A 144,179-nucleotide genomic window follows, 5' to 3' on the forward strand; every position below is an offset into this window, starting at 1 on the left:
AATTACAAGCTCCGAGGTGAGCCTTTTAGGGGATATGATTAAAAACTGACAACTATAGAACCAGAAATTGGAAATTTTCCTGCCTACCTGCCTCCTGAATCAGTCCAAGCATTGAGATGAAAGCACCTCACCCTCCTTGAGAAAATGAGATCAAGTATCCTAAGGCTTTGTAATTCCCTGCCCTTCAGCTGCTCTCATTCCCACCCCTCCCTCCAACCCTCGCCCCTGCCATGCGGTTACCAAAGGCAAATTAGGAAGCCCCATGTGAGTTAGTGCATGTTAAAAATGATGTCAGAGGGAAAGGCACAGATGAAAGCCAGCCCGAGGTCTGAAGCATTTATTTGAAATCATTACTGGAAGGCAGATCCAGCACAGAAAATAGAGAACCATCCCGCGCCAGCCACCAGTAAGTGTGATAGGGTTTTCCCACTTTCCAGCTTCAGAATCCAAGCACTGGGGTGCTGGCCTGGGCTTTGGTCTGGTCCCTGCTCTGTCTCTCCTCCTTTGTCGGAACTGGCTTGAAGTTTTTTCTTCCTCTGTTTCTGAATTAGTACACGATGGGCTTGATGAATGAGTTACAAATCTTACCTGAAGGTTGTGGAAGGTACAAGAAGGATAGTTTTTTGGCTTTTGGTTGGTAAACGTCAGCAAAGCTATTTTTGGTTTCTAAGCCCAGGGGCAAGGGGAAAAAAATGCAAGATGAACAGGAAAGCATGAGGTAAAACATTTATGGGAGAACCCTGGCTTGCATGAAGCCATTCCCTTCAAAACTAGTGGAATTTTGATTTGGAATAATCTCTTCCTCTCTCTCTCTCTCTCTCCCTGCCCCCCTCCCTGCTCACTTCCACCGGCACCTCCCACCCCTGCTTAACTTCTCCCTCTCTCCTTAGCTGTCTCTTACACAAATTTCAGGCTTAAGAAGGCAGGGCAGCTCATGTTGAGATGACACAAACCTGATTTCCTAAAGGGTCACTCGCTGCCCTGTTTGTTGGTCATACAAACGCATTACTTTGGGGGTGGGGGTGGGGTGGGCATTGTTATTCATGGTAGAAGATATCAGGTTAATTAGAATAATATACTAACATTTTGTGTTAATCTTAGTGATTCAAAGAAGACTATCCAAAATCTTTCGTTAAAAAAAAAAAAGTCCTTCGTAAGGAACAGCTCATTAAAGATTGAGGATTGTTGAATGACCAAGTGTTGTGTGCTCTGACAATGATTAACCTCAACACTTCATTTCTAAAGCTACATAACCTTGCTAATTTCTGTGGCAATTTAAGTTTCTTACGCCAGTCCTGCTGTCATTTTTCCTTTATTATGGTTCACTATTTAAATGAGCCCTATCCAGTAGACCTTCCTGTGTTGTTGAAAATGTCCCCTACCCATGGGGTGCCAAATGGTAGCCTCTTGCCCTACTAGGTCACTGAGCAAGGATATTGGACTGATGAGGAATGTGAAGCCCACGGGGGTTACCTGCCTTACCAGGGACCACACTGGCAGGTAGTGATAGAACCTGAATGAATCTCCTGGCTCTTGCCAGAATGCCACACTGCCTTGTGTTTAGATTTCATTTGGGCAGGAAAAATGAGAAGCCATTTCAGAAAGGGAGACCTAATTTTTACTTTTTGTACCTAATGACTGACTGGATATATGGAAATAATATTACCTCCTCCAGCCCTGCATGGAACAGATGACAGAGAAATTCAGTTGTGCTAGATAGTAGGACTGTAGCTTTAGGACTCCAAGCCGAATTGAACAGAATAAATCATTAAGTCCTGTGTCACTGTCTGCCTAAGGCTGCTCAGAACATATCTTAATACTGTGTTCTGTTGATCATTCATTCATTTACTTATTGAACACCTCCAATGGTCCACACAGTTGTGGGGGGGGGAGGCACATGAAAATGGATAAAAACAGTCGAAGCATTCAGTGCCTACAGGAAGACAGATGGCCAATCATTTCAATGCGATGCTGGAGTGCCACACTACATTGTCAATCAGGGGAGTACAGAAGAGGGTTTTATGTTATCTCTTGGTACACTTGCTGTGCTAGGGCAATGATGGGCTCTGGAGGCCAGATCTGGGTTCAAATTCAGCGCTTTGCTGACTACCTCTATGACGTCAGGCAAATTAGCCTTATCTTTAAGGTGGAGATAATATGCTGTCTTTGTTGCTAAGACTACAGAAAATAATGCACTTTAAAGCTCTGGGCATAGTGCCTCATCCAGAGGAAGCATTCATTAAGTGTTAGCGCTCACTCCTACTACTGTTGTCACTTTTATTTTTATTCTTATTACTAGGAATAAACAGGAGCCCAGCGAGGCCTAACTGTCTTTTATTTTGCAGACAAGGAAACTGAGGCTCAAGGAGATTGAGCAGCCAAAGTCACAGTGGTAAAAACAGACAGAGCCCACCTTTGATGCAAGTCAGAGGTGGCTGCTCTCAGGAGGGGAGGACTTCCCACCTGGCCCAGCTCTGAGAGGGCTGCCTTGGAGCAGAAGTGCTGGGGGCCTCTGGGGGTGCAGAAGCAGAGGCTCCAGAGAGGAAGCATCAGGCCCGATTAGATTACCACCTAAACTTGCTATGCCTCTAGTGTCCTTAACAGAAGTTTTCTGATCTGGCATTTGTTGCCTAGAAGCATGCACATGCAAGATCAATTGAAACTTTAAACAAACCACGCTCTTTCCAGCACAGATTTTATGCTGGATTCTGGGGTTAGTGAAAGAGCCAGGGCAGAAATGGTCCTGTCCAGTCTGCCTGCCATCCATCCATCCATCCATCCATCCATCCATCCATCTGCATCACAAACATTAAACGCCTACTGTGTGCTAGAAAGTATCCTGACTATGCTTTTCTTCCATAAGTTTTATGTTTTCCACTAGTCAGTATTCTCAATTCAAGATAGGAAGTGGTGAGCAAGGTGTGAGGCGCACATCGGTGAGTGCCATTAGGAGAGTGAGTACTTAGGGGCTGGTTTCCACCGACTGGGCCTGGCAGCTTTGCAGAGAGGTGAAGACTGGATGTCCGGGGAGTCTCAGCCCACATCTGAAAGGAGTCATTAAAGCGCTTTGTGCTCCGGGCTACAGCAGATGCAGGTTCTCGTGGGGCGGAGGATTGCTTCTTGCAGGTTTTACAGCTCCAGCCACGAGCATTGTGACTGGTACAAACTAAGGAGCAAAATGATTTGGGTTTAGTTTTGTTCGGGTAAATTAGAAAAGAAGCCTATTGGGACCCGCAACAGGTCTAAGCGGCTGGGGGCGGGGGCAGCGGAGGCCTGTCGGTGGTGGAGCCGGAGAGTTTAGAAGGGGGCAGCATTCGGAGCGGAGGGCTGCGCCCAGGGGCGGGGGCGGGGGCGGGGGCGGGGTGGGCGCCGAGAGGGGCCAGCTCGCCGCAGCCGGACCCCGCCTCGGGACGTGCGCGCAGCCCCGGGCCGGGAGCTCCGGCGTCGCCGCGCGGCTGCCCTGCTGGTCCCGGGGCGCGCCCCCAGCCCGGGCGGAGCCGACCCGGGAGTGCGGGGCGGGCCGGGGGCAGCGCTGCCCCCCCCCAGGCTCCGGCCGCGAGTCCCCGCCGGGAGCAGGGCCCCGCGGGCACCCCGGGCCGCGCGCCTCCGCGGGAGCCGTCCGGGTGGTCCCCGAAGCGGCTCGCAAATCACTCCCGAGCCGACGGAGCCGGGCGCCCGCGGCCGCCGGGGGCGGGGGCGGGGGGCGGGGGGCGGGGACGGAAGCGCCGGCTCTGGGCGCCGCGCGGGCCCCGCGGCAGGTAGTGCGAGCCCGGGGCGGCGGGACGCGGGCTGCGGCATCGGGCGTCCCGGGCCGAGGCCGCCAACTTTGCGCGCTGCCTGGTGGCCGCCGGTGGGTCGGGTCCGCAGCCGCGGCGCTCGCCAGGGTCCGGGGCGCAAGCCGGCGGGGCCGGGCCCCCGAAGCCGCGCTCGCTCTGAGAGGGCGGAGGACGAGGCGAGGCTCGGCTCTCCGGGGCTCGGGGGCTGCCTGGCGCGGAGGGGCTGCGGGGTGCCCCGGGCGCGGCGAGGGGGTGCAGCGGGGCGCGGGGAGCCGGGGCCAGGAGCCCGTCCCCGCCGCGGCGCACGCAGCCCCGGCTCCCCGCAGCCCCCCACCCGCCGAGGGGCACCCCTAGGGCCCGCGGCAGTCGCGGGGTGGAGAGCTGGGGCTCGGGGCGCACTCGGCCAGGACGGCGCCGGCTGGGACAACAAAGGGAAGCGTGCACAGAGGAAGGAGCTTCGAGGTGCTGCAGACGCTGGGGCCCCAGGTCAGTTTCCCCGAAAGCCCGCTCCGAAGGGGGGTCAGGGGATGGCACGTCGCCCGGGTCCCCCTTCTCCCTGGCGCCCCCGGGGAGCCAAGTTACTGGGGCACCCCCCCCCCGCCCCCGCCCCCGCCCCCGGCGGCGGATTCCTCGAGTCTCCAGGCTGCCCGCGCCCGCCCTGCCGCCCGTTCTTTTGTGTCCCGCAGCCCGGGAGAGCTTCCTGCGGAGGAGGGAGAGGGGGCGAGGGGGCAGCAAGGGGCCCGGCCTGGCGGTGGGCTGGAGGGAACGGCCGGGGGAGCCGGCGCCCCAAGCTTCCTGCAGCAACAGGTTGCGCCTGTGGCCACAGGCGGCTGCTGACCTCTCTCCTGACCCGGCTCCCGTCCAAAAAGGTTGTCCGGGGTGTGGGCAGCGGCCGACCCTCGCAAAGACAGGCACCAAGGCGGATGGCGGGGTCCTTGAGCGCCCCACCCGAGACTTCTGTGTTGGGTTGAACCCTACGCAGCTGCTGGTTTTGTAGCTCAGAGTGTGGGAAACACTGTGGATTCACGTTGTGTGAAGTTACTACTTCTTTTTTCTTTCTCACTCTTTTGTGAGCACCATGGGGAGCTGTCCTGTCTGTCAAGGTGAGCCCAGGGCCACGGTGGAGTGTGGAGGATTGATGCTGGCAATGGGGGTACAGACCTTGACTGACTGCCAGCTGTCGCCTGGTGCTGTTCCTACTCCGCCTCTAACCTTCTGCTACTATTCAAAACCCCACTTTACAGACAAGCGAGGAGAATGTAAGCAACTGCTCATGCCACAGGGCTCATGAGTGGGACTAGAGACTCCTGCCCCGTCTCAAACCTGTGGTCTCTTGTCACTTCAGCAGTGTCCTCTGGTTTCGTTTTGCTTCCTTGTTATGCCCTGTATTTTTTTTTCTAAATGAACTTCCTTATGATTTCCACACTAAACTGTTTCTGTTCATTCCAGCATAGTGAAGTAAACAAGTGCATCAAAGGACAGTTCGAAGTAGTAAGACTTTAAACCAAATATTATTTTATTGGGACTGTTTAAAATATGAAGGATAAGGGTTTCGCAGGGGGCCGGGAGCTATCTCAGATTTGTTAAGGGGCCAAGATGCTTTGTTACAAATGATAGAAGCCAACTCTGGATAATTTTAGCAGAAGAGGGACTGGGTACCGGGTAGCTTAGAAAAGTGACAAGAAGACTGGCTAGCCAGGCTCAGGAGCTCATGCAGGACATGCAACAGGACCCTCGATTGGTGTGTGGTCACAGCAGCCACTGCGAGACTCTGGATGTGGCTGCTGGCACTGTGCCATCATTGCTAGACTGAATTAGAAACTTCCTCCATGCAGAAGCCCAGGAACTTAGTGAGTTTGAGGCACCCCCCAACCCAGGGCACACTTTGGGCACCTCCGCTGACCTCACAATGAAATGCAAGGGTTCTGCCCATGGGATAGGCTCAGGAGTTGAGTAGCACCCATTTCCCCACCACAACCACTACCCATCTAGGTGACAAATATCCACTACAAAGATCCTTTCGAAAGATGGAGAAATGAAGCTAAATGCTCACCATATTTGCTTTTAAACCAATGTTTGTGAAAGTGCCATTCTCTGGACTCCAAGCTCAGAATTATGTGAAGTATTTCCTGAAAGTTCGCATTCTCAGGCCCCATTTCCAAAAGTTTGAACTCAATGCTTTTGAATGGAAAACAGGAATCTGCATCCCGTAAATTAGAAAAACGGTGAGATTGCCTTATTGATTGGTCTAGTGCCTGTGTAAGGAGCTAGCCCCTGAGGGAGCAGTTTCCAAGACCTGCAAAGTCGAGGGTCCCAGCAGAAGGCATGGCCCCAGGATGGTAGATCAGTTGCTCTGCCCTGGGTAGTAAATCCAGTAAAGAGGCAGTCTGCTGCCTATATTGTGGAAATAGCTACAAACACTCCCAGCACCTCCCTTCCGGAGACTATGTGACTGCTAATAAACGCTCAATACAATTTTGAAATGGGTAGAAATGATCGTTTCATGTCAGCTCTCCCCCTACTCCTCGCTGCTTGATTTCAGCAATCCTTTATTGAGTGTCTGGCTCCGGGGATACAGAGAGGAGTAAATCAGAGACCCCACACAGCAGCTGGGATAGATCAGTTTAATGCAATATAAGAAGGGCATTGGGGGCACTCGTCCCTTGCTTCTATTGTCTGGCAATTGTGTTTGAAGCCAACGGTGTCTTTGGAAAGTGGCACGAATTAGCCAGATGAGTGGGCACTCAGGAACAGTGCTGGCTTTCAGATTTTAGTTGTCTTGAGAATCAATCACCAGAGGAGGGTGTTAGAAATGCAGATTAATGGGCCCCATCCTCAGAAATTAGGTCCAATAATGAACATTTTAAATAAATATGCATTTTATGCTAATGAAGCTCTTGGTCCAGGAGAGCTGGCCTGGGCTTTCTGCTGGTAGTGCCGGAGAACAGCTCCAGTTCTCTTGCTACCCAGTAACGTTAACAGGTGAGGAGCCAGACCGTCTCCTTTAGCTTGATTTTTATTAATTATCTAATGTTTCCTAAGTTGTGAGATTTTAATATTTTCTTAACATTTACTCTAAACGTAAGAGGGTCTGACACTTTGGAGGTAGAAGTGAAGAAATCTGGACATGTGGCTCTAGGTGCTGACTAGGTTAATTGGCACTTCCAGCTTTGCAGCCATGAGTGGGGCTGAGTTTCACTTGGGATTTGCCTTCCCCTGCTTCTGCACAGAGAGTTTGAAACTGTTTATTCATAGCTCTTCCCCAGGCCTCCTGCCATCTCTCTCCTGCTGTGCTTCTCTCCATCCCTGGCTGAGGCTCCATGGCATTACCAGAAAGTCAGCCTTTCTTAGCAGCTGAGCCTTTAATCCTTCTAGTTGCTGTGCTCCCTGCCCATCCTTTAGCAGAAAACAAGATGGGAGTGTGTTGTGTGAGTGTGTGCAAGGGTTGTGTATATAGTACGTGATGTTTATGTGTGAGTATGCATGTTGTGCGTATGTACGTCTTGTGCATGTGTGTTAGTGTGTATGGTGTGTGCATGTGTGGTATGTATATGTGTTGTGTATCAAGGTGCAGTGTTTATGTATGTTAGTATGTGATACATGCATGTTGTGTTATACGTGGTGTGTGGTGTATGTGTAGTATGTGTGTGGTATGTGTGATGTGTGTATATGTATGGTATATGCTAGTATGTGTGGTGTGATAGTGTAAAGTATGCATATGTGTGATATGTGTTAGTGTGTGGTGTATGTGTGGTATGTGTTAGCGTGTGTGGTGTGTGTATGTGTGGTGTATGGTATGCGTTTGTGTGGTATGTTACGGTGTGTGGGTGTTAGTGTATGTGGTTTGTGTTAGTGTGTGTGGTGTGTGTATGTGGTGTATAGTATGCGTTTGTGTGGTATGTTACTGTGGTATATGTGTGGTGTGTATTAGTGTGTGTGCTGTGCGTGGGGCATGTGCTAGTGTGTGTGGTGTGGGAGGCGTGTGCGTGCACCCTGCCTGCCCGTCCCCGTCCCCACGAGAGGAGCCTACGTGAGTGACGCCTGCCCGCTCCTTCCCCATCTTCCTCCTGCCCGGGCGGCGGCAAAGGCTGGCCCCCCTTGTTTCTTTCCCATGTGTTCGCTCTGGAAACTATTTGAAGACGGAGCAGAGCAGGCCCGGGTGTGAGTGCGCGTGCGCAGGGGTGACTTCCAATTGGAAGCAGTGGAAGGCGAGGGCACCCGGGAGCCGAGCAGGGGGTCTGCAGCAGCCGTGCCCGGAAGGGAGGACGCCCTTTAGAGACAGTTACCAGGGGCCCGGTGTCCCCAGGGTGTGATGACGAGCCGACGCGGGGTTAACCAGGTTGCACTGGGAGCGTAAAGGCTCCATGATTGGACAGAGAGAGAGTCCAGGGTCATTCCGCTGGGCGCTCCGTGCAGAAGTAATTGGGCGGGACAGGCCTTAGAAGATGAGGCAATATCCAGGGGCTTAAATATGAATTTCCATCTTCACTCAGCTCCTGCACTCGCACCTTCCATCTGGAGCTTTCTCCGACTTGGTGGAATACAGGTAGCGGGCCCTCTGGCCCTTGAGCCATGTGTCACATCCTTGAGGACCTCCCTTCCCCCATCTCACCTTGGGTTTCTGGAGCACCCTGCCCTTATTTTGAAAGTCACTCAGTGTGTAACTAATACACAAAATAGAATGAAGTCAGGGTGTTCCTGGCCCCAGAACAGGGAGTACGAGCTGAGCATCCGAGGTCCCCTCATACATTCTGTTCTGATGCACCAAGTTCCACGCAGTGACACAAACAAAGCAGTCATTTTAGCTTATTTAGTTTTATACTCAAGGGTACCTTCTGAGCCCTGGCTGTGCGTGCTGTCTTGGGTTCGGTTCTGGGGGTAGAAACACAAGGGGACAGGTTCCGCTTTCGAGGCCCTCTCGGTCTCTTGCCCTCGCTGGACACTGGCTTGGTAGTTGCTTCTCGCGTTCCTGTTTCTTTCTCCCCGGTGGTGAGGAGTCTCCCTCCGCCCTGTGTCTCTTCCCAGGGACCCCTAATTCCCAGGTAGTGACTTGGGGGTGAGGGTTTCCATCAGCATTACCTGGTGAAAATGTCAGAAAGGTAGATGCCCGTCTGACTTGGCCTTAGAGAGCTTGGTTCGTGTCCTTGAGGTCTCTAGTTTGGGTTGGGGGTGAGGTAGAGAGGGGAGATGTCTGAAATAAGGTCAGTGAGCAAATGAGTAGAATTAAAAAGCAGGTAAGATATGGCTCCAGAACCAGGGACAGCAGCACTAGCTTGGAGGAAAAATAGGCAAATAGTCCATGGCTGGAGGCTTCTGGGTGCTGCCGGGAGCCCCAGAGAGAGGGCTTAGGAACTGTTCTAGCGTCTTACTTGGGACCTGAAGGCAAGCTCCCAGGTTTGAGTTGTGATCCCACCGCTAATCAGCCCTGACCTTGGGCAAGTCCTAGAAGTCCTCTGTGGGGGGGGGTTTCTCATCTGTAACTGGTAGAAGGGTCCAGACGGTCGAGCCCCGACAACGGTGTTGAATACATAGTAAGTGCTCAGTAAGCGTCTATATCCAGGGCTGCACAGCCTTCTCTACACTGTAGGGTGTTTCCTGAACCCATAAAGGCCTGTGTTCTGCATCTGACCCCTGGGGTGGGACCTTCTGGCTTCCGAGCCCCCGCGGCTCTAAGCAGGCTCTGCGCTTGCCTCCCACCTGGCGGATTAGGCTGCTGCTCTGGCTCTAAAGCTCTGCAGCCTCCTCTCCGGGCAGCTCCTGGGCAGGCGGGCTGCCTGCGAACTGAGTGTCACCTTTCTGTCTCACCAGGGATGGTGCCTTGAGCTACAGATCCGGACCCGGACCCAGACCCAGACCCAGACCCAGACCCGGACCAGCAGAAGGCTCTTGGACCCCCTTCGCTGCATGCCAGCCCGGCCAGGAAAAGGAGGACTCCGCACACCCAGCACTCGCAGCGCCTCTTCTGCACAGGAACGCAGGCTCCTGTCTCACCCAAGGCTTCCAGAACCTCTGAGGCCCCAGGCCCCCAGCTCTACCTCATGCGTGGGGGACATTGCTAGCCATGGCCCTCCTCCTCGGCTTCCTGCTGCTGCTGTTGCTGTGCTGGGACACCTCTGCCCTGGGGCCACTGTCTTCCACAAAGGGTTCCGATGGTTTGGAATTTGAATTGCCTGCCACCAACTATGAGACCAAAGACTCTTACCAAGCCGGGCCCATCAGCGTTCTCTTTCAAATCGTGCAAGTGTTCCTCCGAGTGGTGCAGCCCCATCCTTTCCCCGAAGGTAAGTGTGGGTGGCCGGAAAAGCTGGAACTCTTCCCCAGACGTGCTCACGTGCCACACTGAATACTGTTTGTTAATAATGACACAGTAAACATGTATTATAGTCAGTATTTTATTTTATTTATATATTCAGTATTTTAAAGCATAAGATTCAAAGGGATTGGATTGCACAGGAGCAGAAAGTATTGAGACAGAAGTTAAGAAAACTCGTCCTTGGTTAAATAGGTTGTCAAGGAATGTGATTAGAAGAAATGAAACCAAACGATGTTGCTATGTTGGTTTTCCAATTCTTGATCTTTCTTCCCTCTCTCTTCTCTCTCTCTCTCTCTCTCTCTTTTTTTTTTTTTTCCTGGTGAGAGCAATGAATTACTTTCAAGTGCCAACCAAAGGTAAAAATTAGGGTAAAAATGCAAATTCTCTGGCATCAGATAAGTTAATAATTACCTCTGGTGGCCAGACCAGCTCTGAGATTGACCTCTCCTCCACACACCACAAGTGTGATTTCACATTGCTTAGGACAAGGACAGGCCTGACCTCACCCCCCCAGGTTTACCTGAGTTACTGTTTGCTTCAGTTCAGAGACTCTAAGTGTTCAGAGACTCTAGTTCAGTTCAGAGACTCTAAGTGTGAGGAAAGGAGGCATGGCCCCTTGTGGGAACTCTGATGGCATGATGCCTTACCCTTCCAGAGTTTTGCTATTGTTTGCCCCACTCCCTGTACTTGGAAGTCTGCGAGTGTGTGTTTTCAGTAACGAGATTATGAAAATTTAAATGGTCTGTGGAAAGTGTCTGCTATTACGGTTTGGCTGTCTAAATTTTTATTGACTTAACATTAGACCTATTCTAGGCTTGTTGTTCAAACTATTAAGATTTGAATACTATTATTGATTACTACAATATACAAATTATAAAATTTGTAGTAATCCTTATCATCTTCCTTAGCTGGTCAGCTGTTGTTCATAAGAGGATTATGTGTCTGTGTATATGAGAGAGAAAGAGACAGAGACAGAAAGAAGGAGGGAGAGAATGTATTTAGTGAACTTTCATTTTTAAAAATTTTTTAATTTTTATTTTTTTCAGTGAACTTTTATTTATTTATTTATTTTTATTTTTTTTAAATTAATTTTTATTGGTGTTCAATTTACCAACATACAGAAAAACACCCAGTGCTCATCCCGTCAAGTGTCCACCTCAGTTCCCGTCACCCATTCCCCTCCAACACCCGCCCTCCTCCCCTTCCACCACCCCTAGTTCGTTTCCCCGAGTTAGGAGTCTTTATGTTCTGTCTCCCTTCCTGATATTTCCCAACATTTCTTTTCCCTTCCTTTATATTCCCTTTCACTATTATTCATATTCCCCAAATGAATGAGAACATACATTCAGTGAACTTTTAATACTTGTTCATATTATGGGCAGTTTATAGATTTTCATTATGATACATTTATGTTGAAATTGTCTTAGGTTTTTTTTTTTGGTCTCAGATTAAGCAATCAAAACAGTTTGAAGTGTAGTTCTCAATTTATTGTTAGTTTAAATTTCAGTTCAATGAAACAAATCACTCTGAGCCCTGTTGCCATTGAAGAGAACCCTGAACAAATACTACGAACTATTTACCTCCCTGCTTAAAAGACTAAATTTGGAAATCTGAAAGATGCAAGTAGAAAATAGTTCATTTATTAATGTTGGATATAAGTTCACTATTCTCGATAGATACCACTTCCTTTGTGGACATGGTGTAAATATTATTACATTATCAAATACCTGCTAATGTTTTTAGTCTTAGCTTCTGTGTTTTTTTTTATGCAAAAGGAATAGAATTCAGTTGTCTTATATGAATTTATAATGGTATCTTCAAAAAGATTGTGAAGCATCCATGTGTTATTAAGGTGTATCATGTAATTAATTAATCCTATAATCTCTTTCCATATGTTGCTTTATTTTGCTTCCTCTAGGTTTAGAGGAAGGCTTCCTCACACTTATTTAACAGAGGAAAGCAATATTTTTTAAAGTTTTCATTCAAACGATCAGGTCAAAGGCATCCTGCATCCAGTGCCTTCTCCAGTTTTGAACTCCAGCATCATTATTAGTTGAGAAGGAGGTGTCTGAAGAATTTAAATCCTGCTGTAATCTGAGGGTGGTAGCCTTGTTTGTCCCTTGATCTTCATCAATACTTACTACTTTGGAAAAGGAAATTACTAAAAGTCTCAACGGTAGACCAGAGCAGAGCAGCACTACTCCTTGTGAAAAAATAAATAAATAAATCGTTAGGTTGCTTCAAGAATATAACACTGACTTTCATAAGGGACATCGTGGAGTGTTGATTTTTTTCCCCACCATCCCATTTTTTTAAAATTCTTTCATCCAGTTACTAGATCTCAGAATGGTTTCAAAGTGCCCTGGAGGTGTTTTGCCATATAAAGGACATACATGAGACATGATTTTTCCTGCTGGGGACAGTTCATTTCATGAGCACCAGATCATAGACAGATGTCCTCATTATTGAAGATGCAAAAACAACGAGAGAGAGAGAGAAATGCAATCCTATTCATTAGCTTAACTAACTTAATACATTAATCAAAACAGATGACTTCTGGACCTCTACAAAGCAACATCTTCACAGAGAGAATGATCCCCTAGGTATACTCTGTCATTTGAAAGAGTGTTTTGAATGCAGAGTCCCAGGCCAGTGCAGAAAGGGAGGACCCTCAAGCCTGGGCTTCCTTTTCTCATGCTGTTGGACTGGAGAGTCATCCTGTATGGGGGCAAAACAGCGTATCACCTTTTGCATTTGTAACTCTCTAAAGCAAAGCCCATGTTGTATCCTTATAAATACAAGATGGAAGGCTCTTATTTAGCTAAGACTTTACATAAAAGCCTATTTAACTTCCTGGGCAGAAGAAAAGATCAGGTTAAGTCAGACCAGAAAGACAGGTAACTATACACCACAGCAGAATATGCTCGAGAACCTGGTGGGAGTATTTCATAAACAACTGCCCTAGTCTAAAGCTGCAAGAGGGATGCCGAGTCCCGGGCATAGACTCACCAAAAAGAGACTCATGGCTGACATTCAGGAGGAGTCACTTGTCCATTCCTTCAATTTAGAAGGGGTGTTGATGGCAGGATGACCAGGGGGACTTGAGGGATGGATGTTCTGGGCACAGGCAACCACATGCCCAGGGAGTAGAGGAGACATTGGTTCACAGTGGAACCATGAGGTGGGTATTCATTGAGTAAGTCTGCTAAGGGTCAGGCCCTGACTGGCACGCTGGTGAGTTTTGTAAAGGGTAAGAAACTAAGGCAACGTGAACAAAAGTTTCCTTCACTTGGCAAGCATTTATTGAGAGTCCTTGCTTTTTGAGGTGCACCTGCTGGGGGCTGAGAGCCTGGGCAGAAGGGAATTGGGTTTTGGGAAAAGAATCTGATAGCAGCTGGTAGGAAAGGTCATAAGGAGGCAGTGTGCTCTGCAGTGGTCCAGAGGGAGGTAATAACAGACTAACTTAGCACAAGGCAGAGGTGATGGGGGAAACAGAGTCAGGATCCATTTCATGGATTTCATTTCAAAGGACTTTGGTACGAATCCTAGCTCTTGCCTATTACCTGCTGGGTGATCTTGGCCAAGCTAATTATCAGAGATTCTGTTCTCATAGATGTAATATGACTATAATCATACCTCACTTTGTAGCTTTTATCTGTGAAAAACATATGGAAAGAGATTATAGGATTAATTAATTACATTTAATACACATACATGTAGTGAAGCCTAGGGGTATAAAACCACGCCTGAAGGGTATAGATAAAATGCTCAATAAATGTAGCTGCTATTATTATTATTATTATTATTATTAGGAAGAATTGACCAAATTTGACACCAAGATTGATGCCAAAAAGGGACGTGGGAAAAAGAAGGTGTCTCCAGGAGGGATCATTAAAATGTCCTTGCTGCTGCTCCATCAGGAATATTCTACATGGAGTTGCCTTTGTAGGAAGCAGTTCCAATACTTTTGATGTTCAATGGGCTCTGTCTCCTCCCAAGCCCCATAGCCACAGAACCGGGTCTAGAAGGCAAGGCATGAATGCAGTGCTAGTCTACTGAGTGGTCTTTACTCTTCCACTAAAGGCTACATCTAGCAGGCTCTCATTCTTCTGTTTCTTGTTTTTTCCTGCTGTCCCCACTTATCTGTTGTGAGGCATACTTTGCTAAGTGTTTTCACATTCCAATCCCCCAGCAACTTTGGGAGGTAAACAATAGTGGTAAATGATGGTCTTCTTTCTATTTATTATACCCCCTTTACAGATCAGAAAACTAAGTCAGAACAAGAGTATATGTTCAAGGCACACAGCTAGCCTTTGGCAGATGTGTAAACCTCTGTCCCTGGGACTAGTTGTTTCTCCTGTATTCCACAGTTTACTTTGTGGGTCATTTACTTCCCTTTTACTTTATCACAGTGCTTTAAAAATGTCTGCGGGTCTCTATAAAAAAACAGTAATTTTCGCACACTTAGAGTGTGTGTTGCAGGAGATTATCTGGCGTGGATAACAAATGGTGCCTTTTTAATTTCATGTGTCTGTGACGAATTTGGCATAAATCATGACCCAAATCAGAGCTAATTCAATTGGAGCAAGTAGGGAAAAAAGCATCCTTTGTTTTTATTTTATAGAAAGTCTCTAAAATTATTCTCTACCCTATTTTTGGTGTATTTTTAAATGAGATTTTAGGCTGGTTGACCTGTTTCTAACAGTGTTCTGGGTTAATCTGATTTTGGTGTGTGGCCGAGTGGAGCTGGGTGAGTGGGAGGGGCAGGAGGTGGGAAGAGTGAAGCTTGTCCTCTGCTGAATCTGAGATCCAGGTAGGATGTTATAGTAAGTGAGAGTTCCCTCCATTGCAGGTAACAGAAACCTTTTAGCTAAGGGAATCAAAAAGGACTTTATTATCATGACTCCCATTTACCTCATGGTGCCCAGCCACCGGGGACTGAGCCTCTCTCTGGGCCCTCCTTGCCTCCCACCTTGGCTGCTCTCTGCACATAGTCACTTTGTACCCTCGCCTCCGATCCCCCTCCCTCTAGGTTCCTCAACTCCTGCCTTCCTTGTGTCAGAGAGCTAGGACGCCAGTGTCGCAGAATTCAAGCCAACTTCCTGGGCAATGGTTGGGGGTTCTTATCCTTAAGTCTCAAGCCCCCGTTCCAGGCCTGCCTGGACCAGTCACTAACCCACTAAATAGTGGCAGCCAGGGTCACACCTCATGGGCATGACACTGTGAGCCATCACTTTCCCCATGACAACACAGGTAGGGAGGTGCTTCCAGGAAAGGGGGTGGCTGGGCAGACAGCCTAATAGGCGTGTCTTTGCCAATGTCCACTGAGAATCAGGATGTTATATTATATATAACACTCATGTGTTCTTAAATCAAACAAAGCCAGCATTGTCTCCTTTAGATCATATCACTCAGATTGGCAGTGGGCCTGCTCATAGATAAGGTCATTGAGGGAAAGAGCTAATATCTAGTGATCCTTCCTCCTCAGTGTCACTCACTGTGCTGGACAGGCTACAACTGTCATCACTTCTCATCCAAACTTATGTAAGAGCAAACAGCTATTATGTACGTGCTTTGGGGATTTGAGCAACTCAGTAACTCTAGGAGTTAGGTATCATTATTCTCATTTTACGGAAGAGGAAGCTGAGGGCCAGAGAGTAGTTGACTTGTCCATGCGACTAGTCTGTAGCAGAGGCAGGGCTGGAATCCAGGTAGGCTGGCTTTATCATCCAAGCTCATAGTTGCTGCCTGTATTTGCTGAACAGGAACTCAGGAGAATCGGGGACTGTCCCAAGGTCATACTGATGGCGAGGGGGTCAACCCAAGGCCGGTGACTTTGCCCCTCAGCGCTGCACCATGTTGCCTCTGTGGAGGAGATCTGCCTTACAGATTGCATTCATGTGTCCCAGTGACCTGTGAGTGTGGGGTGGGTTTGGGTGGGAAGTGACCCGTCCACAGACTATGATGGGCACTGCTCTAATCCATCTTATGTCTTCTGCTTCATAGAACAGCTTTTGCAGCTAAACTGAAAACCTAGTCCTATTGACTACATTCCTGTAATGTTGTCTATAAGGTCCTGCTGGAATGTGCTCCTGACACTATGCATGTAAACAACAGAGGCGTGTTACACTTCTCTGGGAAATGTGTGCCAGGCCCACAAAAAGACACAAGAAAAGCTCCCTACTTTTCTAGTCTCCAGTGGTGATGTCCTTTTAGGCAGCCTTCAAATACATGCAGGAAATGAGAGATTAAGTACGAATGTAAATAAAGAGAGGCCACCTGAGCAGCTACTGGATGAAGCCAATGTGGTGTTAAACACCACTTGTCCACTAGTGTTGAGCGGAAGAGAAGTCGTAAAATTTGCTCTTGGAGAAGCAGCTGTGAAGTGTGGACTATACAGGGAAGGCAGCGCTAGGCCAGAACTCCTGAGCAGGTTAGACATTAGCAGGAGAGATGGTAGGCCTAACAGGCCTGCCATGTATCCTCTGCTTGGCTGGGATCTTGGCTGGGATTCGGAAATGAGCCCAGTACTTGAACAGTGGTGAGAACTCACATTCTGGAGCCACTGCCTGGTTTGAATCCTGGCTCCATTGTTTACTAGCTCTGTAACCTTGGGTAAGTTACTGTCTGTAGTTTTCCCTCTGTAGAATGAAGAAAATAGTCATGCTACTTTTGGGGTGCCTGGGTGGCTTGGTGGGTTGAGCATCTGATTCCTGGTTTCAGCTCAGATTGTGATCCTCAGGGTCATGAGATCAAGCCCCACATAAGGGCTCCCTGCTGGGCATGGAGTCTGCTTGAGATTCTCTCTCCCTCTGCCCCTCTCCCCATTCTCCCCAGTCTCTCTCTGTTTCTCTCTCAAGAAAAGGATAAATAAATAATCATGGTACGTTTTGGTCATCATAATATTTAAAGAAATAATGTTTGCAAAGCAGTTAGAACGGTGTCTAAGATACACTAAGAGCTGTGTGTTTGTCAAATAAAATTTGAATGTATGAAATTAATTTGAATGTATAAATTTCATATCTATTAAAAGCTTTTGAACTAATGTCAGATTTTGGTGATCACATGGACAAAAGAACAAGTATTTATTTGACCTCTACTGTATTGGTTTCCTAGAGCTGCCATAATAAATGATCATCAACTGGGTGGCTTGAAACAGCAAATATTTATTCTCCCTGAGTTCTGAGGGCCAGACATCAAGGTATTGGCAGGGCCTTGTTCTCTCTGAAAGCTCTAGTGGAGAATCCTTTCTACTTTCAGCTTCTAGTGGCTCTAGGTGTTCTAATCTCTGCCTGTCTTCACACGGCCCCCCTCTGTGTCACTGGCCTTCCCTTATAAGGACTCCTGTCATTGGATTTAGGGCTTACCATTTATCTAAGATAATATCATCTCAAGATCCTTAATTATGTCAGCAAAGACCTTTTTCCGAATGAGGTCACTTTCACAGGATCCTGGGGTTAGGACTTGAACATGTCTTTTTGAAGGCCACCTTTCAACACACACACCCACTACATACTTCTTTAGTTCTCCCCAACAGCTCAGTTATATCTAGTAGTGTGCCTAAGGTCATATTCCCAAAAAAAATGGAACCAGATTCAAACCTATTTGATTCCAAGTGCTCATATTTTAATCTTGCAAATATGTAGTGAGCTCCTACTGGGTGCCAAGCCTAGTGGTGTTTGGCAGAGATGGCATCAACCAGGTTTCTCTGTTCTTGAAAGGCTGACATCAGGAGAGGAGACTTCCACCTTCGTAGTGGGCTGTGGTGTAGGGTGGGCTTATCCTTGCTCATTGTCAAGTGCCAGTAGTGGGCTCATGGCTGTCTGGAGGAGGGATTAATCATCATGGGGCCAACAGAAGGCTTCATGGAGGAAGTAGCATTTGAATTAGCCATAGGGTGTGAAAGGGTTCAAGAAGCAGAGGAGAGCACACAGGTGCATAAGTAGAGGCATAAGGGATTGATGCAAGTTGAAACGGGCTCTTGGGTATGGTCTGGAGAATACCGAAGCTAGAGCCCTGCACGCCTGGGAGATTGTCAGGTCTACAGAGCCACACAACTACATGGGGCTCTGTAGACCGTGAAGGATGGGCATTGCTCAGTAAACCTGTGGCCCTCACTTAAGCTAACAGGAGGAGGTCGTGGAAAATATGCGTTGTCCACTGAGCCTGTTCCTGGAAATTTTCAGGTACACTTGGACACTAGTGGACTAGCTCAGTGCTACCCCAGATGTGGCATTTGGAACAATAGCATCAACATCACTTGGAAACTTCTTAGGAATCCAGATTCTTAGGTCCCACCCCATCTACTAAATCAAAATTCTTCTTTTAATTTAAAAAAATATTTAAAATATTTTTATGTAGAAGCATAATATGCATACAGAAAAGTACACCTAAATCTACAACTTGGTGACTTTTCACAAACTTCACACATCTGTGTATCCAGCCTCCAGATCAAGAAAAAACACAAGCTTCCAGAAGAACCCTGTCTTGTTTACTGCATATTGTCCTCCAACTCATCCCAAGAGTAAAGCCTCTTCTGCCTTTCAATAGTATAGATGAGTTACACCTGATGGAATGCAGTATATTATACACTTAGTTTCTGCCTCCTTTTGCACAATATTTTATTTGTAAGATTCACCCAGATTGTTGCAGATAGTTGTAAATATTCATTCTCGCTGTTGTATACTCTTCTATCACATGAATATACTATAATTTATTGATCTATCCTACTGGTTTGGCTTTTGGGAGGTTTCCAGTTGAAACCTGTTTTAGTCAGCTTGGGCTGTGGTCACAAAATACCATAGACAGGGCGGGGGGCATGTAAACAGCACACATTTATTTCTCATAGTTCTGGAAATTGAAAGTCCACAATCAAGGTGCAGGAGATTTAGTTTCTAGTAAGAGACAGCTGCCTTCCTGCTGTACCTTCACATGGAGGAGAGAGAGCACAGTCACACAGGTCTCTTCCTCTTATAAGGCACTAACCCCATCATGAGGGTCTACATCCAGGCCTCATCTAAATCTAATTACCTCTCAAAGGCTCCACTTCCAAATACCAGGATGCTGGCTTCACTATATGAAGATGAGGGGCACACATGTAGTCTATAACAGGGCCATTATGCATAGTGCACTATGATGAGTTTTGTGTGTGTCTTTTGGTAATTACATATACGCATCCCTGTTGGGTGTATACCTAGGAGTGAACTGCTGGGCCATGTGGTGTATATTTTTTCACTTTTAGCAATACTACCAAACTGTTTTTCAAAGGTATATATATCAATCAAATATCTTTTTTAAAAAATTTTTATTATGGAGGATTTCAAGAATGTATGAAAGGAGAAGGGTCTGATGAGCCTTCATTTACCTGTCACCCAAGCTTAAATAACTTTCAACACATAATCAATATTTTTTTAATTAAAGATTTCTGTTTATTTATACATGAGAGACACACAGAAAGAGGCAGAGACCTAGGCAGAGGGAGAAGCAGGCTCCTTGCAGGGAGCCCAATGTGGGACTCCATCCCCGGACCCCGAGATCATGCCTTGAGCAAATGGTAGAGACATTCAATCACTGAGCCACCCAGGTGTTCCCAACTCATGATCAATCTTATTTGATTTCTACCTCTACCTAGTCTTTCTACTCAACCTCTTCATTTTGAAGCAAATCCCAGTCTTTCTATCATATCATCTGTAAATATTTTAGTACCTATCTCTAAAAATAAAGATGCAGGACTATTACACTGTAGAAAGTCAATAGTAGTTCTTCAATATGATAAAGTATTGAAGTGTTCGGATTTCTTTATTGTCTCATAAATGCACTTTCTTACACAGTTTGGTTGACTTGGGATCCAAATAATGCCCATATATTGCAGTAGGTTGATAAGTCTCCTTATGTCTCCTTAATTTCTAGGATGCGCCTTGAGGTCTTTTTCCTCCTTGCAATTTGTTTGCTGAAGAACCTAGTTCCTTTTCCTGCAGTATTTCTTATAGGCTGAACTTTCCTGCTTCCACTTTCATGGTGTTCTTAAATGTTTCTCTGTCCTCTGCATTTCCTGTAAAGTAGCATTTATAAAGATCAGATACAAGTTCATTCTCAGGACAAAAGCACTTTATAGGTGGTATTGTACATTTGCACCAGGATACGGATACTATCTGTCTGGTTGTGTCTCTTTTTGTGATGTTAGCAGCACTGATGACCACCCCTAGTTTCATTCATTCATGATGAGTCCAGCCCTTTCAATGTTATTTGCAAACATACTTTCAGGTCTATTAAAAATCTTGAGGAACCAAATGTAATACTTTGCATGTTCTGTAACTGCAAGTTTTCACTTAGTATTTCATGGACATCTTTCCAGGTCTGTCCCTGTTAGGGTGTTGCCTGAACTAGAAAGGTTTTTTAAACAAGGAGCTTGAAACATTCATTCACCAGCCTTTTGATGTAGAGCCAAGACTAAGACCTTTTTTTTTTTCTTTTTGACATGAGCTAATTGTTTGAAGTTTCATGATTAGCGTTTACGATATAAATAGCAGCCAAAATATATCCTCTATAATTTTTGGCTTCTTTGTTTTGATTTCTTTGAATTCAAAGAAAACACTTAAAGTTCAGAGTTGTGTATTTTTAGTTGCTTTTTCTTCCCAGACTTTTATGATTTCCTCACTCGTGATTTCATCTAATTGGCTGGTCTTTATTAAGTCTTTATAGAACATTTAGTTTTCTGTGCTCGTTCTTTTTATGTGCATGTTTCCTCAGTTTGTGTAATATTTAATTACACATTGAACTTAATATACATAAAGAGGCAGAGAGAAGCTTGGTAGTAAACGGAGGGTTATGGGTTGAATTGTTCCCCCCACCAGTTGATATGCTGAAGTCCTAACCCCTGGTATCTCAGAATGTGATCTCATTTGGAGATAGGGTTGATGCAGGTGCCAGTAGTTAAGATGGGGCCATACTAGAGAAGAGCAGGCCCCTAACCCTGTGTGACTAGTGTCCTCAGGAAGGGAAAATTGGAGACCGATATCGACACAGGGAGGATGCCATGTGAAGGGTGGAAGGATGCTTCCATAAGCCAAGGAACTGCCAGAAGCTAGGAGAGACCTAGAACATTTCCTTCTCTAGAACCTTCAGAGGGAGCATTGGCCCTATCCCCTCCTTGATCTTGGACTTGCAGCCCCCGGAACTGTGAGACGATACATTCCTGTGTTTTAAGCCACTCCATTTGTGGTATTTTGATGCAACATGCCTAGCAAACGCATCCACTGAGTAAGTAGATGCATGGGCCGGTGTTGCAGAGGGCCATGTGTACCCAGCAGAGGTGGTCACTTCACAGTGAGTGACAATGCACAGCCATGTTTTCTGAGGGAATAAACTGAGGGCTGGGTAATGTGGTCAATTGGAAAGTGGAGTTTAGCTCCCCATTTCTCCACTGTGCATTTATATATTTATGATCCGAGTCATAGCATCCATGCATTTCACTCATGAAGATTCAGTGATATGTGCTGAAAAGGGAAAAAAAAAAAAGGAGAAATTAATGGTATAAATGGGTCTCTCACCAACCTACAACCACATCATGTAGTATTCACCTGAAGGAATTACTGCCTCCATCAGCGTTTAAAAGAAAAACTGGCATTGCTTGTTTGAGGCCAGTGATTTAAGGGATTTTCATAGGTAATTCCTCTCTCTCTGCTTTTTGTTGACTGTAGTCCCTGTCTGACGTGGGGTCTCAAGCCCCTTCAAAGTCAAACACCTCTCTCTCTTGCCTCTTGTCCTTCACATGCCTCCTGGTAAAAGTCCTGTCGTTTCTTTAAAATTTTCCTCAGGCTCCTGGGTGGCTCAGTTGGTTAAGCGTCTGCCTTTAGCTCAGGTCATGTCATGATCTCAAGGTCCTGGGATTGAGTCCCGTATTAGGCTCTCTACTCCTCAGGGAGGAGGAAGCCTCTCCCTCTGCTTACCATTCCCCCTGCTTGTGCTCGCTCTCTGTCGAATAAATAAATAAATAAATCTTTACCCATGTGATACCTATCCTGGAAATCTGGAACCTCTCATCTCGTTATATTGTCTGTACTATTTCTGTATCACTTGCATGCTTTTGATGTTACATATTAAACTTTGCTTTTTTGTTAGTTTGTAGTCTTAGATTATAAACTTATTAATACCAGCAATGCCTGGCACTTAAGAGATCTTTCATAATCTCTTGCTTTTGTTTTGGTATTTTGGGGCTTTAAAAAAGATTATACTTTTCCTTCCCTACCAAACTTCTTTATTCACTCAACGAAAGTTGAGTATTTACTGTGTGCACTTTCTTGAAATACTGGTGTCACAATGATGCCATTGAGCTATTATACAATAAAACCCTCAGGGCATGTGTCTTTCTAGAGCTTTGCTCTGTTTTAAAATTTTCTTCTATAACTTCCCTTACTGTCAGGTTTGCAACCTTTTTCTTTTGTTTCTGCTTTGTCAGCTGTTAATGCAGCTCTGCTTTCTTGAAATCCTAATGCTTCACTTTATATAGTTGAGTTGCAGTGGGTAACTCCATTTTTCCCATAGAATTCAAAGTGCATGGACTTTATGATAGCTGTATTATTTCAGAGATTTATTACTTTATTTCCAAGTAATAAATAAATGCTTTTTTGCTTTCATGGGAAAACTCAATTTTATAATATTTCAGCCATCAGGATTCTCAAACTTAACAGCAATTAAATATCTATGAAGAGCTTAAAAGCAAGGAACAGCTGTGATGTGAGGAATATCATGTGTGATCCAGATGGAAGGTGACCAGGAGTCCTGCAGATACCTGAACTGAGAAGGAATAAATATTGAATTAAATCCAAATCACCACATGAGTCCAATTATATGTATTTCTCTCATGTATTTATTAAAATAAAGCTAAATTTATTTTTAAACATGAAAGCTGTATATACACATAAAAAGCAAATAACATTTAAAGGTAATGATTGCTAACAAGTTTTGTGTGTAGCTGTTCTTTCATTCCTTCGTTCATTCATTCAGTGGGTAATTTAGTGAGTGCTTACTAAGTACCAGGCTGTGTTCTAGGCTCTGGAAGTAAACATCCACAAAATGTTTTACATACACACACACACACACACACACACACACACACACATCTTTTAAAGGAATTATTCAACATATTCTTTGCTCCTTGCTTTTCAAACTTAATATATCTGATATGTTATTCTAAACATTCATTTCATTTCCCTTTAACTTCACAAAATGCAGGGAAGTACAGAGAAAAAAATTCATAAAACACTGGTAGTTTCCTCATGCTCCCAGAATGAATAAGTAGTCAGATTGTTTTAAATAAAAGTGAGAAAACATAATTGACAAAATTGGAATTTTGGAATTTATATACCATCCCCACTCCCATTCCCCTCCTGCCTTCCCTCTTTTGCTTCTCCACAGACACTGTTTCCTCTCAATGCATGTTTTTATGTACTCACTATACATATCCAAAGTGTTTTATGTGTGAGTCTTGTTTTGTGTCTGTTGGGTTTTTTTTTTAACCCACTGTTAAGTTATGGGTTTCTTTTCTTTATTTTCTAAGAAAAAAAAGCATGCTTATTTATTTGAGAGAGAGCACAAGCAGGGGAGTGGCAGAGGAAGGAGAAGCAGGCTTCACTGATCATTGAGCAGGAAGCCCAATGCGGGGTTCGATCCCAGGACCCCTAGATCATGACCTGAGCCAAAGGCAGATGCTTAACCGACTGAGTCACCCAGGCACCCCAAGTTTTAGGTTTCTATTCATGTTGAAACCCCTCAATTCTGATCCGTTCATTTGAGCTGTGCCAATGTACCATTGTAGGAGTGAGCCATGTTGTGTTTATTCTGTTCCCTAGTGATAGTATTTAGGTCTCTTTCCTCAACTGCTATATCGAGTTCCATCGATTTGACAATGCGTTTCACTCTTTTTGGTGGATATTTAGGTTACCAGTTCTTTTTGCTATTTTAACACTACTACAAAGACTGCTCTTGAATGTCTAGCTTTACATACTTGGGCGGGTAAATCAGAAGGACTCTCTAGAAAAGGAACTACTGTGGCAAATGGTATGTGTGTTTAAAATTTTGATTGATATTAACAAGTGGTTCCCTAATTTTCACTGATTTGGACTCCCAATGTTAGTTCATGAAAATGCGTGCTTACCCACACGTTTTCCAACCCTGGTTATTAAGATTTTTTTTATCTTTGCAAGTCTGACACGTTATAGAAAAAAAATTGTGGTTTAATTTGTGTATCTTTAATCACTGGTGAATCATATCCTTTATATTTCATTTTGCAAATAACTTCCAGTTTTTGCCTTTGCTTATTTTCCAGTTGAATTATTGGTATTTTCCACTCTGAGTTGTTCCAGTATCTCATTGAATTTTAAAAACATTTAATTTTTTGAATAGGTAACATGTTTACATGGCTCAAAATTTAAGTGTAGAAAAAGACAATGTAAAGCTTCTGCCCCCTTCTTGATTCTCAGCCACCCAGCTAGCTTCTTTACAGACAACCACTGTTACCAGTCTTATGTGTGGCATTTGTGTGTCTTTTCAGAAGTATTTTCTACATATACAAACAAAAATGTGTATGGTCTTTTTTTCATGAATGTTAACATATTGTATATATTATTTGGCACCTCATTTTCTTTTTAAACGTACAGCTTGTATGGTCTTTATTTTACGTGAGTACATAAAGAGGTAATTCCTCAATTCCTCTTTTTATTGCTGTAAAACGAGTCCATTACTTATTAACTCATTTCCACCATTTTACTGCTACAAACACTGTTATAAAATCACTTTAATTATTTCATAAATGTGCAAGTACATATGGAGGATATATTTCTAGAAATAGAATTGCCAGGTCAACTTACAACTTTATGAATTTGCACTTACAATAGATGTTGCTAATTGCACTCTGTAAAGGTTGATCCAGTTTAATCCTACATTAGTAATGCAAAAAAAATCTTAATGATGTTGTCTAGTGTCTTGTAAGGCGGACATAATTCTATATTACCTTTGTGAAAATAGATCCTCACAGAGAGGAAATCACTTAGCCAGGATCACACAGCTTGTGAGGGTGCAGAGCAGGAGTTTGGACTCTGGGCTGTCTGATTTCAGGATCTTACTTCTGTCTTATCATGCTTTTAGACTAGGCTTTGCATGATACCTTTCAGTGGGATCAAACGGTGCTTTTTAAGTTCTACTTGCAAGAAGTCTAGGAAGGAAAATAAGGAGGATGATTTTAACTTTTGATATGTAGGTTCAAGTCCAGTTATTACTCATGGATTTTAGACCACTTTCACGTGCTTTTTTAGACTTTGTGCTGCTTGTGTTCCACATCCGTCTTCCCTGCCACAGCAGGAATAAACTTCAAAACGGAGGACTGGCTTTTACCGGCTCCCCATGTGCCTTTTAAATGAAAAATTATGTTCATTTTGGTCAATTTATTTTTAGGAACTCTTCCCTTTTGCATTCACAAGTCTACTTAATTTTCTTCTTTAACTTTTTGAGTTAAACAGTTGTTTCATTTTTATTCTCATTTCCTAATAGATTTAAGTCTGTAAAATGTCCTCTGAGAGTCATTTCAGCTTTATCTTGTAGATTTTGAAATATCTTGTAGATGTGAAATATAGATTTTCCTTTGTAATTTCTAATAGTCTATAATTTCAGTTTTGAGTTCCTCTTTTACCCAGTTTGACTCATGTCAATTGAGTAAAGGAATGAATGACAAAGGCTAATTGTGAGTCCTTATAGTATTTTTATTTATAAATTCCTGTATCCAGCTGTACCTTCTCTCCTGGGCTCTGTTCAGACCTGTGAGCTGTGCACCTGAATGGTTCGTGGTGAGCCCTCCTCTCATGCCTTGCTTTCTGGAATATTCTGGCATTTCTTTGGCTACCATCAGGACATTGTTAAGGCAGCTGTTGACTGTGTCTCAGAGTTTCCTTTTGATGAGGGCACCTAGGGGGAAAAACCTTTCTAGTCTTGAGTTTTACCTGAACAACTGGCCTAAGCAATTGTAGGTGGCTTCTGGGTGTTGTAGAACCATGGCTCTGCCTCTAGCCACCGGTACAGGACTCTCCAGTGTACCCCTTGTTTCACGTCTTCCTTTTTCCACAAATGCCAAAAGTACATGGGGGGCTGAGCCAGGGATCAGAACGTTTCTGTCTGCAAGGACCTAAGGAGTTTCAGCTTATGTCCCTGGGCTGGCTCACCATTTTTCCTTCGTCTTATTTATGTTATCTTACAGAATAGGAATAAAAATAAGAAATCCTAAAGGCCAAATTTTTATTGAATGGGATTAAGAAAAATAAGAACTACCTAATTTCAAAGCAGAGGAGGAAGGTTGGAGAAGACCCCCGGGGCAGCAGCCAAGGTGAAAGCAGTCTCTGGAGCCTTGCAAGGAGAGTGTTGATTAGCTTACAGATTGCGGTTTGAGAGACAAGACTTCTGGTTAGTCATTCCGTGGGGAGGAAGCTTCTGAGTCCACACTGGGAGCCAAAAAGGTGATAACAGAACTGTGTATTTTTGCCTGGCATTTCTTTAGCATTTATTACATTTGTTACATCGTGCATTTGTTACAAAATGCAATTCCTGAATTTTTTAATTTTAAAATATTTTAATTTGATGGGGTTGCTGCTTCCATGACCCATGTTTACTAATTGAGATGAAGGCTCTCTTCAGACCTGATTGGAAGTAAATAGCTCTGTGTATCCTGGGGAAGAGGGGGTTGTATGTTGTAATATCCTCTTGGAAATTGGCTGACCCAGAAACTCAGCCTAATGAGATTTGGACAGCAGGCCGCTAGGAGGGGAATTATTGTGACATGCTGCTTTTAATGCAGCCACGTCTGCTGTGTTTCAATATGACCGTCTACCCTGGAGGCCTATGTCGCAAGGAATTGCATTTCTTTAAGGAGTCATTCCTGATATAACTCATGTAATAGAAGGAAAGCTAAGTAGAAATGAATACGCTGAAATTCAAGTTAATAGCTGACTTCAGAAACGAGTGCCTCCCTAAGAATTGCATTATAATAACAGGAACGGACCAGGCTTCCTAGAGACCAGTCTGTTGGCCGGTAAAGCCAGATGTTCTGCTGTGAACGTGTGTGTCAAATCTGTCCCCTTCTCTGTGTCAGGACTGTCCTCCCTCTAGTGAGGCCGTGCATCACCTGGACCATTGCAGGGGCCTCTGGACTCCCACAGACAGTGGCGAGGGATACACATCGTAGCCTCCTAATGACTGTAGTAGTCAAACCAGCTGACCTCCTTGCTCTTCCTAGAACACACCACACAACATCCTGCCTCAGACCTTTAACAACTGACTGTTCCCTTTGTTTGGACTGCTCTTCTGCATGGCTTGCACTCACGTCACTCAGGTCTTTGCTGAAATGTCATCTCCTCAAAGAGATTATCTCTGGCCATACTGCTATAGGATCAGTCTCTCTGCTTCCTTGACTTGCTTCATTTTCATTTGTAGCACGTATCTTGGTATAATAGTAAAAATTTGTTTATCTTGCTTATTAAACTCTAAACATCTTGTGGGGGGGGGCGGGTTATGCTATCTTGTTCATCTTTAACACTGCATCCTTGGAGCCTAGAACAGTGCCAAGGACATAGCGAGTGCTCAGTAAATCTTACACAAGTAAGGGTTGTGTGCGTAAGTGGATGCACTCTTGCATAGCTCACTTGTTCACTGTGCTGCAGTCACACTGGCTTAGAAGGTTACTAGACTCTAAACCACTTCCCAACACTGGTGCCTTTGCACCTGCTGTGCCTTCCACCGAGTGCTCTGCATCTTCTTGGGGGGTGGGGTGGTTCCTTTGCATCTTTGCCATCTCTGCCCATGCTTCCTCCTCAGTGGTGATCTTCCCTGACACAACACAGCAAGCCACCCCCTCACTTATCCTTCTCTGACTAGGCACCCCACGTTCACTCTGAGAGCTCCTCATCTTCACTTTGTGGGTACCCACAACCCTGCATTATAGACATCCCCTTGCCTCCCTCTCCCACCTTGATTCACCCACAGAATTTCAAATCTGGTTGTGCCATTTTCTCAGGTTGCTATTGGAACAGCTAACTGTACCTACTGGACTCACTTTAAATGTATGTCTGAACACGTTCCCATTTCCTACTTATCTACTTTCTCTTCTCTTCTCCAATTTCTACCCTATGCCCTCCTCCATCAGCCAGTGACCTCAGACTTCATGGAGGAAATGGATGGAATCACATAGAAACCAACCCCCCCCTTCCCTACTTTTATTTCCAGTTTTTTCACCAGGGTTATTCAGACATTTAGAATTCTTTGCCCCAAGGAGACTTATCATTAGTGGAAAGATCTGATCATTTTCAAAGTTTTGGTTGTCAATTTACCAGAAGGTCCTATAATGGTTTACACCACCACCAGAAATGTGTTGGGCACTTTTAAGAATGAATTAATTGCAAGGGACAAAACAACATGTTAGTACTTAAATATATATTTCTGACTACTTGTGAGATTAATTGTATTTCCACCTGTTTCGGTTTTTTTTTTTAGAAGTTTGTCTGTGAAATGCCTTCTAGTTATATAGCAGAGTCAGTCCTTTTAGTATTGATTCCTTGAGAGTAGAGACCCTGTGCCTAATGTGTTTACTGTGAATTGCCATTAGACCATTTGGATTTAGAGAATTAGTCATTTGGGGAAGATCATCTGGTCAGAAATAATCATCCAATGTATTACTTCCATTGTACGGATGAAAACACTAAGGCCCGGAAATAGGAAGTTTGCTTGTTTAAGACAGTACAGCCAAGTGAGAATTGGTAGGACAGGCAAGCAAGAAAGAGAACAGGGATGTTGTTGCCTGGCAGGGTTCTTAGCACTGGCAGGCAGTGGTTCCTTTGTTGTTCAAAATGGATTCCTGATCCTTGAAGCATTTCGCTGAATGAATGTGTTTCTGTCCGTCGAAGGAAGCGAATTGTTTAATCATTTGTAATGTCATTCATTGCTAACACAACAGACATACCTTTAATTCCATTTTACAAGTAGAATATATTCTTATAGAATAAACAGGAACAGAAATTTAAAAAGTATCCATTCTCTTACCCAAAGATAACCTCTGTTTACATTTTCGTCTATTGTTTTTGGGCTTTTTTCCCCCTAAGCAAAGATTTGTTGTTGTTGTTATTGTTTTTATATAGCTAAAATCACACTCTCCTCCCATATAAGATGGAAGCTTAAAGTTATGATCTAAAGAAAAACAGAAAGATACTTAGATTGTCTGGTTTTGAACCACTTACCCACTGGTCTCCTGTATATGCAGATTACCTAACTTGACTGTGCTTGAGGATTTAATTTTTTTATTATGATAAATGAGACTTCAAAAAACTAGGTTGTGCATTTAAAAACCAGACTGAATTAAGGGCTTAGAGCTGCAGGGAAATCATATTTTGTCTGATGTTTAATGTACCATTGGAAGGACTGGGGTTTTAAAGTTCAATAATAATGTTGATTTGAAATTGTGTCTTAGTTTGTAAGAAGTCTCTGATTTCCCAGCCACATCCCCTTTGGGACTTAATCAAGAAGGAACGTCTTAAAACAATACTAAACTTCTTATGAATAGAACCATGATTGTATCCTAGATTCTTTTTTCAAGGAAACTATTCTTCTTAGAAGAATGGTAGCTTCTTGGATCTCGTTTAGACATCTTGTTTAGGGCATTAAGTTTTGTTGAACACTTGTCACAAGTGCATAGCACTGGGTTAAAGGTCACAGGATTTATATGGGAAAGGGAATTTTCTTACTTTACGCAAAGAACAGTTTGTAGTTGAGGAGACAAATGTATTTACAGAGAATAAATAATGCAGGGAACATATAAGCCGATGGATCATTAAATGTCACAAGTGAGTGATGAGTTGTAAGTATTTAGTGATGAAAACAGTAGGTTGAGGACCTTAAGTTTGAACCTTGAAGGATAGAAGGAGGGTTTAAATGGGTGGAGGAATAGCATCCCCAAGACTCAGGGGGGCATAAGTAAGGCACATTTCATTTTGGGGACCAGGGAAGAAGCCTGGCTGGATTAGAGGGGTCTTGTTTGAGGGAGATTTATATCACCTGCCTATTGAATGCTTAATATGTGCTGGACATCTTGTTCAGGGCTTATTTATGTATTTATTTTTAAAGATTTTATTTATTCATGAGAGACACAGAGAGAGAGGCAGAGACATAGAGGGAGAGGCAGGCTCTCCACAGAGAGCACCTTGTGGGATTCAATCCTGGGACTCCGGGATCACTCCCTGAGTGGAAAGCAGACATTCAGCTGCTGAGCCACCCAGGTGTCCCAAGTTATTAGTTTTTTTTTTGAAGATTTTATTCATTTATTCATGAGAGACACACACACACACACAGAGGCAAGGGCACAGGCAGAGGGAGAAGCAGGCTCCATGCAAGGAGCTTGACGCGGGACTTGATTGTAGGACTCTAGGATCACTCCCTGGGCCAAAGGCAGGTGCCAAACTGCCGAGCCACCCAGGGATCCCCTATGTATTAGTTTTTTAGCAATGAGTATTATTACCTCTGTCTTACAGATGAGGAAGTTGAGGCCCAAGGATACTAAATAGGTCATACAGCATTAAGTATCAGATCTGTAATTTGAATTCAGGATCACTTGATTTGTTAGCCATTTAGATCATCATTTAAACCAGGGCATTTAAAGAGTAAAAGGGAACACTTGTAATGATTAGGCCAGGGCAACAGGTGTAAGCCAGGACTGTCTGGGCAAACCAAGGAATACATTTGGCCACCCTGTCTCCAAAGCCTGTGCTCACTTTGATTTTAATTGGCAGGATTGGGTGGCATTATGGATAGCTCTAAAGATAATTAGTGGAAGCCACATAAAGGAGGTTATAGACTGATTTGTCTGACAGCCCTGTGTAGAGTGGAATGGAAAAGAAGAGAAACGAAGAGACCAAAGGAGTAATTAGTCGACAGCTTCACTAAAAGTAGGTTAGGTGTGATGAAGATCTGAATTGAATAACAGATTACGAGTGTAATAAGATTTCCTATAAATTGCTTATAATGCAAAATTTCAGACCTACCCAAGACTGGAAAGAATGACTCCCCAAACCATTTGCCAGCTAAAAAATTATCTGATTTTGTCATATTTGCTTCATCTGTCCTTTTTCCTTTACATTTTTCTTTGCTAGAACATTTAAGGCAAACCTGGACATAATATTTCACCTTGCATTTCAGTGTGCATTTCTAAAAGATATGGGCAGCTCTTACTATCCACAGTGTCATTGTCAACCTGCAAAAAATTAATAAGAATTTAATTTTTTTACTATTAATTCTCATTAAGTTTAATATCCACATTTTTTTTTCCAATTAGCTGTTTACTGATTCCTTTCTTCCCTTGACTCAGAATCCTGACAAGGAATAATAATACATTGTGACTCTCAGAAAGCTTTGAGCTTAGTAAACAAGAAAGTAGGTTAACTGGCTCACTGGCTATTGAAAATAAAGTTTGGTGAAGGGAAAGTGATTATAGAGAATGATGGGATGAGATCTAGGAATGTTTTTCCTTCCAAATTTTTATTTTGAATAATTTCAAACCTTTGGCTCTGTTATGAGAATACAAATGAACACCTGTAAAACCTTTACCTAGATTCATCACCTGTTAGTCTTTTGCTACACCACTAAGTACTTTAGCACGTATCCCATGAGAATAAGTCATTCTCCTGTATAACCACATGCAAGCATGATACTCAAGACAACGAACAGTATTGAGACACTTTTTTCTAATGTACAATCCATACTTAACATTTCTCAGATTTTCCCGTTAATGTTCTTTATACTTTTTATTCCCTAGATCTAGTGTTGAGTCAAGAACCTTGCTTTATCTGTGGAGATTTAGTCTCTTCTAATCTAGAAGAGTTTCCCAGCCTTTTTATTTTTGTCTTTATGACGTACACATTTTTTTGAAGAGCCTAAGCTGTTTTTGCCCCAAAAATGCCTCTCAATTTTGGATTTTTCCTGATTTCTCATGATTAGATTTGAATTAAATATTTTGTCAGGGCTGCCACGCAAATGTTGTATCCTCTTGGTAGATCCATCCCATCAGGAGGTTATTGGTGTCACTCTGTCCCATTATTGGTGAATTAAGTTTGATGGTTTTGCAAAGGTGGTACTTTCCAGATTTTTCCATACCCAACCTTGGTCCCCAGCAATCATTTTCTCTTAGCATCTGCAGATTATTCTAGCCTTAATAAATCGTTATTGTGTTGGTTGTAAAATGGTAATGTCTTGTCATGTCTTTTCCATTTACTGTGGGCATTCTGCTGTGTCAGGAGCATTCTGGTGCCATATTACAGGGATGGGGCTCACATAGTCTATTATTTTCCAGGGACTCAGTGGTAATTTTGTGACTGGCCGGCACAGAGCTCAGGGACTTGGATTCCGTAGGAGTGCAACAAATGCATGTTTCTTCACACAGATGTGGGAATGATAAGGAGGAAGGGCCATGTGCTTCTTCACTTGCCGAGGAAGCTTTATTTAGCCCATATTTTCTCAGTGGGAGCTCACGACTGCTTGGGCTCAGCTGTCATAAAGCATTCCTTTTCATCTCCACACTGGCTGCAGGGTTCCTGGCCCCATGGCTAATATATAGGCATAGGTATAGATCCAACAGAAGTTTGTTGCTTTGCTTTTAAATAGAGAGAAGGTGGCTTTGGGGCACTTTGCTCCCTTCTTCTTCATTTGGGGCTTTGTTTTCTGATACCTGGGAGGTTTCTGTAACAGAGATTCAAAACAGATAAGCAAATTGTGCTTGTATTGGGGCTTGGAGAGTTGTTTTGGGGGGCCACCAGGTTCCTGCTAATACCGGTGCCAGGATCACTAAGCCAGGGTCAGGAGTTGGGTCCCAGCTGTATCCCCTGAAATTCCTTCCTTCCACTTAATGCATTTCTACTTCTCTTTGAAGACACCGGTCAAATATCACCTGCTCTGATAAGTCTCTGCTTAGTCCCCACAGCCCCCCTCCCCCCGCAACCTGCTGACTTTGAACCTTATATGGCCACATCAGAGCACATCCATTTGATTTTATTTACTTACCTGTCTTCCCAGCAGACTATGAGCCCGTTAATGGTTGCATCTTTTCAGTTCTGTATCCTTAGCACTCAGTACAGGGTCTGGGGCATATTCATGCTGGTTTAAGTATCTTCGTGTGTGTAGTGCAACTGTGTCACTACATGTGAGGAAATTTAGACCCCAAGGGGATAAGGGACTTGCCAAATATAATGGAACCAGTAAATGGAGAACAGGGCTAAGACCAAAGTCTCTCATGTCCAAGCCTTATCCCCTTCCCTGCTGCTAACAGATGTTTGGCCAATATTTTTCTTGGACTGGAAAGCCCGGAGGTCTATCTATTCCTAAGCTACCACTGCGGCCCCCACCTCCTCCCCCACCATGGCCACCATCACCTCCATCACCACCATGACGTGGGGGCATTTCTTTTGTGTCAGGTACTGTTTCCAAGTGCTTTACACGTAGTATTTACATTGCTTAGAATAGTTGTGCAAGGTGGGTATGATTACCCCATTTCACAGGTGAGGAGATGGAAACAGAGACTCGAAGTCAGTGGCCCAGGTCTTCTTACGTGCAACAGGGCTGTGTAGTGGAGAGTGATCCTGAGTTTGAATTCCTGCCGCATCACTCATTAACTGAGTGATGTAGTGCAGCCTACTCAATGTTCTGAAACTCTGGCTTCCTCATTTGGGAATGGGAACGATCCTGCTCCTCCTACTAGATTGCTGGGAGGGGGAGACAGCCACCTTGAGTCATTTGTGATCTTTTTAATAAGCTCACAGATAGTGATTTCTGTCTTCCCATTTTATAGATGAAGAAATTGAGGCCAGAGAGTTTTGAAATTTGGCTTATATTAAAACCAGTCACAGAGTTTCTAATGTTGGAGGCAGACCTTGAAGCCAGCTCTGGTGACAAATTACTACCCCTCCTGATCTGCCACACGGCCCCAAGTACTTGGCTCCATGGGCATTCATGGCTCTCATGAGTACCCATTCGAGGCTTGCAAGCAAATGCAAACTCGTTTCTGAGCCTTCTACACTCACAGTGGACATACTTGCCCATACTCAGTGTTAAGAGCTTATCAGCATTTTCAGTGATTTATTTTTACCGGACCATCAAAGGGGAAACACTGTGTGTCAAAGAGAGACAAAGGGGGGCTCTTTGGCGGGGCTTGATGCTCTGTGGAATTGATAGCTTTGCAGGCTCAGCTCTCTGGTGGGCCCAAGAAAAGCCATAATACTGTCTATGATCTAACTTGCTCTTCTTGTTGGTGGGAGGGACGCTGCTTTGCAGATTCGTACATCCTGAATGTCAGAGGAGTGTGAGTCTCCTGATAGGAATTTCCCCAGCAACACAACCTTTATGATTTTCAGCCTGGGTCTTATTCCAGTAACAAGAATTTACGGTGTAAACTCAGTTCTGATTTTTTTCCCTAGACTTTTGCTGGTTTTCTCTCTGAGCTTCTAGAGTTGCTCCCCTACATTGAATTCAACAGCTCTTTTCTTTTATTAGACAACTCTTCTTTACTGAGTTTTTAAAAACATTCAACTTAGAATTTATGTAAACAGGAACTTTTGCTTTTTAATCATGTTTTATCTGTTTACATGATATTCAATTAAATGATGTCATTGCATCAAGAACAACTAGCAGAAAGTGGTTTGGAGACAAACAGAAGAGAGCCTTAGAGAGCACATAGCTTAGCTGGCAAAGCAAGAGGGATGAACACACAGCCATGAAACATTGAAACATCGGTTCTGGTCCATCATGAACAAAACCCTGAAAGAGTGTGTTTGACTTGAACCAAACACTTCTTGGGATCTTGAATATTTAATGATTTCTTTTCCAATGATTATTTATTGGGCAGCATGTAAATTTTTGCAGATTTCAGCCTTATCTCTTTTCGAGATCTCTAGTGACAAACAGTACATGCTATGATGCTGTAAAAATGGCCCCAGATCATATATCCTACACAACATACGGTAAAATCTGATATACATTTACAGGAACTAGAATTTTTAACTCCATAGTGTTAAGAACTGTGGGTTTTTTTAAATGTTATTTTTTTTGGGAAAGAAAGGGCTAGAAGAATGTCAACAAAAATACTTTAAACATTTTTCAATAGTCTTTTAAAAATTCAAGTGAAGGGCAGCTGGGTGGCTCAGTGGTTGAGCATCTGCCTTCAGCTCAGGGTATGATCCCGGGTTCTGGGGATTGAGTCCCGCATCAGGACTGCGGGACTGCTTCTGTCTTTGCTTATGTCTCTGCCTCTCTCTGTGTATCTCTCGTGAATTAATAAATAAAATCTTTAAAAAATAAATAAATAAAATAAAAAAGTAAAAGTAAAAATTCAAGTGAGTTCAAAAAACCTACAAAAAAAATTTCCCCTTTGCTCTGCCCCTCTATCCCTGGTTGGGGAGAGGCCATCGTCAACAGCTGAGCCTATTGTCACCTGATGGAAGAAAATGGGGCTTTGCTGATTCACATTCTCCCAGGAGTGCATGTGAGATTATGAGGACCCCCCCCCACCCAGTGCACAGCAAAACATGTGATGCACATCGCATTCCTTTCAAAGATTCTTGAGGCAAACTTTGCCCCAACAAACAGCAGAGACAAAGACTGCAAATGGAATTACACTTTCCAGGAATGTCTCGGGGAAGGAAATGAACTGAATACCTTGGGAACTGACAGATATTTTGACTCTGTTTCCTGCTCCCCTCCCTGGATTCACCGGTGGTGGCAGTCCAGCTGCCAGTCCAGCCCAGCTCCGGGGGCCCCTTCCCAGGCCCCGCCCAGCACGAAGGAGGCCAGGGGGCCCTGGGCCTTTACCCACATGCAGCTTTGTCAAGCACCCCAGACTCCAGGAGACACCAGAAATTTCCCTTGGCCTGTGCAACCTGAGCTCCTGCTTCCTCTAAAGGAATTTGAGGTGATTTAAGGGCAAGGCTGCCCAGTAACAGGCTTGGCCACATGCTATGGGTAAGATAAAACCCCACTGCACGATCAGTGTGAACACATGGCAGGGAGGAAGTTGCAAGGGCCAGACTGGTCCCAGATGTTTTTGCAAGAATAGCTTCCCGTTGGTGCCATCATTAATTCGAGTACAAGCCCATGTGTGTCCTTCAGGGAGAGGCTGCTCCAGTCAATTAAAGGAGAACTACTCAGAGTCATGTGTTGACAGCTGTAATGAAGGGAAAAGCACAGCAAGGGTGTTCACATTGTATTTTAAATAAAGGAAAGGAGGCTAGCCCTCCGGAATACTTGATTGTACACTCAGAGGCAGGGGGAATACATTTGATAGGTTCTAATAAACCCAGCTTGGCTTCTAATTTGTGAGGCATCAATCCCTGTATTAAAAACCAAACTAGAGTTTAGTTATGTTGCTAGAGGATTTGAACGGTATAATGAAGTGCTCCATGCGATTGGAAAGTACGGGATGGTTACTGCATGAAGTGGTTGTTAAAATGCATATCCCTAGAGCACTGAATTCAGACAGGCTCCTGGCAGACATTCCAGAAAGAAATGTGCTCAACCGAGGGAATCTGATGAACAATAAGACCAGAAGAACTTGCATTGTTTGGGTCCCCAAAATCACTTCTTTGGGCTCAGCCTTACCCACATCAGCCACAGGAAAACATGACCTAAGAACTGGGCAGACTGTGTTCATCCCAGTGTCAAAGGATAACAAACACGTTTAGCCATCAGGACTTCGGGAAGATAGGCTTGCTAAGTATGCTCTTCAAAGAAGCAACATTTAACCTTGCAAGTGACAAACAAATTTGGGTCTGCTCTTTTCTTCTTTCCTTTTTCTTTCTTTTTCTTTTTTCTTTTTAGAGAGAGAGAGCATGCACAAGCAGTGGAAAGGGCAGAGGGAGCAAGAAAGAATCTTAAGCAGGCTCCACACCCAGCAGCACAGAGCCCTCTGTGGGACTCAATCCCATGACCCTGATCATGACCTGAGCCAAAATCAAGAGTCAGGAGCTCAACAGACTGAGCCACCCAGGAGCCCCAGTTCTGATATATTTTTGATTTTTGATGGAAATCTTTTTCAAGTGGCATTTATTCACCTGTCTTGTAGTTTGGCACACACCAAATGTAAATCAACTTGGGGGCTGGTTAAGGATCATCATTCAAGATCAGTTGTCCTCAGAGACTGCATGAGATCCCTGCCCTTGCACTAACTGGGCCCTAATTGCAGTCTTCTGGTTGTCTGGGGGCGTAGGTTGTCAGTAATGGCCATTAGTGATGGTGAGTCTACCTGCTTTGTAACAGGGCTGCTAGGATACATTCTGTTCCAGTAAACCTGCAGGGTGTGACCATTCTATGGCTAACATGGCTGGCTTGGGCAGAGCTATGGTTAGTCTTCTGGTCAACTTGGCTGGGCTGTAGTCCCCAGTGATTTAATGAAACACCAATCTATGTGTTGCCATAAAAGTATTTTATAGGTGTGGTTAACACCTACAATAAGTTGGGTTTAAGTGAAGGAGATTACCCTCAATAATGTGGGTGGGCCTCCCCCAATCAGCTGAAAGGTCTTACGAGCAAAAACAGATTTCCCCAAGAGGAAGGAATTCTGCTTCAACATGTAGCATTAACTCTTGCTTGAGTTTCCAGCCGACTCTAAAGATTTCAAACTGTCTAGCCCCAACAATTCCTTAAAATCAACTCCCCTTTCTCTCCATCTCTGTCTCTTCTCTCATCGGTGCTGTTTCTTTGGAGAGCGCTGATACAGGCAATTGTTTGCAGTATTTGGGGATTGTGGGGTGGGGGGGGGAGTGTGTAGTTGGAAAAAAGCCTACTCCTCCTTTCCCCCATTTCAATCACTGAAGATTCAAATTAACCAGGTCCCCCCATATCTTGAGTCAGAGATCACCAAGTGCTTTCTCAAGAGGACCTATGCTATAGGTGGTGTCACTTTGTGAGGCAATGACCCCTTCTCATGTACCCTAAATGTGCAGTGCTGAGATGGGGTGGATAGCAAGAGTCTACCTTGAAATAAGGGAGGAGCTTTCTTTTACCATAGTCAGTCCTAACTCACCTCCATTCTAGCCAAGATGACTCATGATCAAAAATGAACCTTGGCTTTGCATCAAATGATAGGCAACAAACATGTACCTGTATGCCTTAAGTTAAAATATCTAAGGCATGATTTTTCTTCTTTTTCTCTTTTGACTAATCTATCAGCTATCAGAACTGATTACGTCTACTATGCTGATTTAACGTAGATTTAAACATTTTTCATGCAATAAATTGGCGCCTTAAACACTTTTCTTGATAAAGGGTGAATTGAGTCAAATTATCAAATAACCAGAAAATTTCCATTTTGTTCCCATTGAAATATTTCCGTGTCAAGAGAAGAAATAGATTTTCATTTATCAGAAATGTGAATCAGGAAGTTCTAAAGCACAAAAACAAAACCCAGGAAGCTTAGCCCAGGGAGAGAAGAAAGATCAACCACAATGAATTTCCTGTCTGTAGTCTAAGACCCCTTCATGTGGGAGCTCTGGAGAAAGTGCAAAGGCCACATAAAAACCACATAGAGGTTTACATTTTTACCAACTAACTTTGCATCTTGATGAAAATCTGCATTCTGCTCCAGAAAGAGCAACCTACCCTAGGGAGCTCGTGCTCTCAACCCATCTGAACAGCCATTTAGTGCCTGTAACTCTTGGAGATGACCCCAAGATCTTAAGCCAATGTAGTGTTAACTCCTTTTTGATACAAACTTCCCAGGATAACACTGTAACCTGAGAGCATTTTCCTTAGATATTTTGGCAGTAGAGATGCCTGAATCAGCATGTTTTAAACATGTGTTTTGTAGGTTAGGAAAATTCAGTTGGTAGTGAAACTGTTGAAAGGCTTATGGAAATTTAAGCCAGGACTATGGACATTTTCCAGAGCTTCATAGATCAACAAATGAGAAGCAGGCAGGAAGATGTTGTACCTGAATTACATTGTACTGAATTTTGTAGTGGTATTTCTGAGTTTGAATACCTTTTTAGGGATCCCTGGGTAGCTCAGCGGTTTAGCATCTGTCTTTGGCTCAGGGTGTGATCCTGGAGTCCCAGGGTCGAGTCCCACTTCGGGCTCCCTGCATGGAGCCTGCTTCTCCCTCTGCCTGTGTCTCTGCCTCTCTCTTTCTGTGTCTCTCATGAAAAAATAAAATCTTTAAAAAAATACCTTTTTATGCATTCTCTTTTATGGATACAGAAATCTCAACCTTTTAATGAAGATGTCTTTTAAAATCTCTATTTACATTAGTGCCAACCTAATGGCTTCAGCAAACATCTTTCTGTTGTGTTAGGTGTATGTGTGCCTGCTCCTGAGGAAAACAAGTTAACCTTTGTTTGGTCAAAGCTGGCAGGACCGTCTATAGGTAGAGGATGCTGCTGCACAAAAATGTAGGGAGTCTTGATTGGCTAAGGCTTTTTTAAAGTTAGGGTGACTGGCATCATTTGCTCTAACAAATAAGTCCAAGTTTCAGTGAAAAATGTTCTCTGGTTTGGCTCAGTCTAATGTAGAAGCGATGGAATGGAGATGTGCAGGGACTCTGGCTCTCTCCATTTAATGGTCCTTCTATCCCTGTGGGCTTCAGGATTCTTCACTGGGTCTTCCATATTTGGCTGGAAGTTGGAGAAAGAGGGCGAGCACACAGGCCCTTGTGGGAGGTTTCAGAGGCAGGCCTGGAAGTGTTGTGCATACACACCTGCCCACATTCCATTGGCCAGAATTCAAGTCCTATGTCCCATCCAAGTGCATGGGCTCCGGGGAATGTAGCCAAGCAGTGGACCAAAGAAAATGAGGTGACAATCTGCCAAACATTCACATTCTGTGTCCCCACAAGCTGAAGGACTGGAAACGGCAGAGCAGGAAGTGTGCAGTACCAGAGTGGAAGTGGAAGACGCTCATGTTTCCGTGTTAGTATATCACATACCCAGCACTGAACTGAATATTTCTCTTAGGGCAGAGAGCCTCTTGCTCTTCCATCCCTTGCACAATGCCAGCACAACCAGGAAGGTAACACTTTGAACTGTCCAGGTTTGGGCTTTATCTGCACTTGTCAGGCATTCCACTTGGTTTGCCTACCTGCACCTTGTCCCCTCAGGAATTTGGTCTGGAGTGGGAGAGGGCACACGTTGTCAAATGGAAGTTTAAGAGCCTGTGGAAAGTCTTTTGTGTCTAGAAAGAAAGAATTAAAGTTTTCATTAATATTTAATTTTTGAAAGCTATGCATTCACAAACCTAGCTGTTGTAAGTTTCTAAGTTGAACTTGAATATCACTTTTATTATTTTTAGTAATACTTTTAAAAGCTAATACTTTTAGTAGTAACCTGGATAATCTTTCACTTTGATAGTGTTGATTTAATGCACAAAATAACAGATTAAGTCATTCTTAATAAAGAGACATCCTCCTTCGAGTCCCGTCCCCCCCCCCCGCCAACACATGGGTTTAAGACAGTGCCACCGGAGGTCAAAGAGGGACACTGTGGTGTCTCTTCAGGGAACACTTAACACTGTTTACGCTCTTAGTTAATCACATTTCCAAGCAAACACTTTAATCGCCTGAGAGAGCTTACTTTGTGTGCGTGTGTGTTTAATTTTTATTAATAAGCATTCTGAGTGCCAATGCATTTAACTTGACATTTTGGAAAAAAAAATTCAAAAAAAAAAAAAAAAACCAAAGGATTCACTCTCTAAACTTTGTTCATAAAGAAAAACCTGTTCTGTACATCTTAATCTCTAATTTTGATGCTTAACACCATAATGCTTCTAAGGTTATCACTTCATTTTTGGCTTCATTTTAACAGTTCTGTCTTGTTGCATCTAGTTAAAGAGACTAGAAAACATCAGGTAGAGAAAAGCAAAAAGACTAATTAAAATAACATGAATATAAAACTTTACTAAACTTTTAAAAAAGCATTTAAAATAGGACAGGCTAAAATTAGAATACTTTTGGCAGAAAAATTACCATCTACAAACCAAATAACATTCCATAAAAATATTTTCTCAAGAACCGCATTATAAATAATATCATTTTACATAGATTAAGAATTGGGGCACCCAGGTGGCTCAGTCGGTTGAGCACCCAACTCTTGGACTCTTGGTTCTGGCTCAGTTCATCATCCTAGGCTGCCGAGTGAGCCCTGCCTCTGGCTCTGTGCTCAGCAGGAAGTCTCCTTATCCCTATTCCTGCCCCTCTGCTCCTCCCTCCCCATCCCCATGCACATACACTCTTTCTTTCAAATAAATTTTTAAAATCTTTTAAAAAAGGAATAACTTGCAATATACTAAATGTTTATATAAAAATCTCTTTTATGACATAAAAATTTCTTTCTTAAAAAATCTTTCAAATGTAATTTAGCACTTTGGGGCGGTTCTGTTCCCAATAAATGACAGGAACACGCTTTAAAGATGTTAGGTAGCACATCTTTTAACTAGAGATCTAACCAGGTAAATCTTGTCAAACAGATAAAAGCAAAATCTTTGCAAGACCACTTAAGTCCGTCACAAATCTGATGAATCAACTGCCAACAGCAGGGGTTTTTGTTGTTGTTTTTAAGTTGTTTACCCATTTTCCAAGAGTGGAATCTCATTTTGCCCAGCTCGGTCCAGAACCTACGTATGTATTAAGAGAAGCCAGTTAGGATCCGAAATATCTTAGTCAAAGATGAGTTTTGACTAACATAGGGAAGATGGATTTTTTAATGTATAGATCCTGTTTTTAAAATATTTTCTTGTTGAGTGGCTTCAGACATCAAAAAATCCATAGAGAAATTATTTGCACACAGCAAAAAACTCACAACCAACCAACCAACCAACCAACCAACCAACCAAATAAAACCAACGTACTTTCTAAGTTGGTGGCATAACATAAAAGCTCAGACCAAGGCTTCTACATTCCTTAATTTCCATTAATATATGAAATTTAAAATTAAGTCCCGAGCAAGATGGCATTGTACCATCTAAGAGTTGAATGCAGAGAAACTGAGAGTCCCCATCATTGTGGAAAGACCCACAGAGCCCCTTCATGAGACCAGATACTGAGAAACAGTCTTCTACCATGTAATGAACTTCCTTATCCACTGGCTTCCATATTTCCCTCCCACTGCTATATCTGAAGTGGTGACTGTTAAGTTGTGGAAAGAGCATGGCATTGGTGTAGGGGAAAATGAATAGCCACATGGGATAGCTGGCCAGAAAGTTCCCCAAGTTCAGGGCAGGGTGACTCTTTCCCTGGTCTCTGGGAGTTGTCTGGCCCATGCTAAGTGCCTGCCAGGTTCTGTCAGAGTAGACCTCCCAACTTCATTTCAGGAAGGACGGGACAGGGGGGCACTGTCCACACCAAGAACTCATGGATGGCAGGATAACACTGTGGTCATGCAAATGCTAATGGCTACCTTGCTCACTAGGCAATACCAGGAACTAATCACAGACTTCTGGAATCCCATCTGATCTGCAGAAAGGAAGCAACAATTTTTTTTGATAGTGTCATGTTTCTTCAGCTTCAATACCACAAACAGTTCTGAGACCCCGGAACTTTCTAGGGATGCAGATGATCCAGAGGTCAAGATAGTCTCCTCTGGAAGCCTTTAATGAGCTGGCCAGGAAGACAGAGACAGACACAAAGGATTGTAGTGCAGCAGAGCCACCAAGCAGGGGTGGTGGGAGCTTGGGGAGAAGTGGGACCCTGCATCTTCCACATGCTTTCTGAGATGGACTGTAATTGGTTCCGAGTTCTCACCAGCAATGAACGTGTTAGAACTGACATAGAGTTTCCTAGTGTGGGGCTTCATGAGTTCCCACATGAGATGTGAGCAGCAGCGTTAATACCAGGGCTTTACAAATACAGATACTGGGCTGCGTACAACAGGCATTTCCCATGATCATTACCTGGATTAAGAGCCACTTAGGGAAGGCGAAGGGAAAATGGATACTGTGGATGCTCATTTTGTGTTCTCATGACACTGGGGTACACTGGGAGGAAGGGGGAGATAAAAAGACAAGCCCTGGTGCTTTGGGTAAAATGGAATCGCTCCAAGGTAGATGACCTGCAGCTTCTAACCCTGTTCTGTCCAGTACAGAGGCCACGGCCATGGGTGGCCACTGAGCACTTGCATGGTAGCTAATCTGAACTAAATGTACTGAAGCACATCTACACCAGACTCTCAACACTTTGTGTGAAAAGAAGACTAGCTCATTAATATTTTTATATTGATTGCATAGAAAAGGGACAACATATTGCATGTATCTGGACTAAGTACAGCATATTGTTAAAATTAATTTAAAATAATCACCTGTTTCTTTTCACTTCTTAAATGTGGCTACTAGGAAATTTGAAATTACTCGCATGGCTTGCAATATACTTCTACTAGGCAGTGCTGCTCGAAACGAGAGGGAGGGAGACCATCCCTGCTCCAAAACCTCTGGTGGGTTTTTTCCTCACAGCAAGGATCTGCATTGGCAGAGGGACAGGGCCAGCAGGCAGACAAAGGACAGGGGTCAGCTGTCAGTAAGGAGTGTTGTTTGGAGTAGCTGGGACCATTCCTCGACACCAGGGACCACCAGGATCCCGGGAACCTGGAGAGTCCTCCAGCGAACCGAGGGGAGTTTCTGTCTGACATTGGAAGACTGTCACTGTCTCACGGTGGCTGTGGCCAACACATGATCCATATGTGTCATATTTGCTTGCCTACACATAGCTCCGTTAGGGAAGCACCTGCTACATGTGTTATTGATAGAACCTGTTAAAGTGTCGTGAGAACGATGTGGTTAAACCCCACGTCTGTCAACCCCACGGATACAAATTTTGCAGAATTCTAATTTTTGCTTCAGAGCTCTAATTTTATCACTGGCAACAAGTCCCATCAGTCGCTTTCTTGAAGTTGCGGGCTTGGCTTCCTCCATTTTAGAGAAAATGTCTACGAGATACTTAAGTCCAAATAACCATGGTTTGTCTTTCTTTCCAGTGCAAACGATGCTCTGTGAGACACCTGGTGAATTTAGCTCCCACCTCAAAATGACTGCCCGGTGCTCCTTCTGGGGACAGCTGGTCACCAGGGTGCGCAGCAGAAGCGCCTTGGGTGGACTTCTGCTTTCTCACACAGGATAATAAAAAGATGGTCACTCGCTGGTTGAGATTTAGTAAAATCATGATTTTGTAATGCTTCGTCAGGTTTATTCTGAAGTGTCACTGGGTTTTCTGTCTCTTTCTCTCTCTCTGTCAAATTAATTGAATCATTTAAAAAAATTATCAGGGCTGCTTGGGTGGCTCAGTGGATGAGCCTCTGCCTTCAGCTCAGGGTGTGATCCAGGGGTCCTGGGATCAAGTGCCCCATCAGGCTAGCCACAGGGAGCCTGCTTCTCCCTCTGCCTGTGTCTCTGCCTCTCTCTGTGTGTCTCATGAATAAATAAATAAAATCTTTTAAAAATAAGTAAATAAAACAATTATCGGTAGACCCTTATATCCAATGAAATCTAGAACAGAAGCCTAATCTATAATACAAACCGAAGAGGGGCACCTGGGTGGTTCAGTCGGTTTAATCGCCAACTCTTGATTTCAGTTTAAGTCATGATCTCAGGGTCCTAGGATCCAGTCCCCCTGAGTCGGGTTTTGCACCTTTCAGGCAGTCTGCTTCAGGATTCTCTCTCCCTCTGCGCCCCCCCCCCCATGCATGTACTCTCTCTCTCTCTCTTTTTGTATCTAAAATAAGTAAATAAATCTTAAAAAACAGGGCAACCCTGGTGGCTCAGCGGTTTAGCGCCGCCTTCCGCCAAGGGCCTAATCCTGGGGACTCTGGAGTGAGTCCTGCGTCGGGCTCCCTGCATGGAGCCTGCTCCTCCCTCTGCCTGTGTCTCTGCCTCTCTCTCTCTCTCTGTGTCTCTCATGAATAAATAAATAAAATCTAAAAAAAATAAAAATAACAAACAAACCAAAACGACTAGTTCAAGGTGGGAGATCTGTGGGGCTGGGCAGCTGCAGGCTCCTCCTGTCCTTGGGTCTCCCTGATGTCCCTTGGAGGAATAACCAGAGTTCCTAGTACCCTGGGGTTAAGGTAGGTATCCCAAACCTACCAGTTTGATCCCTGCTCCTGCAGCACACCCTTTAAAGATCTGCTCCATCTAGTGTGCTCTGTGCAGGTGAGAAGTTGTTTATCAGAAAGCCTTGTGAGGAGGTGGCTTGCTTTGATTTCTGGCATTTAAATCTGAACTTCTTACTTTATGAAAGGATTCACAGTAGGGTTTCCTTTGCCCCCCACCCCCACCCCCTTGGATGTGTATGGAATGCAGCTATAGCATTCCAGAAGCTCATTGCTGGGGTCAGTTACAGTGTGGAGCGTGGGAAGGATCCTGGGCCTTGGCCTAGCCCCCTCACACAGCAGAGATTTTAGACAAGTTATTCTCTCTGTCTGGGCATCAGTTACATCATATCATTACTAGATTGGTGAATTAGAATAAGAGGTGAATGGTAACCTGTGTAGGAATTTGAAAGGAATTTGAAACGAACATGCAGGGGAAAAAAATTCCATTTTGCATATTATTTCACATTTTCATGCACTGCTTGCATATGGAAAGAAAAGGATGTTTCATGTTAAGAACTGCTGGATTAAGTTAATTGTAAGATTCCTTTTATTTGTAAACTATTATGTAAATGTGGAATGATTAAAGAATAAATTGCATTTGTGGTTCCAAAAATTAAGAGTGAGCAATTTCAGTGTAATATTTTATCCGTAATTATTAATGATGTGTATGCTGGTTAAGTATTAAGGTATCTTGTGAGAAATTGAAAACTCTTAAAAATAGCAACCCTCCCAGCACCTGGGTGACTCAGTGTGTTAAGCATCTTTAGGCATCTGCCTTGGGCTCAGGTCATGATCCCAGAGTCTTGGGATTGAGCCCCACGTTGAGCTCCCTCCTCAGCAGGGGAGACTACTTACCCTCTCTTCCCTGCTCATGCTCTCTCTCCCTATCTCTATCACTATCTCTGTCTCTCTCTCAAATAAATAAATAAATAAAAGTTTTTAAGAAAATGGCAACCCTCTAATTCCAGCAAAATAGTAAGTCAAAAATACCCATCTTCCATTCTTTGCTTCTGGTTTGAGCCTCATTAGCTCAATTATTTACCTACATTAAGAAACAGGAATAAAATTGGGGGGCCTAGGTTGTTCAGTTGGTTGAACATCTGACTCTTAATTTTGACTCAGGTCATGATCTCAGGGTCCTGGGATGGAGACCCTGCATCAGGCTCCCCACTCAGTGGGGAATCTGCTAGAGGATTCTCTTCCTGTCTCTCCCTCTGCTGCTCCCCCTGCTTATGTGTGAGCACTCTCTTCTCTCTCTAAAACAAATATGTCTTTAAAAAAGGAAATAGGAATAAAATCATAAGAATATTACATAGAGGTACAGTAATTTGTGAGTGTATATAGACTTTATTTCCTAAATACGGATTTTTTGTTTTTACTGGAAAAGTAATCTTGCTATTCTTTTGTGACTTTTTTCCCCTCCAGATATTTTAAGAAAAATTCTACAAAAGAAGTTTGACTTCTCAACTGATTATGATAAGGTAATTTTTATTGATGTCTTTGCTATTAAAATAAGTATATATAAGATTTTGGCTGACTTGGAAGTAAATCTTTAAACAATCAGTTAATCTGTGAGGTTTCTAATTTTTTTTTTGACTAAGAACTTTTATGGAATATTGAAGCACCTTAAAAATCCCATTTGAACAACAGCAGAAATTCAAGCTGTGTGTTATTTTAAAACAGAAACTTCTTCAAGGGAAGTATTATGGTATTTCTTTTAGCTAAGGGAGAACTCTCTAAGAAGAATTGTTTGAACGTTTCTAGAAACAGGGATATATACTTTGTTTTAAAAGATAGTTTGTTAAAAAAACAGCTTCACATTTGAAGTGTGCAGTTGCCCCCACTAGAAATAAGGAAAATAGCCCTTGTTAGGAGGCGAAGAGCCAGATGGCAGAGACAGTACCTAATTGTTTAAGGAAGAAGAAGGAGAAAAAGGAAATAGGTAGATTTATAAATAACATGCAGAGGAATGTTGTAGATGGAAGTAATTAAATCTAATTGAAGCTCTTCCATAAGGAGGTGATTTGGGGGCTTGTTGTAAAAAGGATAATAAGCAGGGCTGGAGCAGGTGGGGAGGTGGCATTGCTGGCATCCCAGGCTTTGAGGCCCAAGTAAACCGCCAGGACAAGGTGTGAAAGAGTGGAGTGGAAGGAGAGGTGAGCTGGGACCCTGAACGCTCGCTGATATGAGTGGACGGTATTTTCAGAAAGTATTTTTTTTAAATATTTTTTTTTTTTATTTATTTATGATAGTCACAGAGAGAGAGAGAGAGGCAGAGTCACAGGCAGAGGGAGAAGCAGGCTCCATGCACCAGGAGCCCGACGTGGGATTCGATCCCGGGTCTCCAGGATCACGCCCTGGGCCAAAGGCAGGCGCCAAACCTCTGCGCCACCCAGGGATCCCTATTTTCAGAAAGTATTAAGGACCTTGTGCGTCAGGACCTCTACTTACTACCCCAGCACTGCTCTGCCCATTCATTCCGTTTGCTCTAGGATCGACTACCTAAATGGAGGAGTGTATTATTTTGATTTTGGTTGACCACGAGTGTGGGTTGCCAGTGAAATAAACAGACAGATGTTTGTTGCACTGAATGTCAGGGTAATAATAATATAATAAAATACTTGAATCTGTTTGTCAGGCTCTTGGTCCTACAGGGTCAGGCACTTTGCTCTCTCCTTCCCTGGCACGAAGGTGACTCTCAAAACAATAAAAGCAGGCATATGGTGGACATTCTCTAATGGCCAGCCTCAGCAAATGTGAACAACAGTATCCCCAGTGGGTGTGGGGGGCAGTGTAGGGGGAGGGTGCAGTGAACTCCTGTCCAGCGAATGGGTACCTCAGATACTATGCTTACCATGCCCTTTATTCTCAATTTGCAATAAAATGATACTCGAGAGCAAACAAACACAGAAGTCAAAGAGGAAAGCCTTATCTAAAAGCTATTTATGTGTATAAAAGATGATGAGCCAGTTTCTCCCTAGTGCTAATAGCCTTCCCTAGTACCCTAGCTATGAAAACATTTTCATTATTAAATGCCACTGGCTTCATATATCTCCCAAACATGATTGCCCATGTCTGCCTGTGGAGCGACTGTTGCTTTTATACTGATATTGAAAATTAGTGTGCCATTAGCAGCCTGGCCTGAATGCCAACTAGTTCCACCAAGGAATGGATGGAGGTTGTGCTTCACCTGGTCCCGGCCTTGGAGGATGGGATCCTGAGACCCTGAGGTGACTCTCAGCAGCCCAACAGGTATGAGCTGGAATTGGGCTGCCATCATGCATGGCAGGATTTTTAGCTGGGCAAGTCCTTTATGGTGGGCTCAGTATCAGATTTAGAGCACCTGTAAAATTGGCCATCTCCCTAGAGCCTGATTTTCTCTCCAACTTAGGTGCCTTTGCAAATGAGCAAAAACCACTGCTATGGGGGTAAAGTGGAAAAAAGAGACAGATCTGAGCCCTCACAAATGACCTGAACTCTCTCCTACATGTGGCACTGGGTCGCATTTTCCACCACTGTCCAGGAAAGAGGGATTTGGTTAGTCTAAGACACTGGAAAGAAGCCAAGCACTTGGGAGGGGAGCTCTCAGGTTGCTTCTAGTCTGCTGTATATTGGGTGTGTTGGGTTAGAGTCCTCCCAAGCAGACCCAGAGTTGAGGACTCATTGGTCTGTGAGGTGCAGGGAAGGCAGGCTGGGAAGTGGAGAGATAATACTAGGGAGGGTGTGGCATGAGGCCATCTGGCACGAGGGGTGATGGAAGTGTCATCCTGTAGAATTGCTGGGGAAACGGTGCAAAGTCCTAGTGTCTGAGTTAGCCCATGGGCAGGGTGAGGGAGCTGAGATCTCTAGACACCCAGACGGAGGGGCACAGGGTAAGGGCCATGTGGGCATGGGGCCAAGTGTTAATCCCTAAGCACTCTTGATCTTCTACAGTTCCAGAAAAGGCCTTCACACTCTTACTGGCATAGAGTGAGAAATGCCAGTAAGCTAGAAGTTCAAGGAGGCACAGGGAGGTGCTTGAGGCCTGAGGAGTATGGGGGTGTATCAACAGGACCCTCTTCACTGCCCAGTGCCCACCCTCCCACACTGGCTGTCTAATCCACACGGTCACACAGGTCAGGTCCGACCAGGCAAGTGTCCCTGAGGGGCAGCTTTTCAGCTTTCTGTGTCCTGTGCTCATCATTTTCTCTTCTGGTGAGCCCCCAGGTGGTGGTGGAGCTGGGCTGCTGAGTGGGTGGCCTTCTAGCAGGGTGCTCTCTTAGCGAACTCTCTTCACAAGGAGGTTTGGAAGCATCCAGCAGACCTCTGGTTCCAAGGCCTGGGCCTGGCTTTGGAAGGAAAATAGGACTGCCTTTTGCAGAACTGCCTCCTTTTTACACTTCAGCTGAAAGTTCAAAGTAATACTTTAAGATCCTTAGATCCTTGGCCACTTCTTCTTGACATTTTTTTTTATACTTCTCCTTTTGGTTCTTTTGTGTTCCTTTTATCCTTGTTTACCCTCCCCCCCGGGGGGCTGATGGGGAACAATACACTGGAACAGGGACAAACATGGGAAAGTATGGCCTTCACTCTGCCAACGTTCTATTGGGGGAAGGGAGGTTGTGGGAAAAGATATAGACGTGGATGTTGGGGGTTGGTTGTGCCTCGGAGTCACATAGTTGAAGCCTGGCAGACATGGAGGTCCAGGAGGGGAATAGGATTTGGAAATAAGGAGCCACGAGGAGAGCTGAGGACCAGGCAGATGAAGCTATGGAAATCCAAGTAATGGCTGTAATAATCCCAGGTTCCTAGTGTGTCTGTACCACGTGCTATGGGGTGGGTGTCCTTGTTCATGATTTTGCAAGTATTAAGCCATTTGGTCCTCGTAGGAATAGTGTATCTCCACCGGTGGTGTTAGTCTCTACTACATGGACAATTTGTCCATTCAGTTTGCTCAGCGTGTGCCAAGCCCCACACTCCAGTACAAAACTGAGCCACGCAGAGCATCTGAGGTGTGTTCCTCGGGATCAGAGTTTGGGTGATCCCTCTCCAATCCTCCAGCTGACTGATAAACCGAGGGAGACAGCATACCATCCTCCCAGCTCACCTGGATTTACTGCAGAGAGAGCCTCTAGCCTGGCTTGTCAAGTGGTGGCTCCTCCATTAAATTAAAGGACATGAAAAAAAAAAAAAAAAAGGACATGATTCCTGTCTTCAAAGAATGCATAGTTTGGAACAGTTTAGGTAGATGGTTTACAATCACTTCCACCAGCAATCCCTAGGTACCACCCGCTCTCTAGAAATCTTCCCAAGGGACAGCTCTCCCCGCAACCCCCCCCCCCTCCATCTTTTCATATTGTGCATCCTTATCCATAGGAATGGCCAGCTTCTTTGTGATGACCTCCTGGGTTCATTTCCTTGTGGTCATGGTCCCTCGCCACTCCAGCCTCTTGGTCATCTCCCCTTCCTCATTCAAGTTATCCCACCATTATTACCTTTCCCTTTCTTGAAGCTTCCCCTGGGGGCAGGTGCTGGGCCTGGGCCTCCTCCCTGCTGCCTCTCATGACCTCACCAGTGCTAACAGTCACTGGCTATCAATTTGGCACTTAGGAAATGGCAGGTCATCATTCCAGGTGGGTCTGTGGTATTTGGAACCCATTCTGTGTGTCTGCAAAAGGTAAGTGAATGAGTTCCTTGTTTCCTGCCCTCCAGGGGGAATGTGGCATGCTGCCTGTAAGAGCACACTGTCCTTTCCAACTAAGGGAAGTACCTTCTAGGACTCTCCAAAGCATGTAGAGAGCAAGGAGTGCCAGGCAGTCGGTGACTGATCATTGCCTGAGGCATGTTGGAGCTGAGGGATGAGAATCATGCTAACATGTTTTGATTATTATTTCTGGTGATAATGATGACTGATTGAGCATTACTCTGGGAAACCCTGGTCTAAGCACTCCACATGTATTAACTCAACATACATTAAATAGTTTACGTGAAGCACTTAGAATAGAATAAGACAAAAAATGTGTTGCTTCTCACTGTTTTCTCTTGTTCTCTTTGCAAAAACCACATAAAATAGGGTCTCTGCTTACCCCGTTCTGTCAGTAAAGTAACAAAAACTCAGAGTAGCATTGGCAACAAGGCCTAGGCCTGTCCCCAGAGATTCTGATGTAGTTGGTCAGGGCTGGCCAATTATTGATATTTGTCAAAAGGTCCCTGGGTGACAATAATGGATAATTAATTGGAGGGGAATCCCAGACACAAAGTGGCACAGCCAGATTCACACTGCTGCATTGCATGATAATAACCTGATACCTATGTGACACCAGCATGAACAGGGGAAAGGAAAAGATGCACCCAGCTTCACTAGGCAGGGGAGTTATTGGTACCCCATCAAATATATCAGACCAGACCGACCCCTCCATATGAAAATGAAACACAAAAGAATCAGCTGATTATTGTAGTTTACAGGTGGCTCTGGCCTGGCCTCAGCCCATCACGATCAGCCCTTAGAGCTGACAGCAGGTTTCCCGAACCCACCTGATCATAGTCTTGACACCGAGCTTTGTTTAAAGACAGATTCCTGGTTTTACCCAAATCTCCTGATCCCCACTCTAGGGGAGGAGATGGAAACCAGTCTTTTTAACATGTCCTGTGAGGTGCTTATGGTAGTAAGTTTGGGAGGCAACAAGCCCGTAGAGCCCACACCCAAGAGGGGAGTCCAGGTTCATTCAAGATGCCCCATGTGATCCTGTGGACCTGTACATCTGACCTGCCCACCCCAATATTTTGGATGCCTCAACTTAAAAATTAGTAATATCACAGACATCATTCTTTCACGTCCTTGAAAATCTGCCATGTAAAGCTATTGTTTCCGAACTTTTAGATTTCCCAGAGTTTCAAAAAAGTAATCCAGGAAATGACTGAGAGGCGTCTAATTTCATTTTGCCACACAATGGTATTTAAAACCCATCATAGCAGCAGTATTAACTCTGTCCCCTTTCATATACATATCACCTCCCTCTCTCCACAAAAGGATAAAATGAGCAAATTTCACTTCATGGGAAACTCATTGCATCTTCATTTTCCTAATTCACTGGGGGACAGTCCAGCCCTGTCTCTGGACTACCATTTCGGGAACTCCCTCAGTTCATCAGTTTACCTGATTCCAATTGGGCACCTGTTGCATGCCAGGTCCTGGAGTGGGCGCTTGGGAGAGAATGGTGAGCTTGACGTCACAGTTCTCACTCTCCCGGAGTGAACAACACAGCTCTGGCAGTGCTCCCGTGGGAGCCAGTCCTTCCATGCAGGACTGGTGTGGCCTCCAAGGCAGCATGAAGCAGGCCTGAAAGCAAACCCAGACTCGGTTATCAAGACAGATTCTCAGGAGGATGCAACATCCAGACAGACTTGAGTTCCATGAACCGAGGAGTGAAGGGAATAATGTTCTGGGCGAGGAGGCAGCACCAGTGAGCCAGAGAGAGGAAGGGGGAGCATGAAGCTTCTTCCTAGGAAGAGAATGGTGGGCATGAAGAAGAACAGAACATGAAGCCAGGATTAAGTAACAAGACGACTGCATTAAGAGGTTTGAATGTAACATGGTGGGAATCCATGGAATGCTGTTGAGCAAGAGAATGATGCCATCAGATTCTCAGTTTAGAAAGGACACTTTGGAAAATGTTGCATTTGGTTGGGGCTCTAGGCAGCTACTGATCTTCTATTGTGTGAAGACCACATGGTTAGTGTGTAAAGCATGTGCAACTTTCCCTCTAATTTCCTCCCCTGTCCACAATTGATTAGCATATTGATAAGAACCTTTCAAGAAATCCGAATATCAAGTTCAGATGTAGATTCCAGACCTGACTCTGCCTAAAGGCTGTTTCTGTTATAAGCACTCAAGTTTTCTGTTCCTGTCTTGTGTGGATCCACCTCTCACTTGATTTTCTCTGTATGGAATATTAACGTTCTCAGTTGTGGTTAATTGCTCATGTCACTTTTTCTGTTTTCTTGGTGCATGCTTGCCTCTGCCTCACTCTCTTCAACTCCTCAACTGCTTTGACTTCCACAGCCAGAAAATGTAGTCTTGACTCTGAAGGTAAAGTCTTTGTTTGCTGTTTCTTGTTTTGCTCTGTCTAAAGCCAGCGAGTAATGAGATGCTTCTGCCAGAACTTTCTGTTCTTCACTGTCTCTCCATTGTGATGGTTTTTTCAATGGTTTGCTTCATTTTTTTGTATATGGAATCATCATTAAATCTTCTCTTTCAGTTTTAGTACCTCACCAAAGAATAGCGACCCATCTCAGCAAATTTCAGTCTTGATCTTCTCCTCAACACAATCCACGAAGCTCTCTGGAGATCCTTGTGTATCAGAAAACTATTTAGGCCCTTGCCAGAGTTCAGCCCAGAAGGGAACGCTTGATGTGACATGTCCTGTTCCTGAGACATTTTGACATAATATTGAGTCAGTAGCATTGCAAAGGTTTTATATAAAGCGTGAAATTTGTACTTGGAGCTAAACATAGTACAATTAAAACTGCAAAACACCTTCCCTTCTGGGTTTGGGTTCAGTGTCTCCTGGGATTCAGAAAGGATTTTAAACCCCTTGAAAAGTAAATAATTTAGAACATTTGCTGGGAAATAATAGGGAAATAGAGAAGAGTTTGGGGTGTCTGAGGCTGGTTTCTCAACTGGCCAATGATGTGGGTTCTCAGGGGTGGGTTACACGCACCAGCAGGTAATGACTCTGTGGCCATGGGGTGCAACTTAGTTTAAGCAGGAGCCTGAACTTGATGAATGCAGCAAAATTCAACCACTTTTTTCTTTTTTAGCATTTTATCCTTAACATCAAAGGAGATAATATTCAAGTGCCATGTGCACCTCAATACTCTGAAGCATTTGTCCACAGAGTTAACTAATATTGATTGAATATTTGCTGTGTGCTGGGCACTTGGCTGGTTGTTTTCACATTAAATCATTTAATTATCTGACCCTCACTATTTATGACAGTAATGCTAATTCTGGTATAGGAAACCAGAAGCCCCCTGGAATTTAAGGCAGGGCTTCTGACTTCTGGTTCAGTACTAAGAACCAGTACTTAGTACTTAGTACTAAGTACTATCGCATTCACTCCTTCAAACAGCAGTTGTGTTGTGTTTACTCTGCTCAGCGCGGCTTCAGAATCTATTGCTAGCTAGCTGGTCCATTAGTTGCAAACAGCCAATCTGTAATTGTCATTCATTAAAAATGTCCTGCTTTATGAGAATTTAAGTAACTGTACATGTGAATTGGAATAAACTCAAATTTTGTCATCTGGTTGCATCAATTTTTTTTATCCCAGAATGCAGCCAGCAGTGATTATGAAAATATATTTAGGTCACATGGTTATATCTAGAAGTCATGCTAGTCCCTAGGCACATAGGACTATCTGAGACACAGGCTGCCCAGCCCAGCCTCACAGGCACAGCATGGCAGGTACCACTTATTAAGGTGTCTGCTCTGGCCCACATACTTTACTTGGCCATTATCACTGATCACACATCATCTGCAATATTCTCAATGACTTTACAAGGTATGTATTATTATTCCCAGTATATGAATGGGAAACAAAGCAAGTGGCGTCTGATTAACTTGTCTGACTCAGAAAGTCTAAGCCTTTTATCTCGATTTAGATATATTCCAGATTCATTTGTAACTAGGAATTTGTCATTAATTGATCCAATCCAAACTGCTTTGAATCCTTAATAGCTTATATTGGTCCTGTCTTTCTGGTGAAAAGTGCCCTGATATGTAGATTATTCATAGAGCAAATATTTCTGCCAAAATTTGTTACACCATTTAAAAACAAACCCAATTGGCCTTGGGATTTAAATTAAGCCATTTGCAACTTGACCATGCATTTGGACATTTTACTGTGAGTTGAAAGAAGATAGTAACTGGTTGGTTACATATTCCGGTAATTCACATCTGCTTCCTCTGTTTCAAGAAGGAGCATCAAGAGACTCCAGGGTGGCCTGATCCATTAAGAGCCTCACTCTTGATATCAGCTGAGATCATGTTCTCAAGGTCATGAGGTGGAGCCCTGCATCGGGTTCCATGCACTAGGTGTGGAACCAGCTTAAGATTCTCTCTCTCCCTCTCCTACTGCCCCTATCCTTCCCTCTAAAGAAAAAAAGAAAAGAGAGAGCATCAAGATGGAAACACACACACACACACACATTAAGATTCAACTCATGATGGCAAATAGGTTAAAACGAATGAAACATGCAAGCTATGGAATGTGCTACTTGGTATTTTGTGTTACAGTATATGCTGTTTCTTTTGTTTGACTTGCAGATTATCTACTATGAAATCGGGATTATTATTTGTGCTGTCCTGGGGCTGCTCTTTGTTATTCTGATGCCGCTGGTGGGATTTTGCTTTGGTCTGTGTCGTTGCTGTAACAAATGTGGTGGAGAAATGCATCAGCGACAGAAGAAAAACGGGGCCTTCCTGAGGAAATACTTTACAGTCTCCCTCCTGGTGATTTGTATATTCATAAGGCAAGTAGAATCTGGGAGGACAGCTGATTTGTGTTTGGGGTGGGTGAGGAATGTCCCATGTGGTAACTGTTAAACCCAGGAGTTGAAAGCAAAATAACAACAACAACACACTCATAAAACAGAAAACAAAAAATGCGTGTCCAGGATGGTTCAAACACAATGTCACTATGCATAGAAGTTAGTGTTGTAATCAGGCTGCCCTAATTTACATGCCAAGCCAACTCTTCGGTATTTTTTTTTTTTTTCATCTTGAAGACAAGCTGATAAATCTTGGCCTGCAAAAAGTATTTACCTCCCAGAACAGCAGCGCCTTCCTTAAATAGCTGTTTGGAGACAGGCGGCCTGCAGAAGGCAGAGCATTTGCTAGTTGATTTGTACATTCAAAGGGATCTTGAAAGATAGGTATAGTCCCTGAATTGGGGAATGTGAGAATACTGTAGAATAGAATTAACTTTCTAATAATAAACTCAGCCTTCTTGGATTTGCAGTGACGCTGCTACCCTCTCCCAAAGCCTAGAACACGCTTCATGATTTAGAATGTTTCTTCTGCAATTCCTTCTGCTGCCATGAGCTTTCCAACAGACTGACCAATCGGAAGTACACTGCCTTTAGGACAGTAACATTTTAGGGGCGCCTGGGTGGCGCAGTCCATTAAGTGTCCAACTCTTGGTTTCTGCTCAGGTGGTGATCTCAGGGTTGTGAGATCGAGCCCCACATCCGGCTCTGCACTTAGTGCAGTGTCTGCTTCGGAGCCTCTGTCTCTCCCTCTCCGTCTGCCCCTCCACCACTGATCCCCTTGGTTGGGTTATTTGGTCATCATTTCGCATCTCCTCATTCATGCAGCCAATGAAATGTCCTGACATTTAGCAACAGAAATAAAGTGCCCACAATGTGAATAATGCTAGGCCGTCAAGGACACACAGAGACAGTGAGGACAGGAAGTCAGCCTCCCCCTCGCTGTTTTCTCCAAGCACTGCATTTGCTCGGTAGCTATAAGTAGGATATCTCAGGTTTTGCTAAATAACCAATGGAAGGGAATTTAAGCAGAATTCAGAATTAAACATAAATTGAACAAAATTAAACAAACAATTGAACCTGGCCAACCAGCTGAAGTGTTAGCTGGAAATCCAAGAAGTTCTTGCAGTATAACCATTAGCAGGGTCTTGATAGGACCCATGCTTTGGGGTGATCATTCATCGGAACACAATACACCTTTTGGACGGGACCGGGCAGCTCTAGACATGAAAATAGGAAACAGTCCCCAGGAGAGACAAATTGACAGAAGCAGGCCCTGGGACAAAAATGAAAAAGGAGAGAGACACAAATACTTGGTTATATTTGCATAGAGCATATGTGGTAGGCTTGCCACCTGGCAACAGTGGTTGCCTCTGGGAAGGAAATTTGCTGGTTGTGGAGGGTAGGAAGGAAATCAACTTCTCATTGCAGACAGACTTTTTGTCTCTTTTGAATTATCTCCGTATAGGAGATACGCTCAGGTGTTACTTACTGAACTAATTGCACCAAAAATTAAACTTAACCAAAAAAATCTCCACAAAGAGCAAAAACGCGAGTGCATCACCACTGATTCCGGGGCATTTTTTTGGAATAAAGATATACTTTTTCTGAAAATAGTTAATAGACTTTAACAGTCTGTGTGCTAACAGGACCCAAGTAAATGGGTTGCTAATTTCACACACCCTTGTTTGACCACCAGGGAGGGTTTTTTTTTCTTCTTTTTTTTCTCTTGTCTCTATCTCCTCACTCTCTCTTTGTAAATTATTTGAATCTGTCCCTGTACGGTGAATTCTGAAAAGCAGCTTGAGATCAAGTCAATGGTAATTTCAGATGTCCCTGTCTCTCTGCTTTGTGTTTGAAATATTTTCAGGAATGCACAGACCCTCCAGCTGTGGGAGTGGTTACTTCCTCTCCAGCTACTAGAAAAGTGTCAGTTGCAGTCCAAAGACCTGTCAGACCCAGTAGGGATCCTTGTGCTTTTCTTTTAAGACTAAAACTTCCATCTTTCATTCATCCAGAGACTTGGACAGCTGTGCTTCTCCCTCTCTAGAGGCATACTCTGGACATCAAAGATGAGGCTCACGTGACAAAATGTCATCTGAAAATACTTGCCCCGAGGGCTTCTTGTTAACATGATTACTTATTTAACAAGTTAATAGTTTTCACTTGACATAAATACATGTGCCATAATTTGAGGAACATTTTTTGTTGCATGTAACTTCTTGTTTACCCAAATAAATGTTTACATATGTAATAATAGACTTTCCATTTTTTTTTTTAAATTTTTATTTATTTATGATAGTCACAGAGAGAGAGAGAGAGAGAGGCAGAGACACAGGCAGAGGGAGAAGCAGGCTCCATGCACTGGGAGCCTGATGTGGGATTCAATCCCGGGTCTCCAGGATCGCGCCCTGGGCCAAAGGCAGGCGCCAAACCGCTGCGCCACCCAGGGATCCCGACTTTCCATTTTTTTTAATGAAGCACACATTCTATATTTAGTTTCTATTTTTAAATTGGGCTTTTATTTACATTATACGTAATTATGTGCCAGATATGTTGTACTTCACCCTGAACTGTTTAAATTATTTACATTATGTTTAAAGTGCCAGTGGGCACCTGGTTGGCTCTATGGGTTAAGCATTTGACCTTGGCTCAGGTCACGATCTCATGGTTCTGAGATTGAGCCCAGGTAGGGCTCTGTGCAGGGCTCTGTGCTCAGTGGGGTGTCTGCTTCCCTCTCTCCCTCTGTCCCTCTGGCTCATACTCTCTCAAATAAAGTCTTTAAAAAAATGTTTAAAGTACTAAAATATGTGAACAATAAAGCTACAAAGTCAGAAATAAACCCGGCTTTCATTTATATGTAAAATGAATGCTACAGTTATTTTTTAATTCTTCAGAACTCAGATCCATCAAATACATTTAGATAAGTTGTATGTGTGGTTTTTTTTTTTTTCCTTCCAGGGATATTTTAGTTTAGAAAATTCTTTAAAAACATACATGGTGTGATTCTCTATAGCCTCCTCTACATTCAGTTGAGATATTTTTCTCCACCCAAGTAAAACTTATTAATGTAAAAACCACATCTTAAATTTCAATATAATTTAAACAAAGTTGATCATCTATTTGAAGCTAAGTGACAAATTTAAACAAACTTTCCATAATCTACTGAACTTATATCTGAATCATAAATAGCTCTAAAAAAGTAGTGTTAGAGGTTGTTTAGTTTACCTTAAGCTCACATTAGAAGTTTAAACTTCTTGGCTTGCATTTTTACATTTGGAATAGATATTATGATATCTTTCTTTTGAAACCACAATTGATTTGCAAGTATTTTCAACATTATGAGTTGAATAGTAGCTCTGTATTACTTCCAGGTAATCAAAACCGGCCAAAAAGATGAAGGCCTGGGGAAAGCAAAGATTTTTACGTTACAGTTAGATAGAAAGGAGAAGAAAGTATGTCCATAAAATCATATTAGATAAAATAAGAGGGAGGGGCACCTGGGTGGCTTAGTCAGTTGAACAGTTGAGAATCAGACTCTTGATTTTGGCTCACCTCCTGATCTTGGGGTCATGAGATTGAGCCCCACCTTGCATCAGGCTTTACACTGGGTGTGAAGTCTGCTTAAGACTTTCTCTCTCTCTCCCTCTGTCCCTCCCCACATTGCTTGTCAGTGCACAGGCTTTCACTCTCTAAAAAAAAAAAAAAGAAAAGAAAAGAAAAAGAAAAAATAAGAGGCAAAAGCATGTCAATAAAGCTAGAAGACAGAGAAAGAAAAGGAGGTATAGCCTCTGGCTTACACTAACCTCAGCAGAGATTGGATATAATTGATAAATAATCTTTGGATATGATTTTTTAAAAAACTCTTTGATAAATCCAAAGTAGCTTACTTGCCTTTTAAATCAGTCTCAGCTTCATTTTGTGGCTATATACTGCATAACAGTTAATCCTGAAGTTGATTTTTATATTAGTCTTGAGTACCCTTATTTTTCTTCCATTTTTTAAAATTTAAAACAAATTAAATCTTTTTTTTTTTAATTGAGAAAGGCACAGGTGTTAAGGAGAAAGGCCCCCTCATATATATGGAATATATGTGGTCCTGTTCTTTCTCTGAGCTTTTCCAAAGGCAGCTGTGGAATGTTAGAATTCACAGACGTTGACATATGTTTATGTAAGGCTGTTTGACCATCAGCAGAAGATTGAATTTCCATCTCTTGCTGTAGACTGTTTAAGCAGATGTGTCTGACTCCAGAAAAAGCCAAGTTTCCTCTCCTTTCTTTCCTTTGTGCTTTGTCATCACTGCATTTTTCAGAATTCCAAAAAGGTGGTGGACAACAACCAAAAAGTAACAGCCATGCTATTATTTTTCCAGTATATTTCTACGTTTCTGATTACAGTAAGTCAGCTTTTGTCAATTGTTGTGGTGAAAATTGAATCCTAGTCTCTGCCAGGAAGATGGCTACTTTCAAAATTCATTTTTTTTTTTATTAGGATTGTGATGGTCAATTCCTGGCTTAGAGTCCACAAGGTTCTAGAAAAGAAACTGAGCTAGCATGCTTGAAAATCATGAGACTTTCTTAATGTGAATAAGAGCAATAGTTATTTAAAATTAAAATTTGAAAATTGTCTTTACAAAATAAGAGATCAGTTATAGGCTGAAAGCAGTTATTTGGCTTTTATTGGCTAATTTCATTAAGTCAGTGGAAATTGGTAGGGAAAAAATTGCTACAGATTTTCAGGTTGAATCTTAGTTTTTCAAAAGCTTTAAGTATTTGCTTTTAAGTGTACATGAGATAAAATTGGTCTGTCCATAATAAAATATAGAAGATGTAAAACTAATATGCCATAAAAATTAAAATTCCTGTCTTTGGCTAAACATTTCAAAAGATTTTATTGTACTGCATAAAAACACACATCAAATGCCAGATTGCTAATAGTCACTGAAATTTTATTTCCTTTTTGGGTGAGAAGAATTTCCCTCAGTGTTCTATTCTAATAGCTGACTGATGGTTGTTTAAACAAAAACAAAAACATTAATTCATGTGATTTTTTTTTTACTTAAAAAACGTATTGAGTAATAAAGACTTTGTAAATCAAGGGCACCAAAAACATAACTTTTTAATTCTCTGTGTTCAAGTGGGAGGTTTTTTTTTTTTTTTTTTGAGATTTTATTTATTCATAAGAAACACAGAAAGAGAGGCAGAGACACAGGCAGAAGAAGAAACAGGCCCCCTACAGGGAGCCTGATGCAGTACACCATCCCAAGACCCTGGGATCACGCCCTGAGCCAAAGGCAGATAGATGCTCAATCATTGAGCCACCTAGATGTCCCTAAATGGGAATTTTAAAGGGCTCCCAGGTGGCTCCGTCAGTTAAGCATCCGACTCTTGATTTTGGCTCAGGTCCTGATCTCAGGGTGTGGAGCCTGCTTGAGATTCTCTCTCTCTCCCTCTGTCCCTTCCTCCACCTGTGCCCACACACTCTCTCTTTCTAATAACTAAATAAAATAAAGCATAAATAAATAGGTGTTTTAAAGTAGAGATCACAAATGGAGACTATCAGTTGGTTTGCATAGTATTTAGAGGCTTTTTTTAAATTAGTTGGTAATATTTAAAAAGGGATGATTTTACATAAAAATCCAAACCTCCAGATTTTTGTTAGTAACTGGAAGATCTGACAATACTGGTCTCACATCATGGTGGCACCTGCCAGACAGAGCACCTGCTCCCACTCCCACTTGTGACCTCCCAGCTAGCAGACTTTCGTACCATACACTTTTGCCCCTTGTGCTTTCTGCCTGGCTATGTAGGCATTTGGATTTGCCATCCTTAATTTAAATATAGGATTTACAATGTGTTATGGGTCTGAAAATCAGCTTTGGAAGCTGCTGAATTTTATTCCAGAATTCTGTTTAGGACAGTTTGTTTTTTTAAAAAGATCGATGCTTTCATTTTAATTGGACCCATAACTGATTGGCAGAAATGTAGGTATTTTTAAATACATCACATTGAAATTCAACGTTTTATTGCAAAGTTGTATTGCAACTCATTTTACTGATTGATGATCTTTTGAGTAAAGGCATTTGTTCAGTAAAGGAACACTTGATCTTAGCCAAAAGGCCAAGATGCGATGTTCAATAAAGGAACAAAGGCAGTTTATGACCTAGGCATTCCAAACATATGGCTAATCTTCTAAATGGATCAAATGAAACAAAGCCCACTCCTTAAGTCACTTTCACTGAGCACCCACCATGGACAAGAGACCCATCATTTATCCAAAGCTGACAAGGAAGCAGTTTCCATCCCTTTCTAGGGAAATTAAACATGGGTAGAAATAAGGGCAAATTAAAGTATGAAGTGAGAAGTAGCCCACCAGAATTTCAGGGAGAGCCCTCTGAGAGTTCAAGGCAAGGAGGTTCTTCTCCCATCCAGGGTGCCCAGTGAAAGCCAGGTGGACTTGGACCTGTTGTTTGTTTTCCAAGTTCGTTTTGACTTCTATAACAAAATGATGAATGGCATTGTGGTCATGCTGCAGAGAGAAAGACAGCAAGGGGCCCCCAGCGTGAAATGCTGTGATGGGCAGGTGTATTCAGGTGGTGGCCCCGACGCATCATGAGATGGAACATTTGAAATTGGGCATGACAAAGCTGCAGGTGCATTGCTAAAACCCAACTTTTTCTCTTCTTCTGTTCATACTACTCCAACATTGTGTTGAGTCATTTGGCCTTGTTTGGCATGAGCGCATCATTTAATAGCTATATTTTTATGGTATGCTACCTGTCTCAAAAAATACCAGTGCAGACTTAAGGGTGGTGAAGATGGATTGTAAGGTGATCATTCCAAATGGCACAGACTATTGTTAATGTTCTTTTTTTTTTTTTTTTAATTTCCATCAGCATGAACCCAAACTTTTAAAAATGGTCTTAGAGAACTTGTGGACATCCAGGACCTCCTCTCCTTTGCAGTTCAAGAAGTACTTATCCAATTTAATTTTCAGTTTTGTAATATCTGCTGTAGCTCACAAAATGAGAGTGACGTTTTCAAGCTCCCACCGTGTGAGTTAGGGGTAGCAGTGGGGCTATAACCCGTGTCTCATGTTCCTACCCTAGTACACATTCCACAGTGACTTGTTAACCATAAGAAATGTCCAACATTGTATGTTACAGACTTTTTGGGATCAGTTTGGAAAACTTAATATACCTATGGAATTCTACTGTGAGAAAATATGTTTTAAATGAGACCAGCAATGAACCAATGCTGCTTGGAACGAATCATGACTATAAATAGGGTGAATGACTATCCCCATTTCCCAAGACTGAGGCATTGCTAGGGATTATGGGACTTTGGGTGCAAAAACTGACACTTGGCTACAAATTTGGCCTATTATTTGCAAACCTTTGTTCTAGAAACCTATCCATACCTTCCACTGGATGGTTACAAATGAACAATTTTGTCATTAACTTCTGTAGGTTAAAGCCTGTTGTGTCAGGTTAGGTAATTCCTTGCTGCCATCTAGTGGCTAAATCCAGAAGGGCCTTGGTAATTAGCAATTTTCAATGTAACGTGTTTTTTGTTTGTTTGTTTGTTTTGTTTTGTTTTGTTTTGTTTTGTTTTTCAATGTAACGTTTTAATGTTGGAAGGCTTTGACGCAAAAACAAACTAACCCATCAAATTAATTTAAGTTGGGATTGTTAGTAACTAGTTAGAATTAAGAGCCCTTAAAATGATTAATTGCAGACATTTTAGATGGCTTGAAAACTTGAACACTTTTTAATATTCCTGTAGAGTAACTTTCCATGCAAGATACCTTTCATAGTGTTGTTTTACTTAGAGAAGAGTGTCCACATCATAAGTACGTAGGCATCAACTTGCATGACGTGAGCATGGCGATGATGTCAATAGCCGCCCCTCTCCAAATACAAACACTGACTTTTAGCACCATTGGCTTCTTGATTTTGTACATTATATAAAATAGAATGATACAGTATGTATGCTACTGCAGCTTCCCATGTGACAGTTTAATACTAAAGTGGTAACTCATGTTTCTTTTCCACCTGGGTGATAAAGTAATAAAGACAATTAGAGCAAAAAATGTTGGGAAGCCCAAACCATTCTTACCATTTTGGTATTTTGCCTGATAGTCATCTTAGGAGGGAGCAGAGGTATGCGGGTGGGGTGGGTTTGTGTGTGCCCCAGGCAGGAGGGTGTGTACCTGCATTCGCATGTGCGCAGGAAGGGCACTATGTTGCACACGCAGCCTCATAAGCTTTGCTCCTTCTGTTCCCTCCACAATTTAGTGGGATCATTGTTCCATTTATAAGATTCATATTCCGCAGAACAACATACTTTTTTTTAAAAGATTTTATTTATTTGTGTGTGTGTGTGAGAGAGAGAGAGAGAAGCAGGCTCCGCGCAGGGAGCCCGATGTGGGACTCCATCCCGGGACTCCAGGATCATGCCCTGGATCGAAGGCAGGCACCAAACCGCTGAGCCACCTAGGGATCCCCAGAATAACATATCTTAAGTGGTTGTGTGTCTCCTGTGAGAGGACTGAGTCTCATTTTGTGACCCACATGTTGGATTATGGGATCTCGGCAGGAAAGCGGTGGCAGTGGGAGAGGGTTGGGTGGGGGCCCCCCGCTTGGGAGCCCTGCTCACCTCGCACCCGCAGAGCTGCTCTCTCTGTGCCTGGCCAGAAGACCACAGATCACATAGTAAATGCCCTCCCTTCTCTTTTCCATTTCCTGCAGTGTGGGTATCATCTATGGTTTTGTGGCAAACCACCACCTGAGGACCCGGATCGAGAAGACTCGGAAACTAGCAGAGAGCAACTTAAAAGACTTAAGAACCCTCCTGATCGGAACTCCAGCGGTAAAAACCACAACTGTGTCTCCCGTGGCACTTTGTGTTTGGGGCCTTTCTGATCCCTGTATGTATTTGGAATCTCATTTGGACTTCTAGGAACCCAAGAAATCAGTGTAGATGGATACTACCTTTTAATTCTGTAGATGAGAAATAACGGCCCAATGAGTGATTTTCAAAAACATACAGAAGGGTTATTTTAGAACTGGTGTTGTTATTTTATCATTTTATTTTACTTTATTTTAAGGTATAACATAAAATTATAGTACTTATAAAACTGCTTGACTATTTTATGGTTCTCGTGATTTTTTTTTTTAAACAAAAATCTTTGGGGGCCATCGTCCTTTCTCTTTGGCAAGATAGTTAATTACCCATCATTTGCATGAAGTTACAGAAGAGTTTTCTGCTTTATAAACACCCATTTGCTAATATCTGCATAGATGTGTAGAATTCCTTGGGAAGGGGATACGCACACACATGTAGACACATGTGCATACACACACACGTTTATGTACAAACACACACAGAGAAGTTGTTTTGAGAGAAGGGGGACAGGGTGGCTGGAGGGCATATTTTTTCTGTATCCCAGAGAAGTATGTTGGTGTCTTGCTTGTACAGAATATTGTTTTTAAAAGTGTCTGAGCAGAAAGCAGCCCAAATACTTGATGCTGAGCTGATGGGTACCAGTATGTGGAGGAGGATGCCTTCCTGTTGAATTTACAATCAGACCCCATCAGATTCCATGGGTCTTTTCACACAGAGATGTGCTCTTGTAAATTTATTATATTCTAAACAATACTAAACATATTAAATACTGTAGCAGTTTTTAAAAATGGGGTTGGAACTGAAAGAGCAAAAAATTCAAGCTTTTTTTTTTGATATTTGAGGTTAGAGAAGCTAATTTTATTCATAGCTTTATAAGAGGGAAATGTTTCCTTTTCCCAATCTGTGAATAAAAATTCATGATTTTTACCCACCATTCTGAAGACTCCAAAGTAAAACCCTTTTCCAAAAAAGTTGGCAACATTAAGTATATAGTAGTAATGGCTGGTAAACTTTGGGATTGCTTTCATAATCTTGGAAGGATAGTAAATTATTATGACTTCTGGGGAAACTTGTCTAGTTCAAAATATATGAAGAAGTCTAACAAATGTATTTTTAAAATGGGCAAAAAGTGACTAGTCAGTTTACAGAGGAAATATGACTGGCCACAAACATAATGAGATATTTAATCTTACTCTAGTAGTTGGAAAAATGAAAATTTGAATACTGATGTATATTTTCGCTGAGGAGATTGGCAGTAGTTATTTAACAAATGGTAGCACTCAGTGCTGTGGAGGGGATGGGGAAGCGGGTCCACTGGGCCACAGAAGACAGGAGATTAAGCAGCCCCTTTGGGGGCCAGCTCAGTAGTAGCCACTGAATAAAATGGTGGTTCCTACTGCAGTAGATTACTAATGGCCTCAAATTCTTTTTATCTCTCCTGTGAAGAGGTGGATGTGTTTCAAACCCCTTGAATCTGGTCTGTGCCTGTGACATGCTTTGACCAAAAAAAAAAAAAAAAAAAAAATGCAGTAGATGTGCCCTTGTGCTAACCCTGACCTCAGGCTTCCAGAAAGCTCACTGTGTCCACTCCTGTTCTCCTGCTGCCAAGACCATGGTGTGAAAATACCCTGGCTGGCTGCTTAGAAGACGAGAGGCCCCATCAGGAGAGGGGCCCATTTGTCCCCAGCCAAGCTGGCCCTGCCCCAACTCTTTACAGAGCCAATGCTCAGAATCAGGACAAATTATACATCATATTTCCTAAGATGATAAGTTTTGGAGTATTATTAAGAAGTCTGGGTATCAGAAAATAGAGATATCTCTAAGAAGCTGCTTTCTTTTTAAAATGTTCTGACTCAGAATAGCTTTTGTTAAATGTCTCTTTATTGTGGCTTTGGACTTTAGAAGAGTTTCATGCAATGTTTTTTTTTGTTGTTGTTGTTTTTTAGCAAATCAACTATGTGCTGAGCCAGTACACAAGCACTAAAGAAAAGGCATTCTCAGATCTGGATAGTGAGTAAACTTAAAGTTGCCTCAAATTCATTTGTTTTTTGGTTGGTTGGTTTTGGCTAGAAATCACTGAGGCCATGTCCCATAAAACATGTGCCATGTGAGGAAGTATGCCAACTTCTGCCTCAGATTTGAGGCAAAACAGAACAATTCCCCAAAGTCACAGAGGTTAGAGAAGATTGGCTGCTTGCTACCCAATGAGTAAAAGCCAGCCTTTATTGTAAAAATACTTTTGATTTTTCTGTGGTCACCAGTGCTTGTTTTTCCTTCTCCATGTGACAGAGGACATGAGTCTCTGTCGGGTCCATGGTGACAGACAGAAATGGGCTCCCCAGAGAAACCAGTGGGCTTCAGAGATAGAGGGCTGGCTAGTTCTGGTCCCTGCATGTCTACAGCCTCTTGCTCAGGGCTTCTCAGCCAGGGGTTGTTTTGCCTTCAAGACAGCCTTGGGTGACATCTGGAGACATTGTTGTCCGCGGGTGAAGCTGGGGACAGTGCTACTGGCATCTGTTGGTCAGGGGGCCAGAGATGCTTATAAACACCTTGCAACACACAGGACAGCCCCTACAAGAAATAATATTCCAGCTCAAAACACTGATAGTGCCATAGTTGGAAAACTCTGGTCTTGCAAGGAGATTGGGGACACAAGCAGGTATGACTCCACATTATAAACATCGTGTTCCTAGTACAGATTTCCTGCCATCCGAAAGCTGGGCGTTCCTGTGAATACTTTTGTAACACAAAATGGCATAAAGAAAAGAAACAATTACCGTTAATTTATATGGAAGATTTTTGGAGCCTTCCCATAACCCCCAAATCACCCTTCTTAGGCTTTCTGGTTACCATCGGACACATCTTGCTAACATGCACACAGTAGGTGGAGATGCTCACAGACAGCACAGAGCTCTGGTGCTCGACCCTGACATGCTGGGTGTGATTCCCAGGGAAGGTGCTTGGGGGCACCAGTCTCGCTGTCTCTGCAAAACCAGCAAGGAGAGATGTTTTCACTTTTCTCCTTTCCTCATGAAAGCAAGAATCCTTTATGTTACTGAAAACTGGTCCTAATGTTCGTTCTTCCATAAAGGCAGAGATGACAAAAAAAAAAATTTGTCAGAGATGACAAAAAACTTTCGGAAAGCAGAGGTGGGGTGGGTTGGGGAGGCACCTATAACGTTAAATACCCAGTCCGTGCTGACTGCCTTTGTACCCAGGACTGCTGGTGGGGGGACTTTGAATAGCAGGAAGACATGTCCCCAGAAATCAACACCTACTTGAGGTCAAGGATGACAAGGGGGCAGGAGAGACCACAGATGGCTTTCCAAGGGAGGAAATCCTGCAGCAGGAGGAAAATGCAGGTGAAAAGGGGAAATTTGTGGAGCCTACCCTCACAACCCCTTCTGCTTCTTTGAATTTAGATATTAAGTCATTGCTAGGAGGCGGAATTCATGACCAGCTGAGACCCAAAGTGATCCCCGTGCTTGATGACATCAAGGCCATGGCTGAATGTAAGTCCTGTGCTAGGAATGGACACAAGAGTGTTTGCCCTGGAAGTCTCTGGCTTCCCAGGATCATGCTCCCCTTTCTTCTGTTCCCCAGATGTGGGCATGCCAACAGACCAGTTAGAGACACACAGCCTTGCAGTGTTTTGGTTTGGTTTGTTGTTTTCTTTAAAAAAAAAAAAAGCTTCTGCCAAAGAGGTTGTACTAATTGTCTAAAAGTCCTTTGAAGTAATCACAGCAGAATGTGATAGGAGCTTGCCACCTGTTTCTGTAAAGACAGTGATCAGAAGGCAGCCGTGCTTGTCCGGCTAGCTGGCATCTGCGGCTCCTTCCACACGGTGACTGACCACAGAGTTACGAACAGTTGCAGCAGGGACCCTGTGGCCCACAAAGCCTACAATATTTCCAGCCCTTTGCAGAAAAAGGTTGTCGACTCTTGCTATAGAAGATGAGTAACCTAGAGAATTTTAGGTCTCTGGGTATGTCTATTGGTTACTCTTTCCTACCTCGCCCCCCGCATTGGAAAGAACAACTTTTAGAAAAGAGGAATATAGAGGGGTATCTTCAGACCCACTGTTGATGATTTAAGGGAGCAGATGTGCTGATTTTAAGAAACAACATATTCAGTTGCAATGAAAATAAGACTCCTAGGCTCTTCCAAATGTTGAGGCGATATCTGTGTTCAGCATCTGATAGAATAATTTCATCTACGTATCGCATTTGTCAACCTGCCACTGTGAATTTTACTGTCGTGAGCCAGGATTCCCGACAAAACAGTCCACAAAGAAAGGATTCGTGTAGAAGCTGGAAAGTTAAACCTGTTCCTTTTGGCATTCCTCCCTGCCATAGAGTTAAAAGACTCAGATGGATGTACGAAAATAGATGGTACACAGAACAGGCCAGGAGTTGGTAAAATTAATTTTAACCAACTGATTAGTCATCCCTTGCTCTTCACCTTGACCCAGCAGTGGAACTACTGCACCTGGAAGATGTGTCCTCTGCCATGGATGCCTTAGATACCTCCCTGGCCCCTGTTCTCCTCATCACCAACCGTGTCCTTCCAATGCAAGGAAACTGAGGCCCACAGAAGGGATGTTACTGCAAATACCCATGCCTCCTGCCTTCCTCTTAGATTTTTACATGTAGCTCCTTCTTTCCTCATTCCTTCCTTTCTCCCTTCTTCCCTTCCTTCCTTCCTTCCTTCCTTCCTTCCATACCCGGTCCCTGCCTATCCTTCTAGTCCACTTCCATCTCAACCCTCTAACCCCTAAACCTTTCCTTCCAAGCCATGAATCTCAGTGTTTATTCTCCTGCAGATCTCTGCAGGCATAATTCTCTCTCAGACCCTTGTATTGGGTGTGCTTCCTTGGCCTGAAATGCCACAGGCTCTTTCTGACAGCATTTCACCTACCTACCAGACCATAGCGAAGTGCTCTGTTGTCTACAAGCTTCTCCTCATGTCTCATCTCCTCCTTTGCCCATAATAGAGCACGACAACCCCCTGATTTCTGTTCCTTACTTTATGACTCTAAAATATGGCTCATTTGTAGTATTTACAGCATTGCCCCTCTTTATTAGGCAATGAGCTCCTTAAGGACGAGACCTGTTGATTTTGTTCATGTCTTAATTCCCCTGGCTTGTGTCTGGAGACACCCAGTACAGTGTCTGGCCGGGAGCAAATTGTCATTTCTTGAACGAATAAAGGCTGGCAGACCTTACCTTAATTTTCTAAGTGTAGGATACTGTTACTTCGCTGATTATGGAGTAGAAATGGATTGTATTCTTTCATTCATCATCCTGCTTCAGTTGCTAGGCAACTCCTTTGACTTTACAAGCTTCCTGATCTTTTACTTTATGTCTGTAGTCATTTGATTTTGGGTTTTTTTTAGTTGCCCTTCATGTGCTTCGTGGATATATCTATCTATTCAAATCAGATTATAGCTGTTTTCATTTGCTTTGGGAATTTTGCAGATAATTCTGATACTTAGAGATCTTTTGGAGGTGCCATTGTTGTGATATCAATGCCAAAGACCCTTTAAGTGTCTTAAACAGCAGGAAATATAGCACACACGACAAGAAAGTGGAGTATGGCAGTTCCAAATTTAGCTGCTTCAGGAGTTCGACAACACCGTCAAGGAGCCCCTCACTGCCCTGCCAAGTCCTGTGGCTAGCAGGAGGAATTATTTAACCAACCAACAGGAACAGAATGTGAAAGGAGGTGGGGGGCCCACTGGGAGAGTCATCATTCCCATAAGATACTGAACCTGCACTTCTCACGTCTTCGCCATCACTCTTGCTGATTATCCTCCATGTCCCCTCATTATAGTTTCACGTATTTGCACTTCACCAAGGGATTAATGATGAGTTGGGCTGGCTCTGTGACCTTTACAATCAAATGTCTCCAGTTATGGCTCTTCTCTTAAGAGCATCTCTTGAGTAATCATGTGTCATTTCCCCAACACATATGGAAAATCTGTCTCTATCTGGCTTTCAACTAAGGGGATTATTTGCTCTTGTAACTAACACTGGCTTCAGGTAAGGCTTGATCTAGTGGTGAGATTCTTTCCACCAAGCTGTTCCCTACAATGCCTGTATCATTCTAACACAAACTCCCCTTGTAATTGCAAGAGGGCCAACACCAGCCACATTGCTCTTCCTCCTCAACCAGATTTCTCTCCAGTTGGGTCACCTGGGATTCCACAGCCATCTGTGGACCAGTGTGACCCAGGGGAGATGGGCTGGCTGAGGATATCCAGGGCCCACTCCTCAAATGGGAGGTGGGACACATGTCATCCAAACACAGGTCTGCTGAAGCACAGGAGTCAGGTGACATGGTTTCTGAGATGTCAACCAACAAAGGCCATAGCAAGTATTTATAGAAATCATTAGCCATAAAGTAATATTTAGAAAACTTTTGAGTGTCGAGGGCCTGCCACATGTCAGGTGCTTTTCCTAAATGCTGTTAGTACTCACAAGAGTTCTGTGTGATCAGTACAGTCATCTCCGTTTTACCAACTCAAGGCAGTAAGGCTCAGAGATCAAGTAACCAAGACCAGGTAGCCAGGAAATGGTGGAGTTGGGATTTAGATGCAGGTCTGACTATGAAGCCTGTGCAGCCTGGTCCACACTAGATGGTATTTGGGTACGAACACCATTTGAGTATTAATATGTAGGGTGCTTCTGTACTGTCCATGGCAAGACAGCACAGAGTAACTTTGGAGGAGGAGTTAGAATTCTAGAGTTCAGGAGCTCGTACAGCCACAGGATGATTCCAGGCATTTGGAAAATTTGTCTTCCAAGATCTCCAGCTCCAAAATCATGTGATGCTAAATTCTGTGCAAAAATACATGAATGATGCAGTGTGGTTGCTGTGTACCTTTACTTTTAACCCATGATTTGCCCAATTTTTAATGTTTGAATTATACCTTTTTTTGGATTAAAGACAACTAAAACAGATTTAGTTGTTGCTTCAGTGCTTCCTACATTAATGTTAAAGTTTTATTTTTTTAAAAAATAGCCTGAATAAGTTAAAGTTCAGCCCGTGGTGTTGCCAGAACTTCTTATAATATGATTAATAAACTGCTTTGACAATTTTTTTTTTGTCCTTGAAAGGGTGCACCCTTCCTGGAGGTACTGGATACCAGGTCAATGTGTGGAGCCAATGGAGGAAATTCTCATTCCATCTCCCCACTCCAAAAAACTATTTAATGTGTTGTCCTCAGACAGAGGACATATCTGATATTAAATTGTTAAGAACAGATCCTATACTAGGGTCTTAGCCAAAAGGCTGAGAATTGATGCTTTGACAAAATTTTTGCTAAAAATCCTTTGCGGCTTTACATGTTTAGTGGCTTTGGAGAGAGCAGAAACATGCAAAATGATTTGTGTAAATCTTATTTGAGCTGCAGATCAGGACCCACAAAGGAAATGTGCTATGGCTGGTAAAATGTTAATCAACTAAAATTGAGAATCTGAAATATCTTTCCACTGACTTCAGAGACATAATATATGTGATCTTGCTAAGTCTGGAATGACTCCCAGAGTTGTAACCCAGTAGATATTTTATAGACATCAAATACTTTGAAGCCTTTGGAAAAAAATATATGTGTATTACCTCCAAGTCTTTCTTGGCACATGACAAAATAGTTACCCATAACCCGGGATGTCTGTAGACTGTGCTTAAATGGACACGTGTATTCTGGGCCATCAGTTTATTTTATCACCCATCATTCTAGGCTGTTGTTGCTTGTCTCTTGCCTTAAAATACCTTATCTTAAAATGGAAAGGACTGTGAGAGGTAGACTACATTAAAATGTGGAGCGTGTGTTGTGTGATGGGAGGCGTACTTTGGCACACTCTCTTGCATTCTGTTGTGTGTTTTTAGCTGCAACCTTGTTCTTTGTTTCTAGTAGACATTGACTGAGCCTCTAAAATGAGCCATGCTTTGCTGATAATTCTGGGAGGTAGATGCAAGAGATGAAAAACTGACACCCAGAGTGACTCCCTGACAGAGTCTCAAATATTATATCTCCAATACTGTTAAGACATGACTGGACCACAATTCAAGAGGAAAGACTGAAGCAGATGCTAAGATTTCATATCTAGATAAGGTGACAGAATTTGGGGCCAGTGGTCATACCATCCAATCCTGGAAGCGTCCTCAGGTCTCAGGGTAAATCATCAAAGTTAGGCTGCTGTGCCATATTGGGTGACACAGGCAATGCACCTCTTAAGAGCAGACCTGCCAGGACATGGCCTAGAATTATCAGCTCTCATAGTAACCAAGAGATGACCGAACCAGCTTCCCAATTTACAGAGGAGATCCCCCCGAGGTGGAAGAGTTTGCTAAAGATGCTATAACAAGGTGATCACAGAATTGGGATAAGACCTCAGGGGAGATCCCACAACACGAGGCATTAAATTGCATATGTGTGCATGTGTGCATGCGTGTGTGCACACGCGTGTGCATATACGTGCTGCTTTAGCACTCAGTTTTTATGAGGTTGCCAGGGAAAGTTGGGGAAACTGACTTTTAAGGGCATTCACACTTTTCCTTGCAACACCCAAGTGTGGCTTGATGCTCTGCCGTCTGTTCTGTGAGCCTGGAAGACTTGTTGGCTTAGAAGAAAACCAGTGCCCTCTGATTTAAATTTCACATCTTCTACTGCTGTGGCTTTAAGTCACTGTGGAAAAGAGTTGTAATTCGTTACCTCCCTGGTCATGAATACACAGCTCTACACCTCAGAAAAGTGAGGAGGATAGCAAACAATTATCAAGGATTTCCTAGCATAAGAATGTATCCTGGGCTGTGAGGCTCCCCAAATAAAACAGATGGATTCACTGCCATTGAGGAATCTCAATCCGATCATCCTAATGCCCACATTCCATGATGCATGTGGTGGTGGTTTCACCATTTTCAGATGAGAAAATTGCTAAAAATCTTTCAGGAATCTGTTTCCAGTGACCAGCGAGTAGCAAGGCTGGGATCTACACTTAGACTTGCCTGAATCCAAAACCATGTTCTGTTTAATTCCAGCTCTCTGAAGCTCCATAACTAAGCTATATCTGGGTGTGATCAGTTTTTACGTGGGGTTAAAACTATTTGGGTTTGAAGGTGCTAGCTTGTCTGGGCTGGCCTCTTCAAAGCTGGACAATTCTAGGGTAGTGATGCCTTGTCCTGCCATTGCCGTTCTTGTGCTGGCCAGTTAATGCTACACCTAGATGTCCCCCTTGCATTGCTGGGTTAGTTCTTGCTCCTTCTTCTTGTCTGAAAGGCCTCAGGCAGGAAAGCTGAGCTGGCTAAGGTAGCAGGGCAAGGAGGCCAACAATGTCCTGTATTCTCCTAGAGGGATCCTCTGGTTGCCTTCCAATGTCTAAGCCCAGCTCAAGTTCTTTTAGGGTATTTTGTAGATTAGAAGGAATTTCACCATTGCCAGCCAAGTGGGTGCCTCTATTCTGAAGCAAGGTGTGTCTCTACAGCAATCAAAGAGACCAGAGAAGCCCTGTTGAACGTGAACAACACCTTAAAGGAGCTGAAGATGTCAACTGCACAACTGAACACCAGCCTCAGTGATGTTAAAAGGAACCTGGAGCAATCACTCAATGACCCCATGTGCTCTGTCCCTCCAGTGGCTACAACTTGCAACAACATCAGGATGTCTCTAGGCCAACTGGATGACAATACCAACCTGGGTCAGGTGAGGAGGTGACCCTGCTACAGGGCAGTGTCATTGGGACACCTGTCAGATGCATGGTGGCCTGGGTCTCCGCTGGCCTCCCTCGTTCTATAATTGCCACATTGGCATGGCTGCAGCAGGAGAGAAGGAATAATGGGAAACCTCTCTTTAAGTGTTCTCTGCAGTTGATTTGGTGGAACTGACCAGAATGAATTCAGCCTTAAAAAGAAAAAAGGGAGCAGAATGCATTTTTGTAGACCTCTAAAAATTAAAAATATATTTTCAAATGACATGCGTAGTGTATTAACTATGTAGGCCTAAATAATAAGGTAATTCCCCATATTCCAAAGAGAAAATTATGGGGAAAAAAGAATTTAGAGCAACTTGAATATATAAAGAAACAACTCAACAAAGAGAACTTAAGCTAAGATATAGATAAAATAATCATGTCTATTCATGATATTTAATGTATCAAGATAGTGGTGTATATGTGCCACATCTTTTATAAAACAATATTTTAGTATGGCTGTACTCTTCTCACTTCCTATCTCATGGGTCAATATTATGCAGATCCTTCTCCTTCAGCCTCTGTGTGTATGAATCTACCACCATCACTGTGGTCACCACTGCATGGCTTTTCAGAGGCTGGGATCTTCACTTGCATTTAAATTGTTTCAGATCAAAAAATTAAATTAAATTTAAAAATTTCTGGAGACCAGGTCTTTTGGGTGTAACTTTTTATTCTGGTGTCCTTTCAAGCACACAGAAAATTTGTAAGAATGGTACAAGGATGTTTGCACTCTTTCACCCAGAGTCACCAATTGCCAGCCTTTTGATGCATTTGCTTTGTCATATTGTATCTGTTTATCAACCTGTGTAGCTACCATCTACTCACATTATCATTTCTATGTATAAAATACTATGTATTCTGTGTTTTTCTCAATCACTTGGCAGTAGGTTGCAAACTATGTCCTTTTACCCCTAAATATTTCAGTACATTTCCTAACCATACACAACCTTTCTACAGTTCTCAAAATTAGGACATGTAACACTGACCCAATAGTACCATCCATGGTTTATATTCAAAACTGACTTTATTTTTTTTCTTTCTCCGGTCTAAGGACCATTCCAGGGTCGCACACAGTCTTTCGCTGTCATGTCTGTTTGATTCCTTCAATCTGGGACAGTCCACTGCCTCTTATTCTCCTTTTTGACATTGACATTTTTGAAGACTACAGACCATTTATTTTATAGAAGGACCTTCAATTTAAGTTTATCTGTGTTCCCTCATGATTAGATTTCAGTTATCCATATTTGCCAGGAATATCACAAGAGTGATATTGTGTCCTTCTTGGCACATCATGTCAGAAGGTCCATGACGTTTGTCCCTGTCTTGGCAAGAGAACACTGTAAATCCATATACAATGCTGTAAATGAAAAATGTATTCCAGACCACTCACCCACTTGGCTGTATTATTTCTAAACATATTTTTTAAAAGGTTGTTTACAATTTTACTCAACAGTATTCAGTATCTGAAATTATAGGTCACACACATTTGATCTGTGTTAAGTTTCTTTCCCCAATTTTTACCAACTGCAACAGGGATGCTCCAAACATCTAAAATGTAATGCCTATAGAATATGTGTATACTTACTTTAGCTTAGAGTATGCTCTAAGCTAAATATCTTTTTCCCCAAATAACATTCTGTTGTTCAAAAGAAATTTAAATCATACCATATAACATTTGGGACTTTGGGACTTGGATATAAGATGATTCCCTTTTTTATGACAAATAATGTTGCTAGTAACCATCTTGCCTTATACTTTGTTTTATGAATTTTCAGCTCCCATCTTTGGATAAGCAAATTGATAATATTAATAATGTTCTTCAAACAGATTTGTCCAGCCTGGTCCAAAAGGTATGTTTTTCAGAAAAAAAAAATTACAGTAGTTTGTTTTACGGCATTTTAAAGGGTAGACTAGTACATAAGAAAAGAAGTAACTGCAAAAAAGTGTGAAATTTTGAAAAGGGTGGCAAAATTTTGCCAAGAAGGGTGTTGTTAACAATTATCCTCCAGGTAATTTTGCTCATTCCACTTCAAGAAATTTGTATCAAGCATCCATTGTGTGCAAAGCACCATGCTGGAGATAAAAAGCAAAACATGATCTTGTCTTCCTGGGACTCAGAATCTGGTGGGTGTAGTGCTGAACCCCATACTGACTCTGACGCAAGGTGCCCTCCCACTCTGCATGAGTCAGTCCTGTTGCTTTGTCTCCTCCCCCTTCTGCTCATTCACACATGCTGAGGGCTATGCCTGTCATTCTCTCCTTCACCTAGCTACTTAGGCTACCAAGTACTAGCTTCTTAAAGTATTCAATATCACTTTCTAGATTGATTGGTTGATTGATTTGAGAGACAGAGAGAGAGAGTGTGTGTGTGTGTGTGTATGTAAGTAGGGGGAGGGGCAGAAGGAGAGGGGGAGAGAGAATCTCAAGTAGACTACCCTGTGGGAATGCCTGGGTAGCTCAGTGGTTTAGTGCCTGCCTTCAGCCCAGGGCGTGATCCTGGAGTCCCAGGATCAAGTCCCACATTGGGCTCCCTGCATGGAGCCTGCTTCTCCCTCTGCCTATGTCTCTGCCTCTCTCTCTCTCTCTGTCTCTCATGAATAAATAAATTTAAAAAATATTTTTTAAAAAAAGACTCCCCTGTGAGCTCAGAAGCCAACATACGGCTCCCTCATACCATTCCAAGATCATGATCTGAGCCAAAATCAAGAGTCAGACTCTTCGCCAACTGAACCACCCTTGTGCCCCCAGTATCGCTTTCTCAATGAAGCCTTTCCTGGGCATCTTGACCAAGTCACATCCTTTTTAATACATTCTTCCAGCACCACACATATTCTTTGTTAATGTCCTCATGACTGCAATTATTGCTTTAATGTCTCTATCGTCCCACTGGAGTGTAAACCCTAAAAAGAACAAGAGCTATGTTGGTCTAGCACATCATCATTTCCCTGATAGCCTACCAGTTATTGCTGTTTCTTTAGCCTATATGTTGAGTGCACAATAAATATTCCTTTGTAGATTATGATTTTATGAGAGTGCCCTGGGCCTGCAGGGCACTTGACTCTGACTTTGAGCATGGGTATAAAAAGATCATCAGTTATCTGTTAAACACCTGCTTACTGACAAAATTAAACATCACCTCCAACAAGTCATGAGAAACTCTTGGTCTTTCCATTCCAGTGTCCCCTCATTTGTTAAATGAGGGACTTGACCCAGGAGATCTGTAAGGCCCCTTTGGCCATTAAACCTCTTACAGTGAGTGATCACCACAAGTCCAAATGCAGAGGGGTCAGGTGTACACTAATCCAACAAGCACCCGTGTGCTGGTAGCTTAGTTACTGCTGAGGAAACAGAAGTGGTGGATGTTCTTTTTCTGGCATCGATGTTACCACGCCAAACTGTACACTTGCTGGCACCATAAATCTTATAAGTCTATAACCTAGATCGGAGTGCTCTAAAAGCCTATCACAGGCTGGGTAGCTTCTCAACAAGAGAAATTTATTTCTCAGTTCTGGCAGCTGGAAGTCCAAGATTAGGGGGTCAGCACAATCGAGTTCTAGCAAGAGACCCTTCAAGAGGCTTCACTCTCCTGACCTAATCACCTCCAGAAGGCCCCACCTCCTCATACCATCACTCATGTTCAGGATTAGGATTTCAGTGTGTGATGCCAGGGACAGGAGGCAGGGCTATGCAGACATTCAGTCCATAACAAGCTGTAATTGATACAGTGTTCCCCAGCAGATGGCTAAATACACCAGCAGACAGCTAAGAAACACAAAATAAACCACTTCCAGAGGAAACGCTGTCTGTTCAGTTGAATTACTTGGAAATAATGACATCTTCTTATCCCAGATTTAGCCCCAAAATGACATAGCTTGGCTTGGCTGTTTTTGTTTTCACTTTAGTCTCACTAAAATGTGTATCCTCTATAAGCTGTGTGTTCTGTGAGACTAGACTTACTTTGTTAACTGCCGTGACTCTTGTTTCATTAACAAACTGACTCTTGTTTTGGAAACTCACTTTCTACCTGCATGAGGATCGTTGTACAGATCAGAGCTTCTCAACATCAGCACTGTTGACATTGTTGATAATTCCCTGTGGTGGAGGTTGTCCCATGTTTTTGGGCTATTTACTAACACCCAGGTCCCTGCTCACCCAGGGCCACTGTCGTGATGACCAGAACATCTCCAGACATTGCTAAATGTCCCCTGGAGGACAAAATCCCCTCCCCCCCGCCAAATGAGAAATGCTAGTATAGATGACATGAGTTAAAAGTTTAAAAGCAGAAGATTTTTAGCAGGATCTTTGATAGATACAATTTAAAGAGAAAGCCCCCTCTAAAGGGGAATTTTTTAGTGATCTTTTGATGGCCATATGGTTATGATTTCAGGCTTAATATGACTGTTAACATTATTACTTTGCTTCTCTATTCCACACTTTGCTGAAAACTGAGTACTTGTTAATTGCCTTTCTACTCACTATGTATATCAATTTACTCTGAACTATTTTCTAGGGCTATAAATCCTTTAATGATATTCCTGAGATGGTGCAAAATCAAACCACAGACATCATATCAGGTGAGAATCAGTTTGAACTCATTTTTTCTCTCTGTGTTAAGAATTAGATAAATAATACCAAAAAAAATTCATATTGTTAAAAACTATACTTTTTCCCCCTCTTAAAAATAATCTCTCACTAATCTGGAAAATTAAATGAGCATCAGAGCTTTTTAAATGTGCCATCTTCACACAGTGATTTAGATTTTAAGAAATAATAATCCTCTTGAACTCTGATTAATATCATCCTGCTAGCTGGAGGCGGCAAGATCAAGGGCCACACTGTAGTGATGAGTCCTCGTCATTGTCATGAACTGTCAAAGCTAAGGACAGCCATAGATGAACTAGGGAGGTCACACTCTGATTGGTTTCACTGGGGGAAAACTGTAGGTTATTATATTTTCTTTAAAAAAAAGTGAAAAAAGTTTTCCCAGGGATACCATGTATAAGGATTTGTCTTTTTAGGAAAATGTTTATCTGCCTTCCGATGCTGCTGTAATGGTATCTTAGGCTCTTAAGGTTGCTTATGATTTTGGAGAAGCAAGACTGATTTTTGGGAGAATTCTACTAGTCTTAAATGATTGAATCACACTGTATTTGGGTTATGATATTTGGGCTAAATGTGCAGAGAAAGAGTGAGGTGTAAACAGTTTTTTGTGTAGCAATGGCAATAGACGTGGGTTATTTGCTTAAAGAAGAAATCTCTGAAGCTATATGAGATTTTCTTCTCCTTTTAAATCATCTTCCCTGTGCTTTCTTTTATCTGTGGACCAAGCAGTTTTAAAAGGTTGTGTTAGAAATATTTGATTTTTTTTTCCTGTAATAGTGTTCTCTCAACCCATTAAGGCTTCGGGTGAAAAGCATTTCACAGGTGCTTTAGATGTTTTGTGGGTTCCTTTTTGTTTCACCTAAGATTCTACTTTAAAATATTAGGATATTAAAGATGAAGTTCTCAGTTTCCTATGCTAGCCTCTGAAGGCTAACACATGCTGTGTGTCTGATAGCCACCTGCTTACTAATTTCTGTGTTTACTTTTTTTTTTGTTCCCCCTTTCTGGACCTCTTCTGCCAATACATGCAGCCCTCCCCTGTAAGTCTGGCAAAGCAAGGTGTGCAGTATGCGTGAGCGAGGTCCATTGCACACAGTGTCATTGCCTAAACACAAGCCAGAGTTTTCCCAGGTCTGGGCGGGTATCAACTCCATTAGCCTGAATATCCATTGCTTATTTTCATGTCTTTCCAAAAAAATAAAAACCCTTTGCTCCCATGTTTTGATCACTCGGCCCTACCCTGCACACATATCTTGAGTGCCTACTGTGTGCCAGGCTCTGCTGGGCTTAGGGGGTGGGAGATGAATAAAGCATGATCCCTGCCTGCCCTTCAGCTGGGCATGTATACAGATGCATTTTCCCACACTCTAGAGACATGACAAGGTATGTGCAAGGGATCCAAGGTGGGAAAGGCTAGTGGAATGCTTCCTGGAGGAAGCAACATCTAAACTGGACCCCGAGGGAAGTATTTGGGGAGAGAGGACGCCGGCCATGATGGTCACCCAAGCTGACAGGGCCAGGGAGTTGTGTCATATGGGAGGGCAGACAGCCTGAGAAGCAGAAAGAACCTATTTCTGAGTCTAGGGAATGTTCATAGGTGAGGGAGAGTCTGCAAACCGCATCTCTCAAACTCCCAGAAATCCTAGAGTTAAAGAAGAGATCCACCAAGTCACCTTGTTGAGGATCCTCAGGCTTTTGGACACAGGTGGAAGAGAATTGAGACACTGTGGGTACCAGTCTTCTCCTAGGAGCTCTGTGTGAACAACACACTTTGAAAAAGATCCCACCATCTTATGTAATTCCATTTTGATTCATGCAACCATCTGCCATCCGAAATTCACCAGGAGCCCTGGGATCACGTTGTGAGAACAGCTCACCTTGTCTCTGCTGCTGCAAAGAGATTTATCTCCCTTTTCAGGATCAGTGAACACTTAATTGATTAGCACATTCTTAGGACATCTGTGTCAAGAATCACTGTGGATAGTGGCAACTTCATACCTGTGTGAGCATTGAGTTAGGTGATGCCCATGTCCTAGGTAACCTTGATCCCAGGACTTGTAACAGTGGACACACTTCCCAGAAACTTAGAACTTATCTTCTCTCTGAAAGGTTAGGATAGATGTTACTAAGAAACTCTTTGACCACTGGGAATACATTGCTATCTACATATGAGAGACACAGATGTACTTTGACAAGTCTTAATTTGTAGGAGTCACATACAATTTGAACAAAAATGTCGCCGGGGCTCACTTGTTCAAAAAATTGTTCCTGGTGAATTATAGTGTTCCTGAATGCTATTCCTTATTAAATTTATTTTTTCCAAAATCATTTAACCGAAGCTTTGGAGTTAGACAAACCCGGGGTTCAATCCTATTTCTAGCACTTTCTGGAAAAAAAAAAAAAAGACCTATAGGCAAGTAGTTTAACCTCAATAGCCTTCTGGCTCATTTCATAAAATAGGAATAAGAATATCTACCCCAATGGGATAAATGAGTTAACATTTATAAAAGTGCCTGGTCTGTGGTAGGCATGCCATATGTTTTAGTCACCAAGGTTCATTCTATTTCTTTAGTGAAATAAGTAGCAGAGGAAAACTCTGGCTTGACTTCAGCACCATGTCATTAAAAGTCAGCGCTCATAGCTTGCCGTTTTGTTAAGTAATTGCTCTTTGATGGTCTTGGCTACATTCATGCTTGTTGTAGAACCTTTCCACGTTTTAAACACATACATAACATGGGGAAAACTCAAAAAGTGGTTGAAGCTCTTCATTTTTGTTCCAAAAACAAAGTTTCTGCTTCCCTGTAGTTTTGAAAATGCATAACCTGGATATATTTGTTTTCAGATGTCAAAAGGACCTTGAATTCCCTTGGCTCAGATATTGAAAATATGAGCGAACAGATTCCTATTCAGGATAAGCTGTCAGATTTCATAGGTTACATTAATGACACTGAAACTTACATTCACCGCAATTTGCCCACGTTGGAAGAGTATGATTCGTACAGGTGAGTGCCCCCCCTGGAGCTGGCAAACTAAAGAGCTAACCTTGCTCTGGAACAGAATAGAAATCTGATATGATAACTAGGATCATCGTCTTATGAGAGAAGATCGTACAAAGAGCTCATAGCCCGATAGGTGTGAACCCTAGTTTATGTTTATTTAAAAAGTTGGGGTGCTCGCTTTGGCAGTGCATATACTAAAGTTGGAACTAGACAAGAAAGATTAGCATGGACCTGCACAAGGATGGTGTGCAAACTCGTATATTATGTATTTTTAAAAAATGGCTCAAGAAAGTTCTTGAGCCAAGTAGTCAGTAACTTGCCATTTTGACATCATTAATGGATTCTAGAATCTTAGTCATAACTATCTAACACATGTAAAATTATTTTAAAGCCTGAAAATAATTAAGGAGAGCATTTGAATAATATTATTCTTTTCATTGGCTTAAAAAATAAACATGTAGAGGTTTGTTCTCACAGAAAGAATTTCCTCGAAACGAGTAAATTGCTCAAGAGCTCAGGGAAGCAGCTGTGGTCCTCAGCTGTTGATTGCTGCATTAGAAAATGTTAGCAATGGGGTTTGGCCCTGGAGACGCCAGTGGACATCTCAGGCGGGAGTGCTAGGGAGCCATGGACTCACAGACTTGAGGAATTTCAAGGACCACATGAGATAAGATGTGCTCTCCTCTCTGAAAGGCTCAGCCCCACCACCCATCACTTTCGGAATCATTCTTACAGCCCAAACTCATGGAGATTCCAGAGACTTTTCTTCCTATTCTGGTATTTGTTATGTAAGACCCCAAGATAAATAATAAAATGCTAACAATAATTGCTAGCATTTCAGAAACAGTTGCATTGTGCCCTCCAAAGTGTGTTTCGTGGGATATCTCATAATACTCAAAAAAAAAAAATCTGCCGTGTTGTGTTCTATTTGTAACCTTGTTTCACAGACAAGTTGAAGCTCAGAGGAGAGGAATAACCTTCACAAGGTCAGCAGCAATGTAGCAGAGATGGGTTTTCAACTCCCATCTGACTATGCTCTTAATTACTACCCTGTAATCATGAAGACATTTTCTTAACTGCGGCTAGGCCATCCCAGCAGGTGTCAGGACAAACATAAGACAGACCCTTTCTCAATGAATTTACATTATCATTAAGACGTTAGAGTTTCACAAATGGAAAGAATGATACAATTATCTGTTTATATGACAGGCTCCCCCTGCCCTGAGAACTAGAAGCTTATTTTTAAAGGAAATCTAACCAAGCAGATGAAGCATGTATTAACTGCAGAAGATTTCTGAGGTTCCATGGCTTGTTTAAAGCCCCAGTGTCTGGAACGAAATGCCACAGAATGGGTGCAGGTGGCTATTATAATTATCAAAATTGCTCTTAATTTAATTAAAAGCTTCAGTGGCAGTTTTTGTCGCAGAACTAAATTCTTTATTTTTTAGTGTTTTACAGATTGGAAAGCATTTCTAGCCTTGAATGCTCCTCAGCTCCTGGAAAAGGTTGTTGTTCATTCCGGGAATGCCACTAAGACCTAATTGAGGATCCATTATCCTAAAATGTCTCACAGGACCATTACAAAACTGAGATTTGCATTCTACAGGCACTTGATTTAGGATGCTTGTAAATTCTAAAGTATTCAGCGCACTCCCCATGTAGAGTTCCTGGTTCAGCAAAGAACACGATGCCCCCTTTCCCTAATAATTCTTGCAACTACAAAGCATTTTAGAGAAAGACCAGGGAAAAGAGCCTGATATTTCTTTATCTGTTATCTAATCATGATCTGTCCACATCTCGTCATCATTATAACAAGTGCTCACAGCATCGGGGACCTTGACAGGACTTACAGATCTGAAGGGGTACGGTTATCAGTAGCTTTGGAGAACCTGAGTAAACCCTGCTTTAGGAGCCCCACAGAAATGAAACAACGGAAGGAAGCAATCATCTCCCGACCAGTGAGCGAGACAGAGTTCTTCAAAACCAAGATAAAAATTAAAATTTCCTGCTGGTTGGGTTGGAGGCCTAGGGGTGAGAAGGGATCCTGTCACTACAGTGTTACTCTCCGAGGAATTAACAGGGGAATCTGATATTTGATTGCCAAGTATTTCTCACCTGCTCCAGCCCTAGTCTGACAGCTTTTGTGTTATAACAGTGCCACCTCTTTTATGTATAATAACACCGTGCTTGCTTCACCAGGTGGCTGGGTGGCCTGATTGTCTGCTGTTTGCTGACCCTCATAGTCGTCTTTTATTACCTGGGCTTGATGTGTGGCACATTTGGCTATGACCGGCATGCCACCCCGACCAGACGAGGCTGCGTCTCAAACACCGGGGGCATCTTTCTCATGGTGTGAGTGTTTGCTCTTCCTTGCCACGTGGGGGGTGAAAATGTAGGTGGGAGAGCAGATGGCACGAAACCAGTGGCCTCTGCACTGAGTGTTCTGGGTTCCAGTGGAGCAGGCATCCCCATGTGATTGTACCTTTCGTCATTTTGGGAAATCCCGCCAAGTGTAAAAAAGTAAAAGAAAACTCTAAATTGTTTGTACTTTGATAGACAAGCTGAAATGCAGCCTCTATAGATGGTGGGCTGCTCTGTAGCTAAATTATTTCTAAGCTTGCTTTCTTGATTCCCGTTGTATTTTCTCTCTCTCCCTGCCATCCCCTCCCGCCTCCCTCCATCCATCCATTTATTTATTCACCAGAAACTTGCTGAGGATTGGCCTGGTATCAAACACTGTTCTCTGTGGTCAGCAGTATCATTAGCTTGTTTACTTTGAAACTGGAAACTTGATTCAGCAAAGGGATTGTCGACCCGGCACCCTTAGGATTTCGACACGTAACCTAAATTAGTGATAAGAGCAGGTGTGGGGTATCAGCGAGAGGCAAACCTGCAGTACACTGGAGCAATTGTCCCTACCTCAAAGACATTCATACCCAAGCTCATATTTTTGAAACAAACAAACAAAAAACCTTTACCAGGATGTGACAAAGCACAGAGGGCATGAGCTGGGTGTGACTGGAGATGGAGCCAGAAATGTCAAGTAGGAGGCAGAGGTAGAAGCTTTGAATGCACCTCAGAGAGGAAGCTGTATGGCTTCCAAGTTGACATTTTCTTTTCCAGTAAGTATATCAAGAATCAGCAGCGGGGAGTGTGATGGGGCTGGAGAGGAAGGTAAAACTTTAGAACAAGTTCATGGAGCAATGGAGAATCAAAATCTCAGCCATGCTCTCATTTCTCTGCTTGTATCACTAGTAGCAGGCTGGGAGAAGCTGGTTAGCAAGTGTTGTGCATTAATGTGCTTTTTCAAACATTGGGTCACTACAATAATTAATTAGACTGTTGAGTCATGATGGTAAGGCCTTTCCCTCAAACCCGTAGCCTCCAGTAGAGTACAGCTTTTATTAGCATTAACACAGCCACAAAGAGCCTTCCAAACAACCTTGAAGCTAACAACACGGGAATCTGCCAGAATCGGACACAACTGAACAGCGCTCCATGCATGGAAAAACCTGTGTGCTCACATACCTACACTTAAGAAATTAACCCAGCAAGGAAGAATATATTGCCCTGCCATTTTGTATCTGTACACAATTACAGATTGTGTACAGATACAAAATAGTTTAGAGATAAAATGTAAACTCATTTTGTAATGAGTTTTGTAATGAGTTTACAAATGTAAACTCATTAATGTCCAGATTTTACTAATCCTGGTACTTGGCTGTTTTGTCAGTGTTTCAAGGTGAGTCTATGCACCACATTTTTTTAACTGCTTGGTGGGAGGGAGCACCTTGCTCTGAAAAGCAGCACTTCTCATAAAATTCTATTTTGCACATTTTTAAGAGTCGAAGCCAAAATATATGCTATCTGGCTTTGAAGATAAAAGAAACAGGGGAATCATGAGCAGTGAGATGGAGTCTAAAATTACTTCAATTTGGGTATAATTCTCAACTCTGCAGACTAAGGAATCTGTGAAGAGACAAAGTCACATGGAAGCCCATGGCTTGGGAATGAAGGGCTTTATCACATGGTAGGAAAAATGCTGGCCAATGCACTTCAGGTGCATTGTTGACACCTACCACTTAGCATGGAATTCATGTTTGCTGTGCTTCCATGTCTCTTGAGACATCTGGTAAACAACTGGATAATTATAAAGGAGGAAAATGGTACAAGTATAGTTAGTGTAGTCAAACTGATTAGATGAATGTAATTCCCTCTTAAAAACTGTTTATTTGATTGTAGGAACAAGAAAGAGTGTATTTTGTTCAGCTACAACCATAACACCACCTGTTCTTAAAAACAGTGACGCCATCCATTGAAGAGCATGGTCTCTTCAAAAGCCAAGCAAGAATCCTTATTTCCCAGGGGGCTCCTAGTGAAAGAACTGGCAGGAGGAAAAGTAGAAAGGCCTGGCTTTGCTCTGATACTGTGTCTTCTGAGGGTCTAGGGAGCACATTAGGGACTGGATGGGATACAGTAGGAATGTACATCTGTCTCAGGGGCACATGGAAGGTCTCCCTTGAGGTAAGGAGACCTAACCCAGGTACAAAGAAAACAACAAGCTCTTGTACTGAAGCCCACTGTGAAACTTCCAGTTTTAGCTCTTGCAAAACCACGCTCAGATTATCTGGAGCTTTGAAGAAAAGCTAATACCCAGCATGGCCACAAAATGGGTGTCACAAAATGGGCCACATGTACACACTGGTGGCAGTTCAGCAGTCATAGATATTTCAGAAAGCAGTCTGTCAGGCTGTAGTTGGGGCCAGAAAGACACAACAATCTCCTTGGCCAAGTCATCTCCATTTTAGGGGATCGGTTTTTAGGAAGAAGAACCCAGCTGTGGACAAAGCATCACAAGCAGGGAAGTGTTCTTGCACTTTTAGTTATAATAGTGATGCATTGGGAATGACACCAAGGTCAGCCACCAAAGAGTGAGAGATCCTGGGGTCACTGAAATGTAACCAGGTTGTCTACCTTGGATTGTTGACCAGAGTCAACAAGATGATTGACAGGGGCTCACGAGATTATGCACGTGTCACTACCATAACTGTGTAGATTTAGGAGTCAGCACACGTTTCTATAAAGGTCCAGATACTAAATATTTTTTTGCTTTTACTGGCCACATGCAGTCTTTATTGCATGTTCTTTTTCTTTTTAAAAAATTTTTAATAATTTTATTTAACCTATAACATCCAAAACACTATCATTTCAACTTTCAATCAGTATAAAATTACTGAGGTGTAGTCTATATTCTTTTTTTCTCTACTAAGACTCTGAAATTCAGTGTGTATTGTACAGTTATGACACATATTTATTTGGAGTAGCCACATTTCAAGTGCTCAATAGCTCTTTGTGACTAGGAGCTTTGGACGTTGAAGTTCTAGGTAATGATATTAAAAACATAGAATTCAAGTCAATATGGGAATTTTTTATTTTTCTGGGACATCTAAACTACTTCATGAAATTTGGAGGTGAACCGTAAAATTCCCTTGGCTCCACTCCCTTATCTAACTTAATACCAATCTCATTGATTTTTTTTTTTAACATTCTAAGAATCTTATCAACCCATTCTCTCTCTCTACTCCCAACACCCCAATCGAAGATACCATTTTATCTCAACTGTGTATCCTCTTACTGATTTACCTGCATCCACTGACCATTCTAAACTCTTCTCTATCCAACACCCATGGTAGTGTTTTCAAACATCTAAATCTGCTCATGTGATCCCTCTGCTTAAAACACTTTAGTGGCTTTCTGTTGCTCTAAGAATAAAGACAAACTATCATAATATGATCTACAAATCTCATTTCTGGTCTAGCTACACTGGCCTTTTAGTCCCTGTCACCACTGAGCCTGTGTACATCCTAATTAACTCCTATTGCATGTTATTTTTCTTTCTTTTTTTTATTAAAGATTTTATTTATTTATTCATGACAGACACAGAGAGAGAAAGAGGCAGAGACACAGGCAGAGGAAGAAGCAGGCCCATGCAGGGAGCCTGATGTGGGACTTCATCCCCAGTCTCCAGGATCACACCCCGGGCAGAAGGCGGCGTTAAACCACTGGGCCACCGGGGCTGCCGCATGTTATTTTTCTTATTCTTGTTTTACTTCTCCTTCTTTTCAACACTTTGAGCACACATTAGCCCTTGTATCTGAGTGACAGGCCTTGGGTGTGGTGTGTTTTTTATCTAGATAGAGGCATATTTAGGAAACAAAGGCTGGAAATGCTAACAATAAGCTATTTAGAGTAGCTTGTTGTTTTGAAGCGTTCTTTCAAAGGTTTTGATGATTTTTGTGACTCCAATACACACACATGCTCAGGCACACGGTTAAAACTATGGTGACTGGCATACGCTTCACACGTGTTCCCCTTCTTTATACTCTCCCTGACCTCAAAAGCCTCTTAGGTCAGAGAAATTCAAGCTGAGAGAGGCCCCTGCAATGAGCAGATCTTGCTATTCATTTCATCCAAACCAGACAAATATTTGTAATTGCGCCTTAAGTCTATCCACTGGGCAGATTCATGCCCTTAGAAAGGGAGACTGTTGTTTCTAAGTCCATCAGCCTATGTGCTTCTGAGGGTCCTTCCTGTTTGTACCAGGGACGGTACAATCATCAGTGATGATCTGGCTATTTCACCTAGACAGATTGAACACTCTGTCTGTGTCTACACCTGAGTAACTGAGCACCCTAGAGAAAAGTCACACAATAGGGCACGTTGGCGTCCCTACAGAATTTTATTCCTACCTCAAATGGATCCTTCAGAGCCCTACAAGTTTCTTCCATCCTTACCTTCCCGCTTCCTTCCTTGCTTCCTTCCTTCCTTCCTTCCTTCCTTCCTTCCTCAATGGCTTTTTTCACTCTGGTATATCCATCCTCCTCATGTTCCCCCTCTCTTAGTAGAAGGCTTTACCACCTTCTTCACAAAGGAAATAAAAACCAAAACAACTTCCCAAGGCTCTGGTGGCGCTGTGTCCACACACATACAGTGCCACATGCAGAGGGATGTCTCCCATCTGGGCCTGTCCCACCTGCCTTTCCCAATCCCATCCCTGTGCACTGCCCCAAGCGTTCCATGGGTCAGTCTACCCTCTCTTGCATCCTCCTTCTCCTCTTCCCCTTCCCCCAGACTTGCTTCTCAACACTAAACATGTTCTGCTCTCTCCCCTCTTTAAACGTGAAAACAGAAAACCTCCCAACACCCCTTCTTCCTTCTCACGCCCCTCCCTGCAGGGACTTCTGGAAATAATGGTGTTTGCTTCCTCTTGTTTTCCTTATCTCCATGCCCTGCCCAGGCCCCTCCCCTGCCCTCAGGTCCTCAGTGGCCTCTAGGCTTCCAGCCAGGGGACTTCCTTTACTTCTTTTGGAACGTGCGTGCCCTCCCTGCAGTGTTTGGGACCGCTGCCCACTCTCTCCCCCTGCAGACACACCTTTGTTTTCCCTTCAGTGACCACGGGCCTGGTGCTTTCTTTTCTACATTGCAACTCTCCTTAGCAGTCTTGTGCGCTGCTTGCCCTCCTCACCTGCTCCTCCAGCAGCCAAGGCCCCCAGGCCCAACCCAAGTGTGCTTCTCCCTCCAGCGTCAGCCCCAGGGTCCAGTGGTCATGTCTAAGCAGCTGATTGCCTCCTGCAGGCCTGGCACCCACATATGTGTGCTCCAGAGCAGCCGACTCCCCCCCAGCATCCCCTCCGCCGCAGGTCAAGGGGAGCAGGACCAGGTCGCACCTCTCTTCCCTTCCTGGGCCCCGGTGTCTCCTTCCCCGCTGCCAAGCCCCGGCTTCAGCCTGGCCCTTCCTCGCAGCATCCCCAGCACATCCCGCGGGGTCCGCCTCCCCTGTCCCATCTCCTCTCTCTCTCACTTCTTTCCCTTGCCTCCAGCCACATTGGGCCACCGCCCAGGGCTGACAACAGCCTCCTCAGTGGTCGCCACTGTCCGTCCTGTGGCACACACTCTGCTGAGAATGTTCTTCCTCAGAGAGAACCGGGCTTATGTTCCTCCTGCGCTTCAAGGCCCGCAGCAGCCTGCCCTTCCTGGACCAGCCAGGCCCCGTCCCGTGCACCCCGCCTGCCCCCCGAAGGCTGCCTTCGTGCCCCCCCCCCCCAGACCTCCCTCTGGATGCAGAGCCACGTTGGCCCCTTTCAGACTCCCAGCGGTGCATGTCCCCCTCAGAACGCCGCCCCTCCCCGTGTCCCCGCAGCTTCACCCCCTTGCCCCCAGAGACCATGTCTGAAGCATCGTGCTGGCTGCAAGGAGAGCAGTCTAAGCCTTCCCTAAATACGTATGTGCGGCCCACAGATCCCAGTGCCTATCGCTTCCTGTCTCCCTCCTGAGCAGGCAGGGTCGGTCCCTTAACCTGCACAGAGCAAAGGCTCTCGGTCTGTTTCCTACACTGCAGAGGTAGCATTAGCAAGGACCAGCAGGTAATCCTGGATCTCTAGTTTTTTGTTGTGTGTTTTTTTAAAGTACTCCCTACATCTGACGTGGGGCTTGAACTCATAACCCTGAGATCAAGGGTCACACACTCTACCAACTGAACCAGGTGCCCCTGAATGCTGAATGGTTTACTGTAGAATTCCAAACTTTATTTCCGCTTTGGTTTTGGTTTTGTTTTCCAGCGGAGTTGGAATCAGTTTCCTCTTTTGTTGGATACTGATGACCATCGTGGTGCTCACGTTTGTCATCGGTGGAAACATGGAAAAACTGGTCTGTGAGCCTTACCAGAACAGGAAACTATTCCAGGTTAAGTATGACTTCTGGGCCCGATGGGATATGCGTTCAGTGGAAATTCTGATGTCTCTGTATCTTGTGGGGTCAGAAAGATGAGCAGTTTGGTTTCTTAATTCACTAAGTTAAGATTCCTTCAACTAGAGCAAATAACTGGTAGTATTGTTTCTCGAACGTCAAGTGAAATGAGTACCAGGACTTGAGGCGTCCTCATCAGTGTGGATTGTAATAAGCTGGGAAAGAAAATTCTTGAGGAGGGGTACCCCAGGAAGTTTCTGACATTTTAAAGAGTTTCTCAAATGACAATTGCCCATACAGATGGTGTGAGGCCTTCAATTTGAAGTGAGAGACACCAACAAATTCCATGCCTTGTGGCCAAGTATCGTCCCTGGTGGATGTCTGAGGAGACCATTCAGAAATGAATTTGGGCTCCACTTTCTCCTGAAACTGAGTCCTGTGGGCTCACCGGAACCACTTCTCAGTTCAGCTTCATTAGTTAATGAGGAGGTTTGGGTCTATGTGCCAGTCTTTTCACTCTGGCTTTCTGGTGCTATTTTCTACATTCTGGTTTTTAAAATATATTTGTTTTCCTGTTTTATGGTATATACTTTACCACTTCATATCTGTTATGAAATCCAGTGAGGAACTATGCAGGTAACCAGTTGTCATGGAATTTTATTTTATTTTTTAAAGATTTTTTAATTTACTTATTTGAGAAAGAAAAAGTGTGCACACGTGAGTGCATGGACACATTAGTAGGGTGAGGGGCAGAGGGTGAGGAAGAAGCAGGCTTCCCACTGAGCAGGGACCCTGACATGGGGCTCGATCCCAGGACCTCAGGATCATGACCTGATCTGAAGGCAGATGCTTAACTGACTGAGCTATACGGGTGCCGCTGTTGTCACGGTATTTTAATTTTTCAGTTGGCTGAGGAAAATTAAATTGGGAGTGTCGATTTGTCAAATTATGTCTGTTTGGCCTCTTGATAAAAAAATAATAGCGATCATCAAGCCAGACTTGATGTTCCATGCTGTGTTAAATTGCTAAAGTGGAATTCTTTAAAAATAGAGGGATATTTTGAAAACATTTACATTCCTCAAGCACATACATGATCATGCATTAAGGAGCTCATTAAGATATATGATATATTAGCCATCTTAAATATATGATGTTAAGTGAGAGAATATGCAAGTTTTAATTCATTTTGTCTAGAGTAAAGGAGTAAAGAGATGGGCCAACTGTTTTATGGCTTTCTATAGGCTATTCTGAATCAAGTTGTCAATTCTTCTCTTATTTCTAATGTCCCTGTCTTACTAAGAGAAATGTTCTCTCAGGGCAGCCCCAGTGGCTCAGCGGTTTAGCGCCGCCTTCAGCCCAGGGCATGATCCTGGAGATCTGGGACTGAGTCCCACATCGGGTTCCCTGCACGGAGCCTACTTCTCCCTTTGCCTGTGTCTCTGCCTCTGTCTCTGTCTGTTTCTCATGAATGAATAAATAAAATCTTTAAAAAAAAAAAAAAAAGAAAGGGAAATGTTCTCCAAAAAAAGCAGTTTCAGTAATTCTTACTGAAGTATCAGTAAGAACTGCCCCCATTGGGCAGTTTATTGTGATCACACTATTATTTTCCTGTTTTAAATTGGAAACCAATGAAGAAAATTATGATCTGAAAACCCCCAAATATACTTAACAGAATATTTTATTATGTGTATGTATATTAGTGTAAAAGCATCTCTTTCAAAATACCGTTTTTTCAATTTGTTCTAGATTTTGGACACCCCATATTTACTAAATGAGAATTGGAAATACTATCTCTCTGGCATGGTGTTGAACAAACCGGATATTAATCTCACTTTTGAACAAGTTTACAGGTATAAATAATGGCATAATGTATTTTTTTGGCTACTGAAAATGTTGTTTGTTCCAGAATGAGAATTTTGCTCAAAGTGTCTTTAAGTTTGATAAGACCAGCTGTTCTATAATCTTCACAAAGAGATAGTAGAAATAAGACCAAAAAGAGATCCTTCTTCTAAAAGCCTTCTAGACTTTGGTGTGGTGATGTCTCAAGGTCCTTCTGTTCAGTATCCTCTAGACCTCGCTAGTTAAGGTCTTTAATGCCCAAGAGGCATTAAAGAGATCCTCTGAGAACTCTGGTGCAGGAGTCACACTGCCCCAAGTAAATGCCATATAACGAGATGTCAGTGGATGGGTCCAAATCTCATACATGCTAATAGTGAAGCACCTGACAGGCCAGGCTGTGTAGTCAGTCTGCCTGGGCTCCAGTCTTGGCTCTGCCATCAGGGAGCAGGCCTTGGTGATCTTGGGCAATTTTACTTCTCTGTTCAATAGGGTTCAAAGCCTTCCCATCATCTCTAGCAGAGACAACAAATGAGTGGCACACGTGCCCACCTGTTGATCTCGCCCTTGTGATAGCCGTTGGTAGTTAGCAGTGGTCTTGTTCATAGCCCAGAGAGTCTCAGGATCCTCCTCAGGATCCTGTCTCAGCATGTTGTAGGCAAAGGTTATCAATCGATTGGAGTTACTGTGCATGATTAAACCATCCCTGGCCTGAAAGGACAAAGCCAGCCTTCTTGGCCTGGCCTGCCAGCTCTTTATGACTCGGGCTCTGCAGTCTTACCCCTGGTGGTTAGTGTATCAAGCTCTCTGTTCCAACAACACCAACGTACTGGGAATTCCCTGAAGAGGAGCATCACACCTCTAGGGCTGTGGGAAAGTCACTTTACCCACGAGCCCCTCAGGGCTAGAGGGCTTTGGCTGCTGGACCAGGAAGAGGCACCCCCAGGAAGCAGCTATCTCAGCAGCAAGGATATGCATCAGATGAGCCTGCCCTTCTTGGCTCAGTTGAAGAAGGATTTTGCATGTTTTAGAGAAGCATGAAGAGGTGAAGCCAAGCTATGTGAACTGACCGTCTGGATCTATGTGTGTTCCGCTTGCGTATCTCAACCCTGGAAATACAGAGGCAGGTGGTCTGGCAGAGGTTTGAATCTTTTAATAAAGCCCATGATATGCTGTGTAACACACATCTTTCCAGCAGGTGGTGGCTTGTTTTGTTTGTTTATGAGAATTTATTTCTTCCCAATTTGTGAACTTATGATTCCCTCATAGCACTAGAAAAAGCAAAAGGAGACAGATGGAATGATGACTTACCAGTCTTACTGTAACTGTTCCAAAGATGGGACATTTAGTAAAGCAGGGAACGAAGTCCAGAATGGTAGGTCTCCGGGGCGAATCCATGCAGCCACTAGTGACCGCCCCCCCTGCATCAGCACTCAAAAGCCGCTTCTGTGCTTGCAGATGTAAACAAAAGATACACCGTGAACCTTTCTCTCCACCCATAGCTGGGGACAGAGATGGACACGGCTGCCTTTTCTGGATCATGATCTCTCTGTTTTTCCCACAGTGACTGCAAAGAAAATAAGGGCATCTATAGCACACTTAAGCTAGAGAACACCTACAACATCAGTGAGCATCTCAACATTCAGGAGGTAAGGAGTAGAGCCAGGCAGGAAACTGATGTACATCTTTAGTAAATCCATTTCTTTCTTTCTTTTCTTCCTTTATTACTTTCTTTCTTTGTCATTGAGGTGAAATTCACGTAAGGGAAAATCCTAAGACATTTTCGCCACCCCCAACCAGGTGTCTCTCTTGAGGCACGAGTTCCTCTAGTGGACTGCGCAGGTGCCCTAGAGGGGTCTGGCTGCAGACGCGATGCAGGAGGATCTTATCTTGCTATGTGTCAGGGTCCTTAGAGGAACAAATCCCAGGGATATTGGCTTTCCAACACTGGCCACCCTTTCCTGGTAGGTGCCTGAAGAGGGAACAAGACACCCAAGACTCCAGCCCACACAGTCTTTGCCCCTTGGGAGTCAGGGCTGTGGCCCCAGGGCTCCAGGGAGGCCCTGCAGAGCTCTATTGGCCTTTGAAAGACAGCGTGGCAAGAGTGTTGGGAGCAGACAGGAGGGAATGATTTCCTCCTTCTCCTTTGCCCGTGCCCACCCACAAATCTTGAGCCTTAAGACTGAAGAGAGGCCACTAGAGAGCATTCCAAGACAGGAGGAGGAATAAGAATTTCCCTGGCAGGCCTAGGGTGCCATCAGCATAGGCTCCCCCCCTCCCCATACCTGGAGGCCTCTGGCCTTCTCGGGGGTTAAAAACTTAAGGAGGCTTCTTTCTTTTGGGCTTCCAACTGGAAGCAGATACCAAGAGACACCAAGGAAAGAGACTGTTCTCCAAACCCCATACCTTGTCCACTGAGACATCACTGGCTTTCAGAGGCACCGTGAGACCATGGTGGCCTCACACTTTTCAGATATGAAGAGGTTTATTTAAAAGCCGAATACAAATTCTGTACTGTGTTGTATTTTTTATTGTGTTGATTATCCTCCCTAAATATTTCCTGCATGTATATACAAACAAAATGTAATTCTGTAACCAAGCCCAGACTAAATGTCCTCTACTCATTTGGCATCACACCGTGTGTCATTTTCTCTGTGCACCAGAGACAGAGTGCCTGGGACGCTGGCACTGCATGCTGCCTGAAACTACTTAGGTCAATCTCAAGTCCCCAACCATGTCCCCATGATCTCAAGCATCCTCACTACGCAAGTCCAGTGCGTGCTGCCTTTTTTCGCCCTGAATAGAGCCTGCCTCGCTCTTTTCAGCATCCATATTTGTCAAGACCCATTCAGAAGTCGCCTCCTCTGTGTTGCCCTGTCCAGGCCCCTGCCTCAGCAGACTCTCTCCTGACCCTTGGGGTCCTGATGCAGTTTGTGTGCCTTTATTATGACACTGCCTCTTCCTTTGAGGACTTTGAGGGCAGAGATGGAATCTTATTCTGTTTTGCATCCCACCTCCTCACACAGTGCTTGGTGAGGGGCATAAGGAGGGAGGCAGGGAAGGAGTGGGCGGGGAGAGAAGAGTACCAAAGAAGAAAATGCCAGTCAAGTGCCTGACTATGTTTTTTGTCTTGTGTCATTGCTCTTTTAAAGCATGAAAGCCTGTGGCATTCTTGAAGAATGGACTTACTTATCACTTTTCTTTTCACCATGCAGCATTCTAGAAACCTCAGCAATGATTTTAAAAACATGAATGTAAATATTGACAATATTGTTCTGCTGGACGCAGCAGGAAGAAAAAACCTGATGGATTTCAGCTCTTCGGGAGTAGACACCATAGACTATAATGTCTACTTGGCAGAGGTGTGACCCATGATCTTGATCTGTGGGGGGGCAAATAACAGCAGATACCTTCTTTCTTTCTGTCTGTCTGTCTTTCTTTCTATCATTGAAATGAAATTTATATAACATAAATTGGCTATTTTAAGTGAGTTAATTCAAGGGCATATGGGTGGCTCAGTTGGTAGAGCATACGACCCTTGATGTCAGGGTAGTGGGTTCAAGCCCATGTTGCATGGAGAGATGACTTAAAAATAAAATAAAATCTTTATAAATAAATAAAGGGAGCAATTCATCAGCTTGTAGTATAATCACAGTGTTGCACAACTACTGCTTCTATATGGTTTCAAAACATCATTATCACCCAAAATGAAAGCCTCCTTCCCACTCCATGGTTGTTCTTTTCCCCCAGCCCTGGCGACCACCAGTCTATGTTCTGCTTCTGTGAATGTACCTGTGCTGGATGTGTCATACGAATGGAATCATACAGCACGTGACCTTCTCTGTTTAATGGCCTTTCATGTCACCTAAAGTTTTTGAGATTCATCTCCATTATAGCGTGGATCAGAACCTGATTTCTTTTTATGGTTGGATAATGTGGTTGGAGAAACATAATATGGTCTTATATGTGTAAGTCAGAATGTAGCTGTTGTCATCTCTGTAAGAGTTTCCAGCCCTACTTTATGGTCACAGGACCAGTTTATTCTGTTGTCCATTAGATATTGTTAAGGTCTAAAAATCCCACAGCCATGACACTGTTTCCCTCCCCCTCTTTTGTAGATGGGTAAAACTCCCACCAAAGTGAATCTTTTATCGTTTGCAGATGATCTGGACACAAAAGCCAATAATCTGGTGAGTTTGAACGGTCTAGTTTTAAACGCTATAATCGTTATAGATGTCAAATGTCCATACTATTCCTAGTTTCCTTACAGCACAAGTGACCTTTGGTTAAAAACGCCTCTCTCTTGTGCATGTCAAGACTTCCCACCAGCCGCCACTGCCGTGTGGCCCAGACACCTATGAGCATGCGAATGGTTCCAGGGTGGTGTCAGGGTGCCCACAGCTGCTCCTGACCTCTCCTTTTGCTGCTGCCCGCACTGCTTTAGAATGAGCTCTGCTCTCACGCCTATCAACCCCTCTACCACCACATGCACACATGCACACACACACACATCATTTTTCTTGCAGTTTAGGGAATGGAAGGAGATTCTATTTGGTGATTTGCATCACCAATAACAAGTGGATAAGTGAAGGCAAAGACACCACCCAAGCCCCTGTAAGCTTCTGTTCTTCACTTCCCCTGCTGGCTGGTGACTAGATGACTCAAACCCGTCCCTTTCAAGAAGCAGCAGCACATAGGGGTGAGGAACCTGGGCTCTGGAGGAACACTGGGATTTAAACCCTGACTCAGCCACTTCCTAATGGTGGGCCCTTGGACAAGATATTTCACTCCTCTGTGCCTTACTTTCCTCCTCTGTAAAATGATCACAATAAAATTGTTACATGTTAACATATTAAACATTATTTAAGTTGAGCCTGGGTTTTTCTCATCTGTAAAGTGGGGACACAGCTGCTGTAAAGTGGGCTTTACAGTGGCTATATTATGGTGAGGTAAGAAAGAGAGCCCAACCTCCAGCACTCAGGAAAGGCTCATGGGTTTGGGTGGCTGCGGAAAGTTCATGGTTCTAGGATTCGAGGTAGGGTGTCTTGGTGATGCCCCTCCTAGTGGTCCCCACATGCACAGCATACAGGAGGGCTGCATGCTTGTCACCACCACCCTGCCCCGACCTCCTGCAGTTAAAGAGTGCTCCACAGTCTGGAAGGATGGTGTTGATTCTGTTTATTTTATTCTCCTTGCAGCCCCAAGGAAGTTTGAAACAGTCCCTCAAAAATAATGCGCAAAATCTTAAAACGATTCACCATGGCCAAGTCATGCCTTTGGAACAGTCAATGGTAACAACCCGCCACCTCTGGTGTTTCCTGAGACCTGAGCAAAGCCTGTCCCACTAGCCGGCTTTCATTTAGACTGAGTGAAACATCTGCATCTCATGTGTGGGTCAAATCCAGTTGGCCTCAGGAACTGAGCTGTGTTAAAAATAAACGATGGCAGCGGGGCGCCTGAGTAGCTCAGTCGGTTGAGTGTCTGACTCTTGATTTCAGCTCAGGCGTCAACCCCATCTCGTAGTATCGAGCCCCACATCAGGCTCCCTGCTCAGCGGGGAACCTGCTTCTTCCTCTCCCTCTGCCCCTCCCCCTGCTTGTGCTCCCTCTCTCTCTGAAATAAATAAATCTTTTAAAAAATTAAATAAATGATAGCACCTGGGCTTTGAAGAAGACACATTTTCAATGTCACCACTCCTTTTGTGCTTTATCTCCTTGCCTTTTTCACTCGCCTGTGTCCAGGTAGATTAACTCTGTGGTTGCCCCACGGACGGTGCTTGGGTTCCCCGGCCCCCAACAGGCACCCGGGAGCCAGGCACCTACCTGGAGGGCTGATGTCTGTGCTCCGGACTCACTCTTACTTATTCTCAAATTCTTTTTCTCCAAACCCTGCCAAGAAATATGGGAAGGCGAGGGTAAGTTCTTTTCTCCCTGCCTCATTAAGCTTTGTTCACTGATCTAATGGGCCATGTTTTCTTTCTCCTCTCTCGTAGCCTTTGATCTGACTTCCCCCGTTCTTTCTCCTCTCTCTGCTCCTGGCTTCTTTCCCGAATTCCAGAAGGGCAGTCTGTAGCAGAGAAAGAATACGGGCTCTGGAGTCAGGCGGAGCTGATTTCAGATCCTGCTTCTGCCTCCCCAAAGTCTTACCACTTTCCATTCTCTCCTCTGAAAATGGTGGGGACGGATCCCGCCCTACTGTCACCTGGTTCCTGGACATGACTCTGTAACTAGCAGGAATTCTTATTAGGCTTGTGTGGGAAACCTGTTACCCAGTCAGCGTGCTCAGGTTTGGAGAAACACAGTAGCCCACTTGACTCCAGCTTTGAAGCCTTCTAGAACTAATTTTTACCATCTCTCTCTCTCCCCCCCACCCCTTCCCTCCTGATTCTCTAAACTTGTTAGAGTATTCACAAAGAAAACTGAATTTTCTGAATTTGTGTGTTGTGCTCGTCACAATCCTCTGTTCTACTTGTTATGCCTACCACCGGGTTGTTAACATTTTAAGTTGGTTTTTCCCTATTCCTTACACGGTTTCCTTTAAGTAGACACAGGACTCCTTGGCCTTTTCAGAGCTGGGGCAGCCTGTCTACAAATAGGCAAACTGCTCTGGACATGTGACCTACCATCTAAAACAGGGGGTAGCAAACTATGCCCCCCAAACTACAATCTGTGGGCCAAATCCAACCTGTTGCTTGTGTTATAAATAAGGTTTTACTGGAACACAGCCATGCCCCCTTATTTACAGATGATCCTTGGTTGCTTTCAGCTAAAAAGGCAAAGTTGAAAATAAAAGGGCAAAGTTGAGAGCTTTGGACAGGGTTTGTCCCACTAAGTCTGAAATATTTACTGTCTGGCCTCTGTTTCACCAATCCCTGGTCTAAACCACTCAGAAAAAACTACTCTGGGCAGTTTGGGCAGACTTTTTCTGATATAGTGCCTGCCACTTGGAGCAAACCTGACTCAAAGTGGTTTCTTGGACACTTTGCATGAGATGTACCACCCTTCAAAGCTTTAGAATATATATCCTGATTTTCTTCTTCAGCTTCTCTAACACGAGAGGGATTGTTACTTCCATCTGTTGTTTTTTCTAGAATGAAAGCATCACAGAGTAAAATCAGATTTGGTGGCTGACTGGGAGAAGGGAGGGGAGACAGAGGCATGTGATCTTGCTGATTGATTCATGTAATAAGTTTGAAAATATGTATGTTTGTTCACCAGAGCACTATCAACCAAAGTATCAAGGAACTTCAACACAAAAGCAGCGGATTGAGGGTAAGGACTTATTTTCCTTTCTGCCGTGGTGGGGGAGGGGCACACACAGACTCTCAAGAGATGTTGGTTTTATAAGTACTTAGGTTTACAAAACAAGTCTTGGGATCCCTGGGTGGCGCAGCGGTTTTGCACCTGCCTTTGGCCCAGGGCGCGATCCTGGAGACCCGGGATCGAATCCCACGTCGGGCTCCCGGTGCATGGAGCCTGCTTCTCCCTCTGCCTATGTCTCTGCCTCTCTCTCTCTCTCTGTGTGTGACTATCATAAATAATAAATAAAAATTAAAAAAAAAAGTCTTGGTTATCTGCCCTTGTTAAATGCCAAACTGCCAAACTGAGTTTTCCTACCAGTACTTCTCACCTTGGCCCTAATAGACACACAGGTGAAAGCTGTGTCTTAATGTGTAGAACACAAGCTCAGAAGGGACACTGGTCACTTTTACTGAGATAATGCTGCCTGCAAAACCCAGTGCCTTTGGACCACAAACTCATTCTCACTGTTGGATGGACTGCAGGCTTCTCCACCTATCTCCCCACCCAGGGACAGGGTGAGGGAGCACAGGAAATCAGGGGGTGAGTGGAAACAGGCTGCCCTTTAAGTGACAGGTTAGAACCAGCATGCTGCCACTCCATCTACATTCTGTAGGCCAAAGCAAGTGACACAGCCAGGCCTATCATCACTGGTTAGGGATGTATGCAGGTACTTTACTGTCCTATGTAGCTTGACCTTCAGGTGACGGTATGCGGCTCTGCACTACCCTTCACAAGGAGCCAGCGTGGGGGCAAGTTGGGTTGGAAATCAGCCCTTGTCCCACTGGCCAGGCTGTTGTCCCTGGGGTCTCCAGGCAGGACAGAAAAGGCACCTTTTCTCATTTGCACCAAACTGCCATGTGGAGATTCTTATCTGTGTGAAGAGACTAGGTACGAATCCCAGGTCTTGTGTCCCCAGCTTGGTTACATAGAGCAGGATCAGCTACCTCCTCTGTGAAGGGGGCCTAACCCTGCCTTCCTGTAGCCTGTGAGTACCGGAGCCCCCCCTTATCCCCAGGGGAGGGGGTTGGTTCATTCAGTGAATGCCTGAATCCACAGGTGGTACAGAGCCGTACTGTACTTACGGGTTTTTTCCCCATACATACGTAGCTCTGAGAAAGTTGAATTTATAAATTAGGCACAGTAAGAGGTTAACAACAATAATAATAAAATAGAACGATCATAGCAATATAATGTAATAAAAGTTATATGAACGTGGTCTCTCTCTCAAAATATCTTACTGTACTGAACTCACCCTTCTTCCTGTGATGATGTGAGATGATAAAATGAGTGATGGGAATGTCTTAGGCATGTGACGTGGCATTAGCCACTATTGACCTTCTGACCACAAGTCAGAAGGAGGATCATCTGCCTCTGGACCCCAAGTAACAGAAACTGTGGATAAGGGGGAATTCCTGTCTCAGTGAGACGATTTGGATTCTTTGGCCCCGTGTCTGGCACAAAGCGAGGCTTGGTACGTACTTCTCTCATTCCTCTGCCCTCAGAGGGCTGGGCTGGTTCTGTGGTCTTCTTAACTAGCAAATTATGGTGGTGTGGAGCTGAGCTAACAGCACTCGTATCCACATGCCAACTCATATCCACATGAAATCCCTTCATTGCTTGACCCCCTGGCAATTGCTGTGTTTTCCAGGTGAAAGTGGCCAATATCCTTTCCTCTCTGGATTCTGCTCAGGACTTCCTCCAAACTCGCATCTCCTCAGTTATTGTCAAAGTAAGTGGGTGTGAGCCCCTAACTACGTGGCTGCAGAGAGTATGGGATGGTCCCCTCAATGGTGTTACTACTTTTTGATTTCTTTCCAGGAAAGTAACAAGTATGGGAACATGATAATAGGATACTTTGAACACTACCTGCAATGGGTCAAGATCTCAGTAAGTAGTTTATCTTTTTGAACGTAAGAGGGCCATGTGTTAAGATAGTCATGTTCTAGGATAACATCAGGAGGAAATAAAGTAAAATTCCTAGCAGTTTGGTAGGAGATAACCAAAGGACCTCAAATCTGGGGACCATGAGGAGGGGTGTCGTCGGACTCAGCATGTGTCATCTGAGCTGGACCCTTTTCCCAGCCTGCCCACTGAGCTGGAGAACATGCTCCTCACTTTCTCCCCTAGTTCCTTTGCTCACGTTGTGGGGGTTCCTGCTACAATTGACTCTGTCTCCCCAGGGAACTGTGAGCTGCCTTTGCAGGGGTGGTTTGTTCATGTCCTGGGCCCTGCAGAACCTGTCATGTGGTTGGTGTGTAAGTCTACGAGGGGTGGCTTGAGCTACAGAAATTTGTTTTCTCAATTCTGGAGGGGCTGGAAGTCCAAAATCAAGGTGTCAGCAGAATTGGTTTCTTCGGAGGCCTCTCTCCTTGGCTTCTGGAAGACCATCTTCCCCTTGTGTCTTCACATGATCATCCCTCTGTGCCTTTGTGTGCCCACATTTTCTCTTCTTTTATAGACACCAGTCATTGGATTAGGACTTACCCTAATGACTTCATTTTAACTGAACTGCCTCTTTAAGAACCCTACCTCCAAATAGAGTCACATTCCAAGAAACCGGGAAGGAGGACTTTAACATGTGAACTTTTGGGGGTCACAATTCAGTCCACAACAGTTGGGTTCCCCTGAATATATTAGAAGAGAAAGTTGAGGAGTAGAGTGAAGTTTCCAGTGATTTCAAGGCAGCTCATTCCTCCCAGAAGCCAATTTATAGAGAAGTAAAGTGGCTTGGTAAGTGCTCCTTGCCATCTTGGGCTTTGGGTCAGCTTTCCTCTGAGGATTATTCCCCTGGGACAGGGGTAGGGAGAGATGCTTGCAGCTGAGTTACTTGAGTAACTTGGGCTAAGTTATTGGGCTGCTTGCTGCTAGCCAAGACGGGCTTTGAGAAGTCTAGGGACTCAGGAAAACTTAGACTTCTCCAAGCAGCCTTGAGTATTGCATTTGTATTCCTGGCCCTTGACGGTGTGAACCCAGACTACCGCCATCTCCTGCTTTGCTGCTCCACCCCATATTCCAGCCAAATCCAACTGCTTGAGTCTCTGAAATGTTCATATTTCTTGATGTGATACCCTCTATGTCATATCCTCCTCCCTGGTTCCCACCTCTGGCCCCCACCATCTGAGCCCTGAGCCTGGTTCTTCTTCAGGGCCCAGCTTTCTCATGTCTGTGCTGACACTTCCTCCTGCCTCCCAGATCTGAAGACCTCAGGGTCTTGTCAGTGCTGGGATGAAGGGCATACACACACAGGTGAGTTGTGGTGGAAGAAATGCATTATCATCATTGCCACCATGGCCACTAGAACCTGTGCATCTCCTCCACCAGATCAAGGAACCATATTTTGGTCACATTCATACCCAGAATATGAAGCAAATACCCTGAAGTCAAAGTGAGTCTGGATAGGAATGGTTAAGTCATACAAGAGCCACACCATGTGAATATTAGGTGGCCGTTTATACAAAATGGATCAGAGCTCTGCCAAGGCACTAGGAGAGATTTTCACAGGGTATAAATAAGAGAGAAAAGCAAGATGCAGAAAAACATATGGAGTAGGACTCATGCTCTGTTTTTTTTTTTTGTTGTTGTTGTTGTTTTTTAAAACAAACAGTTAAAAAGCCTATACAGAGGGTGTACCAGCTTGTTTAAGCTTGGTAAAAATAAGGTTGTTCACATGCGTTGCCTTGTAAGGCATAGGTGGGAGAAAAGGGAAAAGTGATCCAACCAATAAAGGCAAAGAAATAAGACACACCTCTGCCCTAAAGAGCTAACATCTAGCTCATTTTATGTATTTTTTTTAATGAATGAATATAGTTATTTTAAGTCAATGGGATTGGAGCATCTGTTTGTCATTAAACTTGTTTAGTGAATTGTACATAGTCTTCTGCTTTCTAAAATGGGGTCAGCAGGTAGTGCTGTTTTTCTGTAAACACAATTTTATTAGCACACAGCCGCACATTCCTGCGTATTTATCACCTGTGGCTGCTTTCACCATACCGTGGCAGAGTTCAGCACTTGAAACAGAAATGTTTCAGTCTGTCCTGCGGGGTCAAAAATATTTACTCTTTGATCTTTTAATAGAAAATGTTTGCCAAGCCCTGCTCTAAAATCTATAATTATTGATTAATTAGCTTTCCATTTTCTTCCCACATCCTTTGTCAGATCTCAGAGGGGTCAGGCAAGAAATTCAGACTGAGACCCAGTACCAAACACCTGGACTTCTTCATTCTCTCAGGAGCCTGGTAGGGTGGGTCTTACTGTTCCAGATAACAAGTGCAAAAACCAGAGACCCAGGCTCCAAGAGAATCCGCATCTTGCTTTCAAGTACCTACTTGTATGCATCATCGAACTTATCCATAGAAATCAGCTCTCAGCTCTGTACCTGAGACAGTATAGAGAACAGGTCAAAGGTAAATGGCACATCTAGTTCTTGTGGATTTTTATGGGTATGGTTCAGAGTTCTCTTGTGCTTCCCACTCATAGATTACTGAGCAAATTGCAGCCTGCAAACCCGTGGCCACTGCTTTAGACTCTGCTGTTGACGTCTTCCTGTGTAGCTACATTATCGACCCTATGGTAAGAATTTCATCTTTCAAAATAAGGAAACACAATAAACTCATCAATCATCATGTTTTGTTGGCAGAGTATAGGACACTCTGATATAAAAAGAGTTTTGCGCTTGGATCTGTTACTGTTGTAGAATCCAAAACCTAAAATCTAAAATTCAGATGACTGTGTTATGATACATAACAGACCAAGGAAAGCCAAAGACCTAGCTGCATATCTTTGTTCCTTTGTAGAATGATATTTATGGAGGCCAGGAGACCCTCATGAAGAAAAATCCTATTTGTCCTATTTGTCTCGATTAGTCAGAAAGGAGCAGTCACTGGTGTGCAGATTGCCAATATTCAAAAGGATTTTGAGTGCAACTGTGTGATGTGTGTGTGTGTGTGTGTGTGTGTGTGTCCCCATAGGAATAGCAAACTTGGTTTTTGATTTAAAAGGCCTTTGATATGTTACCAATGGGATGGTAAGTTCCAATTAATCAAGTTTATTCCTCAGCTCTATTCACCCTTCAATATATCCTGACTGTCTGCGAGCCAGCCCTTTCACTTCCTCTGCTGAAAGCACCGCAGTGGCTTCCTCCTGTGGTTATCCACTGTAAAGATCAGTATCCTTAACTGAGTACACCAGGCGCTGTATGATTGGGCCCCCGCCCATTGAGGCCACATTTTGCAAAATTTGAACACCTTTCCTGCTGTTCTTCAGACACATATTTTCTTTCACTTCTTTAAATATATCTCATCCCCACCATGATGACCTTTGCACATGACCTTTCTACCTGGACTGGAGGTCTCTCTCTCTCTCTTTCTCTCTCTCTCTCTCTCTGTGTCTCTCATTCTTCCCCTCCACATCCACACCCCACCTGGCTAACTCTGATTCTAAATCTGCCAGTGAGTGAAAACAAAGGCCCTGGATTCAGATTCTACTACATTTCCTGAACTCTGACAGAAAAATTATTGGACTTTTCTGAGCTTTCTGAACTTGTCTAAGTGGGATTGTTTCATGGTTCATGTGATTATTAGAGATTATGGGTAAAACCCTTAACACCATGCTTAGTACATTAACAGTCAATACATGTTTGCTATTACTAGTGAGCTGCTTTCAGGTCTTAGCTCAAACAAGTCTTTTTTTTCCAGGAAGCCTCTTCTGATCTTCCCACCTAGACTGGGCTCCCTTTTCTACACTCCCATAGAACTCTGTACTTTTCCTTAAAGATGTTATTACTGCTTGAATTGTACATTTGTGTGATTCTTTGGTTAAGACCTGTCCCCTGCAGGGGCACCTGGGTGGCTCAATGGTTGAGCATCTGCCTTTGGCTTAGGGCATGATCCTGGGGTCCTGGGATTGAGTTCTGCATCGGGTTCCCCACAAGGAGCCTGCTTCTCTTTCTGCCTGTGTCTCTGCCTCTCTCTGTGTCTTTCATGAATAAATAAACAAAATATTAAAAACACAATCAGAAAAGTTACCGTTGTAGAATCCAAAACCTAAAATCTAAAATTTTTCACTGTTTAAACAGTGAGTGTTTAAGCACACTCACTGTCCCCTGCAGCACACTCTAGACTCTCACCTCCCTGAGCAGAGGGCCGGTGTGTTGCTATGCCCCTATCATCTGGCATATTGCTTGGCACAGGCAATGGAACGAACGAAGAATGATCAGACGGCTATTTGTTGAAGTACATCTGTATTGCTCCATCTGTCCATCTCCCTACCCTACATACACATGTCCATCTGTGTGCAGGACGGACTTTCACACCCAAATGGAAACACTCCTGTGCTCATAGCCATGCGGACCCCAAGGCTTGGCTTCCTGGCCACCTCCCTTCTACCCAGCCCTTAAACCCCTCTGTCTTCTGCTTGGACTCCTGCTGATGGCTTTGCTTGAACCTTTATTGGACAAGTGCTGGGCTAACTTGGTTGATTCTGAACTGATCTCCTGTCTTCACCACCTGCCCCAGCTACTCAAATCACCCAACTATCAGACATCTTTCCACAAATAATTGGGGGCCAGTGGAGGGGAGGCCTAGAGTCTGCTCAGGAAGATTGTAGGCTGGAGCTTTATAGCCAGGTGGTTTAAACAGTGAAAAAGAGCTCTGGGCATTGATTTTGCCAGGAAAACAGACTCCAGACTGACTAACATATTTCTCTTATATCTTGATTGTTCCCAGAAGAATTGTGGCAGCTTCCAGTAAAAGGATATGCTTGTCATAAAGCTCTAAAGCCTCTCAAAATAAGTCTGAAAGCATAGAAATCTGCCAATAAAAGAACATGGGGGTTGGGGGGGGGGAAGAGAACAAATTTACTGGAAATTCTGGGCCAAAAGGTGTCACTGCCATTGGGCAGGACACCACCAGGGGGGGAAGCAGAACCTCAGTGGCTGAGCTGTGAGGGTTGGAGTGGGGCCATTGTGACATCTAAGCTGCTTTGCCTCAAGGTGGGCTGGGGAGGCGGCCCTAGTGTTGCCAAGAACTTCTTAAGGCAGCAGCCGCAGACTTGAGCTTCTGTAGGGATCCTGCAGGTTGTACATTTACAAAGTAGGCCAAGTGTAAGACACCGGCCATGTGGTGCCCAAAGGGTCATGCTGGTGGTTCCCAGCTGTGTCTTTTCTGATTGGTGGATAAGGTTAAACAGTGTTAGGTGTCACCCCTGCAAAAGCTAGTGGTGTGGCCTGGGGCAAACCAAGGACAGATGCCCCTGTTGGCAGAAGAACCACCATTCAGCTACAGCTGGTGTAGCCTTGTGAGACTAGGGGCTCAGTGTTAGGAGACCAAACTTCAGACTTTTCAAGAAAGGATGGAAATCCAAGCTCCTATGTGAAATCTGACTATGAATGTTGGTAACCATTTTTTAAAAATACTTTAAGGGATCCCTGGGTGGCTCAGCAGCTGAGTGCCTGCCTTTGGCCCAGGGTGTGATCCTGGAGACCTGGGATCGAGTTCCACATTGGGCTCCCTGCATGGAGCCTGTTTCTCCCTCTGCCTGTGTCTCTGCCTCTCTCTCTCTCTCTTTCTGTCTCTCATGAATAAATAAATAAAAATCTTTTTAAAAAATAAGAATAAATAAAAATACTTTAACTTACTTTTTAGACAAAACGAAGTTGAATACAACCTACCCTAAAATGGGTTAAATTAAATACAGAATGTTTATTGAGAGCCTCATAATTCTGCCTTTTTCACACAATGCTGTTTTGGGATAAGGATGCTCCTGTCCCACTGTTCCAATGCACAGCAAGGCCAGAAAGGTCAATTAGCATATCAAACAAGTCCTAAAAGGGATTAAGCTCAGGCTAGCTGGCAGCCACTGGGCTCTTCTCATTGGCATCAAAGGGACACCATCACCTGGTGGGATTCTTTTCTTTTCTTTTTTTTGTTTTAAGAAGCATTATCTTTATTTCTAAATTTTATTTATACTCAATTAATTGACATATAGTGTATCATTGGTTTCAGAAATAGACATCGGTGATTCATACATCTCATATGACACCCAGTGCTCATTACATCATGTGTGCTCCTTTTTTTTTTTTTTTTTTTTTTTTTTTATGATAGTCACACAGAGAGAGAGAGAGAGGCAGAGACACAGGCAGAGGGAGAAGCAGGCTCCATGCACCGGGAGCCCGACGTGGGATTCGATCCCGGGTCTCCAGGATCGTGCCCTGGGCCAAAGGCAGGCGCCAAACCGCTGCGCCACCCAGGGATCCCTGTGCTCCTTTTTTTTTTAATAATAAATTTATTTTTTGTTGGTGTTCAATTTGCCAACATACAGAATAACACCCAGTGCTCATCCCGTCAAGTGCCCCCCTCAGTTCCCGTCACCCATTCACCCCACCCCCTGCCCTCCTCCCCTTCCACCAACCCCTAGTTCGTTTCCCAGAGTTAGTAGTCTTTATGTTCTGTCTCCCTTTCTGATATTTCCCAACATTTCTTCTCCCTTCCTTTCTATTCCCTTTCACTATTATTTATATTCCCCAAATGAATGGGACCATATGTTTGTCCTTCTCCGATTGACTTACTTCACTCAGCATAATACCCTCCAGTTCCATCCACGTTGAAGCAAATGTTGGGTATTTGTCATTTCTAATGGCTGAGGAATATTCCATTGTATACATAAACCACATCTTCTTTATCCATTCATCTTTCGATGGACACCGAGGCTCCTTCCACAGCTTGGCTATTGTGGCCATTGCTGCTATAAACATCGGGGTGCAGGTGTCCCGACGTTTCATTGCATCTGTATCTTTGGGGTAAATCCCCAGCAGTGCAATTGCTGGGTCATAGGGCAGGTCTATTTTTAACTCTTTGAGGAACCTCCACACAGTTTTCCAGAGTGGCTGCACCAGTTCACATTCCCACCAACAGTGCAAGAGGGTTCCCTTTTCTCCGCATCCTCTCCAACATTTGTGGTTTCCTGCCTTGTTAATTTTCCCCATTCTCACTGGTGTGAGGTGGTACCTTCATTGTGGGATTCTTCATGCAAACCCTGGCTTCCTTACCTGCTGCTACTTTTCCTCATTTGCAAAATAACTGTAATGATAGGACTGATTCAATGTTTTCAGAAAGATCTAATGACTTACAGTAATATGCAGTGCTTTACACAGTGGCTGACTCCTATTACGTCACAAATGGTCTTCACAAACAAAATTAGAGCTCATTTTAAAAGTTGCAAAAAAAAAGGGGGGGGGTGGATTTCTGCCTCAAGAAACTGCTGTTTCCCATTCCCTGTCTTCAGACATGTAATCCTCCTGATTTTCTTTTCTCCCCTAGAATTTGTTTTGGTTTGGCATAGGAAAGGCGACCATATTTTTACTTCCAGCCATCATTTTCGCTGTGAAGCTGGCTAAGTACTACCGTCGAATGGACTCAGAGGATGTGTATGATGAGTAAGTAGACAACTTTCTGCAGAGTTTGGTGGGATGGGGGTCATTTTCTAAGTGGTACTGATCTCAGAGAGCTTGCAAAAAGATGAGCTCTGATGAGATTAAGCTTGGTCTTTTTTTTTTTTTTTTTTTTTTTTAAGTAGGGGGTCATCTCTATTCAGGTGTTTTCTTTGTACCAACTTTCTTATGCTTGTTTTATGCTATATTTTCCCTCTCCCTTACTCTTCTCAGAATCCTTAACTGACCTTCTTATTTCTTGTTTGCAGTTCCTCTGTCTTGGGGCCTTGGCACTTTACTTTATAACTGTTTTTACTAGTTTCCGTTTTGACTCTGTAGCCTATACTTCACTCTGTGCTGACCCTGTATGCTTCGTTTTTACTTCTCTCATCTCCCTCTCGACTGTGTCTCTCCTGAATTTACTCTGTTAGCATCAGTATTAGGATAAAAATGTGGGGGATGCAGCTGTTGAGCTGTAATAGTAATTAAAAAAAAAATAATTGTATCTCCCTTTTTAGTATTCTATAGTGCTGAAACTGTATCGCCAAAAAGTAAGCCTTTTCTTTTTTAAACCATATTCATCAGATGGGACTGGGGAGGTCTTTATTATTATATGGTGGACTTATAAGACAAAATTAATAGCATCTTAAAATTACATAGCAACATTAGGTATGCCTAGATAAAAATCAGTGCTAATGTCTCTTAAAATGAGGGCTGACACATGCAAGATACTGAAGAAATACTTGTTGAGTTAATGAAATTTTATACATTAAGCTTATGTATCTATAAAATGGTTGTCTTAATACCTGGTTTTTCAAAGGGAGCAGAATGTTGATATAGCTTTTTTACCTTCTTTGTAGACTTAACAAACTGTCACATACTTTTCATGACCATTGTGTTGCCTTGTAACCCATGATGTTAAATACTTCATCTTAGAGATAACATGGTGTTTTTGGTATATTTATTTTTGTTACAGTATGGAAAATGGTAATATTGGTTTTCATAGACATCATTCCACTCAAACTGTATGAACAAAGGTTTTAAACAGATCCAACGTGGCACGAGTTCTTGACCTTCAGCATCTCCAAATGTTGGAAAAGAAACCCTTCTCTTCTGGAGTTTACAGAGTTCAGTGATTTTATATGCAACATGCACTGATGCGCCAAAGAGTGAAAAGCGTGCTCACCAAAATTTTTTTAAATCTCTAGAACTTTTGCTCTAACCATCTGAACCTTCGATGAAAGTTTCAATATGTAATACCTTCATTAATTTCCAGTTTAGCTTTTGGAACAAGACATGAATTGTGTCACATTTCATTGCTTGGAAACTTAGACTTGTAGTTAGAGAAAGTTCAGCAAATCACAGATGTGAGTGTGAACAATAAAAGAATGATTTCAGAAATCTGACTCTAATCTTCTTATTGAAAAATATTCCTAGGGATGCCTGGGTGGCTCAGTGGTTGAGCGTCTGCCTTTGGCTCAGGGCCTGATCCCAGAGTCTGGGGATCAAATCCCACATCCAGCTGCTCCCTGCAAGGAGCCTGCTTCTGTCTCTGCCTCTCTCTGTGTGTGTCTCTCATGAATAAATAAAATCTTTAACAAAAAAAAGAAAAAGAAAAATATTCCTATTTTATAGATATTGGTTACGTCACTGTGTTATTTGCTTAGGGCTACTGTAACAAATTATGCAAAGGGAGTGGCTTCAAGAAGTGTCTTCCTCAACACTTCTGGAGGCCAAGGGTGTGAAATCCCCATGTCAGCACCGCTGCTTCCTCAGAGAAGTTCTGTGGGAGATTCTGTTCCATGCTTTTCTCCTAGATTCTGATGGTGGTGACAATGCACCACATTCCGTGGACACATCACTCCAGTCTCTGCTTCTGTCTTCCCCATCATAGAGTCTTCCCTTGTGTGCCCATGTCCACGCATTGTGTGCCTCTGTTTACAGAGGGAAATGTGGATCATGGCCCATCCTAATCAAGAATGACCTCGTCTCGATTTCATTACATTTGCAAACAACCTATTTCCAAACATTCACAGGTTCTAGGTGGATACGAATTTGGGGGAGTGTGGAGGGGATGGACACCATTCAAGCCAGCACCATCACACAACAGCAATAGCAAATAGCCAGAAAGTTAGGGAAGTAAATTTGAAGGAAAGAACACTATACACACAGAAACTAAGTTAAATAACCAAAATCACAAAAGATGGAAAAATAACAAATTTTATTAGACACGTACAAAAGAGTGACTCATCCCCCTTTTCATTTTATGTTTGTCTTTAAGAACACATTAATACCCCAACTGCTTGTGAGCATAAATTGTCTCTTTATCTAACGCAGTGAGGCCCAGCCCCTGCCACACAATGGATTCACATGGCTGGTACTTCGGTCCCACTCTTTTAGAGATTCTGATATAATTGGCTACGGGTGTGGATTTTTTAATTTCTTCAGGTGTATTTCCTGGATGGCCTACTTGGTTCGGCTTCCAGTTTTTGGTTTTGGCTCAGGCCATGGTCTTGACATTGTAGCTTTGAGCCCCAAGTCGGGCTCTATGCTTACTGAGGAGTCTGTTTCAGATTATTTCTCCCTCTCCCTCTGCCCCTCCCTGCTCATACTTTCTCCCTCTCCCTCAAACAGATGGATAAATCTTTAAAAAAAAAAAAAAAGGGGGATCCCTGGGTGGCGCAGCGGTTTGGCGCCTGCCTTTGGCCCAGGGCGCGATCCTGGAGACCCGGGATCGAGTCCCACGTCGGGCTCCCGGTGCATGGAGCCTGCTTCTCCCTCTGCCTGTGTCTCTGCCTCTCTCTCTCTCTCTCTCTCTCTGTGACTATCATGAATAAAAAAAAAAAAAAAAAAAAAAAAAGATTCCTCAGATGATTCTAATAGACGACCAAGATTGAGAAACACTTCCCTAGATTAACTGAATCATTTTCTGGGATATATACCATGTAATTCTCATGTAAACCTGGCTTGAGAACTACTAGTGCAGCTCTATATGCATTTCATCCGTAAGGACCCTGTCCCTCAGATATCAGAGATTTGTGTTCTGATCGCTGATTGCTGCTCCTAATCCAGAGGTGCAGATGCAGAAGGGGGCAGCACTGTTACTCTCCTTCTGAGGACCAGCTGCATTGTTTTCTCACTGTCTTCTCTCTGGGGAGCCTATAATGCTAATGACATGGTCTATCCAGCAATCTCTCCCAGTCAAGTCTTTTAAAGTCCTTTCAACTTCTTGACGACACCAGCTAAGAATGAGAAGGAGCATAAAATGCCCACTGAATGTCATGTCCATTGGCCCACTATCAGGGCCCTTTGTCAGCATTTCATTGTAAATGTCCCAGACATCCAAAATATGCCAGAGCTTGGTCTCAAATGCTACTCTAGTGTGGCCAGAATCTGCCACTCCCACAGAACAGCAATTTTACTTATTGGATTGTGTCAAAGACCACAAGAAGCCAGAAGTTGCCACAAGATGGCAGCAGAGGACACATGTAATCTGTTTGCAAGGTGTACCCTTAAAGCCCACGGGCTAAATTCAGAGGCACCTGTTCTGAAGTGCTGATGATGCTCTTGGCTGATGGGCCACTACCACAGTAATCCATCCATTTCTACCAGAGATGTCACTAGCACTAGAAGTCTGCTGCCACCCAGGGGACTCAATCAACTTATAGTTGGGATGAGCCTCCAGGAAGCCAGGCCCAGGCATCCTCAGACCTACCTGGAAGCCATCACCAGGTAGCCAAAGGCTCCCATGTGAGTAATCAAGAGAGATATAATGGGTCCTAAAGATGTAGAGATGAAGCATTCCTTTGTCTTTGGGAACTGACTTGCTGTTTTGGGATATTCCATTCCTTTTTTTTTTTTTTTTTAAGAGAAATCTGTTTTCCCAGGATCTGAGGGGGCCCATGCAGAATGGGGACACCTGGACACAGTGATGTCTGGTATTTGTCTGTCCCTAAGCCACTCACTCTCCACAAGTGCCCAGTAATAGGCGAGCAGCAGTATGTCAAGTGCAGTGCAGCGGGGAGACGTGGGCAAGAAGTAGGAGCCCCAAAGGGTGACCCTGGGCAGAGGTGCCTCCAGCTGCCAGAGGTGACACTCAGCACATGTCCCTGTATCAGATCGCTGGATTCCACCAAGGTCCTTGGGGTCTACAGGCCTTAGCTAGATGGCCTATGGGGCTGCCTCTAACATACCTGCTATCTAGGTCCCCAGGCACATTTGGCAGATCTTCTGGTCAAGTTGTACACAGGGCTCAGCAAATTACCTGGATGAGGCACATACTGTCTCCTATCCCCAAACAACCCAACTAAGTGTGTGCTTCCCTCTTGGCTTGTGAGGGCTCTAGAGCGTATAACTTTTCTTTTACTGTCTCAGGAATCAACCTCTGAGCCTCAGTACACAGTCCTCCTGAGAACTGACTGGAGGCTGATCCCTCAGAACCCTATCCCTAAGCTGCTACCTGCTCTTCTGGGAGCTCATCAGCTTGATGTCATCCGTGCAGTTACCCCCTGATGGAGAAAGGCCTGCCCCATTATTGGCCCTGCTCTGGTGGCACAGAATGTAAGCATCCAGGTGCCCCTATGGCAGGGCAGTAAATCTGCTTGCAGGTCCAGGTGAGCTTGCAGACAAATGATCTTTGACATTTTGTGCCAAAGAGATTAAACTAAAGGCATTAGCCACATCCAAGACCGAATCCTGCCAAAATACATAATCAATAAAGTTGCAGTTGGAAGTCTGACAAGGCTGGGGTTCTAGAGGTGACAACTGAATTTTGTTCATGATAATCCACTATGAAAACACCCATTTTGGATTTAAGCAAAAAATGAGTTTCCAGTCTTTGGAGTGCCCATGGTTGGAGTGTTATTGTTCTAGCAACTGGCTTTACCTGGCTAATACTGTTAATACTGAAGTCTGTTGCTTCACAGGCTCTAGGACCTTGTGAGTGGCACATAATCTGTTTGGGTTTCATACAAGAATAGCAGTAAATGTCAAATTAATTGAATTGATGAATTTAAACTGAGGGTTTGACATCCCCATCTCTAATATATATATACTCCTCCTCTCACATTTGGTTATTCCAAGTCTATATGAACATGGGACAGATTAAGCACAGACCAGTTACTGACCTTTTAATAATCATCCCACCATCCACAGGAAGAATTTAGAGCATGTCTGGGAGGTGCATATATTATGGCAGGGGTCCAACTGTTTTAAATAAAATGGCTAATAAAAATGGAGAATGAAAAATCCTTGCTGTGCATCTGCTTACAAATATATCCAGGTCAGTGACCTTCTGAAAGATTACAGTTCATAATCAGCACAGAGGAACCCCCAGAAGGACTTCTTTCTGCCTGTAAGAGCTCGCCAGATGCTGTCTGGGAGGCACATGCCAGGTCTTCTGACTGGTCCTTTAAGAATATAAATTTTTGAGGGGTGCCTGGGTGGCTCAGTTGGTTAGGTGTCGGCCCTCTGCTCAGGTCATTATCCCAGTGTCCTGGAATCAAACTCTACACACATCAGGCTTTCGGCTCAGCAGGGTGTCTGCTTCTCCCTCTCCCTCTGCCCCTCCTCCTACTCATGCAAGCTCATGCTCTATATCTATCTCTCTCTCAAGTAAATAAAATCTTTAAATATATATATACATTAATATATATTAAATATATATTTATATTAATGTCCTGAAATCATATGTGTCCATGCTCTAGAAATTAGAGCTGGAAAAACTTTGGACCTATTAATATAATGACCAGGTTTGTGTGGAGCCGTATGTCCCACCCCTCTCTATGCATCCCCAGAATTCATCCCCACCTCCCACCACCCAGGGATCCCAGTTCCCTTTCTGATCTCTTTCCTCTCCTTCTCCTCTCTCTTGGAGCCAGGCCAGGCTTCAAGCTGAAGATTCATCAGGATTTCCTCTCCTGGATTCTTTCAGAATCCTATACTCAAGTCGTGTCAGGCTTGGTTTGGAGTTATGGTGTCCCTTTTTATCTTCTTCTATCAGAGAAGAAAGAAGGCTGTACCTGGAGCAGGAGATCTGGTGCACCTGGGACAGATGAATTCCAGGACTTTAGGGAAGTAACTTAGTTCACTCATTGTTAATTCAGTTTAAAATAATGGCAATTGCTGATAGTGTTTTGATAAAGGTCTCTTGATTTACAAGATGCAAAACTGATGCTCAAATGAGAGTGGATAGTAATTTGGTTAATCAAATGCAAATAAATTACCAAATTTCCATTGCCTTTGTGGTACCTTTTGACAGCAACCTAGAGTAAGGGCACAGATTTTTTTGAGTCTCCATGACCTGTTTTGGAGTCCTGGCTTTACCAGTCACTAGCTGTCTGTGCTCTTTCATTTACTCCTCTCCACAGGTAGATTGAGGGTAGCATTTATCTGCTAAGCAGAGACTCAGTGAGCTCATCACACAAGCTGTGTGCAGTAATAGCTCATGTCATAGCTGCTGTCACCCTCACCATAGTGTTGCTAAAGCACTTTTAGAAATGTGTGAGTGCTGTGGTGGGGAGGTCTGCCCAGGCTGTGGGTGTCATAAGGAGTCCTCATACCTGGGAAGATGGGGAGTCATTGGTCTGGGTGCAGCCTCAGGTGAATCTAGAATGCCCTCCTGCCCACTTCATCTACCTTATCCATAACTTCCCTCTAGTGCAGACTTGAAACTGCAGTGTCTCCCTGTGCTGAGAACAGATCTCCATTCTTTGAGAAAAGTTGTTCCTCTTGTAAATCCAACCACATGTTTTAGGTGCTGGGCTGTTCACCCCAGAAGCCTGCTCTTTGCCAGGATGAGGAATCCAATATCAGGAATGTGACTTAAGCCCAATCTATCAAAGTCTTCACTTGAGATTTCCACACTGCAGCTCAGCTCAGAGCTGTTGATGCCCATATTTCCAACCACATGAAGAAAAGCAGAGAGAGAAGCAAAGCATACATGCAGAGAAAACTGAGATATGATGTGAGAACAGAGCTTCAGGTCCCAACTCTTTGGTGAGTGGTATCCCAATCCATGCATCCATGATTTATAAGAAATTTTCCACCAATTCTCCATTTTCTTTGTTTAATACATTACATTTAATTAGTTCCTAGCATTGAGAATAGAAGGTTCTTGAAAAACACAAAATCCAATTCAATCCAGAAACATATGCTAAGTTTTTTCTAAGGTTCAAGCTAGAGATCTGGGCTGGGATGACAACTCACAGGATGATGACATTGGCAAGTTTGTAAATGAACCAAATATAATGACAAGTCAATTGTAATAATAGTGAAGTCTGTAAAAATTTAGGGGAATCCAAAGAACCATGGATTTTTTGTGTGTGGGCATAGAAAATCAGAATGACTATTTGCCAAGTAGACAATGGCAGAATGGAATTTTGAGACAAAAGTAACAGTTTGGCAGACATTAAGTCTCTCGAAATAGCCTGATACTTGAATAGAAGAATAAACACTCAGATAGAACTGCAGCCCAAAGACGTGCCTATAGGGGGTGATGGATACTGGACCATATCTGGCTGGGATTAAAGGAGTAAATTCCTATTTGTTGCCCTCAGAAATTAGGACTTTATGCTGTGGAAAAATGAAAGCCAACTGGTGCTTGATGTTTGGAAGTGACTGGTGTCACCACTACAGCCATCATCAGATAGTGAGCCACAGACTAAACCAGCCCACCTTGAGGGCAAAAGCCAAACCCTATTCACTTTGATTCCCTAAACTGATATGAGCAACTGCTATGGAGCAGTTACTGAGTCAGGATTGAAAAAACGACATTCCTTTTCCACCAGCTGTTGAGCATCCCTTAGCCAGTTACAGGCTCTTAAGAAATTCTCTCTGCCTCTGGCTAGGTTAGATGTCCCCATCCAGATCACTCCAGGTTCCCGCCTCCACAGCAATTACCCCTCTATTGTCAAGGTTGAGATCCTTGTCTTTCCCTTACTGTATGCATCTCCTTGACGACAAGGACCATGTCACCTTGATTATATTCTGGGCAATGACACGGAGACCCTGGGACCTTACATGTTTCATGAGTGCTCTCTGGATAAATGCTAGAATGAGTGAATGACAGGGTGAATGAATGATTGGTGGCAGAATGAATGATATCTGGTTAGAGGACAACCCCATTCTTCCTAGAGCCAACCAGCGTCTTATTCCCTTGCCCATCCCTGACTTGCCCTAAACAGCCCACAGCACCCGAGAGTGCTTTGTCCCCTGGGTGTGAGTGCCATCCACTTGTCCTAGGTGTGCCTTTCCTCTTAACATCTTCACTTCTCCTTGTGACAGAAGCTGCCATGCATGTGCCCAAGTGCATGGTGGCTCACAGGGGTAACACAGAGAAAGAACATCTTCTCTTCTCCCTTTGCCATTTTCCTTGTGGCAACTGGCTCTCTTTGTAACACACTGAAAAGTCAAAAGGGCTACTAGCTTTTTTCTGAATGTCTCAGAAACTGTATTCAAATAAAAGTAAGCTTCTTTAAAGTATGTTTAACCTGTTTTACAATGTTTACCTTTAAAACAAAAATACAGAAAACCTGGAGGTGATCAATGAACTTATTTTCTGAAGAGTTTGTTATAATATACTAAAAAATATTGCAATAACATATAAGACTTTGAAACAGCCCTATTACTTGAAATGGGTGGGGGAAACCTTAATATTAGTTGGATCCATCCAAATTGCTGGTAATCTACCACTTTTGATCTACTACAAACAGTAATTTATATGGTTTAAACTATTATAAAAATGGGCATTTCTTTTAAATGGGCTTAGAATAAAAACCATGTATTGCACATAACTTCTAACAAATGGGTTCAAAATTATGGTGTGTGAATCTGGATGTCTTATTAAGGTAAATAAACTTTATAGGCTTTCAATTTTCATTCATACAAAATACTGTGCTATCAACTTTTCACTGTCTTTTATTTTTCTAAAGGAAAACTTTGGCACTATGTATTAATTAATTTGCTGAACAGGAATTCTGAAACCTTATGTATGACAAGTGAGGATTTTAAATTTGGGACACAAATACTATTCAGTGGAGCTAAGATGAACACTTTTTGTCAGGACGGTTAGATTTTAATTGAAGTTTTTCAGATAATTTCCTTATTTTCTGACGATAAATTTTTAATGCACATGACCTGACCCTACAAATTAATATCACTTTTATGAAATGACTCAGCATTTTCTAAGCCTGCTCATGTGGTCACTTTTAAAGGAGGTACTGGCTTTTGACCAAGTTTGGCTTGACATGAAGTTAAAGCTTACCTCATAACTAAATTGTACCCATTGGGGAATCTCTGGTGTCTGTACCCATAAGTACCTAACCCAGGAAATGATATTGTAGTAGCAAATACATGAGAGTAAAATCAGCTTTTGAACTTGAAACCACCTACCACTGACCAGACTGAATGAGACTAACATTCAACCACGAGCCTTACCCTGTAGGTAGTCACCAATTGCATTCAGACATTATGGAACCCCCAAAGGAAACCTGACATCTACCATTTAAATCTTTGATGGAGAGAAGAATGACATAACACCAATCTGATCATGAGGAAAACACGAGGCAAATTCCAAAAGGGACACAGTCTCAAAACACCTGCCCAGTCCTCCTGAAAACTCTCAAGGTCATCAATAACAAAGAACAGCTGAGGAACATGACAAAGAAGATTAAGTAGTCAAGACTACATTAAATGTGATGTGGAACATTGGCTGGCATCCTGGACAGAAAAGACCACTAGAGGTTGTAAACTTATGGGCACAATAAAACCATGAATGTTTATAGCAGCTATTTATTTACTTATTTATTTATTTAACCAAAACATGGGAGCAACTGGGATGTCCTTAAGTAGCTAAACAGATAAATGAACTGTGGCGTGTCCAGACATTAGTATATTATTTAGTGCTGAAAAGAAATGAGCTTTCAAGCCATGAAAAGACACAGAAGAACCTTAAAATAATAAAGCTAGTGAAAGAAACCAATCTGAAAACACTAAATTCTTCATTGTTGCAACCATCTGATGTTCTGGAAAAGGCAAAATTACGGAGTCAGGAAAAAGACAAGTGATTAGCAGGGGTTATGGAAGAAGGATGAATGGGTGGCATCCAGCGAATTTTCAGGGCAGTGAGACTGTTCTCTGTGAGACCATATTAGTGGACATATGTCATTATATATGTCAAAATCCATGGCAGGTAGAAGGCCAAGAGTGAACTATAGGAAACTATAGTTTCCTATACTGGGTCATCACAATGTACCAATGTTGGTTCATACATTGCAACATACACTACAGTGCTGGATGTTAGCAGTAGGGAGTGTCTGTATATGTAAAGAGGGGAGGTATATGGGAACTCTGCTTACTTTCCACCCATTTTGCTATGAGCCTAAAACTGACCTAAAAATAGCCTATTAACAACTTCAAAAAGAACATTAAGTGAACTCTAAAGAGTTTCAATAATACAAGGACTTCGATGATAATGTATCAACATTGATCCAATTCTTTTTATATATGTAGCATAGTAATGTAAGAGATTAATGATAGGCCAACCTAGGTGAGATGTGAGGAAGAGGTCCTACTTTTTCTATATATCTAAAACTTTTTTTTTACTATTTTTTTTTTACTTTACTATAAAAGAGTAAGGGGAAAACAGGGAAAGTTTTTTAATGTATAAGTATGTTACTTCATTTTTAAAATACTAGAAAGGTCTTCCATACATGAGATTTATTTATTTTTTTAATATTTTATTTACTTGTGAGAGACACAGAGAGAGAAAGAGAGGCAGAGACACAGGCAGAGGGAGAAGCAGGCTTCTTGCAAGGAGCCTGATGTGGGACTCGATCCCAGATCCCAGGATCATACCCTGAGCTGAAGGCAGATGCTCAACCACTGAGCCACCCAGGCGTCCCCATACATGAGATTTATAATTATGTGTCAATCGCTGGGTAAGGCACCTACTGTATATATCACATTTGAGCATAAAACAACCCCATGAAGTAGGCATAATTCTCCCTCATATGCAGCTGAGATCTACTTGCCATGTTAAAATAACTTGTCTAGAAAGATCCTTACTTTTGGTGTAGTTCAGCTCCTACATTTATAAAATGGAAGTAATAATAGGGTTCTTGTGCAAATAAAGTGAGATAACTTTTTAGAATGGTATTTGAAATATAGAAGCACTGTGACAGTGCTCATGAGTTACTATAAGTATCATCACCATCACCACCCACCACCATCATTATCTTCAACACCATCATCAACACCACCACTATTACCATCATCATGTAGATATTTTGAGGGAAAAACACTTAATATCTTTAACTTCTCTTTCCTCAAATATAAAATGTGGATAATATCTCACCAGTTTGATGAAAGGATGAGAAAAGTTTGCTTGAGGGCTGTTTCTAGCCTTCAAATCCCCAAAAGAGACAATCTTGACATGGAGGCAGTGTTCAGATTTCTGGTTCCTCATACTCTTTTGTCTGGTTTCCTCTCTATACCATAGTTTCCATCTCCACTAGGGAGTTGGTTGGCCAAAGACAAATTCTTTCTCAGATCAGTGAAAGACACATGACCCTGGGCTATACATGCTACTTGCTTTTCTTTTTTTCAAGGGTTATTTAATCTGAATCAAAATGTGAAGAAAGGTAAATCTTCAATGTAAGTCCCACTTCTGATACAGGCTCACTTGTGCAAGGTTGTGGATTCTCTAAGGTGTGAATTTGCTCACTCTTCTGCGCAAAAATACTGGAAATATTCAAAAGCCCCATCAATGGCAGGGATGGCAAGTAGGCTTTGTCCTTCATGCCAACACTAGTAGATGACTAGTGGCTTCCTGGAGGACTGGGTTGAAATGACTTCTGAGGCTATGTCCAGGCTTAGCAGGAATACTCTACACAGCCTCCTGGAAAGTCAGCCAAGGACACTGGAAGGGAAGGTGATGGCTCCTGGATTGCATATCAGTCATCCTCTGCCTGTGAAATAAAACCCTCAGCTTTGCATTCAAGACCTCTCTTTGACTTTGAGATCTTATCTTCCACCTTCTCCTGTCACAAACCTTCTCCTTAGGCAACTTGCTTACTTACTGATCCTCAACCAGATTAGAAACAGTTCTGTCCCATGAATCTGATATGGCTTCCCTAATTAGTTAAGTCCTACCTCGCCAGAAGGAAGTCTTTCTCAATAGGTTAGCCAACAACTGTGAAATTCCAATATAACTTATTATCTGCATTTGTTCCCATTAAGTGAGAACCTGTTGAGATGTAGATTGGTTGTTTTTAAAGATTTTATTTATTTATTCATGAGAATGCACAGGGAGGAGAGAGAGACAGGCAGAGACAGGCAGAGGGAGAAGCAGGCTTCGCGCAGGGAGCCTGACGTGGGACTCGATCCAGGGTCTCCAGCATCACACCCTGGGCTGCAGGCGGCACTAAACTGCTGAGCCACCGGGGCTGCCCTAGATTGGTTGTTTTTGTCCACTTTTCCTGCTTCTGTGGATAACAGGAGTCCCCTTTCTTGTTGAGAACTGCCCATCCTCCACTCCTCTTGCTTCTGGTAGGCTGTCCACCTCTGTCTCTGCTCCCTGCAACAGACTCAGTGAATGTACCAGGGAGGGGTTATCCGAGTTTTCCTGGGCACTCATATGATGCTAGGGATGAAAGGTCATGTTCTCTTCTATGACAAATGGAAGGACCTTGCCTGAGAATGAAACTAGACAGCAGAGAGTGCAGAAGACAGAGAGAGAAAGAGAATGTGATAGAGACAGAGATCCAGAGAGAAATAGAGACAGAGAAAAGAGACTTTTAAACCTTTGAATCCATGCATATATGAACCAGCTTTCTTCCCTCTCCTACCCCGTCTAATAAGCCAATAAGTGTTGTCTTTTAAACTAGTTGAAGTTGAATTGTTCAACTCATTACTTCAATAATTCTGATAAAAACACCTACTATATGCCAAGAACTGTTGTGGATAATGGCGACATGGAGTTACATTAGACAGCAGGGTTGGGTCTTCTCACAATGTAGAATTGAGAAAGATTCAGGCCTCAAAACCATAAGGCAACAGAATACTCTGCTAGGAAGTTAATCAACAGACCCACCATTAGCACAGGCTGTGACATTCAGAGCTCAGGACATTTGCCAAGGGACTTGGTCCACTTAAGCCTCATGTTCATTTTTGTACAAGAATCCAGGGTCACCCCAAATTTCTCCTGGGGTTCTTGTGGAAAAAATAGGGATGAATCTTTACAGTCAGTCGGATGAAGGCAGGTTTCCCTTCGGTCCTGGGAGCATGGGGAGGCAGTGGGAACCTGCTGTGGACAGCCTTGCTGGGGCTCCAAACCTCTCCAATTTCCCCAGGGCACTGTAGTACAAGTGCATCTTTTTCTCAGTATGTTGAGATGTGAAATAACACAACCTCAGCACAATGCTGGCACAATGTATACACTAACAGGGAGCAATGGTCTGTTTCTCTACAAGAACATCCATGAAAGGTGGGGAGCATAGGCAATGATGAGGGAGCCAATGACATCAACAGGGAGGAGATGACATTTGAGTTGAATCTTGAAGGATGGGCAGGTGTGTGCCTGCCAAAGTAGGACTGGGGTGGCATTTCAAGTAAGGGAACAGCAGGATCAAAGACAGGAAGGGAACAATCAAGTACACCAAGAATTCAGGAGATATTGGGCCAGTGATTTAGTGTGGCATGATTAGAGGGTGTGTGTGTGTGTGTGTGTGTGTGTGTGTGTATGTGTGTGTCTGTCTGTCTGTCTGTCTGGAAGAGTCTGGAAAGACAGGCTGAGCCAACAGGACAAGTTATGCAGCCTGGTCTCATATTGTGCCATCTGTTTGGAATGCAAAGACCAAGGCAGAATTTGGGATGGGATCAGAGAAAGACTGAAGGTCCATGTAAAACCAGTGGGAGAAGTTCCATGTTCCCTGCCAAAGCTTACTGACACTTCTCAGAAAAGATCCTGGAGTCCATGTGTTTCCTTATAAATTTGCTTTGGGTTCTGGCCTATAGTCTTCCTCCAGAAAGAACCTGTTTGCCTCCTATAATCAAGACAAATTTCTCATTTTTAGGTGGTCATCTTGAGCTATATCTTTCTTTGAAACAAAACTGCTTTATTTTGCCCTTGTCCCAAAAACTGTGCAACTCCACCTATTTATGGAGGTCAGAGTTTTAAACAGTGGTGGTGGGGATCCCTCGGTGGCTCAGCAGTTTAGCACCTGCCTTCGGCCCAGGGCATGATCCTGGAGTCCTGGGATTGAGTCCCACGTCGGGCTCCCTGCATGGATCCTGCTTCTGCCTCTGCCTGTGTCTCTGCCTCTCTCTCTCTCTCTCTCTCTCTCTCTGTCTCTGTGTGTCTCATGAATAAATAAATAAAATCTTTTTTAAAAATAAAAATAAACAGTAGTGGCCAGGAAATTGGAGATGGTTCCTAACTGAACAATTTTACAAAAAGCTTGGAGTTTGGAGAAATAGCCACCTCCAATGGAATTCATGAAGAGACTGAAAAAATTGAGTGAACCAGTCAATATCCATATCTCTGTGACCCTGGGATTCTCAAACAAATGAATTTTGAATGAAATACAACCACAGTTACAACTTTTGGCCCGTGTATCATTGAAACACATTACTATTTAGGAAAATATGAGTTAAATGCTAACCCAATTTCATATCAACATATCTGGATTTCAGACATCTGAGAAATTCAGAAAGTCTCACAATGCTGAGCCCTACTCCCAGCTGTGCTCAACCAACGGAACTGAGAGTTGACATGTAGACAGGCAGACATTCTAGTTCGCCACGATCCACACAATTCTCCCTGGTGCTACGTCAAAGCAAAAGCTTAGATGTCATTTACCATCAATTCAGGAAGATCGTTAAGGAAAATGGGCAGCACAGGGCTTGGCAACTATGAGACTTTTGTTACTGTTTATAACTGTCCCACAGATGTTGCTGCTGGGGTCCTCATCCCATCAAGCAGGATCTTTGCAACCTACCCTGGCCACTGGGGAAAAGAGAAGGGCTTGAAGGAAGCAAGTCTAATGCTCTGCATGTATTCTCCATCACCTCCCCAACCTCAACACACACACACACACACACACACACACACACACACACACACACACAGGATTACACCAACCACTTTCCCTGTAAGAACTGTCTCCCTCCTGAGGGATGTGGCTGGGAGGAGTATCGTAAAGACAGATAGATATGTGTGTTGTAAATTTGTAAATTCCACCTGCCTGGCTTCTATAAAAAAGGCCTTCCCTGCCTGGCAAGCAGATGAGACAGCTGGAAGCCTACAAATTCACTCGCACATGTGGGATTGCACTGGATCTGCATACTCAGAATAAGGTAAGAATTTGGCTTTTTAAAAGAGTTTCATTACTTGCCCCCCTCCTAGCTCCTCAGAAGACCTCAAGATCCTAGGTCTGGATATCATCAGAGACATTTAGGGACTGAATCCCAATGCTCTGATGAATTAGGGGGTATTTATCTGGTGTACTCAGTTCCCCATCCACCTTCATTTAGGAGCCCTCATACCTGGACACTGTTTCCCTTTCTCAATCTTAAGAAAAGGCCAGAAGCCCCTTATGCAAATAAAATTCTGAATTTATTTTTATAGTAGAGCACTATAAATGGATTTTAACATATTTTTAAGTGGATTCACAATAATATAAATCAGAGCAGCTCTGATGGCTCAGAGGTTTAGCGCTGCCTTCAGCCCAGGGCGCAATCCTGGAGACCCAGGATCGAGTCCCATGTCAGGCTCCCTGAATGGAGGGAGCCTGCTTCTCCCTCTGCCTGTGTCTCTGACTCTCTCTTTCTCTCTCTGTGTGTGTCTCTCCTGAATAAATAAATAAAAATAAAATATTAAAAAAACCCAATAATATAAATCATCACCAACTAAATCAAAGCAAATCCTGAGTAGTTTATAGTTTTCTTGTTACCAATATTTTCTGAAAAATACCAGAAAGATAGGGTCTGGCTGCCTGTCCTATCTTTGTTACTTTCCCACTAGGAGATCTTGAATAATTTGCTTACCAATATGGGTCTTATTGTCATATCTGTTACCTGGGGGTGATTTTTTATTATCTACCAGGCATAGTTCTGGAGTGGATTAAACAAGGTGAGAAGCAATACTGGCAGAGGGCATAGCACACAGCAGTTGTCAAAATACAAGTGCTATTTCTCTTCTCCTTTCAAGTGTGGGGGTTTTTTTTGTTTTTATTTTTTTACTGGCAACCTGATAAAATCCATGCTGTGTACTATTTAAGGTCATCATTTTTTTTTCATTTTCATTTTTATTTATTTTTTATTTATTTTCTATTTCACCTTTTTCCCCATCTGCCTTCCATCTGGCAATCATCAGTTTGTTCTCTGTATCTGAGAGGCTGGTTTTTGTTTGTCTCTTTTTTCCTTTGTTTGTTTCTTACATTTCACATAGGACTGAAATTATGGTATTTGTCTTTTCATCAGACTCATTTCACTTAGCGTTATACCCTCTGAATCAATCCATGTTGTTGCAAATGGCAAGACCCATTCTTTTTATGGTTGTGTAATATTCCAATATATTATATATTACATATTATAAATATATAATATTTTCCTCATCCATTTATCTATGGATGGACACTTGGTTTGCTTCCATATCTCAGCTATTGCAAATAATGCTGCAACAAACATAAGGGTGTATATTTATTTTCATATTAGTGTTTTCATTTTGGGGAAGATAAATATCTAGTAGTGCAATTACTGAATAATACATTAATTCTATTTTTATTTTTGAGGAACTGCTGTACTGTTTTTTTTTTTTGTACTGTTTTTTATAGTGGCTAAACCAATTTGCATTCTTACTAATAGTGCATGAGGGTTTCTTTCTTTCTTACCAATACTTCTTATTTCTTATCTTTTTGACTAGTCATTCTGACAACTGTAAGGTGGTATCTCATAGTGATTTTGGTTTGTATTTCCCTGATGATGAGTGATGTTGAGTTTCTTTTCATTGTCTGTTATCCATTTGTATGTCTTCTTTGGAAAAATGAGTATTCAGGTCCTCTGCCAATTTTTTAAAAAAAATTTTTTTTAAAAAAGGATTTTATTTATTTATTCATGAAGGACACAGAGGAGAGAGACAGAGGCAGAGACATAGGCAGAGGAAGAAGCAGGCTCCATGCAGGGAGCCTGATGTGAGACTTGATCCCGGGTCTCCAGGATCATGCCCTGGGCTGAAGGCAGGTGTTAAAGAACTGAGCCACCCAGGGATTCCCCTCTGGCCATTTTTTAAAGTGGATTATCTGGGAGTGGGGGAAGGGTTAGTGTTGATTTGTATAAGTTCTTAAGGTCATCCTTTCTAGTCAATCATTTATTTTTAAAAGCATTGGTTGAGAGCTTTCTACATGCCCAGCACTGTACCACAACAGGCTTCCAGAAATTAATTAGTTATCATTATTCCCTTCAATTTCCTAGTCTAAATGTTCTGGCAGAAATTCATCCCCATTCACCCTGGCTCACATTGCCCAGTCAAATTAGATAATATCTGCTCCTTCATGCCTTTCCTTAGGTTCTTACTGCACCCCAAGTGCCCAGCCTTACAAACTCTCCTATTTCAGAGCATCCAAACTCCACCCATGTGGAACACTGGGTCAGTTGTTACCTTTCACGTCATTTTCCATGTCCACTATCATTACATGGTCTAGTGACACTATAAACCTATATTAATCTGTAAGAGAATTTCTTTCTTTTTTTTTTTTTTTGTAAGAGAATTTCACTCACTGTGTCCAAAACCTCAATATCCAATTGATAGAACTGAGACCCAGAGTGGGAGAGTGATTCGCCTAAGATCATGTCACAGGGTTGGGACAGACTTCCAGTTAATGTTGTTCAAATTTCCTAGAGTTATTTCTAAGAGTTTAAGATATGAGACTTTTCTTGTATTCAACTTGGTTAATTTAATGTCTGATTTAGCTCATGGCATACAGTAAATGCTTCTTAAATGAACAAGTAAATGAAGAAGTGAGTGAGCAAATGCAGGAGTAAAGGAGTAATGAATGAGGGATGAGAGTTTATTTTGCTCAGAAAGTGGTGAAGGAATGAAGGAAGGGTAAGAGATTTTTGATGTTCAGGACTCAAATAAAGCAAAAATGTGAACAGATGGGCTGCTGGTTTAGTAATTCCAGGAGCCAGAAGGATTCTTAATCTCACTCCTAATCAGGCAGACATGTGTCAAGGTAGAGGGAGGGTAATCCTGTAGCCCTGCATTGCTGAACTACAGCCAGGCACTGACCTACCTGCTCTTGTCAAACAGGTCCCCACCAAATTGAAGCCATGAGGATCCATAGCCTCATCCTGCTTTCCTTCCTCCTGACTGTTCAGGTATTCTTGGTGGAGGGACAACAGGAATTAGGAAAATGGCAAAGCAGCATTGCAACCAAAGATCAATGGATCCCTCTGGGCAAGCCCCAAATTGTGCAGAAAACGCAGGAAGAAAAGCACGTGGTCAGTGGCATAATTGTTACCCGAGATCGGGCCACATGTCATTTGACTGTGACTTATCATAAGCAGGGTGCTACCCTGATGGTAGAGTGCACCCGACTGGATCATAAGTTTTCCTGTGTCTTTGCTGGCAATCCCACGTCCTGCATATCATGTTTTAGAACTGATATAATCTATTGGAGACAAATTGCCCAGAATTTGCACTGGCAAAACAACATCTGTGAGGACTCCAAGATGGTCCTGAGGACCAGGGTATGTGGTTGGAGGTTTCCAGAATCCAATCTGAAGCTGGTGTATTCCACTCTGATCCAAAGTCCCAGGAATGCTAATGTGGAGCTTAACCGCTGGTGTCGTGTCTTTGTCGGAGAAGCCACCGATATAAATTCCAAAGGTGTCAAACACTACTATCCCAAGCAACAGAGCCAAACCATACCTCTTTTACCTACCAAGAAGATCCAAGTTCCAGAGATCGCTCCCACAGTGGCTATTGTGAATGAAGAGACCACCCCTACAGAGCGGTTGGTTGTTGAAGAGACCACCACTACACAGCCGACCACAACCACAGAGACCACTCCAGAACAGACTACCCCTACAGAGCGGTTACTTATGCGAGGAGTCATCACTACGCAGCCAACTACGACCACAGAGACCACCACTACTCAGCCAACCACGACCACACAGACCACCACCACCCAGCCAACCACCACCACCCAGCCGACCACAACCACAGAGACCACCACCACCACCCAGCCGACCACGACCACACAGACTACCACCACCCAACCAACCACCACCACCCAGCCGACCACAACCACAGAGACCACCACCACCCAGCCGACCACGACCACACAGACTACCACCACCCAACCAACCACCACCACCCAGCCGACCACAACCACAGAGACCACCACCACCCAGCCAACCACCACCACCCAGCCAACCACGACCACAGAGACCACCTCAGAGCAGACCACCCCCGCAGAGGTAACCAAAAAGGTTACCGCCACCATCAAAATTAAGCAGAAGACAATTCAGGACACCTACCAGAATATAGGCCCGAAGACAGTCCAGCAGAAAGACCTAGATATATTCCAGCAGAGGGGGTTGGATGCATTCCAACAGTCGGTCCTGGATACATTTGAACAGACAGACATGGATCCATTCCAGCAGACAGACATGGATCCATTCCAGCAGACATACCTGGATTCATTCCAGCAGGCAAACCTGGGTCCATTCCAGCAGGCAAACCTGGGTCAGTTCCAGCAGGCAAACCTGGGTCCGTTCCAGCAGGCAAACCTGGGTCCGTTCCAGCAGGCAAACCTGGGTCCATTCCAGCAGGTAAACCTGGGTCCGTTCCAGCAGGCAGACCTGGATCCATTTCAGCAGGCAAACCTGGGTCCGTTCCAGCAGGCAAACCTGGGTCCATTCCAGCAGGCAAACCTGGGTCCATTCCAGCAGGCAAACCTGGGTCCGTTCCAGCAGGCAAACCTGGGTCCATTCCAGCAGGCAAACCTGGGTCCATTCCAGCAGGCAAACCTGGGTCCGTTCCAGCAGGCAAACCTGGGTCCATTCCAGCAGGCAAACCTGGGTCCGTTCCAGCAGGCAAACCTGGGTCCATTCCAGCAGGCAAACCTGGGTCCGTTCCAGCAGGCAAACCTGGGTCCATTCCAGCAGGCAAACCTGGGTCCGTTCCAGCAGGCAAACCTGGGTCCATTCCAGCAGGCAAACCTGGGTCCATTCCAGCAGGCAAACCTGGGTCCATTCCAGCAGGCAAACCTGGGTCCGTTCCAGCAGGCAAACCTGGGTCCATTCCAGCAGGCAAACCTGGGTCCATTCCAGCAGGCAAACCTGGGTCCATTCCAGCAGGCAAACCTGGGTCCATTCCAGCAGGCAAACCTGGGTCCATTCCAGCAGGCAAACCTGGGTCCATTCCAGCAGGCAAACCTGGGTCCGTTCCAGCAGGCAAACCTGGGTCCGTTCCAGCAGGCAAACCTGGGTCCATTCCAGCAGGCAAACCTGGGTCCATTCCAGCAGGCAAACCTGGGTCCGTTCCAGCAGGCAAACCTGGGTCCATTCCAGCAGGCAAACCTGGGTCCATTCCAGCAGGCAAACCTGGGTCCATTCCAGCAGGCAAACCTGGGTCCATTCCAGCAGGCAAACCTGGGTCCATTCCAGCAGGCAAACCTGGGTCCGTTCCAGCAGGCAAACCTGGGTCCGTTCCAGCAGGCAAACCTGGGTCCATTCCAGCAGGCAAACCTGGGTCCGTTCCAGCAGGCAAACCTGGGTCCATTCCAGCAGGCAAACCTGGGTCCATTCCAGCAGGCAAACCTGGGTCCATTCCAGCAGGCAAACCTGGGTCCATTCCAGCAGGCAAACCTGGGTCCATTCCAGCAGGCAAACCTGGGTCCATTCCAGCAGGCAAACCTGGGTCCATTCCAGCAGGCAAACCTGGGTCCGTTCCAGCAGGCAAACCTGGGTCCATTCCAGCAGGCAAACCTGGGTCCGTTCCAGCAGGCAAACCTGGGTCCATTCCAGCAGGCAAACCTGGGTCCATTCCAGCAGGCAAACCTGGGTCCGTTCCAGCAGGCAAACCTGGGTCCATTCCAGCAGGCAAACCTGGGTCCATTCCAGCAGGCAAACCTGGGTCCATTCCAGCAGGCAAACCTGGGTCCATTCCAGCAGGCAAACCTGGGTCCATTCCAGCAGGCAAACCTGGGTCCATTCCAGCAGGCAAACCTGGGTCCATTCCAGCAGGCAAACCTGGGTCCATTCCAGCAGGCAAACCTGGGTCCATTCCAGCAGGCAAACCTGGGTCCGTTCCAGCAGGCAAACCTGGGTCCATTCCAGCAGGCAAACCTGGGTCCGTTCCAGCAGGCAAACCTGGGTCCATTCCAGCAGGCAAACCTGGGTCCGTTCCAGCAGGCAAACCTGGGTCCATTCCAGCAGGCAAACCTGGGTCCATTCCAGCAGGCAAACCTGGGTCCATTCCAGCAGGCAAACCTGGGTCCATTCCAGCAGGCAAACCTGGGTCCATTCCAGCAGGCAAACCTGGGTCCGTTCCAGCAGGCAAACCTGGGTCCATTCCAGCAGGCAAACCTGGGTCCATTCCAGCAGGCAAACCTGGGTCCATTCCAGCAGGCAAACCTGGGTCCATTCCAGCAGGCAAACCTGGGTCCGTTCCAGCAGGCAAACCTGGGTCCATTCCAGCAGGCAAACCTGGGTCCATTCCAGCAGGCAAACCTGGGTCCATTCCAGCAGGCAAACCTGGGTCCATTCCAGCAGGCAAACCTGGGTCCATTCCAGCAGGCAAACCTGGGTCCATTCCAGCAGGCAAACCTGGGTCCATTCCAGCAGGCAAACCTGGGTCCATTCCAGCAGGCAAACCTGGGTCCATTCCAGCAGGCAAACCTGGGTCCATTCCAGCAGGCAAACCTGGGTCCATTCCAGCAGGCAAACCTGGGTCCGTTCCAGCAGGCAAACCTGGGTCCGTTCCAGCAGGCAAACCTGGGTCCGTTCCAGCAGGCAAACCTGGGTCCGTTCCAGCAGGCAAACCTGGGTCCATTCCAGCAGGCAAACCTGGGTCCGTTCCAGCAGGCAAACCTGGGTCCATTCCAGCAGGCAAACCTGGGTCCATTCCAGCAGGCAAACCTGGGTCCATTCCAGCAGGCAAACCTGGGTCCATTCCAGCAGGCAAACCTGGGTCCATTCCAGCAGGCAAACCTGGGTCCGTTCCAGCAGGCAAACCTGGGTCCATTCCAGCAGGCAAACCTGGGTCCGTTCCAGCAGGCAAACCTGGGTCCATTCCAGCAGGCAAACCTGGGTCCGTTCCAGCAGGCAAACCTGGGTCCATTCCAGCAGGCAAACCTGGGTCCGTTCCAGCAGGCAAACCTGGGTCCGTTCCAGCAGGCAAACCTGGGTCCATTCCAGCAGGCAAACCTGGGTCCATTCCAGCAGGCAAACCTGGGTCCGTTCCAGCAGGCAAACCTGGGTCCATTCCAGCAGGCAAACCTGGGTCCATTCCAGCAGGCAAACCTGGGTCCGTTCCAGCAGGCAAACCTGGGTCCATTCCAGCAGGCAAACCTGGGTCCGTTCCAGCAGGCAAACCTGGGTCCATTCCAGCAGGCAAACCTGGGTCCATTCCAGCAGGCAAACCTGGGTCCGTTCCAGCAGGCAAACCTGGGTCCGTTCCAGCAGGCAAACCTGGGTCCGTTCCAGCAGGCAAACCTGGGTCCATTCCAGCAGGCAAACCTGGGTCCGTTCCAGCAGGCAAACCTGGGTCCGTTCCAGCAGGCAAACCTGGGTCCATTCCAGCAGGCAAACCTGGGTCCATTCCAGCAGGCAAACCTTGGTTTTCTCTATCTGGTTCCAAATGAATTCATAAACAGTCCTCAATATATCAATGAAGAAATATCTAAGAAACTACATTCTGTTGCCTATCCATCCTAAGTTATCCTCAAAGGTGACCCATTTCAGAATTCCTATCTGTATGCTTTCATTCTTTGGTCTGAGATATGTGATGATTTGTGGGCTGTAGTAATTAGGATCCCTGATTTCAAGAGGATATGTGGTGATTAAGACAATTGTCAGGGTTTCACAAAGGAGGGGCAGGATGAGAACCAGGAGGTCTGTAAGCCAAGTCCACAGGCTGGAGGAATGCCCTCTACTGACTCAAGTCAGAATCCATTATGCCCACCCCATGTGGGGACCCTGACCTTGAGAAGCTCATCTGGCCTGGGGAGAGAGGAGGCTGGGAAAATGCAGTTACCTGTGTGAAAGCTTAAACAGAAGAGGGGAAGGTGGCATTGAAAACAGACAGAGGAGGTGGAAATAGCAGGAAGATGTCAGTTGAGCTTTCATAGAAGTGGCATGAAAGCTGGAATTTTGAAACAGTATCCATAGGTAGGAAATGAGGCATAGTAGAGGCACTTTAGGCAATGACAGCATGTGTGAAAGCAAAGAAAAGAGAAAATCCTAGAAGATGGGAGATGCCATGGCTAGAATATGGTGGGATACAGGGATGACAGTGCTTTGTGTCATTTACATGTTCATGAGGAAGATCTGAAAGTGTTTTAATTCAGGAGTTGGAGAGAGAGGAGGATGTGACACGTAATACCTTATCACAGTTCTACAAGGAACAGAGAGTCAGGAGCAGGGAATGGTAAAAGCACTATTTTTTAGAGTCTCTCCCAATGTCAGGGAAGAATGGCAGGTGGTGTGGAAGATTGGCCTTTTATACTCACCAATATCCACTACTTACACTGAGGATTGTCAGTGGCTTATCAAGAGTGTGACAGCCTCAGAGTGACCTTGGATGTCATCATCAACATCCACACTGACATTTATCTCTCCCTTGCCATGTGTTAGGCACTGTGCTAAGCTATTCCACGGAGGTGGCATTCATTCATTCATTCACTTGTTCATTCAACACATAATTTATGGAGCACTGACTCTGCCAGACCATGTTCCAGGTCTAGAGATACAGAAACTCAAAGAGATGATGCTTTGCCACATGGAACTACCACTGGATAAAGTAATGATAAACTAACAAATATACAAGTGATAGAAGAGTAAAGGAGAAGAAGTGGGTAAAAGTGATGGGCTATATAGTTAGTCTTAAATAAGACAGCAGAAAAGGCCTCTCTGTGGAGGTGACTTTTACACCTACCACAAATGAAATGAAAAATCAAGCCAAGTGACTCTCCAGGGTAAAGGTGTTCCATGTGGAGGGAACATTAAGGGCAAATGCCCTGAAATTAATTAATTAGTTTATTTACTATCTACTCTGAGCTCCTACTATGTACCAGACACTGTTCTTGGTGTAGAAAATGGTATCAAAGAAAAAAAAACACAAAACAGATCACTCTCTTTATAGCACTTATTTTCCAACGATTGGCTCATGTTTGGCATGTTCAGAAACATGGGTTAGAGGTTTGCTTCTGCTGCTTCCCACACAACATGTCTGTGCCAATGATTTAACTCTTCTGAACTTCAATGAGCTCATCTCAGCAATGAGGACAGTGAAACCCACCTGGAAGGGCTGCTGTAAGACTCACATTGGTCAATAAATCTGAAGCACCTAGTGCCCACTGATAACACAGAAGGTGTTCAATACAGCTGACTGCCTAAAGTCCACAGCACAGGACCAGCTGTGGAGGGACTTCAGAACTGCCTTATGTAAACTCCTTAAAAGTGTGAGGGTTTTTCCCCCTAACCCAATAAGCAAAGAAGAAAAATAATTATTGATAACCTAGCAGGTGTTAGTGGCTTTGCCCCTTGGCTTATATAATCCCCCTCAACAACCCTGTCTGGTAGGTGTTATCATCCTTGTATTCTACATGAGGAAACTGAGGCCCAGAAAAGCTGGGCAGCTTGCCAAGGTCACCAAGCATGAAGTGGCAGAGCTGTAAGTGAGAAACCCAGGTCTGGAGTTTCCCCAGCCCTTTCTGTGTCTGAAGCTCATGATTTTTTTCACTTGATGGGAGAAAGTGAAATTTGTGGTTTTAGATGCAGACCAAGCCATAAAGTGAATAAGATGCCTCCAACCTTTCCATGGGTACATCCCTTCTATGTTCTTAACAGAAAGAAGATTCCAGAAGCTAACACTTCCATTCTTGTCCAGCCTTCTGTTAGAGTCACATCTTGTGCAGACATTTAAAAAATACAATATAAAATAAATTTTAAAAGACAACACAGATTTTACATTTGCTTGTATCCAACTTGGCACTCCATATTCTCTCTCTGAAAATTTTCTTAATATGAAATGGAGGAGCCAGTGTACGTGTGTGTGTCCCTTTCAGAATGATTCCTCTTGATAACAAGAGATGGGAGGCTTTCAGGTAGGTAAGAGGTGCTGAAGGATGGCATCTACTAAAACTGCTCAGTGTTGGAAATCTCTCTCCTCCCTTAGAAAATGACAATTTGGCACTGGCTCTGTATAGGAACCCACAACCACAGCAGTGCCAACACATCTCGCTGGCCATCCATCTATCCACCTCTTCCTCAGCCTCTCTGTTAGATTGGTTTTGGCCAAACAAGTGACGGAGATCTGTCATCCAGCTGTTGGTGGCTGCAGTTAACCCTGGCATACCTTGGCTTATAGAGTATCTCTCTAATCCTGGCCTCTGTCATCACATGGAGTCATGCCCTGTGTGTCTGTGTCCACATTTCCCTCTTTTTAGGGGGACACTAATCATTGCACTGGAGTCTATCCTCATCTAGTATGACCTCATCTTAACTTGATTACATGTGCAAAGTTTCTATTTCCAATTAAGGCCATATTCACAGGTTCTAGGTGTACATGAAGTTTTGGGAGATACTAACAAGCCCAGCACAGTCACCCAATAGCAACAACAAATAGCCAAAAAGAGAGAGAAGTGGATTTGAGAAGAGTAACTCTGAACACTCAGAAAGTAAATTAAGTAAACAAAGTTGGAAACGACAGAAAATAAGATTTTATTAGGCCCATGCAAAATCATAACTTGCTCCCTTCTCAATTTTGCTTTTGTCTTTATCTAAGAACAGGTTAAGAATCCACTGCTTGGGTGGATTGTTTCTCTCTCTTGGCCAGAGATACCCAGCCCCTACTACATAATAGCTTCACCTGAAGGTTCTTTTTAAAGATACTGATGCTTCAGCCCCATGCCCAGAGATTCTGATATAATTGTCAGACATGAGGCCTAAGCAATGGGTTTTTAAATTTCCACAGGTAGTTCTAATGTGCAATCACGGTTGAGAGATACTGCCTTGGATTAATTAAATCAGAATCTCTGGAATGGTGTTTTTATTTAATTCCCAGATAGTTCTCATGTGATACCCTGGCAGTGGTTGAAAACTACTAATACAGCTTCTCTATGTATTTTGTACAATTAAGATATATTTATTTATCATCTGCTATGTCCCAAGCACTGTACAAGACACTGGATAGAGAAGTAAACTAACAGACTAGGCCCAACTTCCTAGAAGTCAGGGTCGGTGTCGGAACAAAGAGCAAGAGACACGGAAGGCTGGGTGGTGGTGGGGATCAGGCAAGTTTTGCTGTCACTGAGTTTCTAAAATTATATACAACAAGCATTTACTATGACACAGTTATCAAATCTGTTTCTTATAAAGAAACAGATGTACCTTTCACTTGTCCCCTCATATAACCCTTGTCACCTCCTTATTAAATCAGCAGTTTTATTCCCAGTTATAAACACAGTGACCTGAAGTTTAGAGAGGTGAGTTGTCCAATATCACACAGCTTGTGTGTTTGGGGCAGAAGAGGAGCCAGGTGCCTTGGAATCCAATCTCCTGGCTCTCAGTCCTTGCGCGTCACAGGCTAGAGTGGGTTTGGGCACAAACTGTTTCCTAACCTTTCCTAATATTTCAAACTAAAACCCCATTGTAGCTATCTGGTATTTTCTTAAGATGAAATGTGATGTAAAAATCAGTGTTATTCAAAGTGTGACCTGAGGACCAGAAGCACCTGGCTAGCTCTGGAAATGCTAATTCTCGGACACTACCCCAAACATACTGCTCGGAATCTCTGAGGCTGAGGTTCAAGATTATCTGTCTTTTTAAATGATTTTTTTTTTATTGTGGATAAAAACACATAACATAAAATCTACTACCTTAACCATTTTTTAAGTGTATTATTCTGTATTTCTGTTGATTTTGTCCTATAATGTCCAAAAAATTTTATGATTGATGCAGTCTCATTTGTCTATTTTTGCTTTTGTTATTCATGCTTTTGCTATTTTTTTTTTAAAATTTTATTTATTTATTCATGAGAGACACACAGAGAGAGAGGTAGAGACACAGGCAGAGGGAGAAGAAGGCTCCATGCAGGGAGCTCGACGCGGGACTCTATCCCGGGACTCCAGCATCAGGCCCTGGGCTGAAGGCGGCACTAAACCCCTGAGCCCAGGCATCCCAATACTTTTGCTTTTCTATTCAAGAAATAATTATTCAATCCAATATCATGAAACTTTTCTCCTGTTTTTTTTTTTTCTAGGAGCTTTTCAGTTTGGGGTCTTAAGTATTTAATTTATTTTAAATTAATATTTGTATATTATGTAAGATAAAGGTTCAACCTAATTCTTTTGCATATAGCTTTTCAGTTTTCCCACAACATTTGTTGAAAAGATCATTTCTCTTTCAGTGGTCTTGGCACCCTTGTTGAAGATAATTGGACAATATATGTAAGGGGTTTTTTCTGAGTTCTCTATTCTATTTCATTGGTCTATATGTCTGTCTTTATGCTGGCATCACACTATTTTGATTACTGTAAACTTGTAATAACTTCTGAAGTCAAGAAGTGTGAGTCCTCCAACTTTGTTATTCTTTTTCAAAATTGTTTTGGCTATTCTGCGTCCTTTGAGATTCCATACAAATATCAGGGTGATTTTTTTCTGTTTCTACGAATATACCTCTGGGATTTTGATAGGGATTATGTCAAATCTGTAGATTTTGTGGGGAGTTTGGCATCCAAATGGTATCACATCTTCCAACCCTTTCTGATTATTTGTGGCTTTTTAAATTTTTTTTCAACAATGTTTTGTAGTTTTCTGTGCCCAGCTCTTTTATGTCTTTGGTTATGTTTATTCCTAAATATTTTATTCTTTTTAAAAAATATTTTATTCTTTTTGATGTAAATTCTTATGTAAATGAAATTGTGTTCTTAATTTACTTTCTGGATTGTTCACGTGTGGAAACAAAGATGATTTTTGTATCTTACAACTTTGCTAATCCATTTGTTAGTTTTAACTGTGTGTGCATGTGTTTCTGTGTGTGTGTGTGTGTGTGTGTGTGTGTGTGTGTGTGATCTTCAGGATTTTTTACATATATGATCGTGTCATTTGTGAACAAAGATAATTTTACTTATTTCTTTCCAACTTGGATGACTTTTTTCTTTCTTTTTTTCTGTTTTTTGTGTAATTGCTTTGGCTAGGATTTCCAATGCTATTGAGAAGTGATGAGAATGGGCATCTTTATCTTGTTCTTGATCATACAAGAATAGCTTTCCCCATTGAGTATGTTGTACCACTGTAAGCTTCTCATACATGGCCTTTATTATGTCAAAAATAGTTTTCTTCTTTTCAGAGTTTGCTGGGTATTTTTAAGGGTGTTGAATTTTGTCAAACACTTTTACTGCATCAGTTGAAATGATTATGTAGTTTTTGTCTTTCATTCTGTTAACAAGGTGTATTACATTGATTAATTACTTTATTTTGAATCATCTTTGCATCCCAGGAGTAAATCCCACTAGGCCATGAAATATAAATATAGTCCTTTCAATGTGCTGTTGAATTCTGTTTGCTAGTATTTTGTTAAAGAGTTTTATATTAATATTTATTGGGAATATTGGTCTGTAGTTTTCATTCCTTGTAGTATCTTTGTCTGGCTTTTGTGTTATGGTGATGCTGGCCTCGTAGAATGAGTTTGGAAGTTTTCCTCCTCTTCAACTTTTTAGAAGAACTTCAGGAGGGTTGATGTTAATTCTTTAAATGTTTGTAGAATTCTGCAATGAAACCATCTAGTCGTCAGCTCTTTTTCATTGGGAGTTTTTGATTACTGTTTTAATCTTCTACTAGTTATGGGTCTGTTAGATTTTAAATTTCTTCATAATTCAGTCCTGGCAGGTTTTGTGTTTCTAGGAATTCATTCACTTCTTCTAGGTTATTCAGTGTCTTGGTGTACAATTGTTCATAGTAATCCTTTATAGTCCTTTTTTAAAATTTCTCTGGCATCAGTTGTAATGTTCCCATTTCATTTCTGATTTTAGTTATTTGGGTCTCCTCTTTTTTTTTCCTACTTAATCTAGCTAAGGATTTGTCCATTTTATTGATCTATTCAAAAAACCAACCCAGTTTCATATACTTTTTTCCTATTCTCTAGTTCATTTATCTGTGCTCTAATCTTTATCATCTTCTTCCCCTAATAGTTTTGGGTTTAGTTGTTCCTTCGTTTCCTAGTTCTTTGAGGTTGTGAAGTTAGATCATTGGATTTGAGATCTTTTATTTTTTTAATAGACATGTTTACAGCTATAAATTTCCCTCTTACACTGCTTTCAGTGCATCCAGTGCATTGCAGTATATCATGTTTTTGTTTTCAGTTGTCCCAACGTACTTTCTAATTTCTCTTGTGACTTCTTCGTTGAGCCATTAGTTGTTCAAAGGTGTGTGGCTTAATTTATACATATTTGTAGGTTTCCCAATTTTACTTCTGGCATTCATCTCTAGTTTTATTCCATTGAGATCAGAGGGAATACTTTGTATAATTTTAATCTCTTAAAATTCATTAAATTGTGTGGCCTAACATGTGCTCTATCAGGAGAACACTTTGTGTGCCCTTGAGAAGACTGTATACTCTGTTGTTGGGTGAAGTGTTCTTTGTCTGTCTCTTGGCCTATTTGGTCTATGCTTTGTTCAGATCTCTCAGTTCCTTATCTTCTGACTAATTGTTTGGTCCCTTATTAAAAGTGGAGTACTGAAGTCTCCTGCTAGTCATGTGTTGTTGTCTATTTCTCCCTTCAATTCTAGTCTTTTGACTAGACTTCAATTTTGACATGCCTTGAATTCAAGCCAAAGTTTGCTTCATATATTTAGGAGCTCTGATGTTTGGCCTAAATATAATTGTTTTACCTTCTTGGTGAATTCACCCTCTTGGTGACTTTCTCTGTCTCTTGTAACAGTTTTTGATTTAAAGTATATGATATTAGTGTGGGCACTCCTGTTCTCTCTTGGTTGCCATTAGCATGAAATATCTCTTTCTATCCTTTCAGTTTCAATTCATGGATGTCCTTAGACATAATGCGACTTTCTTATAGACCGTACACAGTTTGATTCTGCTTTACTGATAAGGAAGGACTTACTGCTGCCATTTAAAACAATTACTTTTCAGTATGCCTTGTAACTTTTCCCATCTCTCCATTCCTCTCTTACTGCCTCCTTTGTGTTTTGTTGACTTTTTGTAGTGGCATGCTTTGGTTCTCTCTCACTTTCTCTTGCATATAGTTCCAATTCCTTGGTGGCTACCTTTGCAATTACATATAACATCTTAAAGTTATAACGTTCTATTACATCCCTTCCTTGTATTTGGTCTTAGTGGAATAACTTCAAGTTTCCTATTATTAAGTATGAGGTTAATGTAGATCTTGTAGAAAATCTTTACCAAGTTTGGAAATCCCCCTCTTTTCTTAGTTTACTGAGAGTTTTTATTGTGAATAGGTATTAGATTTTGTCAAGCACTTTTTCTACATTTATTGATACAATTATCTGTGATTTTTTTATTCTATCGTTGTGATTAATTACATTAATTGTTTTTCAAATGTTGAAGCAGCTTTACATAACTGGGATAAATCCCATTTGGTTGTGGTATATAATTCTATTTATACATTGTTGGACTTGATTTACTAATAATTTTGTTGAGGAGTTTTACATTCATGTTCATGAGAAATATTGCTCTGTAGTTTTCTGTTTTGTAATATCTTTGTCTGGTTTTAGTATTCGGGTGATGCTGGCCTCATAAAATATGCTCAGAAGTATTCCTTCTCCTTCTATGCTCTGAAAAAGGTTGTAGAAAATTGGTATATTTTTTCCATAAATGTTTGGTAGAATTCACCAGTGAATGCATCTGGGTCTGGTGCTTTCTGTTGTGGAAGGTTATTAATTATTGATCCAATTTCTTTAATAGATATAAGCCTAATCAGATTGTCTATTTCTTCTTATGTAAATTCTTTCAATAATTAGTCCATTTCAGATGAAAGATTTAAATGTGAGAAAAGAATCCATCAAAATCCTAGAGAAGAACACAGGCAACACCCTTTTTGTACTTGGCCACAGCAACTTCTTGCAAGATACATCTATGAAGTCAAGGGAAGCAAAAGCAAAACTGAAATATTGGGACTTCATCAAGATAAGAAGCTTCTGCACAGCAAAAGAAACAGTCAACAAAACTAAAAGACAGACTACAGAATGGAGAAGATATTTGCAAATGACATATCAGATAAAGGACTAGTATCCAAGATCTATAAAGAACTTATGAAACTCAACAGCAAAGAAACAAACAATCCAACCATGAAATAGGCAAAAGGCATGAGAGAAATTTCACCAAAGAAGACATAAACATGGCCAACAACCACATGAGAAAATGCTCCACATCATTTGCCATCAGGGAAATACAAATCAAAACCACAATGAGATACCACCTCACACCAGTGAGAATGGTGACAATTAACAAGACAGGAAACAACAAATGTTGGAGAGGATGTGGAGAAAGGGGAACCCTCTTGCACTGTTGGTGGGAATGTGAACTGGTACAGCCATTCTGGAAAACTCTGTGGAGGTTCCTCGAAGAGTTAAAAATAGAGCTACCCTACAACCTAGCAATTGCACTGCTGGGGATTTACCCCAAAGATACAGATGCAGTGAAAAACCAAGACACCTGCACCCCGATGTTTATAGCAGCAATGTCCACAATTACCAAACTGTGGAAGGAGCCTTGGTGTCCTTCAACAGATGAATGGGTAAAGAAGATGTGGTCTATATATACAATGGAATATTACTCAGCCATTAGAAACAACGAATACTCACCATTTGCTTCAACATGGATAGAACTGGAGGGTATTATGCTGAGTGAAATAAGTCAATCAGAGAAGGACAAACTTAGATATTTCATATTATATATATTTTTTCCTTTCTGATACATGCATTTGGGTGTCATAAATTTCCCTTTAAGCACTACTTTCTTTTGACCTCAAGATCTTGATAAGCTGTATTTTCATTTTCATATACTTCAAAACAGTTAAAATTTCTCTTGAGATTGCTTTGTTGACTCATGTATTATTTAGAATGGTGTTGTTTAATCTTCAGGAAATTGGGAATTTTCCAGTTATCTTTCTGTTATTGATTTCTAATTTAATTTCATTGTGGTCTGAGAGCAGATATTATATAATTACCATTTTTTAACTAAATGGGATGAAGAAAGTGTCTACATGCAGTTAGAGAAAGAGTCCAAGATGTATTTTTATGTGAAAAAATATGAAGATCTAAGCAGTGTGTTTAATCTGCTCTCTTTAATATAAATGTTTGGCATGTAGTTGTATGCACTGGTATTTTTTTTCATTTTCAATATGTGTGATTTATAGTATGTAAATTATACTTCTTAAATTTAAAAAAAATTTGATTCTAGTATAACTAACATATAGTGTTATATTAGTTTCAGGTGTATAATATAGTGATTCAACAACTTTTTTTTTTCAAGATTTTATTTATTTATTTGAGAGAGAGAGAGAGAAAGTGATTGGAAGAGAGAGCACAAACCAAGGGGAGAGGCAGAGGGAGAAGCAGACTCCCTGCTGAGCAGGGAGCCCAATGCAGGGCTAGATCCCAGGACCCCAGGATCATGACCAAAGGCAGGTGCTTAACCAACTGAGCCACCATGATACCCTGTGATTCAACAATTCTATACATTATTCCATGCTCATCCCTATGAGTATATTCTTCATCTCCCTCACCTATTTCACTCAGCCTCTCACTCACTTCCACTCCGGTAAACATTAGTTTGCTCTCTATATTTAAGAGTCTGTTTTTTGTTTGTCTCTTTATTTCTTTGTTCATTTGTTTTGTTTCTTATTTTTTTAATTTATTTATTCATGAGAGACAGAGAGAGAGAGAGAGAGAGAGAGAGAAAGAGAGAGAGAGAGAGGCAGAGACACAGGCAGAGGAAGAAGCAGGCTCCATGCAAGGAGCCCGATGTGGGACTCGATCCCGGGACTCCAGGATCACACCTTGGGCTGAAGGCAGCCCTAAACTGCTGAGCCACCCGGGCTGCCCTGTTCTGTTTCTTAAATTCCACATATGAGTGAAATCATATGGCGTTTGTCTTTCTCTGACTGACTTGTTTCACCTAGCATTATACCTTCCAAACCCATCCACGTTGTTGCAAGTGGCAAGATTTCATTCTTTTTTTGTGCCTATGTAATATTCCATTGTATGTATAAACCATTCCCTCTTCATCCATTCATCTATTGATGGATACCTGGGCTGCTTCCATAATTTGGTTATTGTAAATAATGCTTCAGTAAACATAGGGGTACATATATCTTTTCAAATTAACGTTTTTATGTACTTTGAGTAAATATCCAGTAGTGTGATTACAGGATCATAGGATAATTCCACTTTTACTTTTTTGAGGAACTTCCAAACTGTTTTCTACAGTGGTTGCACCAATTTGCACTCCTACCAACAGTGCATGAGGGCTCCATTTTCTCCCCATCTTCCCAACATTTGTTATTTCTTGTCTTATCAGTATTAGCCATTCTGATGGATGGAAGGTCATACCTCATTGTGGTTTTGATTTGCATTTCTCTGATGATTAGTGGTGTTGAACATTATTTTCAGGTGTCTGTTGGCTATTTGTATGTCTTCTTTGAATAAATATATTTTCATGCCTTCTACTCATTTTTAAATTGGATTATTTGAGGTTTTTTGGTGTTGAGCTGTGTAAGTTTTTTGTATATTTTGGATACTAACTTTTTATTGGATATATCATTTACAAACATCTTCTCACTTTCAATACATTGTCTTTTTGTTGTTTTAACTGTTTACTTTGCTGTGCAGAAGCTTTTTGTTTTGACATAGTCCCAATAGTTTATTTTTGTTTTTGTTTCCCTTGCTTCAGGAGACATATCTAGAAAAACATTGCTATAGTTAATGTCAGAGAACTTGCCTATATTCTCTCTAGGATTTTTATGGTTTCAGGTCTCACATTTAGGTCTTTGATCCATTTTTACTTTATTTTTGTGTATGGAATAAGAAAGCAGTCCAGTTTTATTCTTTTTAATGTAGCTGAATATAGAGGCAAAAATCCTCAACAAAATAGTAGCAAACCATATTGAACAATACATTTAAAAAATCATTCACTATGATCAAGTAGAAATTATTCATGGGATGCAAGTATGGATCAATACTGGCAAATCCATCAGTGTGATACATCACATCAACAAGAGAAAGGATAAAAACCATATGATCATTTCAATAGATGCAAAAAAGGATTCGACAAAGTACAACAACCATTTATAATAAAAACCCTCAACAAGGTAGGTTTAGAGGGAACATACCTCAAAATAATAAAGGCCGTATATTAAAAACCCACAGCTAACATCATCTTCAGTGAGGAAAAACTGAGAGCTTTTCCCCTAAGGTTAGGAACAAACAAGGATGACCACTCTTATCACTTTTATTCAACATAGGATTGGAAATCTTAGCCACAGCAAACAAACAAGAAAAAGAAATAAAAGGCACCCAAACTGGTAACAAAGAAGTAAAACCTTCAGTATTTGCAGATGACATGATATCATATATAGAAAACCCTAAGGACCCCACCAAAAAACTACTA

The 144,179-nt window shown here is 43.1% G+C and overlaps 1 protein-coding gene and 2 non-coding genes across 5 annotated transcripts; 2 read left to right on the forward strand and 1 right to left on the reverse strand.

Moving 5' to 3' along the window:
- The first annotated feature begins 9,824 nt into the window (after positions 1-9,824).
- Positions 9,825-110,708, forward strand: PROM1 (prominin 1). 3 transcript variants are annotated; one of them, XM_041753559.1, is made up of 24 exons: positions 9,825-10,057; positions 46,644-46,699; positions 55,522-55,727; positions 64,492-64,612; positions 66,595-66,658; positions 68,071-68,160; positions 74,134-74,351; positions 76,176-76,250; positions 78,911-78,974; positions 81,845-82,004; positions 84,201-84,353; positions 90,620-90,743; positions 92,493-92,596; positions 94,147-94,231; positions 95,798-95,944; positions 96,701-96,772; positions 97,781-97,873; positions 99,800-99,853; positions 101,532-101,612; positions 101,702-101,770; positions 104,360-104,452; positions 109,198-109,313; positions 109,826-109,858; positions 110,284-110,708. In XM_041753559.1, the coding sequence occupies exons 1-23, from the start codon at positions 9,838-9,840 to the stop codon at positions 109,833-109,835; spliced, it is 2,475 nt and encodes an 824-aa protein (XP_041609493.1). In that variant the 5' UTR covers positions 9,825-9,837; the 3' UTR covers positions 109,836-109,858; positions 110,284-110,708. The 3 variants fall into 3 exon arrangements, with proteins under 3 accessions (XP_041609493.1, XP_041609492.1, XP_041609494.1); XM_041753558.1 differs by lacking the exon at positions 109,826-109,858; XM_041753560.1 differs by lacking the exons at positions 9,825-10,057; positions 46,644-46,699; positions 109,826-109,858 and adding an exon at positions 54,637-54,757.
- Positions 71,763-71,953, reverse strand: LOC121490304. Its single transcript, XR_005987621.1, has one exon. It is a non-coding gene; the product is annotated as a U2 spliceosomal RNA (small nuclear RNA).
- On the forward strand, positions 82,172-82,274 carry LOC121490236. Its single transcript, XR_005987559.1, has one exon. It is a non-coding gene; the product is annotated as a U6 spliceosomal RNA (small nuclear RNA).
- Positions 110,709-144,179: the final 33,471 nt, after the last annotated feature.

This window comes from Vulpes lagopus, chromosome 4, assembly GCF_018345385.1.
Source record: "Vulpes lagopus strain Blue_001 chromosome 4, ASM1834538v1, whole genome shotgun sequence".
NCBI classification, from domain to species: domain Eukaryota; kingdom Metazoa; phylum Chordata; class Mammalia; order Carnivora; family Canidae; genus Vulpes; species Vulpes lagopus.

Coding starts and splice junctions, on each gene's coding strand:
- PROM1 (XM_041753558.1), top strand. CDS start 9,838: ATGGCCCTCCTCCTCGGCTTCCTGCTGCTGCTGTTGCTGTGCTGGGAC. Junction 10,058..46,643: donor GCCCCATCCTTTCCCCGAAG/GTAAGTGTGGGT, acceptor TTTCCCCTCCAG/ATATTTTAAGAAAAATTCTA. Junction 64,613..66,594: donor TCCTGATCGGAACTCCAGCG/GTAAAAACCACA, acceptor GTTGTTTTTTAG/CAAATCAACTATGTGCTGAG.